The following is a 126226-nucleotide window of genomic DNA, read 5'->3' on the forward strand; positions in this document are numbered from 1 at the left end:
CGTGTCAAGAGACTCTCGAGTCTGGCAGGCCTCCTAGATTTGGTAGCCTCATAATCTGTTAAATAATGTCTGAAATAGCCGCAGAATTCGTCGACCAAGATCCAGGAGTGGATAGCACTTCTAAGGAAAGACAGGAAGAATTTGAGATGGTGGCAAATGATATTGCAGTATATATTTACGATGCCTGACAGATTTATATATTTGATTTGTTCAATGATAGCTCATTTTTTGTATTACAGGAAATTGACAAGCCTCAGTCCCAATTAAATATAGCATGCATAATATGTTGGAGGGACAAATCGTAACTGCCTGTGAAAGCTGTAAAAATTTACTGGGTGCTCACTTTGTGCCTCCCTACCCGTGCCATCTTTATACATTAAAACAGCCATGAAACAATGCAAAGTGAAGAGTTTCTCGAATGGAGATGCGTCAAGCACTTCGTCTTCCACTGAACCTGGAAGTTCAGAAGATACGCGATCTACGCCGCTGCTGCTACTCGGTAAAAGACTGTGGGGGAAAACGCAAAATAATGGAAGTGCTGCTAAGAGCTTCAACAGATTCTTTCGCTCCAATAAAAAGACTGTGTACCCTATAGAAAGATCACCCAACCGGTTGAGGCATGACAGTGAACCTGATGAACTAAGCTATTGCATGCTTGATAACGGGAGCAACAGGAATGAAGACGAGAGCAGTTTGTCTGATTTAACGAGTCACGAGACAGAGATAGGTGACGTTGCAATTGTCTCTAATCTTATTCTTCATGATGGAAAACCGTTGAAAATTCGAAACAGCGATGTTTCAGAGCATGATACTCGATCATCAAATTATTTTTTATCGCATTCGTCACCACTTAAGGCATCATCCCGAGATAGTGACGTCATCGAAAACGCGTCTGAAGGCGAGATTAAAAGGCTTAGAACTGTCTCCTCCCGGCGCTCCCTTGAGAGCCGAGCTCGCAACCCGTTGCTTCCTTCCTGTCATGTGCCCTCGTCTGATCCAACTCAAAAGCGTGGACGCAATTCTCACATTCCTGCCTGGCAGCTTCCGCTACAAGATCTCACTCGCCTCGCTGTTTTGCCGGTTTGTTGCTTTTTTGTGTGCTACTTGTTTTTTTATTTGAACGCTTGTGTTTTTTAATCGAAATCTTAATACCTTGGTTGTTTTTAACTTTGTGCTATGAATCTCATTCACGAAATGCTTTCTGTTCGGTATTTATTCGAATTCTAATTTAATGTTGTTCACTTCACATTCTTCGCAGTATTTAATGTTACGCTTATATTATTTGTTATGAAAAATTTTATTTTTAATTCTTACTCTAACCTGAAAGCTGCTTACTTTTCCTTCCTGTGTTGAGATATTCATGGATTGTATGTGCACTGAAGGTTATTATTACGAAATATTCGTGACATCGTTTTATCATTACATTCCATCCACCCTATAGATCATCTCTCATACACAATGCCCAGAATGAGTAACTGAGTGTGAAAATGCCGCGATATTACATCACCCGATGTGGTGTTTTCTGCGTAGTTGTACAGTCAGATTCTCACATATAGGCTTGCATGTAACGCGATTATTCAGCTATTCAAGGTCGAGGTAGTTGGGACTGAGAATGGTACATATTATTGGCAATGTACGCTATTGCCTCCTCAAGTCTCAGATCTTGTTCACCTCGTTGTCGTTTGCTCCCAAGATTCTTGCGACTTTTTCTGTGACGGCGTACAATGTACTCGGCTGTACACAAAGCCAAATGATCGCTCATTTTTGTTTTTTGAAGTTCTTCTTACAATTATTTGTTTGAATCTGCGGGCAATATTAAGGTCTTGGAATTATTTTCCCCTTTAATTTCAGGATATTGCTCGATTTAATTTCTTTTACCCAAGATTGTTGGCTCGTATTCTGTAGCCCATGTTTTATGCGGGTATTCAACACATGATTAAGGTTGTACTTAGTTGCACAATAAATTTGTACTTAAAAATGCATAGAAATTTATGCAGTAAGGACGAAAACAGGCTGCAGCGAATTGAAATTTTATTTATAAATGCGATACCTAAAGATCTTAGTTTAATTAGTGTCGTGAGCAGATGTAAGGTAATTTGATGAAAAAATGTACACGTACAAGCCATATTTGAGGGTTGCGTTGGCGGCTGCTGGACCATCTATTTATCTTGATTGTTTCTCCAGTGTTAATAATGTTTAATTGGTCATCGTTTTTCATTAGTGAAGCATGTTTCGTATGCGTAACAAATTTATTGTAAGTATGTCTTCTTTTTTTAAATAAATTGGTTGTAAGTGCATGTGTCCTACTCGCAGACCATGTGTACGAGTATTCAAAACGTAATAGAATTGCTCGCCGCCGATCTTCTGACGTTTCCGCGTGACAAAGTATCTAAAGTATCTCATAGTCAAGTTATTAGAAATTGGAAACGATCGGAACTCTTCGAGTGATGAAGCCTTAATGTCTCTTTGAAAAGCTAAAAGAGCATCGACTTCCGCCCGATGACCTTTATATATAAAGCTATCCGTAATGTCAGGTCGTTTATTTCTCGTCCGATGCAATTGCTGTGTCATGACATGACTTCCTGAAGAGATAAGAGAGTGAGAAGCGTGAGGATAACCGAACTTTTCGGTAAACTTTATATAGTTAATCATACCTGAGCCTCCTCAGAATAACCTTCTATTCTTACGCATATCGTATCTTCTTCACGATTACTCAAGACGCGAAGAAGCTCTCAATCAGTATATCCGTATTCAATTTTTATCATCTTTCCTAGTAAGCCAAAAAATCAGTATCAAATTACATCTTTTGGTTTCCATATCACCGTTTCATATCTTGATAGAATGATATTGATAATGAATTGAAGCATAGAATGATGTCTCAGCTATAACTAAATCATAATATCGTGTGGCTTGAACTTCTATGATTGTTGAGTTATGGTGCATGCAAATGGCAAGTAGCATTAACATTAGCATTAAAGACCGGCCATTGATCCGGCGAAATTCACGCCTTTGTCTGAGCCAAGGATGCGTTGTTCCTTCGTGGTAATGCCATTGTGTTCTTGTTGCTTGCCCGACTTTTTAAATGATAAATTATGAATCAAACTTTGTTCGGAACAAACTTTTAGTTTTCCTGATTTTTTCATGTGCTCAATTTTTTATGACTTCTGTAATTGGACTATTCACAACTGTCAATCATCAACTTCGAAGTTCAGTTAATCCTGAAAAAACTGATCCATCTGGTTTTTACCTGTTCTCACCACGACCGTCTACGGACTTGATATCACAAATCTTTCTTTCTTCATGATAGAAAACTATGATAGTCATCAAAACATTTTTTAGTACATTTCAAAGTCAAGGTTTTTTCATTGGTAGTATCGCGTGATGCAGACGTCATTTTTCACATATGTTCACTAAATATAGACGACGAAAGCTTCGTGGTGGTAAAACTTGACTCTTGTGATGATCTTGCAGACGGGCTACTCGTCGAGCGCTGCCAGCACACCTTCTACAGCTCCTCCCAGCATTGCTGGCTCCTGCGTGCATCTCAGCAGAGAATATTCCCAGCAGGTCGGTAGAAAAACTTCCCAGCAGGTCGGTAGAAAAACTTCCCAGCAGGTCGGCAGAAAAACTTCCCAGCAGATCGGTAGAAAAACTTCCCAGCAGGTCGGTAGAAAAACTTCCTAGCAGGTTGGCTGCGCAGACTTTTTATACTTGTGCAGCAGTGACGGCCCGGCAGGGTGGCAGCTAAGAATGTAGAGCGACAAAATTTCCTGGGGTGAAAATTCCCTGCACGCGCTTAATTCCTGTAAAGCATAGATCATGAAGCGTCTATATAATGAACTACTATATATGGGTTTAAGCATCTATTTTTAGGAATTATAGAAAACCTTATAAATTACTGGGGTTAATCAATCAATTTTTGGAAATTTCTCAATAAAATTCACCGGAAACAGTTAACGGTTTTATACGTTTGTTAGTTGAAATGACCGTATATTTAGCGAGTTGAAAAGCATAAGTAGTTTTACTTAAACTCGCTTGCTCAATTACGGAAATTCTGAAGCATTTTATAGGTGCAAAAACGTTCGCATATGTGTGCTGGCGAAAAATATCTTAACGATATTTTCTAAATATTATGCTTAACTACTCAAATTCGGATTCTTTCGGAAAATTTTCCGTAATTCATTTAAAGTCATGTTTGCCCGCGAAAGAGTTTACAGTAATTTTGAATTTCCGAACGGTTTGCAATTGTTAATTTTGTATGGATTTCAAGGACGGTGGCGTATCCGTGATACCAACTTCAGAGTGCGGATGGTTCTGCCTGAGACCAAAATGCCTCCACCACGGCAGGTCGTCGCGGTGGCTGCTCTTCTGGCTGTGCTGGGCCTCTGCAGTACAGGGTATGTACCCATGTATCATTGCTGATTGAAACACACGTACAAAAAATTCCCTTCCTTTTAATAGAAAGTAAGCACCAACTCAAAACTTGAGATGCTTATTAAATCAATTATACAGGGTGATTCACGGAAACTTCGTGATTTGTAGCTCGATAAAAAAAAAGAACTAGTAAAGATATCACTACAAAATATTTTTTTAAAGACATTATCTGAATTTTTGTATCACTTAGTTTTAAAAATGACATCGGAGAAATGACGGCCCCGCATTGTCAATGCATTCAGTTAATCGATTTTTGAAGTTCCATTCAACTCGCTGAAACATATTGACGGGTATGTTGGCGATGGCTTGGCGTATGTTGTTCTTCAAATGAAGTAGGGTCCTTGGACAGTCATTGTAAACAATTGATTTAAGAGTAATTTGATTTGCGTTAATCTTTTACCCCACTCCACGCACGTTTTGCTGTTTTTTTTTCTCCCGGAAATCCTCATCACTAAAGATAACGACTGCATCGTGAGGCGAGTTCTCAGGAAACGCTTCACACGCATTTCGGCGAGCAATAAAATCGTTTACGCTGAGTTTTTGTGCCACAAACAATTTGTAGGGATGAAATTGCAGTTATTTGTGAGTATTTGTACCTCACTGATTTTCGAAATTCCCAGAATTGCAGCGTGTTTACGTGCTGAACGGTGTGGGGAACGCAGAAACGCCTCTCGAACTCTCTCTACGTTTTCGGGTGTTGTGGTTGTCCGCTGACCGCCAGACCCTCTTGCATTGCATGGAAGTGTGATTCACTCTTCCACCCACTCGCATTCGCACTTCCACTCACTCATCACGTAGCAATCGATTTCCGATCAGGAACCCGACCTGCGAAGGACGCATATGGAACCGAGTACGGAATGCTAGTAGAGTACGTAGCGATACTGAAACGGCCATTAGAAAAGTACGCCTAGACAGCAAACGCACGCTGCTCACTTGTCCAATGCAAAGTGACAATTGACTAGGCGGGACACAACTTCATGACATAGCCTTTCATATGAAATACTCCCTGCCCTTTCCTACAACATCTGGCTGCTTGGCGCGAAATACAAACAGGAAGTTTCCGTGAATCACCCTGTAGATACATTATGCATGACACGTATGCCCAAGGCCAACAGAATTTATAAAATGCTTTTTAAAAAAGTATAGAAATTCAATGCTGAAATTAATTTTGATATTGATATTCATACCCTCTGTATGTATTTTTGTTAACATGAAATATATATTTCGTTCCTTCCAATTGTATGAATTAATTGTTATAATCGACAACATTTGATATCTTCCAGGCATGGTCGTAAATGGTTTCGTAAACGTGTGTATCACCACCATAGAAAAGCGATATGATCTTCGGTCTCGTGACACAGGTGAGAAATTCATAGAATATTTTTCACTATTACGTTAACTTTTTACACGGCTCTTTCGTCATCAAATCTAATTACAGAACAGAACATTACAGAACAATTTTATTTTCGCTTTATTAATAGCTTTGAGTATACCTTCTGCCATATAAAGTGTAGGACAGTTATTTATTATGAGAATAGTTTTCTCATTGAACTGCGTTTGTTAGATGAATTGGGTTTCTTCAAGTTCTCAAACGGCATGAATAGAAGGTAGGGAGCTGAAATGGCACGCGTTCGAGAGGTGGATCATGAATTTTTGTTCCGCCGATCACTGTCACGATCTTGCAGGTGTACAAATGAAGAGTGCATCGCAATCACGCCCTTCATATCTTGACTTTAGTTGTCACCCATGCCTGTACCCCATTTATTTGTACCTCATATAGTATTTGATGGAAGAAAACGAATGTTGAATAAGTATAAGTTAAACATTGTCCGTGGATGCAATCACTGCCTCAAGCGAGAGCACGGGATTTTAAAATGTTGTAGTGTCAGAGAAAATGAAATCTGTTCCACCTGGGATTTAGACTTAGATCTATAAATTTCTAAGCAATGATTGTACGTATCATTCATGCGATGAATGAACGTCGCACGGCGGTGCTAGCAGCTGTGCTCAAGTGCCAATCTTGTGCAGTTGCTGAGATGCGCTGCATGTGCGCCGTGCATCTGCTTGTTACTCTTGAGGATTCTTGGCACCCGTCGTGCTCTACAGCAGCCATGCACCTTGTGAGCTACACGAGTCGAGATATGTCGGATTTCAGCAGCCATACAGCCATGCTCGTATGCTACGCGAGTTGAGAAGCTTCTCACTTCAGCAGCTAAACTCGTATGCCACGCGAGTTGAGAAGCTTCTCACTTCAGCAGACATGCTCGTACGTAATGCCACTCCAGTTGGAGAAGCGTCTGACTTTAGCAGCCGTGATCGAACTTGATAATATTTTAATTTCTATGAACGTTCCGTTATATTTTAGATTTATTTTCAGCCAAGCACGTAACTTTGATCATATTTCAATTTTCAAGGCATTTATTTCAGCAGGTAACTCATTACTTCCTATACTAGCTTGCAGTGATGTCATGTTGATGGACCGTTTACAATCTTATCTTTACTCGTGGTTTATCACACGACTTAGAGACAATGTTGCCACAGTCCATTTTAATTTATTTTTTCATTAAAGTGTGGGTTTATCGCCTATTGTTAATTTTAGACAGATTTATGACTATACTAAATCGTTTTATGTAGCATAACTTTCTAAATGAGAATTTTTTCATGATTCTGCGTAGATGATGCTCGTATATGATGTCTGGCTTTGCACTCAACGGTGTATTACTTAATACTACATCGATTTTATACTTTTGAATCCGTTATGCTGCATGACGTCCATCAGTCTAGCTTGAGAAGTTGTGTCGTTATTTAGAAGAATTTTTATAAATATTCTGATACCTTGGCGATCTGGGCAACATGTTTTTTTTGCCTGCTAACTTTCACTGCATGCCAACAATTTAACAGCAGTTTGAAACCTTTTTCACATTGCTATTTTACGTTTTTTTCTTGACACTGTTTTGTTTCTCTCTTGAAGCTCGCAAAAAGTCTATGTCGAATCATTCGGTAGCATTGAGTTGTTTTTCTGCTTACGTCACTTCTTGCGTCAATGGCTGACTAGCTTTCTGTATTGCACAATATACGATTGAATTTAATGTGCTTCCGAAGGATATCGCTTTTACGTCTAAGCTCTACATATGTCCTCGACTCTTGGAAAGGTTTCTTAGGTTCTTCGGAAACTTGACCTAATATAGTTGTGTTTATCGACTTGAGCTCCGCAAAGTAAGGAGCAAAATGTGAGATCAAGCCACGTTATGTGCTTCTTCGTCTTTTCTTTTTTTGCTGGCGCGCCTAATAACATAAATAAGTATAATACTAATACATTTAATAATATTTTAGTGTAATCTCGTTTATTGTTCTCAGGCATGGTGGCCGGCGCGTACGACATGGCGTCCGTACTTTGTTCTGTGCCTGTGGCTTACTTGGGCTCTCGGAAAGGAGCTTCGAAGGCGCGATGGTTAGCGGCAGGCATGGTCATCATGGGCTTAGGGTCATTCGTGTTCGCGGTGCCTCACTTCTTCACTCCAGCCTATCACGTCACGCTCGGCAACTCCATAGGCGCTAACATGTCGACAATCACTTGCTCCTTACAGGTAAGATGCGAGAACCGACACTCCGATTCTAATACTTAAACCTAATGAATTGGGTCATTTTTCATGCGTGTGCTGTAGCTTATTATTGCAAGGTTGACATAGTTCTTTTTAGTGTCAAGGAAAATAAAACAATACGATTGCTTGGCATTATTCCTTGTCGTGCACCTGAATTTCTCTCACACTATTTTACAGTTTTTTTTCCAACACTAATTTGTCCTATTGGTGTTTTTAATGATCTCAATGGACGCTCCTGCTAAATTCTCAAGCACATGAAACTATTGTTCATATCGTTGCATAATATAGAGTCAGCATGATTTTATTTCATCTCATATATCAAAGTTTGTATATTTCACCCCTTCCTCTCTACCCACTATGTTTACTGAGTTTGAATCCTGAGGACATTAGAAAATGTAAGTTATCGAATAATATACTTTTCACGGTAATTTTCCAGGTAGCAATAGCTGCAGATTTTTGGAATCATTCACGTAACGAGGACGTTTGTCTCATTCGTCGGTCAGCAGGCGCTGGGAGGTTTGCTGGCGTCGCCTGGTTTTTGGCCTGAGACTCGCCGGGATGTGACCCTTGGCAGATTGTTTCTGTAGAATGCCTTCTTTTTTATTACACTGAAACATAGCCTGATGTTTTCTGTTCTTATGCCGCAGCTATGAAATAATTGAAGTTTTAAATGTTACAATTTGGTCACCTAATTTGCGTTGGTGTCCTTTATTTTTAACTGAATGTTCTCAAATTTTTTAGAATGACATGCAGTGGAACATTTGTTAAGACAGTTTTTTCTTTGAGGAATATTGGAAAAGTGTTCGTTGCACGATTTATTATTTACTTAGCTTTTCCTACGAATGGTTTCCGGTATCGTGATACTTTATTAATGCGCAGAATCTACTTATTTCGATAAAACTTTGAAGTAAGTCACCACTTTTATCTTTTTGATTACTTTAAACCTCATTTACTTTTCACTACTGCCAAGTTTACTTTTTTTGCTACTTTTATCACATCTATCAATCATTTGCTCACTAAATTTTCTTGCTCACTTGAAACACATCCCTATCTTATTCCGGAGCTCCTTTTTCCGGACTTCACTTGAATCATTCCTCTTATTCCCGAGCCCAAATGAATCTCACCTCCTACACCTTTGCTTAGTAACTATTTGCATTCCCTTGCTCCTCTTACTCCTATGGTTTAACGCAGCCAAAATTTCGGTCTGCAGGCCATCATCGGCGAGACGTGTGACGTCAGCAGGGATGTTTGGCTGGCCAACTTCAGGCAGGTCTTCATGCTAGGGCAGGTCCTGCATGGCATCGGTGCCACGCCCCTCTACACGCTGGGGGTCACTTACCTCGACGAATCCGTGCCCGTCAGGATGTCGTCGCTTTACTTGGGTGAGTTTCAGGCAGGACTACATCTTTTAAATATTGGGGATATAGGATGTCTTCGCTTCATTTGGCTAAGTTGCAAGACCAACTCAACCTCTTTTTTGTACAGGATATCGTCACTTTACTTGGGTGAGTTTCTCCAGCAACTCCACCTTTTTTTTATACAGGATATCGTCGCTTTACTTGGGTGAGTTTCACCAGCTACTCCACCACTTTTTTCATACGGAATATTGTACCTTTACTTGGATGAGTTTCTGCAGCAACTCCGTCTCCTTTTAGTACAATGATATCGCGCACTTTATCTCCGAAGATCAAGAGAGAATCGTTATAATATAATTATCATGTGCATTCCTTGAACCCTAATAAGGGTTTTGGCTGAGGTTTTGAACCCAAATCTATTGCTGGGTTGTATCTTCGCTTCTTTGAATACTACTGGTCTAGATTTCGAGAAAAAAGTTATTTTTATTTATTATCATCTTGTGCATTTTTAGCGTCACTCATTAACTTTCGAAAATTAGTGTTCACTTGAATATATTTGTATGATCGTGATTCGAGTGACTTTTTTGTTTCCAAAAAATGTCAAGTTTACCATCGGGTTTTCTTTGAAAATTTTCTTTCTTACGCTTCGAATTATTTTTGACTCCAAAAATTAATTCCGCAGCGTGGAATTTGATGTGGTTCCATGAAGTTAGGCTTATACGTCAAAGCTGCAAGTATGCCTTCAAAGCATAAACAGTTTCTTGGATTCTCTGCTCACCTGATCTCCTTATTGAGTTTATCGTTGTAGTATAACAGTTACAAAATTTTTCTAATTTCCTTTCGTAAATTCCTTTTAAATTAACGTATTTTCAAGTTCATCGAATATTATTTGACTCCAAAAATTAATCCTACTCACATTGTAATCCTTTTTTCTGATAACATTTGCTTACTTGTAGGCATCTACTACGCGATGGCAGTCGTTGGTCCAGCCATCGGCTTCGTGATGGGCGGGCAGTTCTTAAATATCTACATTGACGCTCCCTACACCGACCCCTTATCGTGAGTTTGAAAATTCTTCCTCGTCAACGCGTTTGAAACAAAGTACAAAAGTTACCCGATTCTAATTAATTTTATAAGGAATGTTATTGGGATGTATATGTTTTCCTGCGCAAGGGAGTAACAATGATGGTATTAATGATAAATAAATTAAATCATTAAACGTGATTTCTTCCCCGCAGTCTGGGTTTGACGACGGAGAGCGACCGGTGGCTCGGTGGCTGGTGGATGGGGTTCCTCTTGTCTGGTTGTGCATCCATCCTGGTGGCTTGGCCTTTACTTGGCTTCCCTGCCGTATTGCCTGGTAAATTATACATCTAAATACATCTAACCGGTTAAAAAATCGATAAGTAATATCGTTGGCAAAATATTACTAAATTTGGAAGAGAATCTATATATCAGTCACTTGACTGGCACCTCATTAAATATTGGGACAAACAATGTTTAGATACCGTTATTAATTACAATTCCTTATTTTGCAGACCATGAGGACAGAATTAACAGCCCCAAAGGGTCGGTCAAGCGACAGAGAAGCGACAATGGCAGCTCCACTGCGGTTGCCGCCTTTCAGGATTTAGACGACTTCCCTTCTGCCACGCGCGCCCTCATGTCCAACGTGACGTTCGTAGCGCTGTCCCTAGCAGGTGCCATGGAGGGCATCCTGCTCACAGGTTTTGCCACTTTCATCCCCAAGTTCATCGAAAGTCAATTTAACGTAGCGGCGAGCTTTTCGGCTCTGTACGTCGGTGAGACCTTGTATTTTGCGACCTTTTTGTTGCTGATACTTACATCTGATCTGCCACTGCAATGTGATCTGTCACACCTCCCTTGCAACTTATTTCATGTTAAATTTGTATGGTTGCCTCCGTGAAAATTCTTTTTAATTGCTCTGAAACCACGCTAATTTACTGATTTATTACTTTAGGTTTTATTGCTGTTCCCGCGGGGGGCGGAGGCACGTTGCTGGGCGGCTGGCTTATCAAAAAATATGAGCTCTCATGCCTTGGAATTCTGCGCGTGCTTTTCACGGGCTCCCTCTTCTGCTTACTCGCGTGCCTGGGGCTGCTCGTCTATTGCCCCAACCACGAGTTTGCTGGAGTGGACGTGCATTATGAACAGAAGTGAGGAGTGTTAAGAACAGAAGAAAGTGTTATGAACATAAGTAAGTGTTATGAACAGAAGTCAGTGATGTAAACTGGAGTGTTATAAACATAAGTAAGTGTTATGAACAGAAGTGAGTGATGTAAACTGTAATGTAGTGAACATAAGAAAGTGTTATGAACAGAAGTGAGTGATGTAAACCAGAGTGTTGTGAACAGGAGTTAGTGATGTAAACTTGAGTGTTATGAACGTAAGTGTTATGGACAGAAGTGAGTGTTATGGGTAGAAATGAGTGTTTTGAACGTAAGTAAGTTTTATGAACTGAAGTGAGTGTTATGGGCAGAGTGAGTGATGTAAACTGGGGTGTTATGAACAGAAGTGAGTGTTACGGGCATAAGTGAGTGATGTAAACTGGGGTGTTATGAACAGAAGTGAGTGTTTTGGGCATGAGTGAGTGTTATGGTCTGAAATGAGTGTTATGGACTGAAGTGAGTGTTACGGACTGAAGTGAGTGTTATGGACCGAAGTGAGTGTTATGGACTGAAGTGAGTGTTATGGACTGAATTGAGTGTTATGGACTGAAGTGAGTGTTATGGATTGAAATGAGTGTTATGGACTGAAGTGAGTGTTATGGACTGAATTGAGTGTTATGGACTGAAGTGAGTGTTATGGACTGAAATGAGTGTTATGGACCGAAGTGAATGTTATGGACTGTAGTGAGTGTTATGGACCGAAGTGAGTGTTATGGACTGTAGTGAGTGTTATGGATTGAAGTGAGTGTTATCTACCGAAGTGAGTGTTATAGACTGAAGTGAGTGTTATAGACTGAAGTACCTTATGAACAGTTGTAAGCCATAAGAGTTGAACGAGTCTTGTGAAAGGTCGCTACTATTCTTCCCCTCATTATTGACCAATGGCATCCTAACGCCCTCATCATTTCATTCCCACGGCACCTGACGTTGAAATAACAGTTTTTCAACGGCAGGTGTTTCAACGAAATCAGCTCGTAATAAACGTTATTTCATCGTCATTTGCCTGGAGGCTTACCTCTCCTATTAGAATATTGTACACTAATTGCTTTTCATGTCAGAATATTGTACACTAATTGCTCTTCATGCCAGAATATTAACTACTAATTACTTCTCGTTAACAGAGTATCTACCGACGTGCCAACTCTGACGTCATCATGCAACAGCGCTTGCGGTTGCCAGAGCGTCGCCTACAACCCCGTGTGTGGCTCCGACAACCTCGTCTACTACTCGCCCTGCCACGCTGGCTGCTCTCAGCGACATCAGTTCGCGTCTAAAGAGGTCCTAGTCCTATCCTCAGTTCCTGGAGTACAGGATATTAGTTACAGGATTAAAGCTAATTTTCTTCACTTGGTTGCGGAATTTTGTTTATTTTGTGCAGGATCTCAGTTACTGGGTTGCTGTATCTTAGTTACAGTATTTCAGTTGATTCACTACAGGAGCCAACAATTATAACCCAGTTCAGCCCATTCATTATCACCTTGTTACGCATTATTGACGTACCGCATCGAGCACGATGCTCTTTTAATGTTGTCAAATTGCTAAATTGAATGATCAACGCACTTCTTTAATCATCTACCATCTCCAAAAACTTACTGAATCACTGAATTGAAGAAATCCCGGGATGTAACTTCCTTCCTTGTTTTGGGACGCAATGCCTTCCACTGCCTAACAAAAAAGTTTTGAGTAAATCGTTCTTTTCTAGTTACCATTCATGTATAGTTAAGAAATTTCTGAATACATTTTTCCATATTCCTTCCCAAAAAATCGATTCCTCATCTCTAGTTATAATTGAAATTAGACTTGGATTACTCGTTTGTGTTTTCCAGCCAATAGAATTCTTTTACGCTTGTTCAAAATCACAGAAAATTTGATTGTACATGAAAGGCGTTCATTAATAGAGTATGGTTGAAAATAGTACGATTTACTTGTGAATTACCTTAAAGATCAAGTAATGTCTTCTCATCGCCTTTTTGTACTGTTCGAGTTCGTGACTTATTTGCAGGTGGTCTCAAAACTGCTTTACCAAGCTTATACAGTGCACAAATATATTCATGCCTTCATACTCGAAGCTTCAACGTGAGCTAAAAGTCATTTTCACTTGTCTTTGTCTCATACAAGACACTCAGGGCTCCTGCGTGAGATACGACAATTTCTACATGAGCCGGTACGTCCACTTTCGTTGTTGAATTTCCCTTTCATCCTTTTCAGCGCATTTTCTCATTTATGGAAAAAATGCACTATTGTGCTCGCCATGTCCGTCTGTCCGTGACCACGTTTTCGTCGATGAGAAAATGCGCACTCTGCAGTGAGTACTGAGTTATATATTTTTTTATTTATTCACCTTGTTGATACTAGTTAATTTCTGATTCGGGTGTTCGCGGATGCCTAAGTGATTCATTTATCAACATTGAGTCAGTTTCACTCGTCAAATTTATGAGACAAAAAACTGCCATTCTTTTTAGCGCATTTTCTCATTTATGGAAAAAATGCACTATTGTGCTCGCCATGTCCGTCTGTCCGTGACCTCAAGTGTCCGTCTGTCCGTGACCTCAAGTTTTCGTCGACGAGAAAATGCGCTCTGTCACTCACTGCAGTGAGTACTGAGTTATATTTTTTAANTGCATGTTTTCTTAAGCCAAATTAGTTTTGATACTTCGAAACTTTGTAAGAACTTCTCTATTGCTTTATTCATGTAGATTCAGTTTGACCATCTAGTGCTTACTGTTAAGGATGTTGTCACGTAGTTTCAATACTTTTTAGTTGTACTAGAATTATTTTTCCGCTTTTATAACTCTTGGGATATACTACAGACGAAATTAAAACTTTCGACTGTCGCTAAAAGCGAAGATAGGATTAAAGTGAAATAAATTACTCGGCTATCAGCGGCATTTGGCTCTTTCAAACCCAGAATGGCATCGTATTCTCTGTGAAATTTATCTGATCAATGCTTCCAAGGCAATATTTAGCATTTGTGGCATCATGGATTTTGCCTAACGCAGCTTTTGGTAACCGGCCGCTGTGAGGGTTCAATTTCCTCATCACTCTCCATTTGCGGCTCAGGTACATGCTGAGCATCGCTTTCACTGCCAAGTCGATATCTACACTCATGTTCCTCATCGCTTGGTGGTTCTACCGACCTCCAAGAGGAGACTTGAACAACGCAAATGATCCAGTGCACACCACATCCATGCATCCGCTTTCATCGAGGGAAAGAGAAACTGGGGATGCTACTCCACATCTTGCATTCGATAACCCTGCGGTTGAAATAACTTAGAGGAGGTATGGGAACTTTTTTTTTTAGAAAAAGCCAGCTCGTTAAGTAGTTTTTTGGGAGAATGTTTTCATCCTATATTGCCAAAGTACCCTTATGTAAATGTGCCGTATAATAATATAATAATAGAATCGTCGCGATGTGCTTACTACATCGAATAGACAGTTATCAACGTTATTGTACAAACTGTAATTATTATGATTTATATGAATATTTTTTGTAACGGTATCATATTATCGCTAAATGTTATGTATTTTGACTAGTATTATTAGAGGCTTGTAGTTGGGTTGTATAGAATTGAAATTTTATATAAAGATTAATTATGAGTATCGTTGTAATACTTCACGATGCGATAGCGTGACCTCTATGAGCAATGACAAGCCACAGTCAATTCACAGCGAGCGCCATTCAGCGTGCAGTCGAACAGTCTTATCTAATGTACCAACATTTGGATGAACTAGAATTCAATTGAGTCTGAAGGCATTTAATTTTTAGTTTTAATCATCGACGATATAAAAGAACATTGTGAAAGTCACTGGAGCACCTAAGTAGCAAAGACCTAATGTATTCAAAAGATATTCCACGTCTTATTTTCCCCTTACGAGCCGAATTAGAATGTAATATTCTTCGATAACTAATAATGACAAACGTTCGAATCACCTTCCACTTCGGCCATGGTAGAAACTTGCAAGCCTACTGATCAATCGTAAAGAGAATTTCAGCTTTGAACTATTGGCATTGAAGATGGAAAAAATGATGGTGTAGTAACTTTTGAGCTTCTCGTGTTCTTATTAAAGGGTAGTTTGTAAACAACATGTACGAATATAGAAGAAATATAATACTGTACAAGGAAAAATGATAATTGGGTCTATTCGGAGACAGTTGCATGTAGAGCACCGCAATCTCCAGTTCATAGTCGTGCAATTTATGAAATATCTTCCTTTACGACCATAAAACGACTTTATAACAATGATGCATTCCACTAAAATTAATTTGTACACATAGGCTATATGAACCGAGAATTATTTGCGTAGCAGATATCTGTAAAGTATCAACACTTCGTGTGAACACGCATAAATTAGTTTCCTTCAAAGAAATTGTTTAATAAGGGCTTCTTTTAAATAAATCAAACAAGAGTGTGAATCACTGGACCCCAAAGCAAAGCCATTGACAACATGAACATGAGATCTCAGTATATATTCGATACCTTATTTCCGTCACTTAATTGAAATTTACAAGGTAGAATGAAGTATATTTGCAGCGCATGTCATCTGCCTGCTAACGACAGTGTCATGAGCAGCACAGAGAATGTGATGATGAGGCGGATCTTAAGCTATTCATGTATGACTAGAGCGAGCGAATGAATAACGAGTCTATACGAAAAAATACCAAGAAAATTTACTTGTATTTATTCTCGCCGTAGAAAAATATTTCCGAACAATGGAAAGTAGGTAGAAAAATACTGTCTTTTGCCGACTAAACTACGACTAGAGAGATATGTCCACTAATTACCTACTACAAGCAGATCAGAAAGCTGTTCAATGTTGTAGAGACTGGCGCCATGATAAAAAGAAAACCGTGAAAAATGACAGCATTTGGATGTAATTCCTGGTAGAGCCTAGACCGATTATACTCCAGTAGTGGTTCACCGATCCTAACTTCAATCACGCGCGGAGAAGACGATAAACGCACGATCTATCACTTGCAATTACACGTGTCAAAACTGGCACGGCGTTGTCTTTGAATAAAAAGCTATCCAGCATTAAAACCACCAATAACACCAAATAAAGTGGCACATTATCATTACTAGATCACAAAATAAAATGAACACGACAACACTCGTCAGATCAATGTAATCTCAAATTAGCGATGGAATAAATTTCCACCTAAATAATTCTTGAAATGGATTACGTCGAGACGCTTACGTCTCCTAATACACGTGGAGGAGTGACGTAATTGTATAGTCCGAAGTTCGGCTCCTTCGACCTCATCACGCGTGCCCACATCGAGATGACGTAGCGTGCTGACGTCTTACGTCTCGAAATGGGCGTAGATGGAAGTAACGTAATTGTATACAGTCTGCCAATTCGGTCTCTCCGAGTTCATCATGTCGTTTACATCCTGCAAAAACAACGCCAGAGGTTAAACAATATTACAAGTGGCCCAACCAATACATTCAGTAAAGATCGACGCGGTGATCAAGCTCATGGTAGCCAAATATAGATTACTCAATGTTCGAGTATTGGATATTCATGTAGAGGGTTCATAGAAAATTCCTCAGTAGAAAACAATCAAAGAACAAATACTCACCAAGGTCGATGGAATGCCAACGGACTCAGCAGCCGCCAAAGCCTTCTCGAAATTAGCTCGCTTGTCCGAATGATTCAAAGACCTATAATTGATTTTTTCAGGAACGTAAGTATCGAGTATCGCACAGAGTGCAAGGCCGTCGTTCCAGCTAGATGAAAAATTCGTTATGTCGACCTGGGAGTAGCCGAGAGTCTGATTTTGACACCACTTGAGTAAAGCGTTGCGTCTGGACCCACCTCCCTGCGCCAGCATTGACAAGGGATCCTTCTTATCTGCGCTCAGCTGAAAACAAAAATCGGTAATCAATCAAGCAACCTTGAGTTTAAAATATTAAATATACGCATGAGAAGAAAATGTCATACATTCTTATAGCTGTATTATGAATGTATTTTACCCGTAATGGTTAAAATTTGGTCATCGAACTGATAGTTGAGTAGACAACTGAGGCGCCGAGTTCTTCAAGAGGACATAAAATCTAAATATTTTTACTTTTTCCGAAGTTTTAATCTTATATACATTCTCATTTCATTAATACTAAACAATTAATTTAAATCTGAAAAGAGATTTCAATTAATTGCTTCAACTAACGGTTTCACGGCGGTTTAACTAAAAGAGATTTCAATATTATTTCAACTAACCCTCACAGTAAAATAATAGAATTTTGGCTGTTCTTTAGAAATAAAAATCAGTTTGCAAACCAAACTTATTAAGATAAAAAAAAGAGATCATACTCTTTATGTTAGAGTTTACTCGGTAAAGAAAAACTCATCTCAACGGTGGATAAAAGCGAGACGTTGATGCTCGTACCTGATTAAAATTGTTTTTTCGCGGCTCGATCTTATTTGAGAGTATGGATATAGGTTTATTCGCTTCGGAAATGAGTTTAGCGCCGGCTTTTTCCCCGAGCTGTGACATTTTGACAGTGTCGGGAAGATTGGCGGTGGGAGAGGAGGGCGGTGGGACGTTGACTTTAGACGAAGGCGTAGGAGAAGAGATGGAGCTAAGGCCGTCACTGAACGAGTTACGCTGCAGCGATCGCAGCGGAGAAACGGGACTAGCGGCGTCTATGTTGCCGGACTCTTTGAGGGGTGAAGCAGTCGGCGAGGGACGTATAACACCCTGCCATGCAAGACGATGATGTTAATAAAAATAACGTGATACATCAAGAGAGGAGGAAACCTGCAATATGAAAGCAAGGTATTAATAACCCTCCAATATTTATTCCACATCAGTATTAGTGTGAGAAAGAGATCAGCTGGTATGTGATCTCTTCAATATAGGTTTAATGACTACTCTATATGGGCAAACAGAAATATTACCGCCTAGTTAAAAAAAAAGAACCAATTACACGCCTTAATGTTTATTGCAGTTACAGGTTCTGGATATCCTGCTAATAGCGTCCGCAAACTCAAAATCAAAATATAGCACAATTCCCATTGCATAGTAACTTTATACGAGGTTACTCCACACTCTGCTGCATTAAATGAACGTAACTGTTACAAAGATTTTCCACTTAACAATACCCTATTCTACAGCTATAGCCCAAATACTCACATCCGTATCGGCCCGCTTTAATATGGGAGCCGAAGTTACCGCACTTTTCCTTCCACTGGAAACACAGCTCATTCCAATAGCGATATTATTGTCTAATCCATTGTTGCTGCTGATGCGCCCGCTTCCTCTGGTGATAGGAACTCCGTTTTCCAAACTCTCTAAAAAATGAGAAAATAGAATAAGTTACCATGCACTATACAGATCAAGTAATTTGCTCCACAGCGTCCTTTTCTCGTTTGAATGAATGCACAAATTTCGTTATTGTACAGAAGTCATTGCATAAAAATATCAAATTAAAAGGATTTGCTCTCCTATCTACTTATGATGCATAAATTTTGTCTGATAAGAACAAAACACAGAGAAACCATTTTCCGAACTAACTTGTCTTTGGGTGCTGGAAAAAATTTGACAGTTCGCTACAGCGAATATGCACAACAGCTACAGCGAAAAATTGGTTCGCAAATGTAAGTCTCGAGTTTTACAACTGACCGATTAATGACTTGACTTTCGAGTCAGTGCGCGTCAAAGCACGATCTGCGTTGCGTCGGTCACCGCCACCACTTGGACTGCTCATGTACTTGGTCGCCCCGGAGCAAACACGGCAGTCTGCGATTACACATAGCAATTAATTTACAATTGAGAAAAAGACACTTCTCACACGGCTGACTATGCATTACACATAGCAATTAATTCACAATTGAAAAAGACAACTTCTCACCTCACACGGCTGACTTTGCGCGACAAAAAGCAATTAAAAAATTTTTCTCAACTAACGGCTGAACAATTTTTGATGCCAACAGAATTAAGGAAATTGAACCAGCGAAAGAAAGAAAAGGATTTCCTTTCAAACGAAACAGAGTAAATTCAATGAAGGTTGTATCCTGAAATATCTAACAGATTATATATAACCACATAATTTTTACACAATGAAAAAATGACCAAACACGCCTTGGGCAAATACGTTTAAAAAGAAGGAAGAGCTACTAACATGGAGACTGAATGTTTTTTGTGAACTCCGTTCCTTAAAAGATGGACAAATCACTGAAACTTTGCCTTCTGATGCAGTCAAGTGATAATTATTTGAAAGGAGTATATCGACAGTGTTAAAGTAAGTTAAAGTTTAACAGGTAAAAAAACGCACTGGCAGCTTTCTTCTCTAATGTGGAGAGCTGATGCTTTAATAGAGCGTTCTCGTGTTGAACCTTCTCGAGGTGGGCCTGGACTTCCGTTTTGAAGTCGTTCGCCACGCGATGATGCTTTAATAGAGCGTTCTCGTGTTGGACCTTCTCGAGGTGGGCCTGGACTTCCGTTTTGAAGTCGTTCGCCACGCGGACTGTGGTGAGCAGATCACACTGGAACTGTTCCCACTCCTCAACCTTAAAGCAAAATAAATGATAAAACATTAGTGAACAAAGAGCATAAATGATCGAAAGTCAATAAATAGCCAAATATATAATTATTGAATTGAAATTGAAAAAACTAATAAGAACATTGCGAATAAAACAAATTCTCTGGTCTTCAATGAAACCTGCTTGAAATATATAATTATGGAGAAACAAAAACTATTATAAAAGATTCGAAATGATGACTTTCCCCATTATCGCTCCGCATAGCTGGTAAAAAGTTAGCAACACTAAGGGCTTGCGAGATGATAAAGCCAAACTTTGCCTCACCTGTTTCTCAAATTGTTGTTTTTGCTGCAAGTTGAGCTGCTCGCAATGTCGTTTTTCCTCCTGTGCCTGAGTCAACAATTTTTGAGACTCGGACAGCGCTGTTTTTAGTTCGCGTTTGTGCTGCAGGTGGCGCTGTGCCGTTTGCTTGGCCTCTGCAAGTGATTTCTCAGCGTTCGCCACCTGCTGCAGGAGAGACCGTCGCTTCTCCTCCAGTCGCTCGCTGCGAGCACTAGCATCGTGTAGGCCGTCGCGTGCGCTCTCTTCCGCCTGCTGCAACGTGCACAATTTTTCTATCATAATCACGTCCTATGCGCTTTAATAACGACACAAAACATTATCATGAATTTAATCATACATGAAAGTGAGCAGAATCTCTCCGTAATATTCACTTCGTGTATGTTTAATTATTGAAATAACTGAAAAATACTTAAAAGGAACAAATTTTTTCACTAATTTGCATTCTTCACAACATATAGATGCGATTAAATGACAAACAAAACTTCATTTTGAATTCAATGGAATGTCGTAGATAAAATAAATAGTCTACTTAAAACGATTTAAAGAGGTAAACGATAGCAACATTACCTTAATGCCATCTCAACTTGATAAAAATAATAACAATTATTTCAAGTTCAGTAAGCAAGCTAAATTAGATGGAGGAAACGGGGAACTAATTCAAATGTGAACAAAGCACCTTCAGTTTATCTTGCAAGTTATTGACGATTTCCTTGGTTTTCTCTGCATCGCGCGTGGCAGCGTGGAGTTGCTGTGTCAGCTCCGCCACGCGTTGCTCCAGTTTCGAGTTCTCAGCGCGGACCGCCTCGAGGACTTCACTCACTGACCCACCGCCTACCAGTCGAGCCTCCAGCTCAGCGATCTGAAATGATGAATAAGATCATTGAAATGATGGACAAGATCATTGAATTGATGGACAAGATCATTGAAATGATGAACAAGATCATTGAAATGATGAATAAGATCATTGAAATGATGAATGATATAAACAAAATAATATCATTTATTATGTCCAGTCGATTGTATGGAGTTGAAATGATAAAGTTGATGGTCATTGAATATGTCCAGTCGACTGTACGGAGCTGACATCATGAAGATGAGATAGACAACGAGAAAAAAGAAATAGATTTACAGATGACGATATGAAGAAGATCGGAGTTAAGTTTGATGAAGACTATTGCATTCTGAGTTCAATGAAAATGAATGCTATTCACCGAACCCATAGAAGAGGCCCAACCCTACCGACGACCAGCGGCTTCTAAAAATGCAAGTGAACCTGGCACTCTTGACGCGATGTGTATATATTTGGCACCGGAATGAGGTAATCGGTTAATCTTTTACAAATTACACAGTTAATTGGGACCTATTCTTTCAAATGGGTGCGTATTTCCAAGACAATAATAGTTTTACTTTCATATTTAAATACGGATGAGGAACTGACATGTTCCTTGGCAGTGGTGAGGGCTTCTTGAAGTCTGCAAGTTTCCACTTTTTCGGCTTTAAGAGCTTCCTGAAGTTCTGCCGTCTGCGCCTCAGCCGCCGCCTTTGCTGCACTGCTACATTCCAGTAAACCTTCCAACGACTTCATCCTGTAAGCCAATTCAAACCTCAGGAAGTGACCAACAAAAGTCAACAATTTAAATTTAACACTTGTTTCATTTCTACACCGAACTAGAATGAGCAATCAAATGCCACAAGGAGGAAATGTACAGTGAATGAGAAGTTGCGAACAAACTTAGATTTAGCTGGTAGTTCGGCACATAAATTATGTGGATCATCTTATTCAAATATTCAAGATGTTAATCAAATATTTTACTAAGGCGGGTTCATTACAAAACCATCTACATGATACATGCCAAAAAATAGAAATGAGTTCTTGTTGAAAGACATGTAAGTGATAGGGATGAACGAATCACTTCAAATACCTCAAGTGTTGTTTGATAAATATTAATGACTAGTTGAAATTAGTTGAAATTTTAGTAAAAACAGGACACAATATCGTTAATTTGCACCTGAAGTTAATTAGTTAAGTTGATTTGCACCTAAAAAAGAAACTTTTTTCCATCAAGTGACTTTTGATGCACAACTTCCGATCAGCGAGGCAGCTCCTTTAAACTGGACCGTTTCCATGCAAGTGTGAAAAGCAAAAGCGCGTCTCCCAAAAACGTTCTTGAGTTACACGATGACATCCTTAATGCGCAATCGATTGTAGCAAATATCCTTCCAGCTCTCTTGGTACCATACCAGTACTTTAGACCTGTTTGGGTACTGCACCGGTCTCTTCCTCCCACTAGTCAGGATACAAACCTAGTAATTCCTCTTGCCACCTGTTCATGTACCACACCGCTCCTCTATCTCAGTACAACTCCATTTCCCGACCTCTCTTGGTAAAACACCCCTACTCTCGCATTAATTTCGGTACAACATCTAACTTATCGCACCTGTTTCGGTTAGTCACCACTTTTTTCGAAGTACCGTCCTGCTGTTGCACTACAAAACCAAACCTATCACCTGTCTCAGTACACCAGTCTACCCCCACCTGTCTCTGTACCACACCAGTCCACCCCACCTGTCTCTGTACATCTGAGAGTCTTGAAGGAAGCGATGCTCCGCGACTTTGGCAGCAGCCAGCTGCGCTTCAACGTCCTCCTGCTTCATCTCTAGCCGCTCGTGGTCTTCTTCAACACTCTGAATAAAACAATAACACTATCAAATTACACGGCTCAATATATTTAACCGAAGACAATTCTTACAAAATAAGATCATTAAAATTAGATTGCTTAATAAATTTTGCTTTGCCTTACAAGAGTGCTCACAAAATGCCGAGATATGCTCAGAAAAGGATATTGAAAATAACATCATTTATACGTGAAAAGAACTCACGAGTTGAATAGATACATGGTTTTTCCTTGCAACGATAGTTGACAGCTGACATACTATGATGGTAGTTGATGATCGAGAGATATAACGTTATTCAAAACAACTGTACAGTTGAATTTTGGAGGAAAGGCTAATTGAACTACAACAAACATTTAAATGTCCTATAAAGCAACACACAATTTTTGTACTAAACTCCCAACTTAGGATTTAGCCATTGATTACGTCCCCATGTAGATAGCAATGTATTATAAAGAGAACGGTCAACCCAAGTAGGAAACCAAGTACTTCCATACAATAATTCACTTTACCTAATAACTTAATATATTTAATTAATTCACTACAGCAATGAATCACTGTAAAGGCGAGAAGAATTGTGTAAGAAACGTCAAGATACCTTGAGTAGCTCCAAAAGCTTCTGCGAGTTGACGCAGCTTGAGATAGTTTGTGAGTTTTCGGATTGCTGGATCAGAAGTTGCTTCAGAGTTTGGTTTTGTCCTCGAGATTCGGTTAGGAAGTTGGTTTGCTGGGTTAGCGACGCAAGCAACACCTGGAACAAGGAATTACATGAAAAATGAAGCAAGAAAAACGGAGAGGAACATAATGAAACATTTAACAGCGATTGTAAATGTGAAATTAACGCCTAACGCTCGGTGGTGTATTCTTTAGTGTACAGAGCAGCAGCAGATGGCAGCCCAGAAAGCAAATGCCAATCAATCGATAACAAAGATGGAGGCAAGTGTTTCAATTAAAAAATAGAACGATACTAGGGCTCAAAATTGTCAGTGATTTTAGATATAGTTAGAATTTTCTAGTAGTGAAAGAAATAAATTTCCATAAAGTGCATTCCAAATCACCTGCTTTTCCTCTTGCATGTTCTCCAGCTCAGCCTGGCTTTCAGCGAGCTGTTCTCGCAGGTCATCGAGCTCCTGCAACGTCGCTTGTAGCTCCTCGTTCGTGCTGCAAATACACGAATAAATTCAGCATTGCTTAATACCATTACCTTGTTTGATCAATACACACATTTGACTTTGATCAAGTCAATCTGCAATACGTACCATATATAAAATTTATTAATAACCGCCAAGAAAAAAAAATAATGCTCATGCATTGTCTGCATTACACAGCAATACGTCTGTACTTCCAAATGCTCAACTGATCGTGAATAAGTAAGCCTTCTCACCACAAGTGGTAAGATGGCTCACGGGAATATCAAATGACTTCTCGCCTAGAACATTAATTTCTTCTGATCCTGACCAGTAATGCGTTTCTTCCATCTGCATAATCCGATCCTGCAGACACGCGACCGAAACTTCACTCGAAGAAGATTTGTTGTCCCAGTCGCCGATGGTGGCGCCTGTGGTGCTGCGTTCTCCCCAGCTGCCACCCTGCAATGTGGATTGTCTATTATGAATTTTTGCCTGAAAATATACGTAATGTTGTAAATAAAATTAGTACGAAATAAACAGAATATAACCTGCTATGTAGCACTCCATTGAGGAATAATGTGATCTTAACAGTCAAAGTGTTTACCGTTCTGCAAGTTGAGAGTTGACCAGACCAGTGTAACATAATTTTTCACAAGATAATTAATTCAACAAGCCACAAAAACATCTAGCCTCTCACATATGTAAGCGAGATTGAGGCATACAACGAACTTAAAGAGACACCTCTTGAGACTACATACCTGCCAAAAAAAAGTCAACTGCCCCAAAGAAGTAACTTATCCAAGTACTTATTAACAAGTGAACTAGCCATACCTTGAGGAGAGCTTCTTTCTCCTGGTCCGAGAGCCTGGACGAGTTGAGCGACCCTCCGAGATGCAGGAGCTGCGACCGCAGCACTCTGTTCTCTTCGAGCAGCTCTTCCAGTCGCTCTGCACGACAAAACAATCATTTAGTTTCGTTAAACCAAACATCGACAACTGATTATTCTTCTTCATTAACCCGAACCACTAATACGGCTCGTGTATAAATAATGGAAAGTAAAGTGAAAATGCAGAATTTTGATGAGCAAACCTATTATTGGAGGATTTTAAATCATCATATGAAAGTAAGTACCAAATGGTGGACAATTCATTAGTTTTTATTCGGAAACCTGTACGTTGGTCACCATAAAAAATCTATGAATATTGGTGTCGACAACAAATCATGATGTACCCAAGATTACTTGCAAGCGCTCAATATATCAACTTAAAAAATTAATTCCAAAGGTTCCAAGCGCAAACCACTTAGTAACTTGTTAGTATTGGTAACTTGGACTTGTCCAAGTATAGAGTAAAATGCCACGCAATATTGCGCACAAATTAATAAATATGTAGAAAATTTGTAAAGTGAAGTATGCCAAGAGAAAAATTCCAAGCAGAATGCGCAAGACACACATGTAAAATGTTTGAAGAGAGAAGTATTCTACGAGTAAAATTCCACGCAGTATGGCGCCATATCGAATAAATATGTATAAGGCTAGAAGAGTGACTCATTCTACGTAGTATTGCGAAATACTGCATAAATATGAGCAAGGTTTGAAATAGCATCATCATTGCGCAACAGAACGCACCGGTGGTGCAAGAAGCCGGCGCAGGAGCGGCAGAGGCGACGTCATTGCCACCACCAGACGAGGTCGGTTGAGGGACTGAATTCTTCTTCTTCTTTGTAACGCCATTAGGATCTTCGTCGCTGATCTGATCGCGATCGCGAACCAGCTCCTGAAGGGAATATTCACACATCAATGTCAAGATGTTAAATTGTATAGCGTGAGACAAGGAAAAAGAAAATACACACGATACTTAAAACTCAAATTGAAGAGCATTGTATTTAGGCTGGACGTTGAAGTAAAGAACACGTCATGGGTATAAATATTAACGCAAAATACAGCAGAAAAGGAAGAAGTGAATTTGTAGAATAAGCATAACAAACCGCTTTAGATTATAGATTGAATATGCCACAGCTTACACAATCTGGCTTGACTAGCACAAAATAGAATTTTTTTTATTTCTAGAAAATTACTTGGAGATTAGGTATATACTAATTTCATACACTATTTCGCCATTTTATAGTTACTTTTGTAATAAAAATGTTTGAATTTTGTGAGGAAAATAAATTTTTCTTCACAACCAAATGAAGTGTAGAACCATGAAGATGCACGTTTTTCAGAGAAAGATAACCATTCAAAGCAGCGTAGCTAAAGCACAATGAAGCTGTGTCGTAATGAGACTCGGCTTCAAGAGTCGAGCAATGAAAGCACTCAAGGGCTTTCAACAACAATGAAGAAGCCACTGAGTGAACGAGCGCAGCAGCACAGAGAGCTTATTGATGCCGAAACATCCGGACATAACAGACTCTGCGTCTAGCTACGCTAAACCGAATGTTCAATCAGAAACACGACATCGGATAAGGCGAACATGCAGGAACAAATTTAGTACAGGGTAATTCACGGAAAATTTGTTTTGTATTTTGTGCCAAGCAGCCAAATGTTGTAGGAAAAGAGCGGAAAGTATTTCATATGAAATGCAAGATCTTGAAGTTTTGTGTCCCGCCTAGTCAGTTGCCATTATGCATTAGACAAGTGAGCGGCGTGCGTTCGCTGTCGAGGCGTACTTTTCTAATTAATGGTCGTTTCATCATCGCTACTCATTCCGTATACTCTGTTCCGTATTCTTCCTTTCTGTCGGGTTCCTGGTCGGAAATCGACTTACGTGGGTGAACACATTTAGGGCAAGTGGAAGTGTGAATGCAAGAGGTTCTGGTGGTCAGCGGACTAACACAACACCCAAAAACTTCGTGAGGGTTAGAGAGGCGTTTCGAACAGTTCAAACGATTCACAGACTTGAATAAATATTTTAAAAAGACTACCTAAAAACGAAACAGCATAGCAGCAGTTGTAAACTTTCAACACTAACAAAATTTCAGTTGACGAAAGGAAGGACGAACAAAATGTTTGTGACTTTTAATTTTGTGCAATTGACGAAAGTTGAGGAAGAATCATCATGAATAACGCTGTTCATGGATCACGAATCAGCACGGAAGTGTGAAAGTATCACAAAGAGGAGCTTCAGCTTATGCTAATCAAGCAAGCAAAGTTAATGGCGGCTGACACAGAGAAGACCAGACAGCGATGAAATCACAGCTGCTAACTCTTCCTCGAAAGTGAATACTTATAGAACATTACAGTACAAACAGAGAATGCCATTCATATGGGATAACGTTGATACAAATTAAAAGTGTTCAGTTCGAATGCGTTACTTATGTAAAGCTTTAATATGTTGAAGGTCAATGACAGGAAATGGAAATGAAAAATAACAGAGCCTCACGCAAGGTTTGTTCATAGTAATATCTGTTCAGAAATTTATCTCTAACGATTGAATCATTATTACGCCTTTCCCACTGAATCTAGTTACTTCAGTCAGTGCTGGATATCACATGAAAAAGCAGATCATGATTTTTTGCAAAAATGTAGATTAGCGATTTTGATTTTAACACGCGAATTAAGCCAAAGAGTACCTCATTTTCGCTGAAAATCCAAAGAAATGAATGCTCTTTTTGAGCAAATTGACTATGTATTAAAAGTTAACAACGAAGTGGACAAGCTCGTTGAAAAACTAAATAATTTGGCAGTGGAGGCTAAACCAGAGTCGGAAGAGAAAGGTACTGGGCAGACCGTTAGAAAGTTGGTCATCAGCAGAAGTACGATAGCAATAGGAGAGAAGTGCATACCGGGGCCGCCTGTTACTGCTGTCTGGAATCACAGTGAGCACAAGCACTACACAACACCGGCACTTTCTTCCGAGTAAATGCACTGGCGACGTGGCGTTTGCAGCAGGTGTGTCCATTTATCAGGAAAATTTCCCACGCATCGATACAGTGATTAGTTCGAATCAAAACGTGAGGTTTGGAGTGTTCGGTTGACAGTCGCGACAAAAATGATAGAATTTGATATTCGATGGTAATTACAAATTACATTGAAGCTAAGAATTAAAACAGCACAAGAAAATAAGAGCTCGAATTTATGTCAAAGAAATTATGAATTTCGAAGTAAAAAGCATCAAATAGTTCAATTTACGCCTTCAAAAGCCGATACTTATGTATTATGATTTCTCGTGCATGCGTAGCGCGAAAAAAAAATCGAACAAAAAATTATATCTTTTCTGTAAACGACTCAACTTTTTAGAAGAACACAAGAAATGGTGAAAAAAATGAACATTTTAGACGTGGCCTTTCATCAATGACTTCATATTGTAGAATATCTCGAAATGGCGACGAACGTATACCTATAACATGTCCAGTCCCCAATAAAATATTCGTTGCATAGCACCAACAGATGATAGGATGAGAGTAGGCGGTGGTGGTGGTGGTGGTGGTGATTTAGCATACTTGGATGCGAGCAGTACATTCAAAATGTTTTTCATGTTCATTTTCTCTGTAAAAATTATAACTATAAAAAATAGCTGTAATGATTAAATACAGATGTGATTAAAATTTACAGTTGCAACGTTCGTTTATTTTAGACAGATAACTCTATAGCAAGGTCAAATTCCTGTGAAAAAAATGATTCAAATATTCTTTTTACATATCAAAGGATAAGAAAAACTATCACCAGCTAGTTAAATTAATGACCAACCTGAGCCTTCTCAGTGTGTGTAAGTTCAAGAAATAAAACTACCGTTGTTGCAGATCCAACCTTAAAAACACCGGTTTATACGTACGTAGTGTTAACTATTCACCAATAAAATCTATGGACGAATGGTGAAGGTTTCTTTGTGAATAAAATATAATAATTTAGGAAGAATAATGCAGGGCCTCACGGAGAGATCACAGCGCTACATGATCAAGTTTTTACAGAATATCGACAAAAAAATCTGCGGTGCACTTCCGAGATGCACAGATGGTCGTCAGAACGGCGTACCTCGCGGAGCAGTGGGTGGTTCGTGAATAGCTCAGTGCAAGAAAATCGCTCAAGCTTCCTGGACAATGTAACCACATGTCTGATTTTTAAACAGTACAAAAGGTGATGGAAAGGTAATTTTTGAGGTTCAAAAATTATGCCGAAAAAACAGGATAACTCAACACAAGATAGAACAATCTTTGTCCTTACTTCGGGCTGGTATTTAAAATTTGAATCAAATAAATTTAAAAATTTGGATGTCTTCAACCAAACCTGCGTTACAGCACGTCAATATATATCATTTAAGAACTGAAGAACCCAAAATAAAAGATGGTACGTATTCAATAAGATATAACGAAGACTGAGTAATAATAATATACATTATTAGTTTTAACTGAACAAGCACGCGGACATAACACCAACTACATTTATCGCGAAAAAAAAAATTTAAAGAGCCTACGCATTGGTGGAAAACAATCACAATATGCTTAATACGAGTAAATGACTTTAATAATTACATATAATAGAGCAAAAAAAGAGCAAGCCAGTACAATGCATGAGCACATAGACTGCTGCATAGAAAGCGTGTACATAACAGGAATAATTGATTTACGAGATATGACATGACGGCGGCTACTTGTGCAATGATGCCACGACAAAGTTGAGTTGCACAGAACTGAATTCAGCGACCCTTAAGGTTTTCTTTGCCTTAGCCGATCTATTTTTTTTTTTTTAACCCAGCACGAGTCAGTATAATGTTTCACAAAATGGAACGTACTATGGTAAATAATCAGAATATTCGAAAAAAATGTTCGAAGTTTCGAATATTCAAAACGTGAGATTAAAAGAATATTTAATAAATTAGCAGCCGTCTACGAATTAATGGTTCAAATACACCATGCACATGACCGAAGGAACGTGCCCGAGAAGGAGCTACCCGAGACCAGTCAGCAGTTAATCTTCCAGCAATGAGGAACTCAAGCATACAGCGTCTCAGGAAATTATTCACATCGTTACTCAATTCAAAATGCCACAATAAGCATATTGTCTTCTTCCTAACTTTCAATATTTAGATACCGCTAAATCAAAACATCAAAACACTTGTTACTCCTAACCAGAAATTTACAAATTACCATATTAGAGTAATAGTTTGGAAATCATTGGTCAACAAGACAAGCTTCTAACGCGGATGATAAAGATCGGAACATCACAGAAAAATAACCATAACTTGGTTTCATAGAAATAGCAATGCAATGACGAAACGCAATCAAATAATTGCGTTTAATCTCAATCAAATGACAACATTAAGCAATCAAATGATAAAATCGTAGGTCTCTTACTTAGAATTTAAGTTATAAACAACTGGAATAGTTCATGCATACATAGAATTGCAGAACATTTGATGAGATGCACAAGTGAACATTGCCCATAGGAAAGCAGATTCCCATCAAACTCTTGACGAGCAAAGATAAATATCAGAAGACTCCGCAAGAGGCTGTCCTCGGATTTTGAGAACAAAAACTAATCCGCAACAAATAAATCCACAAAATTATCCTTATTACTGTCGTAGACAGCTTGATGAACTGCAGACAGCTTCGTCGGCTGCTCCACATGCCCTCGCTAGTTTCCATCTTCGTCGGCTGCTCCACATGCCCTCACTAGTTTCCATCTTCGTCGGCTGTTCCACATGCCCTCACTAGTTTCCCTCTAAGAGTGAGATCGTCGTGCCTCGCTGAGCGCGACGAGGTCAGCCTGATTGCAACACATCGCTAGGTCATCTCGACGAATAGAGCAGTTCCTCGCGAGGATCAAACGAGGTCAGAGTTGAATAATATCTGAAAAGTTAGCGAGTCTGGGAAACTGTGAACGCTAGAGTAAATATGATGCAAAGACCTTGTTGAAACGCCACCAGAGTTGAGCAGATTACCAGACGTATTTCTTGAAATTTTGACTGCAATTTTTTCGAATTATCGGACCATTAGATTGCAAAGAATCTAAAACTATCTGGAGTCAATAATAGAAACGGAAGATCGACAAAACGCATAACTGCTCACATGAACTAAAACGTGATGCTTTGCAATAAACCTTTTTATAACTAACAAAGCCGCAAGCAGCAAGTTGGATACGCCCATTACGGCGTCCTCTATGAAACAATGACCTTCAAGGCAACAGGGATTTGTGGCCGGAAATGCAATTCATGGCAAAGAGATTGCAGGGTTTCGAAAAAAATCGTGTCTTTTAAACAGAAAATGACGGCAACCAATTGCAATGAAATTAAATATAACTTCAACCATTAAAAACGTAGTGAAATTTTTTTCGATTAAAAGTAGTTGATCCCGGCGCGAAGGAAGTGACGCTAAAATACGCTGGTGTGTCAAATTATAGTTTTAATAATCTGCACACCAGTCCCTTTAATACGTAGCCTCAAATAAGCTTTCATTGGGTCTCGAGACCTGAGAATCGGTCAATTTACTCAATTTTTGTTGTAAACTGACAATTCGTCCTATGAAGTGAAACTCGCTCCACATCAATAACTTCAAAATCCCAAACCATAAATTCAAACTTCCTTGAACGAAATTTATTTAGTAAAATATCGAATTTATAAATAAATGTATAGTCCCAAACTCTAAAAAGGACCCATGGCAATAGTGTGTAGAAAAAAATCATTAAAAAATTAGGTATCTATACATTACTAGGCCCCCAACTTGTTCTATATTCATACCAGACCTATTATGATGAAATAAAATAATAAAAAAAGTGATCACCAGATATTTCCTTCACATCAAAGTACATTTGGCTATTTTTTGTACTTCTGTATAAATTCTTGGGCATTTTTTGTCATTTTTGTGACATCATTGCAAGGAGAAATATAAGTCATAGATTTTTTTTGTAACTATGTTAGCCTAACCTAAACTATAACTTTAACATCAATTTTAACTTTGCTGTTAATAAAGCATTTCTATACAGCTATACTATACAGCATTTCTCAAAGTGAAATATAAAAAGAACCCACATTAAACTTACAAAAAATTTTTTTATCATAATTATATTTACACACAGTAAGTTTTCTTTTTTGAGACTAAAACTTCGTGTTTGATATTATTTTTGGCCTAAATCCACTCAAAAGTCCATAAAACCACTATTAAAAATATTTGTCATTACTAAAAGCCTACAGTGAAGTGTGTGAAATGAGGAAGTCATGTCAATAGACTTTTTGTCTGTTTCACCATGTAAACAGTTGCTATTTGAGCTCCTTAAGTAGACTAAATTTTGACATACTTAACAATAGAAGGCTGGTAATTAACAAAGAAGATCTAACCCTCAAATGTATACATTATTTTAAAGGTAAAATTCAATCACAAAAAATTTTACAATAGCTTTTTTTTCTAATTTCGAATAATTTAGCTTCTCATCTAAAAACTAGTATCGTTACACGGCTGATGATATTCGAGTCAATAGTAAATTTTGAGTACTACACTAGTAGTACTCATGAGGTTTGGTACAAATTTCACAGTGCTTAGTGCAATTCTTTCAAAGATATGGGGAAAAAAACTGAAAAATGCTTCTAGAGTCAGAGACGGTACCCAAGCAAGAGTCTTCTTAGTGCCTGCTCTAAAAATCCTATAATCATTCATGCTTTGATAAACACAACCGAGTTAGTTAATGAAGTGGAATGAGGAATGTCAGCAAAAATGGAAGGGCAAAAAAAATTTGGAGCTGAGCAAGTAAATAATATGTTCCGGCAATGAGAAATCTTAGAAATAAAAATAAACTATAGAGATGATATTTATGCCTAAAATTGCACTCTATCATTGACGCTTCAAAGAGAAAAGGTGAATAAACGGCGATCGAAGAGAAAAGGTGAATAAACGAGGCGCTGAGGTAATGAAAATGACGGGCTGTGGCAGTAAAGCAGCGTCGACGCTGCCGGCTATTCCGGTCACGTACGACCGATTGGTTCGCAAGGGCGGAAGGACAACCGCGGACCTTCACAGGAGCAACCGCAGCGAACGTGACTCCGCTTAACAATAAAGCCTCGTACAATACACCAAGCTCTTCAACTCAACTGTCACACAAGAACGCGACACCACAACACGCACCAGCGTCGTAAGGTATCGATTAATTGCAAGAAAAACTGGAAAAAATTATGCGTACGTTCAACTAGATCGCGAAAATCAAATGGAGTACATCGAAGCGAAACTTGAAAATTCTGAATTCCGAAAAAAGGTGTCAATAGATTTCTCACTATTTTTATTCACTTTTAACAGTTCAAACCCTGAACATCTTCGGAAGGTCGATAATTTTTCTGAAAGGTTGGTTGCTATTTAAAAGCATTAAACTATGAAAAATCCCACAAAAGCAGGATTTTTATGAAGAATGAAGAAAGTTTGCGTAGTATTGGAGCGATAGATCCGAGACATGCAGGCCTTGAGAAGAGTAAACTTTCCGATTCTAAAATGACTCGTGCAATGGACAAATAGAGGACAAATGTGAAATTCATCAAGAGTAATTTCAAGAATTTCAAATAGCAGCAAAATTAATTAAAAAAATTCTTATAACCTGCAGAATAAACGGTAAACTGGAGCGAGTCGAAAGTAGGTTTGCATGCAGTTTGAGAAGGCAGTAAGAAAGACCGAGAGCAAGGTTAGGAGTGCAATTCGTAACCTTCAAGATGTTTGTGGAGCATCGTTAGCTCAAGTAGGCTTGATCTGCAGGAGAGCAAGCATGAGACATGACTCTTCGTTAGCAGCTTGGATGAGGCTAGACAGCGACCTCAATAAGCCTATTTGTGCCTATGCAGACAGAACATCTGCATGCATTGTGGCAACTATAGTGACACCACTCACAACTCTCAAAAAAACTATGTAAAGTTGGGATATTTTTCGTCAATGACACGGCATTTGTAATTACTTTGCACTTCCAATTGCAAATAATATCACAACATATGATGCAACATGCGGCAATTGAAAGGAAGATTCCATTAATTGTAGCGAATAAAAATAAATGAACAAATAAATAAAAATGATAAAATGACGATAAAGGCGAATTTCAGGTGAGCCATGCAAGATAAAATAAAAATGACCGCATCATGAAAATCAAGCTAATGCGATACGTTATCTGCACGAGTTTAATTAAACAAAATAAACCTTGGAGCACGATAAAAGAACAAGTTGCTTTAGAATTGTCATTGCTGACTTGACTGAGAAACTGCAGCATTCCAAAGGAAACTCGTCACAAAGAGCATAAACATTCCTGGCAGTGTGAATTGCGATCAATACTTCGACGTGAGGGTGGCGCCAGGACTCGTCGATAATGAAGTGCACCAACAGATATATTATCGATACCATCGCCACGCTTGACCAACTCAGATTTAGTTACCACAATCAACTGCTGATAATCTAAAGCATTTACGATAGACACCTTTAATGATACCGAAACATGCGTTTGTGTGGTAATAATTGAGGAGTTTGTAAATTAAATGAACTTTTTTAAGTGGGCAAATAGTTCAGAAACTCATTTTTGTCTTCGTTTTCAGAAACAGGCCAGAAACAATGCATGAAAAATAAAAGCTGTTAGAATATTTTAATTGCAAAATAAAGCCCGTACAGCGAGTAAGAGTACAATATATATCGTGAGGGTGATGAATAGCCTCTTACATCAATCGCTAAATGTCACAACCAGACTTCAACAAATGAAAACAAGGAATGTGTGGACATAGGGAGAGAAAATGACATTCTTTTCCTGCAGCGACTTTCATTTTTTTGTGAAGTTGTTCTTTTACAAATTTCCAAGCAGTGGCGGCTAACTTAATAATCAAATGGAATTTTCTTACTCAAAAAATTCAACCATAAATTCAATTTATTCTCGAGAGGCAGAGTAATTAAATAAACGTTTTTCATATAGCACTTCAAACGAGTTGTATACAAAAATCGGCTATCTGTGCTGATAATAAATCACATAAAAATGCCCCCGTCACTAAAACGAGTGTGACAAGGTTTGCTTCAATTGACCAGACCGCTTGAGGACGGTGAGAAGAGAAAATATGTTGTTCAGAAATGAAAAAGCTAGAGAGTAAGCGTGGTTAAAAGTTGGGCAAGAACCGAGATGTAGGTGCTTGTAAGTTGACTGCTTTCGCTTGCGCAACACAGAGGAGAAAAATACAGCGAGGTTCCTGAAGCCCCACAACAGAGACTAATAACTCATTGGTTAGCTTCTCGGGATCTTTGAAACGCTCTAAAACCTCTTCATTTAAAAGTCATTCATCGCTTCGTAAGATGACACGAGTTGACGCATGTGGTGCATCAAAACTAATAAAATTACGTCAAAAATACTGGCGATGGCAAAACTGGGTTAATTGTGCATCAAGCGAATTGACAAGAGAATTGAGTTATAAAATTTTCCATGGTTGTATAATATGAATTCTTTAAAATGACCAGAATGTTTGGTTTATCGATACTTGTCAACAAACAAACGAATATTGCTCGCCAAAATGAGTAACGAACAAAACGTAGCATAGACACATTTGCGGTCGGGACACATTTCATTGCAGCATGACTAAAGAATTTCTTAGTTCTCTATAGAGACGACTAGCTGTTAGTGGTCTAATTTTCATGGTTCGTCCTTTGAGGAGAGAAGAGGGTCTTCATACACCCTGAAGAATGATTGATTAACAAAGGAAACGGTAATTGAGGCACGCCTTTCGATCAGGACATGACTGTCATCTTCTAGTCATGTCCTGGACGCCCATCATCCAACGGTGTCATTTGTGGAATTATCATCGCGTGTTAATTTAGGAGACAACTTTCGTAAAGTAATAATACGCATTACCGTGGCAATAATTAAAAAGTCGCTCCATTTGCCTACGAAAAGAATTATTGGACGCAGTTCGACGTCAGACATGTAAGAAATTGTGAATCTATCAAACTGTTACAGCACCTTTTTCTTAAAGAAAACAAAAATACGAACCATGACAGAAAAATACGTGACATTGCGATTGCAATATTTTGTTTGCTGTTACTAGACGCTATATTAGAATAGATCTGAACAAATATACGACAGAACAGCACGAGTTTCGCAATAAGAGTGACAGTGACAAAGCTAGTTGAATAATCCCTCAAATAAAAAACGAAACAAAGCAATACAGTGAAGATAATTAATGATAATCATGACTGCAGAGTGCTCGAGTCATGACACGTCACCAAGCGAGTTAAATTGTCCCTGAAATGAAAGAAACAAAGCAATAGAGTGAAGCTAATGAATGATATTCATGGCTGCAGAGTGTTCGAGTCATCACGAGTCATGACACGTCACCGAGCCGCAGGATGCCACTTATCACGCATGAAGCTTCACGCGAACGGTGCATGCGTACCGCAGTTCAGGTCTCCCACCCAGTGTTTATCATAGAATACCGAGGAAATTCTGCGCGTAATATACCTAACATGAGAGGCTTGCTTGCAACGTAAAAAATTTTGATAATTAAATGTAGAACTCTGTAAGCTTCCGATCTGTAAACGACTTAACAACGTAGTGCACGTAGATATAACCAGTACGAATTTCTACCATGAGTTCTCTGTTTAGAGTTTAGTAAAGACGAACTAAGTAAAATTACGATTAGTTCATGAAACCGAAAAAAATAAAATATTTAGTTCCTGAAACCCGAGGCTCTGGACTATAAAACGATCAGAGAGTCGGGCGATGCCGGAAACCGTGGCGGTATCACAGGTGTTGCGCGAGACGCGAGTGAAGCAGCGTTCGACTGCTGTGGGTGCGGCTATAGACGCTTCGCATCCAAAATTCGTGGTGTTGAAGTTTCTAACCATTTTGATGCCTTTCTTTCATTTAGAATGACACTCAACACTTAATTTGTACGCTGATGGTAACTGTTGTTACAAGTTTTTTAGGTGAGAATAGCATAGCATAGTTAATGCATCCGTAGACAAAGGCTTAAGTCGGTGGTTCCCAAACTTTTTCAGGCTGGCGCCCCCTTTGGCTCCCTAGTGAATTTCTAGCGCCCCCACAGGCATATATAAAAAATACGCCCCTTTCTTGATATTTAGTACCTACGCAGCAATTTTAAAGGAGAAAGGTTTAACATAAATGTGTATTTCGCAAATAGAACCCCATATAGTGAACCAATACGTTTTTCAGCTGTTTTAACTGTTTCAGCACTAGAAACCTAGGACATCTCGGGCAAATTTACGGCCGGACTCGTGGCCGCTCTCACGACTAATTCCCACATTCAATTATCGAGTAATACCTATCTCCCAAACTAATGAACGCAGCTCAATGAAACTTGGAACATGTACTCATCAGAACCTAACGGTGATATTTAGCTCGTGAATTTTTTTTAATTTCACCTTCATTCGTTAGTTATATTGCGATACAGGCCGAAATTCGCAGTGATCAAAGAATTTCTTGTAAATTACTGAATAGATTTAAACGAAATTTTGAATATACATTCCTAACTACCAAACGGTGATTTTTTTGGCTTATAAATTTTTTCGATTTTACCTTCGTTTTGCGAGTTTTTTTTTCAGTACACCGTCATTCTTGATTTCACACTTCCTTATATTCGGCCCGTATCGCCGGGTAATTTGTCGCTTTAATTCGCAACGATCAAGAAATTTCTAAACTACTTAACAGAACTCAACGAAACTTCGTATATAAATGCCTTACCTCCCAACGGTGATGTTAAGCCCGTGACAATTTTTCTATTTTGCTTTCGTTCGCGAGTTATACAGATCTAGAAGGAACGACAGGCTTTTCTACCGGCCGTTTTAACCAAGAGCCGTATACGTATTGCTGTATAACTCGCAAACGAAGGCAAAATGGAAAAAAGGTAACGAGCTATACATCACCGTTGCTGAGGTTAGGTATTTAAATACTAAGTTTCGTTCAAATCTATTTAGCAGTTTGGAAAAAAATCTTGATTACTGCGAATTTAAACACTATTGCTGTTTAAATCACGAATGAAGGTGAAAAAAAAAACTCGCGAAAGAAGGCACAATCGAGAAAATTTTCATGAGCTAAACATTACCGTTCGGTAGTTAGGACTGCAAATTCAAAATTTCGTTCGAATCTGTTCAGTGATTTGGAAAAAATTACTTGACCACTGTGAATTTCGGCCCGTATTGTCTGGCATATAACTATGGCCACAACAAACGATGGAAAAAATTCAAACAATTTGAACTTGCCAATAAAATGTTATTAAATGAATTTGCAAGCATAGATTAGTAGTAACTTAGTAGGCATGGCCTAGAAAAATCAGGAGTCTGCCATTGTCAGTACAAACAAACAGACGTTTCATGAGTAATCTTCCACTTACAAGAGCTAAAAAAGTTTTTTCTCTTAACATTAGAGAATATGCACGAGGATCATCATAATGATGTGATGGACAGCGGTTATAAGCATGACTGAAGCAAATATTACATAATCATTGGTCGACTATCGCGATAGGAAATTTATGCAAGCGTCTATGAAACGCAATATGCTTAGGCGGCACAGGCTCCAGTTACATTACAAGTTTACAACAGCATCTAATTCACCAGAATGCCAGCAGAGTAAATGGGAGAACAAAGAAAAAAATCAGAAATACAAGCACTACAGGCAACAATCAGTTTTGAAAATAGTTTTTACCAGAAACTGACAGTAGGACTAGGAAGACAGAGTATATTGCCCATGAACAAGGTCAACAAGACGGATTTCATGTCTTACCTTGAGACGTTTGATCTGCATTTTGAAGGCTGCAATCTCTTGCTTCTTGATCTCGGCATTCTTTACGAGATCCGATACCATCTTTTCCAATCGAATGACCTTCTCCTGCGTGTACTTGGCATTCTCTTCGGCATTGAGGTCTTCACAGAATGTTTCGTTTTCTTTAATGTTTAGCTTCTTGGAGTCAGAAGTGGCATTTTGACTGGAGTCAATAGAGGATGAATGGTCAGTGAGCTTCTTGGACTCGTTCCCCCCAGTTGGTGCTTGCTTGGCCGGTTGTACTTGGTTGGTTTGATTGGTGGACTTCGACGAAGCAACAGCAGACGTTTCTGCACTGGTAGGATTATTTTTCGTTGGCGATATTCTCTTCTCAACTTTGGCAATAGTTTTTTCAGGAACAGAGACTTCTTTAGTCAATATTTCATCCCTGGTTTTCGATTTGCACTCTGTATCGTTTTCAAGTTTGGTGATAGAAACAGATTTAACTGGTTCAACGCTTACGCCGGATACGGCATCTGAGGGATTTTTGGGTAGCTGTGAACATTCGTCTTCTTTGGAGCTTTTAGAGTTGCGGCGCGCTGGTGCAACAGGCTCGACGACGAGTGAATGTTTCGTGTTTTCGAGCACTGATTTCTTTGAGATATCGACAGCAGGAGTGGCAGTCGAACTAAGCTGGGGAACAACAGAATTTATGGTGATCATGGCCGATACGGCGGGACCTTCGGACTTGGTCGTCATATCGACGACTTTGTCGTAGAAAGTGGAAGAGCCTGAGCGAGTAGGAACAACGATGGTTTGTGGAGGACAAGACTTGAGGGCTGTGACCGTATGGACTTCCACTGTTGGTACGGGCATGGACTGCACAGTGGGAGCAGATGTCACTTCCATAATTTCTTGTTCTTCAGGGATATTTGTATCTTTAGGAAAAGTATTTGACATTTTCTTGAATTTTACCGGCTTGCTCGACTTATCCTCCTTATTGGAAAGAAATCCAGGATCAGTCGATGAAAACACACCATCCCCCTCTCGACCATGACTTCGTTTCACAGGCAACAGCACAGACGGAGCCGAGACTTTCCGCAGTTCGCCGGCCGACGCCCCAACTTCTTGCTCTGAACTTGGTTTGCTGCCTCCGTGATCCTTAGAGATCCTACGGAAAAAGGACTTAATACGTGAAGACATGGCGCCTAATAATGAACCTCACAAAAAACGTAAGGATTCGCAAACTTGGTTTACTAACTATTTAGGCACATTGGAAGACAATATTTGAGTCTAGTATGTTCAAGAACTACCATCCGCCACTGTAAAAAAATAAATTCATTAAAACATAGCATGGCATCAAATAAAAACTGCAACTTCTCTCTGAAAGTTTTCTTAATAACTGCGAATAGTTGAGGAGAATATGGGAACAAAAAAAGACTGCATAAAATCATTTGTAGAAGTGCCGACGTCATGCGTCCCCGTGAACGACTGGCTTTCATGACTATAATGAACGACTGACGCACCTTGATGAATCCCACCATGGATGACTAAGACACAGGACATAACCACAAACGACACACTTTGATGAATCCCACCATGGATGACTAAGACACAGGACATGACCACGAACAAGTCAAACACATTCTTGCTATCAACACGAGACCAGAATAACATGGCAGAGTATAGATAAGTGAGCAGTGATAAGGTCATATAAGGTAGCAGTCTAGGTAATGAGCAAATGTCATAGAGCAAAGCGTCTGCAACTGCAGTCAGAAGCAAGAGTCAGGGTCAGGGAGCTCGTCATGTCATTAGTTTCCTTCTCTTCATTTTAAATGAGTGACATAAGGTCAATTCCAAGACATATAATTTCACGTATATCATTCTAAAATGTATCAATTTCTGGATCATAAAAGTTAAATGCATTCATATCAAGATAAATACAATTTCAAGAGAGAAGACTTTATAGAAAACAACATGGACTTTGAACTAAGCAAAACTAAAAATGGCTGTAAATGGAATTCCCAGCTGCTGCTATCCTGAGAAAATGTTATTTTTTTTTTTTGTTCTTCATTAAACAAGACAAATAGGATTCAAATTTGAAAAATCTTCTACAATTAAAATCTGCACCAGATTTTTACCATTTCATCTACTCAGATACATAGATACTAATTTCAGAGTGATCAAAATTCTCTACACTCAATAGTGCCTATCCAATCCGGTTAGGTTAGGAAGGGGGTTTTTGTTGTTATTCTAAGGTTAATGATCAGTTGTGCAGAAAAAAATATAAATATTGGCTCTTAGGTAAAGTCTATAATTCCCTGCCTATACTTTGCATCTCCAAGTATGTTTAATCAAATAAGTTTAATTAGTGGATATATTATCATTTGCTTCCTGTTATTACAAAACAATGTTATCCTCCAGCAATGAAATGCTGTAGTAAAATTCATCAAATCTCATATTTTTTCACCATGGGACAATTTGAGGCTGCAACATCAATTTAAATTAAAACTAGCATTTTACCATCCTCAGAAAAATTCATGAAAACTTTTTGAGAAATATATTAGATTCACTTGTCCATGATTTTCACACTCAAGTTTCAAGTCCAATCCATTTTATGGACCAGCACATCACAGGCATATCCCAATTCATGACTATTTTTACAACCTGAATTACCAATCAAGTATTATGGCTAGAGGTAACCTTAGACAATTTCTGATTAACTGTGAGAATTCATTTTAGATATTTGGACCATCTTTGAAATATAACAACTATCAGCCCAAACTAATCGCTCAACTTGAACATTTTAAAACAACACAGACCAATAGTAGCATCTCTTACATACACACAGCATGATAAAAACGCATATCAAAATTTATGAACGGCTATGAGATCTCTCGTGTCGTTGACGACAGAATGAGCAATGGATGGCATACCGAGTGAGTAGTGACTGAAGACTACATGCACCTGCCAAACTAGTCGCGCAGCTTTCCAATACCTGAGTAAGAAGTTGCAAAAACTTCCCTATTTAGCCAACCAAATCCCAGTGCTAATAGATGGAAGAATCACGAGATACATTGCTAAACATTTCGAACGTGTTTGGTAGAGACTAACTTTCATCAAGGCGAAGATTGGTAATGAATAGATTTTAAGCGTCAGATAGTAAGTTCCTAAATTCATCCAGTAACGATTTCATTTTAATCCTCGGCTGAATATAAATAAAAAAAAATACTTGTCGATAGTCAACAAACTTGGCGGAATTCGTGTTTCATTGTACTTTGAGACAATTTTTCGATTAGCGGTGGTTTCGTGCTAAATGTAGGTACAAGTAGTTCTACAGTCACCGAGTCACGTAAGTCGGAAAATCGAGTTCCTAGCACACATCGACAAAGCCGTATTTTCGAGTTGGCAAATATTAGAGATAGGTTATGGACAAACTGTTCTCAATGTCTGAATGAGCAAATATTAGAATAGAAGAAGAAACAAAACTTACAGAAGTCATGCAGGGCAATTGGTAAAACGGCCCGAGACTAGCGACATTAAATGTCCCAAACCAACTAGCATACTACCTAAAGAAATAAACACGATACAGTGCCGAAAGAAATACACATGCTAAGAATGACCATGAACTTAGCTTTAAAATATCTTTGCTCAACGTAGAATTTTACGAGTTTTATAGAATATCCAAAAGCACAAAACCGACAGGATGTTTCATGCAACATCGGCGCTGTTTCTACCACAGGCACGGCTGACACGTTCCTGCTTGCCCATTGACAGACTAAAAAGCTTTTCTCGAGATAGTTTTTTCAAGAATAGATACACCTTAAATCCGTGAAGTTCCTTTGAATCAGCGGAGTAAGTTTTTCCCCGACATCGAATATTGTCCAAGTCACTAAAATCCTTGCTTTCTTTCAGAGGCGAAGCAGGACCGACTCACACACACCCACTCGCACGCCTAGATGAAGACTGGCCGTCTGTCAGTTACAACTTTACAAGGCAGCGGCTTGCGCTTCACCGCTGGCAAGCGTTTGTTCGTTCGTGCGTTACACCATCAGGAGCTGCGTGGTGGTAACCTCGACCACCTAAAACTTCAATATGGCGGCTTATTTTTGCCTTCCAAACTTTCAATGAATGATATTTACGGTTAATTTACTCCGACATAATTCACCATTGAAACCACGTCAGTATCAGGGCGACAACCAAATAAGTGAAGTCCTTGAGACGAACAATGTCAAAAAATAATAAAAACATCAACACTCCAGAAAAAACAAGACCTGCCAAAGCAGACGGGAAATAAATCTAGGCCTACAATGCGGCAGTTAAAGTTTAGTGAGATAACAACGAACTGGTTGACGACAGTTGAGAGCAAGAACTAAAGAAGGTGTAAGAGATTATTTCCATTACTAGCAATAAATTCCCTGCCCCTTAAAATTGGTGGTTATGTAGCAAATTTTTTCTCCGAGCAATTTAAAAGTCACTAAGTTATTTGAGCATTCAACTTGGCGACAGCAATGTTAAAAACATGAAAGAGGCATCTCACTTAATACGATATGTCGTAGTGGAAAATACGCTTTAAAATTTTCAGCAGCATATGGTAAAGGGGTGCGAAAAACTGCTGGGAACATCAGTATATAGGTGGTTGCCCACCAAGAACCATAACCAATAACACACATAAACATTGATGAATTTCAGGATGCAGTTTGTAATACTACGCCACCGAACGAACGCTTTAAGAAAACGTTCTTCTTCCATACTTAATCAGACATATTCTTGATTTATGACGGAAGAAGAATTCGGACAGTAAGACTTTCAAGAATTAAGAATGAAGAGTCAAGTTTCAGTTAAATTCTTAGCCAAGAATAAATTAACCAATCGAACAGAGAAAATGCAAACAGATTTTCAGGTATCTTCAAACAAAGAAATCTCAGCTACAAGAGCAGACCGACGGGGATCCAGTAAGTGATCAACTTTTCCAATCAAATAGTATTCAACGAAATTTTTAAATCATGTATCATCGTAATATTAATTTTATTCACAACCGTGAGTAGGAGAAGTCCGATGGCTCTAGTGTCTTTATATCCCTTCTGCATTACCTTATTCTATATAACAACCAAAATGTTCATTAACGAAAGTAATCGTAATTTTGCTCTGCAGTTAGTAAATTTTTTTCGGTGACAATACAAACAGTAAGTCAGCCAAGCGAGGCAACGATAAAGCCATTTTCGAGTGACGACACTGACTAAGATTGAATGAGAGAAACGAAGCCCTTACAAGGAACGTAAAAGAAAAGGAACTAGGAAGCAAAACTGGAAATAGAAGGAGCTCGTAACTTGTGGAATGTAGGCATTGTCCCTAACTAGAATTTTTAGCCAGTCGTATCATCACTGAACATGATTAACCGATCAAATGAACTTCACGCTCCCTTGTTTCACAACCACAAAACTCTTTTATGCCGGCAATTAATTATCCATCGTCATGGAAATTATACAGTGTAAAGAAATGATTGTGAAACAATTTTTCAAGCTCAATTTCAAGAAAGTCAACTTGTCATCAGTCAGCCCAATGATGAAATGAGTTGGATGCAATACTTTCATTTAATTATTATCGCTTGAAGTTGGATACAGTTGGAAATTTTCAGAAATTAAAATATACATATAAATGTATAATAAATTTAAAGTCCATACCTATAAGTATACAAGGGTTAAGAAACACTCAGGTGTTCGGTAAATTAGAATATGATATCTGCGGCGATGTGTCCCACTGGCGTTATAGAATTTACAGAACTTCATGGACGCAAAATTTGCGTGTTAATTCAAGATCTAACAACGAATTCATTGTGTTATTGTCAACCTGATTTACCATCTTGGGTTCGAGAAATATGCGAAAATCAATACGTCATTGCAGGACGTCCAAGAGTTTTTGATAATATTGGTTAATATCAGCATTAAACCGACTATTTGGACCGCTGATTTTGATAATAAATTTATCACAATACACTCGAATTGTACAATACTTCAAAACATCGAATTGGTTGATATATTTAGCAGGTTAGACATGTGATTATAATTTTTTAACGTAGCCATGTCCGGTACGATGTAATACTTTATTCTACGAACAAGCAAAGATCGAGGTATAATCAAGGAACTCAAGTAATGCGATGATTATCGACGAGCATTACACCACCAGCGTCAAAGTGAAGGATGAAAACATCAAGAAGAGAATTATTTACCAGTTTAAAGATTCAAAAATCGAGAATAAATTAAGCGTTCACATGCTCAAGGATCTCAGAATCGCGTTGCTGGCGGGATACTATCAAATCATTATTCAAAAGGTTCCTAGAAATAAATATCTTTATCGAACTTAAGTCTCAATCTTAAATGTGTCCAACTCAAGCAATACAACGAAATGTGATAAGCATATATCATATTGATAAGCATATGTCCCATATCTCGTCAACATAAGTCACAAGTTTAAGGAGATCATAAACGGAGACTAAAACATTATGATGGGCTCTCCCACTGAAATCTGCGGCTGCAGAGAAGCAGACTTCCATAAGCTAGGCTTTGCTAATCTAAATTTCAGAGTTATTATTTGCCACGATGTTCAGGACATCAGACACAAAAAAACATATTCTTGAATTAATAACCAACTACAGTGGAACTCCGGAATTCGACCGTATAGGAATTCAACGTTATTCAAAATTCATGGAAAATAATAGCAAAACCGCCGCTCGGAGTCGATATAAATAAATCGTGAGTCGACGTAAACCACGCGACATTTTTAGACAAATGCTGTTTTGTTTCGCAAATCCAAGATAATGGGCGTTATTTTGCTATGTTTTTGTCCAAAAATGTTTTTACACTTAGCTGCTTCTCTCTGCGATTTTGTGCACTATAAAACAGCTTGATATTGAAGTCGACTGCTTCTGTAGTGGACACTTTTTTAGTGACGGATGAAGATAGACTTCCGGAGTACCACAGTACCACTGTACGTGAATTTTAATGGAAACTTTGCTTCTTACTTTGCTAGATCTTCGCACTTTGTTTCCTGTAATATAATTATTACTATTATTATATTATCATTATATTGTTAAGCACTAACCTGAGCAGAGTTGTCAGTATCGCAGGTGAAGAAGTACATACAGGGGAGTCCAAGAAGCCGTCTGTACCACCCGGTAGATCGTCCAGAAAAGCAGCCTCGTGATTAAATCTCTCCGATTGGTCCAGCGAACAAGGAGAAAAGTTTTCCGAAGAGGAGCTTTGTAGTGAAGGATGCGCAAGGACGTTCTTAAGAGGCGTAGAGAGACAAGTCAAGCCACCATTCACATGCCGTTTTGCCTCACTATCTTCAGCACTAGGTTTACCTCTATAACCGTTTACGTGAATTCTATGCCCAATCCTTGCCTTGAGCGTTTCACGAATCGGGGTTTTACAAATACTAAGCTTCAAATCGTTTTCAGATTGGTAGTTTTGGTCGTGACCATTAGAATTCGGCTGAGATATGGATCTGGCATAAGGACTTTTTGATTTGCTTCGATTATTTTCACATTGGTTAATGGGATCAGTAGTTTTACGTGTCTTAGCGGTGATGGTCGCTGTTGTGACGGTTCTCCTGGGGATTTTTTTAATGTTATTATTCCTACGCGATATTCTCAACTCTGAGCATCCACTGTCACTGGAGGCATTGGAAGAACTGAGCTCGGCGCTGTCGGTACTACTAAGAGATCCTTTGCTGCTGTTGCTGTCGTTGCCGTGGTCAGTGCTACTACTGCAGCTTGTTTTACGAGTGTTGATGAAGCAGTGACCGTTATAAGGATCCTGACCTGGTACACGATGACGATCATGAATGCACTTATCTTTAGAGCAAGTATCACACAGACACTCTGTGGAACCATCACACCCGTAAGGGGCGAGGCAAAAATCTGGATTGTTGGCGAGGAAGACGTTAGAGTGCGGGGTAGGTTTGCGTCGAACAGCCACCGAGTTGGGCACCCTGCCACTCCTGGCGACGCTAGTGTAGGTTGTGCTCCTGCTGGTTATGGTCTCCACTGCGCGGGAGGAGCTCACTTCTGGAGATCGTGAGGTTGTAGGTTTCTGCGAGCTGTTCGAATTATTGATGTTATTGTTGTGGCTGTTACAGTCTGTAACTTTCAGTGAGCTGGGAGCATTACTGAAAATGAAAGTTAAAATATAAGAACATGAGAGAAATATCAAAACTAAGTACTAACAAAATAGTAGTCAAGGAAACTGTCCCTATAATTCAAATGATTTTGTGTTAACTCAATAACTGATTTACTCAGTTCTAAGATGAGATAGGATTATGAATTAACTAGACTGAGGAATCTATGTTCTCATCCGTATATACTGGAATTGAGATTTCAACATTAAAATTTTACAATTAATGAACTGGAGCCAGTAAATTTTCTGATCTGGATATTTTGACATAAAATGTCTAACAAATGTAAAATGAAACTTAACACAAGTCAGTGCAAACAATTGAATCAAGTTAGCAAATAGAGGTTTGTAAAGCAATACAAAAACAAACAATTTAGAGTGAACCCGACTTCTGAAGTACCAATAAAGCTAATGTAAAATACCTGGAATAAGAATAAATGGAAAACTTTGATATAATGATCTATAAATAGATGGAAAATGAGAATCAAGAAGCGGACAATCAAAGAAGAAAACGTGCATGGAATCATGTTCAGTTTACCTAATTTTAGGAGGAGCTGAAGCCTTGCGATTTGGTGTGACAATTGGACCTCTGGTGGGACGCACGGGAGTTACAACAGGTTTATTGGATTTCTGAGCGGCGTTGCTACTGTTCGTGTAAATTTTGGGGTTTGAGGGCTGGGCACTTCTTGGGGTTCGGACGGTGACGAGAGGCGAGGCGCAACTCGCTGGAGTTACGCCAGTCCGAGGACCACGAGAGGTGAGGCTGTTGGTAGTGGCAGCTCTGAGGAGAGGCACGCGTTGTGCTGACGCAGACCGCGTCTTGGCTGTAGAGGGGCGAGGGCTGCTGGCTGGTGCACGTGTCTGGGAGACCGCCCTCACGCGCCGTCCGCAACCTTGTGCTGCACCCAAGCTGTCCAAACCGTTACTCAGCCCAGGCCTGGAAGAAAATGATCATGAGACGTCTTGCTGTGACTAATAACATCTAACACAAAAAGTGATATGTTTCAAAAACCTTCTGAAAATTATAACTCCACAGAGATTAGGTAGATACATAGTCGTTAAATATTTTCAAATGTAACCATTTCCTGAAAATGTCACATATTAAGAATAAATTTTCTTGCAGCTTGACTGGGAAGAAGGAAATGTATAGAAATTATGTCACGTCACTGTAGCAATGATTCAAATGATCTTACACTGAAAGAGTTACCTGACATAACTTCTAAAAAAGTTTGCTGACCAAATATACCCTCATTTCTAGTAAAAATCCCAAATTATTCATAATAATAATTATTTATTTTATATAAGTCAACTATAGAAGAGTGGGAGACAAGGCAACAAAAAAGCACAGCAAATAATTCTAATACTAAACAGAATAAGAAGCTTGAGATAAATTAAGAGTGCAAAATAACCAATTGTAATATGACACAATAGGCATGAAGAAAATAAACAATGATGGTGGCAGAGAGTCACCAAATATTCCACTGTTAAGATAATTCCATTCTGACATGTAGTAAGTGATCAGTTGAATGTTTTCATTCACCCCTATTTACTCATTCAATAGATGTAGGTATATTCAATGCTTATAGGCAATTACCAGAGATTATTGATATTAGGTTATATAAACTTATACACATACTAGTTTTAAAGATAGATTATGAAATTTTTTATCAATTTTTGAAGTTTGCGCACTAAGAATTCAAACATTAAGAGAAATTGCAAACAGGAATAACACACAGCATGTTTAAAATCAATAAATATAAGAGAAAGTAGCATACCTTGGAGAGTGAGCAACACGAGCAGCCATACTGGGGCGCGATAAAGGAGACAGCGCCCGCAGACGGCTGTCCAGAGCAACCGACACAACCTGCAGCAATAAAATTTTTCAAAAAATGCTATATTAAGACATGAATATCTTTAAAAAAATTTAATGTATCCATTATTGAAAAAGGTAAAGAATCTGGTAGGAAGTATGATTCCTGAGATAGTCCAGGGTAAATGAACAGCAGATTAAGAAGAAATCCATTTTTTTTAATGTTACTACCATCAAATGGTGTAAGAAGAGACAATTTTTTTCTTTCATTTTTGAAAACTTTTTACCATGAAACATTTTATAGACAAGTTCGGGCTTATTTGAAGGTCTTTGTGAGGGCTATTGTAAGGCATCTCCAAAAAATTCCATATGCTATTCTTAACCCATTAATGCCAAGCGGTTCCATTTGGAACTAGTGGGAAAAAATGGATTCATAATAAAATTGTAAGATCAAATAAATATATATACAAGTGGATGCGTAGGTTTGATACACATCTTGTACATGTTCTGGCAACGTTTGGTTCTGCTGCACCGATGATACTAAGCACATGATACTAAGACTCTCTTAAGGGGACCGGCTACCTTCCAACAGAACTTTTTTGTTTACAGACAGATCGTTTTAAAACTTGGTACACATATGTAAAACAGAAATCTAAGACCCTTTTGTTCATGTAAATTTTTTGAAAAAAATGAAAGAAAACATGGAATTAATAGAAAATGATAAAAAAGAGGTACCGGTACTCTAAAAAAAGTTTATAACTTTTGCAAATCACATGCTACAATGTCGGGAGTTGAGACACATATCATTCAATTTTTAACAACAATATCTAGCGACTGTATAACCCCAATTATTTATTTTCCTCATTGTTTTTTTTATTTGCGTTCTCATTTTTTCACATTTCTACCGCCCCCCCTCAAATAGGGTAAACACAGTATATTCTGACATCGTGGGTAATTCCGACAATTCTCAACTTTTTTCCTTTATATTAAGCTTAGTCTTGATTCCACGCATTTGTTGATGGTTGCAATAGTGACGTCATACTATTGCGCACCATACTATTGCCAAAACACTAGGTCTGCGCCGTCTGGTGGGAAAATGTTAAGATCCAAAGAGAGACAGTGCACATCACCCAGTGAGAACATCGAAAAACGTGTCAAAGTTGATAGTTGACCTTGCTCTACCAAATAGTGATAAACTGTTTGTGTAGAAAGAATATTATGGTTTGAGACTTTTAAATAAGTCTGTGAATATATTAGGAATCCCTTATGTATACTTGTATTTGCTTATTTCAAGTGGTAAATAAATTAATAGATGATTAACCCATTAATGCCAAGCGGTTCCATTTGGAACCAGCGGAAAAAAATTGATTCATAATAAAATTCTATGGTCAAATCAATATACTAGTGGATGCGTAGGTTTGATCCACATCTTGTCCATGTTATGGCAACATTTGATTCTGCTGCACCACGCTGACGCAATACAACTCACCACGTGTTGGATGTTGCCACACAAAGTGACGGAATATAGGGATTTGGTAGGTTTCCATTCTAAAGGCTTTTTAATAAATATGGCAACATTTTGCGACGTTTCATCGTTGCTGACGTGTAGTGAAGTGTTTTGAGAGTCATGTGAAGGCAACAGAACTTACGTAACGCATACGTTTTTTTTATAGTTTTTCATTTCTCGATGCGTCCTTAATGTGTCGGAATATACCGCGTTTACCCTAAGCGACGGTTTTAGACACATAAAAACTAATTCCAACACAGCTTGGAATTAGACACACAGCTCATTCCGAGCTGTGTCCAAAAATTCAAATTTTCTCAATTAAAAGCTTAATCAAAAGCTTAACATTTTTTAATTAAGCTTGTTCTGAGCTGTGTTGTATTCCGATACAGCACACACAGGGTATCGAAATTCCAACACAGGGCGCCTAAATTACAAATTAATAGCGTTTGAAGCGCTGCCAGAATTAGTCTCACAATACGCCAAATTTAGTCACACTCACACACAGCATCAGAATTCAGGGATTTTGTAGGTTTGAATTCTAAAGGCTTTTAAATAAATATGGCAACAGTTTGTGACGTTTCATTGTTGCTGGCGTGTAGTGTGGCGTTTTGAGAGTGGCGTAAAGCAAACAGAACTCGAGTTGTGCATACGATGATATTTTCATAGCAATTTATTTTTTGCTAAGTCCTTAATGTGTCGAAATATGCCCTGTTTACCCTATATAAGTCAAGCCATGCACAAATTCAAAAAGAGGGATTTTAGAGTTGCTAGGTATGGTTTTTACAAATCGAATGGTATGTCTCTCATTGCCGTAGCTTAAAAACTCTCAGAGTTATATACTTTTTAAGATGGCGTTTTTTGGATTTTTAAATTGTTCAGGGGAGCCAAAATTGCCAAATATAGTAAAATTCATTGAAAACAGAAGAATGTGCCCAAAAAAGTCTTGATATTGTAGCCCAAGCTTTCCCCATTACCAATTATTTGCATTCAGGGTACCAGCATCAGCATGCCTGCAGGCTGCATGCATCTTTAGTCTCAAAATTTCAGTCAAAATGAGTCAAGAGTCACTCAAGACTCAAAAAAACGGTAAAGCCAAAATTTCTAATTAATAGGGTAGCCGGTCATCTATTCTGAATGAATGGATGCATTCCATGCTAAAAATTAAATTTTATTCTAGCATGATTGGTTTATCATCAGTATTGTCCATTATGAATACGTATATTACGTATTACGCATTATGGATAACATTGCTTGATTTACTATAGGTAAAAGTGTTGTTTGAAGAAACGTTATGTTAATGCCAAGCGGTTCCATATGGAACCAAGCTATAACTTTTCACCTACAACGAAAAATAAATACATGAACATATTTTTTGTTTATTACCATCACAAATGATAATATTCTCACAAGGAACCAAGAAAAAATTCAGAAAATAATTCTCGTCATTAATGGGTTAAGTTAAGCGATGGTTTTAGACACATAAAAACTAATTCCAACATAATAAATATGGCAACAGTTTGTGACGTTTCATCGTTGCTGGCGTGCATAGTGGCAAACCAGAGCTTTTTTAGAATCAGTTCATTTTTAAATGCCTCATTTACTCAAGATTTAAACCAATTTCTTAAGTATGATAATACTGGTATCCAGGATACTTTAATGGTCTACATATAGGACTCAAAAATGAACTTGAGGGAGAGTCTAAAAAACTCTCTGCTTTGCCACTATGCTGGCGTGTAGTGTGGTGTTTTGAGAGTGGCGTAAAGCAAACAGAACTTGAGTTGCGCATACGATGATTATGCGGATGATATTTTCATAGCGATTTATTTCTTGCTAAGTCCTTAATGTGTCGAAATATGCCCTGTTTACCCTATATAAGTCAAGCCATGCACAAATTCAAAAAGAGGGCTTTTAGAGACTTAGAGTTGCTAGGTATGGTTTTTACAAATCGAATGGTATGTCTCTCATTGCCATAGCTTAAAAACTCTTAAGAGTTATATACTTTTTAAGATGGCGTTTTTTGGATTTTTAAATTGTTCAGGGGAGCCAAAATTGCCAAATATAGCAAAATTCATTGAAAACAGAAGAATGTGCCCAAAAAAAGTCTTGATATTGTAGCCCAAGCTTTCCCCATTACCAATTATTTGCATTCAGGGACCAGGGTTACTCAGCAGGGTACCTACCAGGAACCAGCATGCCTGCATGCATCTTTTAGTCTCAAAATTTCAGTCAAAATGAGTCAAGAGTCACTCAAGACTCAAGAAAACGGTAAAGCCAAAATTTCTAATTAATAGGGTAGCCGGTCCCCTTAATAATAGAATATGAACCTATTCAAGATTTTAAGTTGACCTTAAAATTTAAAAAAAAATTTATCCTAAGTCATAGGCTTTGTATTGTAGGGTGCATTGAAATTGAAAAGTATCTTCAATTCATTAAAGATCTGAACTTTTACATGAAAGAGAAAAGCATCAATTACATTTTAAAATCATTGATACTTCATGGAAAAAAATGAATTTCGACTTACACGAGGAGGACCCATCTCACTTGAGTTTCACAAGCACAGTGCAGACTGTAGTACACTAGTACCTTAGCCTGGCTGTAGTGCAGAATTATTAAACTTAACGTAATAGCGATTCTAATTATAGGTAGGTATAAAGTTTGTAATTGAAGTCTGGGAGACAATCTAATTTTTTTTTGTAAAACTCGTATATTTCAGTGCATAAATGTAAATTAAAAAAGACCAAACAACGGTTTTAACGGGTTAAAAAGCACCCAATCTCAGCGTCAATATTGCCAAAACTGGCGACTTTCAAATAATCCGCCGCGGAGCCCGTTAGAGGGCGTGGAGTCCGCATCCAAGAAGCGCGAACCCACGTCTCTGCAGACTCTGCATGTCGGTTGCCGACGCTCTCGAACAGCAACAGCTGTTTAAAGCTTATTGAAGCCATAATATAAATCTTGAGCAATAACTGATTACGGTAGTTTTAGTCATGGCTACACGGATGCCACCGGCATTATTCTCTATTTCGTTTGACCGTTGATCGCAATAGATTATGTTACTCTAATTCAAATCTTGTGTAATAACTGAGTAAAGTGGCTTCAATCATGCCTTCACAGACGCTACTGGCATTATTCTCTCTTGAGTTTTGCCGTCTACCATTTTAGAAAATGTTATTTTTTACCGTTACCTCCCCGTAACTCGAATCTCGAATGTGATTTGAGTTACGGTGGTTTCAATTATGGCTTCATGGATGCTACCGGCATTACTCTCTCTTGAGCTTCACCTGCGGGGTTAATTAAATTTACGACATATCAAATTACGTAAAATTTCAAAGTCGACGGCTGCGTCAACGTTGCAATTTGAAATTTGCAGAAAATTTTACCCTTTCCTAAGGACTAATTTTAAAAAAGTTTTTTTTTTCGTCTTTGCTGAATCCCTATCTCGTCGCAAATTCGTCACTATTGTAGTCATTAGTCATGAGTTTCAATAAATATTGAACGAACAAAATAGTGAAACGAATATTCTAATTATTGAAAACGTATTTGATGATGCTAAGAAGAGGTACAAAAATTGCGAAGTTCCTAATCATCGGCCGCCATTGCGGTTTCATCGACCATGGGCGAGGTTATGAGAAATAGCAACCTTCTGCAGATGATTTCACACATAGAAATCTTCTCATGGCTAGAAGACTTGCGTTTTTTGAAGAAAATTATTTTCGTCTACTTGGGATATTTAAATAAAGATGTTTAAACTGTTGTCCGTTCTAAGTTTACAACATTAGCCTAATTACTATTAGGTATATAGAATAGCATAATAAATGTTTGCGAGTATCGTGAAAAACTTAAAATAATCTAATACTTAAGTGATCTTTGCTATAGAAAAATTATGTTGTAAGAAAATAACAAGATCTAACGATAGAACATCCATATATAGCTCATGATTTTTTATAAATTTGTCGGATCCACAACGAGCTCTCTCAATGAGATGATGGTCGATTTGTCGATTATAAATGCTGAAACAGCGTCACGTCGTCGGTGTTGCGACTATATAATGACAAATAGTTTTAAAAATGAATAGTTTTCCTTTGTCAGCAATTGCCAAGCTGTTAAACGCATTTAAAAACACATCATTTGTCAACCTAATTTAAATTGAGCAACATCAGGCATGCATTTTTTGTTTCCGCGAGACTAAATCGTGAACTTTATGATCAGGTAAGAAGTATACTGTCCGATTGCAAATTGACTAAACTTGAAGTCTATCATAGAGCATATACAAGTTAGGAGTAAAGACATAGAATCGCATTCTTCAGTCATAAATTTGATCGAAATCCAGATAACCGCAAGAAAAACAGATTCTAGGTTGTATACGTAGATCTAGAAAGCAGCGGTATATAGTATGGCTTGGGGGGCTAGCCAATTATATCTAGCGCCGTAAGCTAGTCACTTCGATCGGAACGTGACTCGGGCGCGGCGTGACTGATCACGATCGCTTTTATAGTCGGCCACTGAAATGTAGGCGTTTTTTCGGCTCTAGTTCGTATAAGGGAAGTAACTAAACTTTGCGGCACTGGGTCACTGGTGCACTGAAATTTCGATCCAAAGAAACCGTTTTTCGAAGCCGTAATACTTTCGGCAAATCACATATATCAGGGTATAAAACACTTACCAATCACCGGTTAGAAAACCAAATAGTAGTTTACTTGATAGGCGTATGTTGCAAATTGTTGATTGCACGATGTCTGGTTAAGTAAAGAACATGGCTCCTATTTGGCTAAGGAACATTATTACTTTGGGTCTACAACTGCCACGTGAGACAACGAATAACTGTAAATTTTCTATACTTGACACTGCATGGAATGGAATTTCACATGTAATTTTTGTCACATTTTTAACACGAGACAAGAAAAATGTACAATTTTGTTAGTAAACACGAAATGTTACAGAAAATATCATATAAAATCTAAGATACTAAGCGTGTCGATAAGTCATAACGCTTCAGATTTTTATATTTGTTAATTTCGATTTCATCCCATCAGAATTTTTTACATGAATTTTTAAATCTTCTAATCATTTTAGATCGATTGAGACTTAGATTCTTTTTAGGTATAGATTTTTTTAGCTTATTGGCTTCATCGACCACGCAAATATTATAAAATTGTATTTTGCATTTAATTCAAGTCTTGCCTACACAATATATAACGGAAACTTGTAATAAACCACACGCTTTGGAGCGCATTGAGGCACGAGGGAACCTCTTAACTCTCCCCTCACATGCAGGCAAATTGTGGACACCCCTCATAATTACTTACCCTCTGATGCTCTCACTCACTCACCCTCGGATGCTCTCACTCACTCACCCTCGGATGCTCTCACTCACCCTCAGATGCTCTCACTCACTCACCCTCGGATGCTCGCACTCACTCACCCTCGGATGCTCTCGTCACTCACTCACCCTCGGATACTCTCGTCACTCACTTACCCTCATAAGCCCTCACAACCCACCATCGGATGCTCTCACTCAGTTGCCCTCATAAGCCCTCACAACTCACCGTGGTATGCCTTCACTCACTCAGCTTGCTCACGGCAATAAATGTCGCTCGCGCTTCACGGTTCGTTTAACGCAACTCTCCCTTAAACGAAAAGCCGCCATCTTATGGCGTGTCTTTTGAGAAACGGCAGGATATAAATTATGAACATGAAAATTTGTAAGTTATCCCACACTTGAAGTTACACACTAACCTTCATTTGTTACAATTAAGACCCTTTGACGATAAAGAATTATGAAATCATAATTTGCAATTGTGATTTCAGTTTGATGCATGATGCCCAAAACAATGTTATATCAATGTTTGAAAATGTTTGGGCTTGTAAACTTCTTATATTGTACCAAACTTTCAAAACAAAATTGTATAAGTACATTTAAACTTAGAACTTATCAAAAATCATCGTATAAAAACGTTAACAGTGGATTCACTGAAAAAGTGTGAAATGAACTTCATTACTTTAGCTTAGCTTAACAGTGACCGTCTTATGTAATATATTTAATCTGGGGCCGTTAAATTCTATCACGTGTGGAACTTACACCAAAGATTTAATTCACAAAATTATACAAACTAAAAACCGTTTCGGTATCAGAAACCCGAATCTCGATGTTTGAGCAACGTGCTTGTTGAGGCTCATGAATAAAGAGCCTGTAAGTCAATACCATGAACAGAAACTCGACTCGTACAGAGTGAGGCGACTAAACTATATGAAAAATTATAGATTTTAGGCAGTCTCTAAACACCGACAAATTTTTCAGAGGTAATAAGTATTAAGGCAAAATAAGTTTTTCTACTTATATTTTTTCAATAGGAAAACAGAAGTTCATTCTGATCATCCTGACTGTACATGCAAAGCACGATGACACAAGCCATTAAATTCCCGACAAAATTATCACTTGTTATTTTGTGTGATAGTGAATGTTTAATCGCATGTCGATGCCCCATTAATAAAAAGTTTTGCCTTCCTAAATATATTGCACTAAATTTAAAGTGATAATATACATCTGAGGTTTACAGTCCACACGCGTTTCCTCCATACAGCAATCGTTAAACATATTATCTAATATACATGTACGTTTTGCTATGGCCATGTGAACATTTTTAAAACATTGCATGCGTCCAGAGAACAAATGTTTACCAATCTCTAAGCTTCTAAAGTGAGAGTCTCACACTGCTGGATATCTAGAGCACGAGACTTCAAAGTAAGTTATTGATGGACTAGTTCCTGAAAATCGTTGAGTTAAAGCATGCCTTCCGTTTAAAAATTCTCAAATTCTCGATTGTTTTCCTTAAACCACCATCGGAAATACAGAATCCTACGCTAATATTATCGCCTGGAAATACGTACGTGTGAGATTCCAAGCAGAAATTTTCACTTCCTGATCGACAGTCTGGAATTCTAAATAATAATTCTACGGTGTTATTAACCATCAGTCAATCATAAAAGTTATCTCAAGTCAATAAAGTTTTTAATAAGGTTTTCTTTTGTTCCGTTTGCACCGCATTCCAATAGGCCATAATAGATTTTTTCGAATTTTATTGTCAGAAACGAGCGCCAGAAAAAAATACTCCGTAAACTTGTATTTGTATGAGGAAAATTCGCTAGAGAAATTGTTAAGGAATGGAAATAGGAACAAATGTGAAGAAATGCGAGCAGATTATTTACAGCAGGCGTAGAGGAAAATTAAACTCGAGACCGAATGTAATTCTCGTCCACATCCAGATAACCATCTATTACCCGGCAGTATATTTAACTTCAATTCCTTCACCATAAGTAAAAATATTAGACTACGCTAATCCGAGGCTGAAACTTGGAGTTTTCGCAATAAAATGCCGTGAACATAGAAATGAGAGGGTTGGCCGCAGCTCCCAAACGATGGTTGTGAGCCCGGAGCGAGTTGAAAAGAAGGCATCTATCATGTAAGACGCCTCTTCGTCATCATGTTACGAGTCCCTAACCCAGTATTCGGAGCCATTTTAATACCCACAATGATGTCGTTGTGGGCAGAGAAAGTATAACCCTCGAGAAAACGACTTGGGCTCGCAGAAAGACACGGAAAAGGAGAACGTTATTTATCACGAAAACATCCCTCGCTTCATCTGCCCGGCAACGAAATATACGAGTCATTCACAGAGAATAATTTTCTAGAGCACACAAACGGGATTTATTTATCACGAAAACATCCCTCGCTTCATCTGCCCGGCAACGAAATATACGAGTCATTCACAGAGAATAATTCTCTAGAGCACACAAACGGGATTTATTCCTCAGGCTGCGTCACTTTTCTGGTGCTTAATTAACAAATTATCTCAATTATATTCCTCGTGACCGCGATTTATCTTATTTTATTTATCTCATCTAAATTCAACCGAAGTACGGAGAAATAAATGACACGAAACGCAAATTTGAGACCGGACTTAGGTGTACCAAATTTAGATTTCATGTAAAGGACCCAAAAATACTTCAGTATAAGTCTAATTCTCAGCAAATTTTGAACGAAATTTATAAACCTTCCATTGAAATTAATCAATCATTAGGTACGATAATCGAAAAGCGTACGTACCTATATCCAAAAGCCAATCAAATTCATTCTCAATCGAATCCAAACAATCGCTGAAATAGAATCAAAGTTTGTTCGACATATTTACTTATATGTTTTAACTACAAAGCAGCGTTTGAAAACATTAAGATGATAACAAAGAAAAAATGTTCGTAACTATTACGTCTCTAGCAAACTTCCTACATAGATAATTTTTTACGTAAAAAATTCATAATTTCGCAACTATACGTGGATTGTTCAGACACCACAAAAATTTCTGTTCAAAGAGATGCAAAATTACAAATGATTTTTTTAAAAGTTAATTCAATCCGTTTCCTGGATAAGCTCGTCGGAAAAGTTGATCGTAGCGTAAAGTCTACTATTGTATAAAGTTCAATTTTCAAGACACGTAATCACTTAAAATTAAAAAATATTAATATTCGTCGTTGCATGGCATGAAACCATCAATGAAAATATTAAACATGAAAATATGAAAGTGGCATGCGACAAAGTCAAGCAACGATAGTCATGAAACATGAATCATTGTAATGATTTTTTTGTCTTCGGTTGAAACACATAGAAAGCAACTGCAGTAACAGTGAGGGCGCCTCCCAGCGGCTCCATTGATTTAAAGAGAAGCGCTCACACGGGAGCACAAAATCGCGTGCCATCGAGAGCTAAGCATCGATCAGGGGAAACTCTGATGTCTTGCAGGGGGATGGTGAGATGCATGATTGATTATGAAGAATGATCACTGATCAGTATAAACTCTGATGTCTTAAGTAGAATTGTGAGATGCATGATTGATTATGAAGAATTATCACTGACCAGAGTGTAAAATCTGATGTCTTGCAGTGGAATTGTGAAATACACGATTGATTGTGAAGAATGATCACTGATCAGAGTGGAAACTTTGATGTATAAGTGGAATTGTGAGATGCATGATTGATTATGAAGATTTATCACTGACCAGAGTGTAAAATCTGATGTCTTGCAGTGGAATTGTGAAATACACGATTGATTATGACGAATGATCACTGGGATTTATGATCCCAGTGAATGATCACTGGGATTTATTTATTTATGATCAGAATGTAAACGATTACTCAAAATTTTATGAGTCTCATTTCATTGACACTTCTTTCTGTACCAATAAGTCTCGTATTTTTTTTATCAACGTATGGATTATTTAGCCTGTTAATTAAGTCTTAATTGTGGCAGTGCACAAGGTTTAGCATTTTGTCAAGGCGTACGCTCAATTCTTACGATAATTTAGAAATTTTGGATAAACAATGGGAAGATTTTAAAATCCAAATCAATCGTGAAATAGGGATCTTATCTAGGATCTAGGATCTTATTTCATATCAAGTTGTTGAGCGTACTTGATATGAAATAAGATCCTAGGATGAGGGCAATGTGAGGCTGCACACTAGGGAACCTGAGGAAAGCTAGAGAAGATTGAACATTTGAAACAGATTGAAGAAAACATTTGCTGCGTCAAATTTTTTTGCACATTTCATGATTGATTTGGATTTTAAAATCTTCCAATTGTTTATCAAAAATTTCGAAATTATCGTAAGAATTGAGCGTATAGAACTGAAATAAGCGTAGCCATACTACCAGCTGCATGGTTATCTGTCGCGACTTTCGCGAACAAATTTAATGACAATAAATAGAATAAAACGCTCAAATTTTACGAGCAAATTACGAAGCTGAAAATTTCGCCAACTATGCAAGACCTGCAGTCATCTCAGAAGGCCTCCAAGAACAGCAGCGGCCGGTCGAGGCGCTAGACGACATCGGGATCTGCCATGCGCTCCAGTGCTGACGAAACTCGTGCTCTCAAGTCGCCTCAACAGAATTTGGAATTTTAGCAGNCACTTTGCTTCATTGCCGCAATAATGAAGCTTCTGCTCAGCGGAGCACTTTGCTTCATTGCCGCAATAATGAAGCTTCTGCTCAGCGGAGCACTTTGCTTCATTGCCGCAATAATGAAGCTTCTGCTCAGCGGAGCACTTTGCTTCATTGCCGCAATAATGAAGCTTCTGCTCAGCGGAGCACTTTGCTTCATTGCCGCAATAATGAAGCTTCTGCTCAGCGGAGCACTTTGCTTCATTGCCGCAATAATGAAGCTTCTGCTCAGCGGAGCACTTTGCTTCATTGCCGCAATAATGAAGCTTCTGCTCAGCGGAGCACTTTGCTTCATTGCCGCAATAATGAAGCTTCTGCTCAGCGGAGCACTTTGCTTCATTGCCGCAATAATGAAGCTTCTGCTCAGCGGAGCACTTTGCTTCATTGCCGCAATAATGAAGCTTCTGCTCAGCGGAGCACTTTGCTTCATTGCCGCAATAATGAAGCTTCTGCTCAGCGGAGCGGGAGACAGCGACCAGCCCTAGCAATATTGCCTGCAGACCTTGTCGATCAATAGCTTGCCACTGCCAGCCCAGGGAGTCGTTCTCAAGTTGAAAAAAAGCTCTACTGAATTGTTACCAAATAACAGTTTTATTGAATCGAATAATGAGACGAGGATATTTGATGCGACGAGGATATGAAATAGATTTAAAAGAATAATAGTTTTAAATTTTGAGGCTCATTACATGATGAAAATTACATTAAATGTGAGGCTCATTACTTGCGAGTAAGCCTCGGTGATCAAATAATAATTTTATGAAAGGTCAGGTTCAACAAATAATGTACAAGATACAATGGAATTAAAGATTTGAGCTTTGGACAGGAAGGATTGATTCTTTTTGTAATGCGAATAGTGCTTATTAATCCTTAATTAATTCGACAGGTGCCGCGTTGCAAATATTTTTCCCTTAACGTATTTCCTCGTATTTGTAGTTATACGATAATTCTCACATTCGATACACCAATCAAGTTACTCGACCTTAACAAAAATCAAAGCTTAAATAAATAAAAGTCCTATACACCCTCCGTTCAACTCATTACAGTAGAAAAGTTTGAACAAAATGTTCAGTAGTATTATAATAATCTACCGAGTACCTTCATATTCTACCAAGTACCTTCAAATAAAAAAGTCATTCTCGGCGTTTTTTTTCAATTTTTTTAATAAGAAATAATCATTTTAGTTTCATATGCCGACTTGACCGACACACGATTTCAGCGAAGCAAACATTTTCATCTGAAAACCGTGTTTCAGGAGCTTTGTCAATAACAAATCGCATTACTTAGAATCTTTCGTAATCTTACAAAATAATCTTAAAACATGTCGGATTGGAATCACGTAGAAGAAACTAATAGATATATTAGAGGCTTTCATAAGCAATGCAATAGTTGTCATAGTTGCCCCTATATGCACTGAACCCCTGAATTAAAACTGCCCGTCAGTTACAGGAATTGACTGAGCGTAGAAGTGTCAAGACCATTTGAGCTTCACAACCATGTACTTAGGGCCACAAAACTGTGATAAAAACTTGAGTGACCGTAGATACTATAAAGCCAAGTATATTTAGAATGTCATACCCACTTATGATTTTGAGCGATGCCGAGTGTAGTCCGAGGAATGTTAATAACAACGGACCATAGCACAACGTACCAAACACACGACATTACTCGAGTGAGACACGCTTGAACCGCAAAGAAAATAAAGATACCTCATAGAGTAACATTTATCAATGGAGAATTTCACTCCAAGATTCTGGCAAAGAAACTTAACTTAAGTTCGCAAATTTGAAGTACAAAACTTGGAGCGACGTCAAAGAGTTACATTCATAATTGGAGAATTTCGCTCAAAGATACTGGCAAAGAAACTTAATTTAAGTTTCGAAGTTTTGAAATTCAAAAACTCAAAACCTGCTCCTGAGAAAGGGATACACCTTGCACATGGTCACCACTGGAAGTAACTTGCTCATGGAAAATAAATTGAACTTAATTTTATTTTCTGCATAACTTTCGTCGTTTGAGACAATAAAAATATTTATAATCTAAAATTTCGAAAATAATTAATTAAATTATGTGCCGATTATGGAAAAAATTATAGAACCGGTCGATGTGTAACAAATTCTTAATCGAAGATAACACATTAAAATGGAATTAAAAAGTGTAGCAACCCTGTTGGCATGGGTTGCNGTTACTTCACACGGTGTGCAGTGCTACCGTGTGGCAGTGAAGCAGTTACTTCACACGGTGTGCAGTGCTACCGTGTGGCAGTGAAGCAGTTACTTCACACGGTGTGCAGTGCTACCGTGTGGCAGTGAAGCAGTTACTTCACACGGTGTGCAGTGCTACCGTGTGGCAGTGAAGCAGTTACTTCACACGGTGTGCAGTGCTACCGTGTGGCAGTGAAGCAGTTACTTCACACGGTGTGCAGTGCTACCGTGTGGCAGTGAAGCAGTTACTTCACACGGTGTGCAGTGCTACCGTGTGGCAGTGAAGCAGTTACTTCACACGGTGTGCAGTGCTGCCGTGTGGCAGTGATCAGTTACTTCACACGGTGTGCAGTGCTACCGTGTGGCAGTGCTGCAGTTACTTCACACGGTGTGCAGTGCTACCGTGTGGCAGTGCATAGACCATTTTTGTGAATTTGTAGAAGCACGCGATTTTAGAATACAAATCTACAATAATAGATTTGTATTGTAATAAATAATATAATAATATTATTTGGATTACATATCTACAATAATACATAAGCTGTAATACAGGGGGAGAATAAAAGAGGTAAAATATTTCATCAACAAAACGGTGTTGAAGCTGCAATTCCTTCAAAAGTGAAGGAATTGCAGAAGAGAGTTTAGGTTAGGTTAGGTTAGGTTCGGACGCCTTTATTTTCGGTCTTGAGAAGGTAATATGATAACCTACTCATGACTCATGGCCTATCATACACATACGTACAATAACGACCAGCGTCTCGAATAAAATTTAGGGACAGGCCCATGGCTTGTCACCGGCGTTACAGTTAATTGTAACCCAAACATAAAATTTACCCATTTTGTTAGGGTTGTAATTAAGCAAGTTAATTGAGGTTCGGAGTACACGGTATGATGATGATTCATCACCTTGATAAAAAAATATTTTCAAGGGAAACCTAATAATGTCAGCGCATGATGAGAATTATGGTGACCATTAAAAATTAAACTGTATTTTTCCAAAAATTCATCCACACTATTGAATTTTTTTGCCGAAAATAATTGAACGCGGTAAAATTGCAGCAACTTTCATTGGTCTGATTCTAGAGTTCGACCTACAAAGGCACCCATGACATAGTCGAGTGTTTGGAGTCACGCGCACGAGTTGGTCTAACGCAACAGCCTAAAGTTCACACGCCAAACGGAAGCCCCAAAACAAAAGAATGACGATGACTAATGTTGAGCTAAAATGTTGCACTTGCCTAGGACTCCATATTACGAAAGAGCAGCATGAACACACGATGGTGAAATCGCTCCCTGAACTTCAATATGTAAAACATAATCAATGATGCATCTGCAGAGCGCAGTCCGACTGAGATCGAAAAATATAGTGGATTTTCTTCAGGCAAATATATAACCACTTAATTTCCACATATAAGTCGCGTGCACCAGGTATCACTAAAAAAAGTATTCACTAAAGTATTTAGTGATAAGTATTCACTAATCACTAAAAAAAGGTATCACTAAAAAAGCATTTTCCGAGGTATTTGCAGCGTCTAATCGTTAAAAGTGGGTAAGTGATTCCTTTGTGCTGCAAATATAAAAATTTTGTTCTTGCCGCTTGAGTTCAGCCACCATTCTGCAGTGCACGGCCAGCTCGTCTGCAGTGCACGGCCAGCTCGTCTGCAGTGCACACCTGCAGTGCACGGCCAGCTCGCCTGCAGAGCACGGCCAGCTCGCCTGCAGGATGCGATGACAATCAACATTTCCGGCGCTGGTTCGCTCGTAACGCAGACGAAGGCTAACGCTGCTGCTCGCCTGATGTCATTGCCGTGACGTCATCATTGCCATAGATACGAATACATGCTCATGAATCGTGCGATAAATTCATAATGATCGTGAATACTAAGTAAAGAAATGAGGCAAATGGGATGATTATGTTCATAGAACCATGCATTACTTATGCAAGTAACGATAACAGAAGAAAGTTTGATAAGAACCATAACAACGGTCTCACATAACAGTCAGCAAGTTTTAACTAAGAAATTACAACAGAAGGAAGATCGATAAGAATCAAAACAACGATCGAACTAAACCGTCAGCGAATTCTTACTATGTAACGGCAACAGAAGAAGTTTTATTCGAACCATAACAACGATCGAGCAAAACCGTCAGAAAGTTTCAAGTAACTATAACAGAAGGAAGTTTGAACAGAAGGATTGTTGGGTCTTGTGCCACGCAAGGCGCTTGTTGCACCAAAGCTTTACGACTTTTGTTCAATGAGCCTTCAATTGTCGGGACACTCCTGCGTGCAGCGTTCGTCTCGAGGCTTGGCAATCCTAAAGCTGACGTCACACATTCGCAGAGGTCTCCGAAAATATGTATCATTCATATGCAAATGAAATTACTTCGGTGACTTTCATAGTTCACTATTTGTTAATCTTTGAAAATATTAGCGAAATTTGAAAGTTCTTCGCACTTTACAAATAATAATTTATGTTCATCAATGGTACAAACAAAATTTAGGAAATTCACAAAATCTAAAACTCAATAACCAAGCAGGACAAAATTTTTAAATAATTCTGTATTAAAATAATGAAAATTTGATTATTATTAAAATTTATCACAAATTCTTGTTCTCCTGCTCAACTTGAGAAGGATTTATTATAAAAAATTTTATCATCAGACGGCCGATTAGCTCATGATTGAAATAAATTCTCAGAGCAAAAATTAATAAGTTAAATCTGTGCGATTGCTCGCACATAACTTTAAAAATAATCAACTTATCGTATAAAACTTTATTGTTAAAATATATCGCATAAATCTATATAGCTTTAACTATATTATTTTCGAATTTCTAGAATGTATAAATGGACAGCAATGAAATCGATACTTTTATGATAACCTTTCTATTCGGTGGTACAATCAAAAATTTTTATTTTCAATTGAAAACATTCGATGATGAGAATAACCAATATGATGAATATGATTGAAGAAAGCAATAAATTAGAAGGCCGCGCTCCGTTTCGATGAAGTCTGGAAACAATAAAGGTTAATGAATTCACGTGTATTATTTGATAAACAATGAAAATTACCGACTCAATATGGAAACATGCATTATCAACAGGCTCCATTTAATTTAGTACCAATAACTTGTGTTCTGATCGACAGAATTTAATATATGTAGATATCACGCTCTAACATCATCAAATCTGAGAATCTATAGGTGTACTGAATATTCTATCATATTGTTTCCCATGTATCAATAATTGAATGTAACTATACTTTTTATGAAAATAAATAAATAGCTAGAAAATCATAATCCTGTTGCCGTTTTTTCAAAAACTTGATGTTGGAAGTACAAAAGCACGTGTCTACGAAAATTGGTAATTGGAAAGCAAGTGTAAAAAAATCCTCATCAAAAAATCATTAAACTCTCATCTTAATAGAAACGATAGCCAGCAGATAATTTCAAAACGAGTAAAATCAAAAAAGTTTTTCCACAATGCTGCTCCAGATTTCAGTGTACGGTGTAAGCTAAGCGGAGCGCTGCATAGCGGCGCTCGAGGCGCTCTAATAACCACAGGCAGGTGTTGAGCAATGCAGAGTTCCTGTACAATGTATTTTGCTAAGTCATCCTTCAGCAACTTCAAAGAGTCATATCAATCCGAGAAGCCATGGTAAAGTCGGTGAATGATATTTTCTATGAGTAATCGCGTGAAGCATTGCAAAGAAATCAGCCGAAACTTTAATATAAAAATTATTAAGTTAATACGTCAGCCAAGTGTGCTGTAAGATTATTTAGTTTGTAAACACATTAATAATGTTAACATGTTTCCCGCGTATTACACAACTTTTGTAATCAACATTTCGTGTGAACATAAATATTTGAAATATTACCAATGAAATTTGGAGTTATGTATATGTGTTTTACCGAAGCAGCGAAAAATATTGCGTTTGTTATGCATGTGACCCAATAGCTGTGGAATATATGATTGCTGGTACACATATTATGTAAACTAATTAATGTATTATTATCTAATTATCTCGGAAACATAGATTTGTAGCGATTGCGAATGATTAAAGTCACAATTTGTAGAGCCTATGGGTGTGTATTGATAAATATAATACAATAAATTATTCTGGATCAAAGATAAACTACATTACGTAGGCAAATGGGATTAACTTGCACCCTAAATCCAAATCATTTTCAAATTCAAAGCAACGATTTATCTTGCCTATAAAAATGATAAATTTATAAATTACGATTACCCTTGGTAATCGTAATATATACCTATAAGCACGCCTTTTTGTTAGATGATCGAGGAATAAAAATAATTTGCGACGTTAAATGCATGAAATTTACAGATTTAAAATAATGTTGAATCATATTTACTACATCTATATCAATACTCAAGCAAAAACGCCCATTTCGCTGCTTGGTATCCAATTTTCATTATAACATTATTACATTGTCGATCGTAGTTTTTTAGTAAGTTTCCTGCGATTCAGCGATATCAGTGAGTATCATTATTAATTATAAAAACCGCGAGTATCATCATTATAGTGCAGTACGTTCACATGATATCAATCAATACACTATCGCATATCATCGACGAAGCAATGTTTAGGAAAAATAAAAAAAAGAGTAGTAACGTTACTATTCACACAGAGAAGACAACTAATAGGCTAAGGGAATTGACAATCGTGAGTTCTCAGTTACATTTATATAATGAGACTTTAACTTCGGTTCTACAAGTAGCTGGCGGAAAAGTTTAAAATGAATACCAGAAAGTGGCAACGATTTAATGAAAAATATTAAAATAGGCGTATTCCCTATGTAAAGCGGCTTAGCCAAGACGTATCTGAAAACACACAAAAAAGTATGATAATGAATTCATTCAGCCAGAATGTATGCACATAGACGAAGGTCTGGTATGCCTCAAGAAAGTCACTATTAGTTTGCAGTGATAAATGGAAGGTAATTAAGGATATCATCAGACCGACAGCAGGGCTTGAGATGACAACAGAAGCCTTCTTGTTTGGGCAGATCGCAAGGAATTTACTCGAACGAATCCGAAAGCGATTAAGTGAGTTAGCGCGTGCAATGCACACCGTTAATGGATGACTCAAGTACAGCACCAAGCAACAGAAGAACCTTGTCGATCTCACTTCGCCGGCCTCGTCTAACTCCAACACTGATAGATCGTAACTATCGAAATCAAGTGATTTATTTTTCGGCTGGTTATTTGCATTGTTTTCGCTCTTGTATATTCGTGTAAATATTTTTGGGATTGAGTAAATATGAAATCTTGCGATCAGAAAACATGCAAGTTACGAAAATGCAACAATTTCGCGTGATCAAAATCAAATTTCAGCGTTTGTAGAACGAGGATTTTCCATTTCCGATATGAAAATTTAATCCAAATTAAAACTAAAGATCACATAAAATTGGTCACTTATATTATGAATGCATGGAATTATTTCGAGAAAGTGCAAGAATTGGCGAATGTCAAAAAATACATCCACATGAAAAATCAGATTGTATTCTGATTTCCAGGAATCACACCACACTAGATTGAAGGCTAACATGCATTACTTATGGTGCAGAGAAATTGTTATTAGGTTGAAAATAGATTTTATAACTGAACAGATCAATAAGAGTTTTTTTCCGCTTTCCTAATGGATACTTTATCCGTCGTCAATGTTATTACTGTCCAAGCACAATTCTGACTAAAAGGTTATCGTCAGCTAACAAATGGTCAACCTTTGTCAACAGATGCATTAACCGTCGTGCATGTTATTCTTTTGGAAATAACGTCTTAATTGACTCACCATCAGTTGAAAAAAGTAAAAAATACACTAATCGAAACAACGTTCGTCCAATATTAAGCGTGAACATTGGCAGTTTTCGGTAAAAATGAACGTCTTGGCGTACGCCGACATTCCGGCTGTTCGGTGATCGATCGTAAATAAAATACGGCGAATAAATAACATAACGTGAGTGCTGGACCCGCAGATGCGGACCAATTCAGCCAAATGTCACCCCGCATGAGAGATTAAGAAATACTACATCGAGTAGTATACCGTGTACTATACCGTCGTCGTTGCTACGTTTTAGCCAACGTTATAACCTCCCGACTACGTATGAAATTTGCTGTTAACGAGTGTTCTTGTACGCCGTTGCTCGAGGGCAGACTTGATAAACCATAATATTGAGTAGAACGGAGCTACGTTTCTCCGTGCATGCTTCTCTGTCAACAGTGGCGATTAGAATCCTCAACACAGAACTACAGTCAAATCTTTGTCAGCAATTACTTTGCATATTGAACAATTAATTTAATCGACAGTGAAAAGAAGAACTCAAATTAGATCACATAGTTCATATGCGAAAAGCTTGTTACGACAAAAAATGTCCACTCATCTAAACTTAACTAATCAGCTTGAGCAGAGCCAAATAATATGTATCCTTCACTACTAATAGTTTTCGTCAGAATGAGCTGCAACGAACGTAGCTCAGCCAACAACAGTGGCATTATCAAACATGGCTGTTAATTACACTTATAATTGAGGTCATGACTTTGCAAGCAGTTCAATAATTTACCGCCAACTCCATAATGTGCATATGTGCTCCATAATATGCAGTTAGGCCTTCCATTGCGATTGGTCTCATGAGACGAATAACCAGTTATTAATATACATCTAGTTTTATTCGGTCTTGCTCTTTAACTATTCACAATCAAGCTTTTCATCCAGTTTATGATATAATGCTCCGTTGAACGATGAACTCTATCCGAGCAAAAATGTCGTGACCAGTTACGCCATAAACGGCAGTGCAAAATGCATGCTGATCTGCCTCCACGGAGGCGTTAATGTTAGGAGAGTGGGAGGAAACAGAAGAAGCTTGTCGGCAGACTGCCGTGCTACATTAATCAGCTCAAGACGACGTCTCATCGCCACTGTACTTGAGATTCCGCTTTCACATATCGAATGAGTCTACCGAGTCGAGGTGATCTAAGAGCTACTTCACCCGCTTATTAAGTTACGCTTCATTTTCTGTCAGCTGGACGTTGCTCAATAATAATGATATCGATCCTTCCATGAAAATCTGGTAGGCCTTAACGCAACGAGTTGTTAATTCCTATAAGAATGCAATAATCCTGCCGCTGGACTTACAACTGGAGATCAGTTGTTCAATGCACCTGCTCAATTATTCATAATTTTTTAGCTTATATGTGTTTACATGTTGTGATCTTGTATCACAAGATTAGAACATGTGCAGGGATAGGCAGGATTTAGCCAAAGATGAGCTTGAAAAGGTCACGGTGTCGTATAGTGAACAAAGTTTACATGAGCACTACTTTTTGAAATAAATTTCATTCATTAAAATTGGCATAAATTGGTACCACTAAATTGTGGATTATAAATTAATGATGTTGTAAATTGACAATTAAAGGTTTTCTAAAATTTTGAAGCATGACCTCTACTTTGCAATGAAGTATGACCTCTACTTTGAAAACAAAATATATAAGTGGCTTCATAATCTCGTTGAATAAAGTGTCATAGCTTCATAACTTCGTTGGAGTGTCATAACTTCAGCCCGAAAAACTTGAAGGAAATCACTCATAAAAATTAACTTCGGTACAACTTTCAATTTTAAATTAACCTACGTTGGCCAAACAGGCAGGTGCACTTCTTTCCTGAACACATTACGCAGCATCGGCGCACAAGAAGCATACCACGATCTCTCGCATAGTTCTGCATATTCGCTTTACTTCTGAATTATTTTCATATCAATCAGGTCTAAGCTTTGACGAGTCAAAGCGGCAAATTAACAGCAAGTTCGCTGGGTGCATGACTTCTTTTCGTTGAGGAATTATGTGTTTGGTTCTTTGTTCCACTTCAGTATTACGCGGAAATTGACGGTTATTAATCGCTATTAAAATGATGCTCGGTAACATTTGTGTGCGATCGATAGTTAAAAAAATTAACCGTCTTCATCTGTCATATACGTATTACCGGCATATTAACATGAGCTGCCGTCATTAGGCTAAAAAGTAAATGAACAAAATATCTCATGCAAAGTATCAGGCAATGATTAATGAAAAGGCGATTTAAGCAACTTAACTTATTACGAAATCTATTCATTAGAACTAATTCAATTTCTTTAAATTTTACATTTTTTTAATCGTCAACATACATGGTTCAAGGTGCAGGAATCAAGCAAAGGCTTGATCGATTCATGCCGCAGAATTTTTTTATCCATTGGTGCAAGGCTTAAATGATATATTTTAAACAGATTAGTTTCTAGGGGCCTGTGAGAATGATTAAAATAACCAACGTAAGTCCGAGTGAAAAAATTTGTTTCGCATCTCATTGCATTTTATACCAAACAGTTCAACATTAGTGTTTATAGTTTCACTATTACAGCAAACAGCGAAGTCTTGTTAATAATTGTTATAGGTGGCGGTTTTTACTGATATAAAAAGTTGTTGTATTACGTTGAAAAAGCAAATGAGAACCATTGTAAACTCAAGCTTATAATGCCAAAACCTCTCAGCAGCTACGATATATATAGAAAAGTTTGATGGAATGGACTCTTAATTGGCTCACATACCAAGTTGTCAGCTCCAAAAAATTTATTACTGGACATACGACAGAAGATTGATAGTGCTTAAATGAAAAACATTTAACTATTGGGAAATTTGCTTGTCTCAACAAACTCATGAGATAAAGACCACCAGAGTGAAATAAACTTATTTCATTAATAGGCATCAAGCAAATTGACCCGTCAGAACAAGCGAGAAAATATGGCACCAGAAAAAACAGCACCGCGACATATCAACACAAACATACGAGACACATGTCGAGCTTGCTGAGGCGGGTGTGTGGACAGCTGTTGAGTGACGCGTCGTTGGTATGGGGTAATATAGGTTTTGAAATGCAGGTGCGTATCCTGTTTAATTAAGTATATGTTCACCCACCGCATTTAATAGACGTATGCTTGGTGTCTATAATGAATTAAGTAAAGTAAAAATACCCAAGCGTAAAAAGTCTACAACACCGCACATTCAAGTTGAGCTTCAACAAATTGGAATAATTGACTTGATTGAGAAAATAAAGATGGTAGAATTGGTATCAGCAATTTGACGAAGAGTTCAAAATGAGTTTAAAAAAAGGCGGGAAACGCAATAGAGTATTCCAGTATACCTTGTATACTGTAATACACTATATTCAACATGAATGGATAAGAAATTATGACAGCAGATAACGGTATTGCATGAACCATGTCAGTTCGGATCGTTCCTTCGATAATGAACGTTAACTTATAGTTCCATTTTATTGTCAAACAATTTAAGCAATTTTACACGCCACAATGAGCACGTTGCTACCATCGCGTTGCTTCTATATACTTGTCAACATTGATATACTGTTGAATTATATGCCCTAAAATAGACCGTAAATTTACTTTTCTTCTGTCACAACTTCATCGACTTCTAAAAATAGATAAACTACATTTAGTGGGTGATTTGCCCCCAGTTTGAGCACTACATTTTACTGACAATTTTTTTAATTGAACGCATGTATGATTGCACTAAGATGATGTTGGAAAGCATATATGATGATGTTGGTTGGGGAGATAATGTTGCGCATGTTGCAGTTCAGAGGCTCGCACGTGTTAGCATCACGCAACTCATCATATTGACGCAATCTCGTCTGCAATCATGAGTTTGGAAATGCCATACCTAAGCCAGGGATTGATCCAACGCAGGCATAAACAACTCTGCAATATCCTAACGCAATCAACTGAATATCTGTGTAATCTGAGCTATTCATTTGCAATTAAAAGGTAGGTTTACTTGACGACTTGAATTCTGGGTGATTTATTTTCCATGAGTTTTTGCTGTTTCCTGCAGGTTTAAACCCCTACAAAAAATTAAATATTCTCAACAGATGAAATTAAAACAATTTTTAAGCAAAGCGCAATCTAAACGGAAACCAAATGTAAAAAATCAAAGCCTAAGACGGATTGATGAAGAAACTCTAATAATTCAAGTATTTGCAAACATGTAATGAGGAATATACTATAATAAAAGCAATCATTGCAGGTAATATGACCCTCCTCCAATAAATCAAAGCAGTAATATAAAAAACACGAGACAGAAGTCCAAAAGACGGATCAATATCTGGCGCAAGACGCGAAGCGAAACGCAACGTTGATAGAATGGCTTCCGAGCTCGTTAAAGCCAGAATATTTATTAACCTACATACATATTAGGTATCTCTGCTACTTAAAATAAATATTCTAACGCGTTATAGAGACGTTAATAGATTTTCAATGCATGTACATAAATTTTCTTCATCATAACGCAGATATTTGAATATGTGCCCATTGATTTCGCAATAGCCATTCAATCGAATTGACATAATAAATGAAAATAAATTGGATCAAAGAATGAATTTTGTGGCGTGTGGAAATCTGAAAAAATTAGATCAGTACTCACTGCAGTGAGTGACAGAGAGCGCATTTTCTCGTCGACGAAAACGTGAAGTCACGGACAGACAGACGGACATGACGAACACAATAGTGCCTTTTTTACATAAATGAGAAAATGCGCTGAAAACATTTTATTCTTACTTTACTGGCATTTCATTCGAAAATCCGAACTTTTTACTCCGTTTTAGCATCCGTACCTCACCCTATCGCCGTAGCGATTAGCTTCTGTCGAACCCTACCTCCCCAAGCTCAGCTAGCGCTCCCTCGACGCTGTCACTGCCAAGACGAGAGGGGGCCTCGGTGATTAAAAGCAGCGAACGAGGCTACAGGAGGGGAGCACAACGACTAAGCAGGAGTCTCGTCGTAAATAAAGACGAGGGAATGACACGCACAGGAAGTCGTTCTAAAGCGCGCCGAGCTTCAGCTACAGCGCATCCTTTTAGGCTTCACGTGATCAGTAAACGAAAGATAATGTGATTACTCGTTCGTACGTACTGCTTCAACTGAAGAATGCAGGGCAAAAAACAAGCTATTGATAAAAATGACCTAATTCCGAGTCTTAATGGATTGGAAAAAATATTTTTCACACATGTTTAATTGAAATGTTTACAAATTCACGGTACATATTTGCATTACCATTATCTAATAATTTTTCTAACTTTAGGGTTACGTACATACAACATTTTTATTAAGTTGGCCTTCTTCCCGTGGACGGATAAGGATATATCTCAAGTAGAAAATCATTGTCATCACAGAGCAAGTTCATCAAGTTGCCCGAATGCTGTTGATTAAAACAGAGGGCGGATATGAGAGATTCTTGCGCCGCGAGCTCATCTTGCAAATTAGACAAGAGACGACACACAAAGGATTTCCCGAAGACGATACCGCTCGGTCAACAGAGATAAAGCAAATGCCTCAACGCCGCAAAACACAGAGCTGCTAACTTAATGCTTCTATTTATGTTACCGACTCGTGATGATGGCCAAACACTAGCTAGCAAAATTCCAAACTCGCTTTATTATCAATGTATGAAGTACCGTTGACATTCTTTAATTACAAACAAATCGATCAGCGCGTAAAACTCCAATTTCGATCAAAATGGCTATCAATATAATGTAAAAATTAAATGCTCAATTATAATTTATGTCAAAACGCATGGTAGTTCTTATACCACCAGAGTCCCTTCAGATTCAGTAGACAGCTAGATAAAAAGACGAGGATGATTTGTAAAAGTTTCGTTATACACAATATTTTGTGATACGAAATAAGCATCGACATTCTCTTTTCTAACCCCGAGGAAATTGGCTTGGAGTCACAATTCAGTCTTCATCCATAGCAAACAAAAAATTAACAAATATTTGATTCTCATTCGTATCAATTAATTTTTTTGTAAACACTATAAGAACTGTACGACTGAAAACCTCAACGCCGCATGACTCACACAGCAGCTGCACTACACCATCATCTTCACCATCTCCGTGACCAACACTTTACAGCTTAAGCTGACCATGAAAGACTAACAAGCGCACGGATATTCGATTTCTGCCGCGCTTTGCAGAATTAAAATGAAGTCACACGTGGCATCAGACCCTGAAAGACGGACTGGCGCCCGGATACTCGATGTCTGCGGTGTTTCGCACAACCAAGTTCAAGACGCTGCATGGCTCGAGCTGACCCTGAAAGACGGACGGATGCGGATGTTCGATATCCGCAGCGCTTAGCTTAGCCGTGAGTAGAGCAGAGCGTGGCCGCAGACGAGCTTCACTTGAAACTCAAGATAACCGCAACAATTTTTCGCAAACCGCAAGCATACCTGAGCGATTCTAACGCACGCGTTTTGCAGCTTCGTACGCATACTACGTGGCCTCGCCGGTCAACATTAACATTCCTTTCGACAATGTGAAGGAAATCGTCGACATAAAATGACTTTGCTAAGGTGAGCGAAGTTCGTGTCTTTGGTTAAAAAATAAACTAGGTTAATGCATCGATTCATATATAAAAGACGACGGGAAAAATAAAGCCATGGCCGTTTAAATAGATACAACTCATAACAATCAGAATATCAATTCATTCGACGTTTCTAAATGGGTTAAATTAAATCAGATCAAGCAAAACGACAATGCTGCGTTTTAATGATACTCATCTTAATAAATATTGATACATAAGATACATTAATGCAAATACGATATTTTGATCCTGTAGGACAAATAGAATCATGCTGGAAAATGATGAGCTTAATTAAAATGAATGTAGACATTATAGCAAATGATGCTAAAGCTCTTTGAATATCGCGATTTTAGAGATATGAGCGATTTGGTCTAAATACTTGGGGAGTGTATAGAAGTTGCATTGCTTCACAATTATGATTAATTAAGTCATTTTTCCGATACTTAGCAATCGAATGTATGCGTTAATTTAGCGCCTCATCTGCACCAACATCAGACGATACGTAAACTTATTTTTTATTGAAAAAAATGTATAACTATTCTTTGCAACCATCGATTATTAAAGAATTAATTCCTTCCAGAATTGAACACTTTCTTATTATAGGTATAAAGCTAAACTTTTTAAAATCATGAAAATTATTTAGTTGCTGGCAGGAACAACATAATACAGTCCTATGGGCACCACATAGTAGAGGTGCCGTCCTATTGGTACCACGCAGCACCAAGAGCCCAGGCGGTGCTCCGCTACAACGGCGCTTGCAGCGCACGCAGGCCTTGAATGCAATTGCAGGACAGGTGCTGTAAAGCACCGCTGTCACCACAGCCTATTGTGGTGCTACTGGCAGTGACAGAATCGCTACGCGTAGCTTTTATAATAACGCTTCGCACTTCATTCGAATGCTGTTAAAAAGAGAAAAACAATTCATTGATAGCCAATTTACGGCCTGCATCCAATTTCCTACCAATAGTGATTTAATCATCTATCAATCATTGAAATCAATTCGATCTAGTTGCTTACGCATAAATCAAACAAATTAAAGGGAGATTCAAAAAATGTTTACCTTACTATTAAGATTATGCTCCAGGATACCAAACCGATCGTTTAGTATTGTCTGTCAACCCTAAGTCATACGGATGAAAAATGTTAGCACTAAACTTGGTTTCTAAGAATTTCGAATTTCTAGCTATTCGTTGAAACCGAACAACAAAAGAAAAAAAACTTTATTGACTAAAAAGTTATTTGTGATATTAATACGGGCAATCAAAGTTTGATTACTGCTGAAGTTCAGAATGTAATTTCGATTTTATGAATATTATTTTGATTAACATCTTTTGAAACAATTACTGATGAATTATGCGGTCGCTATTGGCTGTATGGAGAGGTCAAAGGCGTTCTTACGCATCTGGCGCGTAAGTAACTTGTGGATTAATATAAAAAGATGAATTATTTTATTTCTATTCGATGTATAAAGAACAATTCATTTTATATTAATTATGAGGAGAATCTCCTCCTCCCATTATGAGGACATTTTCCTCATATTTCTTATCCTCCCAATATTTCTAATTCTCCGCATAATATGAGGAGAAAAAGAAAGAAAAAATTGAATTCTTGCACACCCAAAGCGTCGCAAAGAATTTATTAAAAAAAATTAATATGGCAGATAGTCACATCATACCAGAACTGAAGCTAGAGCTCAGGAACAATTCTGTGATGATACACTTGCTTTTATATTGCAATTCTGATGCAATTATTTACTTTATATTAATCAAAAAGCGTTAGCTGGATAAAATAATTTAATTTCAAGGTGAGTATAACACAAGCGAAACAGGACGACTCAATCATTAGCCATATTTTAATTTGCAATTACGATCACCTTTCTATAGGAAATAAATAATCGGGCTGAAATCATATTCAAATTATCTTGGAAACAAAACAATATAAAACAAAAACTATAAAAAAACATATAAATTACATTATAAATCAGCGTCTGTTTACTCTTGACATCGGCGTCCCAAAATCACTCAGCACACGCGTTCCTTACCCATGCCTTCCAGCAGGTCGGTAATTACATACTCAACGCCATCTTAGCGACATTCCTGTGTAGGCTAGCGTGGCTATTATAATGAGTAATGTAATAGTTTATTATAATAAGGCACGTCGATACATGGGCAACGCAATGTGTGCTGAATACACACCCAGGCCTCAGTTTCAGGAAGAGCTACGACGCACATGAATGCTTTCACTTTAGTGGAATGAATTAAGGGATCGCGATGAATGCATAATATTGTTATTTTTTATCAAGACTAATTAGATTCGAAGAAGTAAATTTGTTTTTAAAACTGAAAATATTAGGTTTTCATCCGAGCAAAACAGATTATTATCAAAGTTCGATTCCATTTCCATATTGCATAAATTTTAATACGGTTTTCATAAAAAATCAAACAAATCAGTCTAAAGTCGTTATACCAAACGTGAACGACTGTGAAGGTTGACCTGAGAACACAAACTGAGATGAAGTCTTATTTCATTGTGGGTAAAGGTGTGGGGTTTTATCATCATATTGTCAAGTTTAACACACAATTAAATGCTAATGATTATATATATTTTTCACATCATATAGTGTTAAACTAACATTTTGCAGAACACAACCTAATATCAAAAGAAATACCGAATAAACAACAAGAGAATATCTTGTATGGCAAAAAATAAGTTGAGATCTAAATAAAACTTCAGATAAGATAAACGATAGAAATGTAATATAAAAAAATGTATATATACGATGATAAAGATGCACAAACAAGTGTTTACGCGTGCGATTAGTGACCAGAGAATTCGTTGTTTTAAGTGATCAGAGAGTTGGACGATTCTTCAGATGTCGTTGGTAGATCAAAAGGATCTGCCTTTCGATCTACCAACGTCATCTGAAGAATTGTCCAATTCTCTGAAAATTTAAATCAACGAATTTTCTGGTCACTAATCGCACGCGTATAAATCAGCAAATTCTGTCATCTAAAATTAAACAAGCGTATAGGTATAATTAATTTCACTCATCAATTGGAAAAAAGCCCACAATTTCCGATTTATTAAGATTTATGTTTATTTAATAATAAATCAGCAAATTCTGTCATCTAAAATTAAACAAGCGTATAGGTATAATTAATTTCACTCATCACAAAAAGTTCCACAAACCATTTCTCTTCCAAGACGAGCTTGGAAAAAAGCCCACAATTTCCGATTTATTAAGAATATTATATGTATATATTATAATTGTGACATTACGCAGTACGTAATATATTGTGATATCAATTTTATGAATGGAAAGTACCTGTACATTTCAAGGCCAAAACTTTTGGCGCTCAAGGTAGAAAATATTGTACGCGTAAACACTGTCGGGTCGCTGACATCTTCATCTCAACCACAACAAGGAATGTGATAATGGAACCCTCGTTGCTATACATGGCTGTTAGAGCTCGCAGTACTGAATCACATAGAAGGAACTCACTTCTCTCACGTCAGGTTCTTAATTATGCAACTTACATTCCATCCCATGTTGTGAAGCTTCAACAGAGAATAATGAGCGAGACAATACATCACAGTGTTTGAGTTAAATTAGGGGGCTTTCAGTCGAGCCTCGCACATAACTACTTGTCGGCAGACACGTCTTTAGTAGACAGTCTTTTCACTACAAAATAAAACACTTCATAATCTACGCTTTCGTAGCATAACTTAGTGTCCGTAATGCTTCACTAAAACATCGGCTTTTTCATCGCAACAGTAAGATCGCTTGGGAACATATCGCCTCTTTTGTTACTAAAGCTGGAGAGAAAGAAATGTGTAGGCAGTGGTCTCTATTATAGTGATCGCAATAGGAAAAAATTAGTGACCATATCATAGTCCTGTTGTTAAATTCTTGTCATTAGCGTTCAGCAAATAAAACATTCAACAATAAAAATCTATTCCAGAGAGAAATAATTTGTCATTTTGAGATACGCAAAGTTTTGTGACGATTGCGTAAAATGGTTGCGAGGTTTCTGGGTGCAAATAAATGAAGAAATACTTTTTTCAATTAAAATTAAAGAATTTTATCCTAGAAAATTAGAATAAAAATGCATCAAAATCAGCTCTACCTCATATCCTCAAAATCATCCCATTTTCGAGCTACTTGACGGACAATTTATTATCTGATTTATTAACGCAATTAAGAAAAAATGTTACTTTTGTATTGTTTGTCTTTAGGCAAGAGTAGAGCGAAGACATAGAGAGAAAAAGATAATTTTATGAGCGAAAACCTTCCGACATTACCCTGATGCCATCGTGAGAACCCAAGAACGCGAGTAAGAGAATGTCTGTTGAGTTTTAATAAGTGAATGTGAACACTTTAATGGAGTGAGTAAACCACTAGAAGAATGATTAAGAAGAATGCTGCGTCACGCCATTCAGAAGCGAGTCTAAATTACCGCATTATTTGTCTACATGTTGCGCGGCAGCTTTAATTCAGAACGTGGCGGTTTTAATGCACGGGATCATTAACAAATATCATGGATATATATAACGCTGATGATAACGCTTCTTAAGATCCTTCAGAAACGAGAACATATGTAACTGCACTCGGCATACATTTAGAGTGGAAGTGACTTGGAAATTAATAGATAATTAATTAAATCAATGAAATTACCAATGCTTCGAAATTAGTGATGTTCGACTGGTTATTAGATTCACATGAGCGGCGATGCTTTGACAAAGAGAACTGATTTAATGCTTTATTAATTAACGAGTACATTAGCTAAATTTGTCGATGGTTTGAAGAGGGACTTGGGAAGAACCAAGAGTAGAGTTCAAGCTGCTAAACAAGTATATATTAATTACGAGAGTTTATTGTTATTGATGAATCTATTCGTAAACTAGTACATTCAGTGAAAATTTCAGGAATATAATAGAGAACCTTTTATCTACGCAAGTAAAACAATCACGCCGCTATAACGAAATCAAAATTTGGACATGAATACAATCAGTCAGTCTATTTCACATTCAAAAATAAATCTCCAGCATAGGTAAGGGTCATGTAACTAAGGTAACTAAGTTAAAAGGTCATGAATAATTCATGGACATAATATGAAACAATGTCTTATTGTTCGTGCGTACCACCTAAATCAATCTAATTAAACCTGATGTTATCATGAGTGTGACGGTAATCAAACCGCATGCTTAATCCACCGTTAGCATTCTAAATGCTTATCGTCTACAAAAAAGTCGTATGTATACGGCATTGTACGCTTATAGAATTCCAAATAACATTACTCGAGCCGCAGCAGACATGTAACAGGTTTATTGTTTCACCTCATCACAGTTTTGATGGCCTTTGAGACGAATATTGCACTTTAAAAAATCCACCGGAGATTTTTACCGATCTACGAGAAAAAATTTCAGTTTCGCTTATGTTCTCAACTGCTCATTAATATTGTCTTGTATACGCGCTCATGCAATCTTCTACTGTGGAAAATGCAAGGTAGACTTAAGTCCTAATGAGCATACAAACCATATATAAGGACATGATTCAAGTTCCCATACAAGCAACGACGATCAAAAATTATTCTTAAGGAATATGAGAAAAAGAATAGGAGGTAAGATAGCTAAGAATAGAGTAGAGAAAAGTTATTGAAGAGTAATCAGTGCCAACACATAATGATAAATTAATTACTATCAAAGCCCTTTACGATATTAAAGACAACGTTATCTATTGCTATTGCGATATGCGAAGGCAATTATACCCACAAAGAAAACCCTTCATGACTCACAGTGTCTTCGTATGATAGTCAGCTGACGCGATGACGCTTGACTTCTGATAAGTTCAACAAGTTTCTATGCATCTAAATAAGAAATTAGTTTTGCATAATTTGAAACTGAAATCCTTTGCGGGAATATCATACATGCGCTGAAAAAAATATTAATTTATTAAAATCATTGCCATCACAGTCCGAGATTCGCACAATTTTTCGATGCAGAAAAATTTTCCGCTCGTTTTGACATAGCAAAAGTTTATTGATGTCAACAAATCACAATAAATAATTAATCGTTTTCGAGGGTCCAGCAAAGATCCACGCTGAGTTTTTCTCACTTTGCCGAGTTTGCTAACGTAAAATCAACAGAAGTGAACAGACGGAATATTCTCATCTAAATTATCGATTAAGAATCTCTCTTGTTCACGACAGATTTACTTAAATACTGATGCAGTAACAATCTTAGTCACAATAATTTAATAATACCAACTTACAAATAAAACCCATTCATTCATTCGCAAAAAATGAAATTAAATGCCGCTAGGAATAGTAAAGAATTACTCACCCATGGTTACGATGCTAACGACTTCCGGAGTATATAGAATAAAACACTAAGTATGATTGCGTGTTGCTTATGTTCACAATAATAGTATCAGTTCTTCTTCTCGGATGAACGTATTTATTAGACAATCTCACGCACTCCAATTCAACAACACTTCGGCAAGGGGCGCATTTATAAGTTCAAGAAGCGCTTGCAAGTTATAATCCTGCGGGCAAACAATATAATATACAAAACATTTCCCATGCTTTAAATAGAACCGTTTATTACTTATCTTTACTTCTTTCATAGGAATCTTGAATGGTTAAAATTAAATTTTAATTCGAGTGAGCTCCTATGTACTGCAAGAGAAGATTGATCAAGCTTTGCTAGTGCAAGTTATTTATTTGTCCGTCTACTTTAATTATCTTGCTACAAGACTATTTAGTCGTTACTCTTTGTTTTTGGAGAATTCTATCTAAACTACCGAGGTTGGAGCAGCATTAACTCTGATATAATTTGAGCAGGTTGAAAAAGAATGCTCTTAAATTTAAAACAATTCAAATGGAACAGAATAAAATAAAGTCGTAAATTCCTTATCAATGTGAAAAAATATAAAAAGACTCCACTTTTCACGCAATAGAAAATGTATGCAAGTTCTTAAGTGAATTACTGATTCACTCAAATATGATTCAATGAAATATTACAATGATTTTAATTGAGCATACATAAGTGCAAGCATTTTCGTCATCAGAATACAATCAGTTAATGGAATCGTTAAAATGGAAGTCAATTTCGCAATAAGAATTGAAGCGCATACTAAAGCTAACGTCTTTAGCGATAATGGAGTACAGAAAAATTAAAACGTCTGTATTAACACTCAAATTTCAGGGGAATTCCATCCTAAGGAGGGTTGATGGTTGTTTCGTCAAGTGAAGGACATCCGAACACCTCGGCCGTAATTTTTTTCCAACGAGGAGCACCGCAAGCAAGAACAAAACGAGACGCTAAAACGAGATATGAAACGAGACGCTAAAACGAGGCATGAAACGAGACGCTAAAACGAGATATGAAACGAGACGCTAAAACGAGATATGAAACGAGACGCTAAAACGAGATATGAAACGAGACGCTAAAACGAGCTATGAAACGAGACGCTAAACGAGATATGAAACGAGACGCTAAAACGAGATATGAAACGAGACGCTAAACGAGATATAAAACGAGACGCTAAAAGAGATATGAAACGAGACGCTAAACGAGATATGAAACGAGACGCTAAAAGAGATACGGGAGTTCAACGTCGTTTTGAGTCGTCGCCTGCGTCGTTTTGAGTCGTCGCCTGCGTCGTTTTGAGTCGTCGCCTGCGTCGTTTTGAGTCGTCGCCTACGTTGTTTTGAGTCGTCGCCTGCATCGTTTTGAGTCGTCTACTGCGTCGTTTTGAGACGTCGACTGCGTCGTTTTGAGTCGTCGCCTGCGTCGTTTTGAGTCGTCGACTGCGTCGTTTTGAGTCGTCGACTACGTCGTTTTGAGTCGTCGCCTGCGTCGTTTGGAGTCGTCGCCTGCGTCGTTTTGAGTCGTCTGATGCATCGTTGACGGCTTCCAACCGTCGGCTGATCGAATGTAGAACCGTCGGCTGATTCGAGGCGTCGAACTGTCGGCTGATCGAGCGAGCGCGCCGCGACTTACGCCATCGGCGTCGAAGTATGCAGAGCATGACGCAGCAATTATTTTTTCCGATTTTTTTTTGTTCAAGATTGAAGCGAAATAAGCAAGCCTTCGATCCCTCAAACGCCATTTTGTTGCAGCTGCACTAATCAGCGTATTGATCAGGACCACAAACAACTACAAGAAAAAATAAGATTATGAGCTTGAAAGTCCATTACCGTGTGTCGAGTTGATAAGTAGTCATCATAAAAAAATTGACGGTTGAATTAACAATAAACTGCACAGAAACAGCAATACTACGTGTACTCAATTCTTCACATTCCCGCTTACCGTAGAAGGTCCCGAAAGGAAACCGAATTATCACTAAAACTAATTGCAAAAAGGGAACAGAACTATATTTTTTGGCAGTCGTTCAGTGATTTTTTCAGTAACTAAAATGTTGAATACTTTATAAACTGAAAGTTGCCATCAACCAAAACCTGTCGCTCGAATATGTTGAATTATCATGAGGTCAGACTCGAAATCCGTGACCATGCATCGCGCTATGTACGGCAGACCAATTCAGCGTAAAACTAACAATGAATATAAAATTAATCATACGAAATAATCCCATCAGAAAGAGCTTGATGGATTAAACTCAACTTTAATACATTCAAATATGGACATGAGGCAGTTAAAAAAAGGAGTGGAACGACAACTAGCAGGCACACTCGATTCTATAATACAAGCTCTTGATGACATCTTTAAAAAGTATAAATCGCATGTCAACTCACGAATGTCACTTTTGGCTTATGTTGTTTGGCTAAAGTCCACATGTACAAATCGAAATATGTTTATTGGCATTGAAAATATTATGGCCCGAGTATTTGTAGTCCAAGTGAGAGCAACAATCCAAACAACATTTTAGCGTTGATTGACATGAATTGCATCTGCAAGATGAAGAACAATATAAGAATTAGTTAATTAGCATATTACAAGAACGGGGAAGCAGAAAATGAATTGTTAACAACATAGTAATAGTGTAGCGAGATGTGTATTAGATTAGCATATATACAAAGTATCACAAAAAATATATCACAAACTAGGTAATGCGTAGCACCGACGCGCCAAGTAGGGATTTCTTATTGTTTAACAAGCCGAATAATAAAACTCTGAAGTGGATCTTTTGAACACTGATAATGGAGTCATCAAAATATTAATGCAGCAATTAAATCTTTCTCAAGCCCTATTCCAATCAAGAAATGACATAAAACTCGCGTCACAGAAGGCCACTCTCACTTTATGGTTACTTTATATGCAGAAGAGCTTGATAAGGACAAGTGAGATAATATAACCATTAACTTCGTTACGACAGTGCGATCATTTTTTAGCGCATGACTTAAATGTCGACATAATTTATCCGCCATAAGTAACTCCGTCAATAAAATGAACGAGGGCGAGGTGGATGCCTAGCGCAGCGTTCTATCAATTTCAGGGCCGAGGAACATCACAATGCAAATAATTATTATTTGTAATTAGATATATTCAACAATTATAAGATTCATTTGACATTAATCTGCAAATATAATTCGACGAAGTAAACTAAAGATAGGGGTAATGAGGCTTCGATACATGTAAATATTAAGCGCTGATATAAAGCGATGTATATAGCGTAAATATATTTAAAAAAATGTACAGTGTCGTGCTGAATTTGACGTGAGTGGTTATGAATTCCATTCATGTGTTTGAACAAGAAGTACAAAAACTTACCGAATTTGCATGAATTACTACAAATTTCAAATGAATTATAACGATTTTGAAATACAGACTGCAAATTTTTAGAAGAGAGAGAATTAACAACGCGGGTTACAGCGTTGTAAGAATTCGTGTAACAAAATTTATAATGAATGTTAAAGAAGCAGGAACGATGGGTTGAGAATACTAATATTGAGAGAAACTTATGCAAACTGAGGAGAGAAAAAATTAAAGGATTGTTTGGGAATACGAATGAAAGAAACTCGTGAAGAAATACGAAATGAAATGAAAACATGAAATCACTGGAAATAAAATTTTTCGATCAATGCGGAGGTTTAAGAATATTGCTTGAAGAGATTAGAAGCAATAATTCAAGATTGGAAAGTTATCAAGTTCCGCAAAGTTCAAGATTAGAAATAAAGCATCACAGCTAACAGGTAAAGAAGTTTCTTGATAATCTTTACCTCATAAATATGGAAAAACAAAAACTCTCATGTTATTTAATACAATTATAGAATTATGTCAAATATATTCTTTACTGAGTTTTTCAGAACTGACGCTTCAATATGGAGATCCTCTTTTGAAGGATACATGGCGCCATCATTTTAAAATCATTCCACATGAAGTTCACTCTGACCATTCGAGGGCTGAGAAGAGACGTCCTAACGACACCATTTAGTGGCTTATGCTGCAGGTTTTTTTCTGCCTTGCAGCGGGTTTAGGGCCGCGATGAAGAAGCAGATAAAGTTCGCTTCAGGAGCTGACACGCATCGAGCCCGGGTGGTGCAGAACTGAGACCATTGTTTCGACAAGACTTGATCGATGCAGCGCTTAGACGCCTCAAGAGTCCATACAGAAACAGTAGTAGAATGTTTTTTTTTTTGTCTAGAGCTTAATTTGTATCGATTTTCTTTCTATGGCTGAGCGCCTCAAAAATACAGTAGCTGTTCTAGATCTAACATGATGATAATGATTGTCCAATGATGGAATCTTGACAAGTTATAATTTGAAGTACTGAAAAACCTACCTCTGAGACAAGGCCGAAACTTGATCAAATATGCTGGCCCAGCTGAACAAAGGAGGCGCACGTTCGTCGCCAGATCGAGTTGCGCAGAGGAGATGTGTTCCCTAAGAAAATACATTAATACTTAAATAATCTTCCTCTGGATAATTTCAACACCGGCAATCAAATTGTCACTTTTTCAAGCGTTGCCAACAACTCAGGCATATCACGCTTGTAAAAATAAGTATAAGTCATATCGATCATTGTTTGCGCGCGAAACCGAAGGCAATACACTATTATATCGATGAAGAATAAGAAGAAACAATAATTTATGCAGTGACAGAAATATTTGAAGAAATAAGTGTTAAAAAAATAAAAATACTTGTTTTGCTGATCGACCAGCATGATAAGAATTAGTGATTCTTCTGGCACGAAACACGAACTTTATGAGGTTTAGATTTATGGATAAGCGCTCAGTGAGACTTATCTTTCTGAGGCTTTACCAGGCCATATTTAACAAAGCGTCAAAGTTTTTAGTTGTCCAGTTGGGTTCAGCTCTGTTTTATTCATTAAAAACTTTTCATTAGTAAATTGATACAGAATTAATATCAATCATCTATTCTCCCTCCATCAGAGTGAAAAAATTAACAATATATCCTCATACAGCACGACTGCGGAACACCAAAATGCATTAAATTTCATCCCATTAAGTTCGTTGATCTCCAATAAATTCGCATTATTATGCGATCAAATGAACACTCATTTCTCTAGCGCCTCTGGCAAACAAGCGCCGAATGATCGATCAGGTGCCAACATTCGTATTACGTCGACTGAAGGCTGAAGGCCAGAATATAAGGCTTGACCAATTCACATGAAATTTTGCTTACGAATTTCGTGTTCATGCAAAACGATCACTTTTTTGCTTGAATTTTCACAGAATTAAATGTTTATTAGTAGATAAAATCAATAATTGTAGCAGGGTTTTATAATAATACAGTGAAAAATATCAACGCAGGTCGTGAAGTACCGGGATGAACAAAATTAATTTTCATTTTATTAACTGAAAAAATGTATTAAGAAAAAATGCATTTGTGTACAGCAATAAATTAATGAAAATACAGCAATAAATTAATGAAATTTATTGTGCAACTACTTCATAAATGAGGCGATACATCTCCAACCTTTGTTTGTGAATGATTACAACTTTTATGAGCAATCTTCGGTAACATAACATTTCGATTTTAGCTAAGAAAATACGATTCTGTGAGCTTCATCAACAGTTAAATAGTATTTGTAAGTTTTGCATACGAGAATAACTTCCTCCGGCGCACAACTAAAGTGAACGGAATCGAGGATTTTCGCTGGTATCGAGTTAGTATTATAAGAAAACCTACTCACCTATGAATTAATCCTAAAAATTTCTCACCCAATGCTATCATCAGTTCGATAAATCGATAAATATATACCTATAAAAACAAAAGTGAGAAGACCTATAATACAATTCATGATTTCTCAACCTGGCAAACTTCTATGCGCAGGTAAATGCAAGGCAGGCGGAGGCGACAGAGACGGATGCAGAGGTCGGACCAACAATTGGTTGGGGCGCCGGTAATTTTCGCGCTCATAAACTGATGAACATAACGAGAAACGCGGCACTGCGCACAGGCAGCTTCAGCTCGCTGATGCACGAGGAGCTGGCCAGCGTTTTTCATGTGCGCAAGAATCAATGAAACTGGGCAGTGTTTAACCTTGACTAGCAACAGTCGGTTACGACAAAGGTTTAACCAAAGACAAAGGGTAAACCGGATATATTAACCGCGGTAAATATTTGCAGCTAATTGCCGTGTTGTGAGAACTAGCGCCAGTAATCTATGGTTACATTAACCATAATCCATGCTATTTATGCGAGTACATGATAGCTAAAATTGGCATCAAAAGGTTTATAGTTAAACTCGAGGCACTAATGTTCGAGAAGAGTAGTCACGACACAGGGAGGGTATATCTCTAGCTTCATTGATATACCTGTATATAGCTTGATTAGAATACGTATACCTTTATTAGTATTAGATGACAGAATTTGCTAGTTTAAACATGTGCGATTAATGACCAGGGAGTATAATAATTTAAATTGCCAGGACTAAACAATTCTTCAGATGACGCTTGTCAATCGAAAGGCAGGTTTTAGGAAATAATTTTAATTTATTAACGACGTTTCGAATGTAACAACAATCATTTTCAAGTTATAGGAAGCATTGAATACTGAAATTTTGGCGGAAATAAGTACATGATACACGTAAATACGATACAACACGAAATTGTGAACTGCGAGAATAACTCCGAAACAATCTCAAAGTTCAGAAATCCGGTAGTTATGAGATGGATAGCTGGAGTCCCATACGTAGTGATGAGGGCTTCAGCAATCGTCGGTCCGATGATGTCGGGCCACACCATAAAGACGATGCTGTTGGGTTCCTCCAGCATAGTGCGAGTGACGGTCTCGTTTAGTTTGACGTTGTTGTCATGAGTGTCACGGAGCCTCTTAAATCCATCGCGGATATTGAGATGAACTTTCTCGATTGTGATACTTTGACTGGTCTGGCTGCGGTCTTATCTCAGCTAGTGGATCAGCGAACGTCATCTGAAGAATTCTTCAGCCCTAGCAATTTAAATTATTAAATTTTCTGGTCATTTAATCGCACGTATGTACCTTTATGGGTGTATATTTTAGATATAACTTCAAATTAATAAACCAATAATCATATACATACATTGATATACCTATGACTTCAGCGGTAAACTAATACCATAATCGGTATACCTACAACATAGATATTAATCTCTAAGAATCGGTACAGGCGCCACGGACACAGTGCGGTCCAGACAGAGCAGCGTCAAACACCTGTGAGTGACGCGCAATATGTTTGGAGGTTATGAATGATTTGCTAAACCTGTAATTATCATCAGTGAATATTGAATTAACAAGATTGATAGTTACAACTATAAATGAACTAAAACGAAAAATTCTACATTCATAACTTGGGAGTTTTCAAAAAATATGGGAATTGTAAGTGTGTGGAAGCCAGAATTACTTAATTTTTTTTCTTAAAATATTAAATGTCAATAAAAAGCTTAGGAGTACAAAAAATAATTGAGAATTTGTGGAAAACTTTTTAGCTACTTTCATAGATTATAATTTTCGCTCACCAAGAATGGAGTTGACAACCGCAGAGGCATGCAGTCATGCACCGCACCGGGTGGACGGGTATCGGGATAACCACCACCCTGGCGCGCTGCATTCGACCCGCGCAACCAGTCAAAAAAGTGACAAATAATACAACCGAAAAAAATAATACAAACCCGCGACAGAACGGCGCCGGAGCTGCAACGTTGACCACAGCTTAAGTGAATTGCATTCGAGACTCACAGAAAACAACATACAACAAAAAATTGCGTTGCCTTTGGGCGTCGAATTTACCCCGCCATTTCCTAGTCAAAGGACACCGATTATGAATTCGACAGAGTCATGAGGAATATACAAAAATTCTCAGTCAAGATAATGCCGATTTACCAAAAAATTTTCTCGAGAATTATAGAAACTCGAATATTTCCACATATGAACGGTAGCAAAATTTTCCATCATGATTTGTTTCTAGGGATGAAGGCATCCCGTGCTCTGTAGATTGGACAATGCTTCTGCAGAACGTTTCTACGCTCAGAAACCAGATACTTGGAAATAACTGAAGCATTGTAAGTACATCTATCGATAGAAATACGGGCTCTTAAGCATAATTGAGAAGTGGAAACAAGGAACCAAGTTTGCAAGTACGTCATGGATAAGCAAATCGAAAACCATTATAGGGTAAGGTGACAGATTCGGTGCACCAATTTCGGAGCAGTGAGTTGTGGGTTAGATGCCAGCTGTCAAACCGCAAACGTAAGAAATTTTAGTTTGAATCGGTTAGGTCGCTGGTAGGTTAAGCACATATAATATTGGAGCAGTGAGTTATCAGAAAATTCTGTGATGTTCAGAAGGGGCGCCCGGCCTAGTGGTCATTTTAAGTTCAACGCTGACACAGCAGTGGACCATAGTACAGGTAGCTCCGGAGGCGAACAGTTGTCATGATTTGTCACGCAGATAATTAATATTTATGTTTACATTAATAATACTTGGACATAAAAATGCGCATGATATGGTCTAATTTTTTACCCACTGAAATATTTTCGTGTTTTCGGAAACTCTTTCGGAAACTGTACGCTTCAGCATAGGAAAAAATGCTGAACTTTTTTTTATAACGAAATCAGCTGAACTTTTTTTAACGAAAACAGTGTTCAACGACAAATACGAGCATGACACGTTGAGGATGATTTGAAATTGTACAAATGATGTCATTAATTGTACACTATAATGTATGTAATTAAGTGTACAATAAATAAACGTCTATCATCTTTCATCATCAATCAATAAATTTTCATCATTTAACCTATAAATAAAATAAAAGTTAAAAATTATAATGTCAGGAGGCTCATCAAATAACGACAAAATTGGCGAAGCCGACATAATTTAACATGCTATTATTTTTGCGACAGTCTCAAAATCCCATACTGCGGTACAAATGGAGCAAAATATAAAATCCCTGATAAAATGCAAGAATAATAAAATCGTATTTTCTCATAAATATATAAATAGCATTTTCAGTCCCTGCTTTACGACTCCGCGGCTGGAACCTAGGTTGAACGGGGTATACAATGCACACAGTGATATGCAGTCATAGTTTTCCCTTTGAAGGTCTAGTTTTCTTCGAAAGATTTCTATTATTTTGGGGTAACTACTGAAAACAGTCGAGTTCATTCGGTCGCAGGTACGTAGTTCATGGTCGCGAGGTTCAGTCTTTCACTACCGAAATCGGTTAATCCATTCGGTCTTTGATCCGTTATTTCAGCTAAACATTCTCCAAAAATATAGTAAGGACACCAACGAATACAGTTATTTAGTGGTCTAAGTTGATCATAAAAAATTTAAATTCAACTCTGTGTGACGAATTTTTATCGAGAGTTTCATGCAACGAAATAAACTACACCACTAAATTTGAACCCGCATTCCATCACGTGACCAAACAGATGACCATTTCTATATTTTCAGAATATTAATTATTTTGTACAGTTGATATAAAATTATTGTACCAATCCAGGAACTAACAGTAAAACTTGTTCAATAATAGGGAAACATTACCACTGTATTGAAAACTTTTTAGAGTCGAAAACTTTTTAATGGAAACTTAGCTGAATATTCACCATTGTGATATTGCAGTTACGTGCAAGAATAAATTTCAGAAATGCCTTTACCCATAACAAGTGATATTTAACATCCTGACTAAATATGTTGTATACTGATTGAGTGATTGTAATAAACTCGGCAAAACTCCAGCTCATCTAAAGACGATCGCTGCAGGACTTCTGACTTGCATCTCTAAAATCGACCATAAATGCTCATGTCCGATGATTGTGGTGGCCAAATGAGACGCTCAACTTCATTCGAATGTTCATCGGGCCATTTTTTTACAAATTCCAGCTGTATGGATCGGGGCATTATCATCTTGAAAGATGGCGTTATCCTCCCTAAACAGTGCTTGAACCATTAGATGAACTTGGTCCTCAAAAATTCCTAAATAGTCACGACTGTTGATTCGTGCATGAAGAGAAATCATTAGTTCGCTGGATTTCCAAGAGATAGCACCTCAGATCATCACGGATCCCCCGGCATGTTATACGGTTAGGAGAAGGCAGTTAGGATTAAATGACTCTTTTGGCTGTCACCAAACGTAAACTTAGCCAAAAGTTGGAAATGAGGTAAACGATAATTCGTCAGAGAAAATCACATTTTCCACTGCGCGAGGGACCAATTTTGGAGGTTTTTACACCACTCGAAAGGCTTTGAAGCATTTGTATTTGAAACCAAAGGTATTCTAGGGGCAGCTCTTTCATAGAATCAGATCTGTACAGCTCTCGATGGACAGTCATTATAGAAACTTGGTTCTGTAGGTGTCCATTGAGGTCTGCAGTAACTTAAACAGCCGTGGTTTTTCAATTGTCCCTCGCAATTCAAATTCGGTACCGACGGGCTCCCTCAGACAACTTCGCCTTTCGGCCAGACCTGTACTTTTCTGAGGCCTTCTTGATGAATATGAGATCTTTACCAAAAAATCCTAATATCAATCAAGAAAAACAAATGCAACAAAAATTCCTGATATTCATTAAGAAATCACAAAAATCTAGGATTACTTTAATCCCAAAGCAAGCTCACGACTCGTGATGTACGAGTCGTGAAGTCAAGTTGTCATGCATCGAAGCGAGTGATTTTCCAGTTTATTTTCGTGTAAGATTTCCAATCTGGTCATGAGTGTGGGTGGCCTCGTAGACAGCGACGGATGACTCCATTGATGATGGTGGAAAACAGCAACCCGAGTCCCATACTTAGAAAAATGAATGGTACATATCGTATAAATAGTGAAACTTTCGCACAGCGATCGGTCGCAGCACTGATAAACCGTTTTTGCTTTACCAAAACGGTAATATTGAAAGACATTCAGGTCCATTGAGAGTTATAACGCTATATATATTTATTGACGTGTCAAAACACTACCACTCGACTTCAAGACAACGCGAGGCCGAAGATACACACAGAAAATGAAGGGGTATTATAGCCCAAAGGTGTTACGCTTTCTGCACGTAGCACTGATGCTATCTTTTACCGGGCCAAAGTGGGCCTGGATTACCCACACACGGTAAAAAGTGAATGGATATTTGTATAAAGCCCCGCTCATTTATTTGAGTGAAGACACGCCGGTGGGTTACTCAGAAAAGCGGCGTTGTCGTCTTGAAATTTTAATATATTAATTTATTGCTCGTCTCCGACCCCATAATATTTTAATAGAATAACGGCCAGTTCAAGTTACGTCAGTTGAAAAATAGCATAAATTTACCGAATACTTGATGGTAATATTTGGAGCTTCTCGAATTCTAGATGTTGACTTGACACAAGTCTTTAAAATAAAAATCCAGAGTAGTTTTATTGATGATTAAAAACTAGAACATAATTGTATTCAAATCATAGAGGCAACTATCAAGTTTATTTCATCTTGCCTTCTTGGCGTTACTGACAACACTTTTCAGTGTTCACATAATAAAAAACTTTATACACTCGATTTGAGGTAGCATTTCGAAAATAAAAAAAAAAGCCCCAAAAATTAAGAACATTCACGAACGGAACGAACGATGATGACCTTGTCAGCTGATCGTGACCCGCGCAGAGGTCCAATGCAGTTGACCTCGGCGGCGATTTCCGGCGATTTAAGGTCGCCGTTAACGACTTAAGCACGGCCATAAACTGCGCTTTGTCGGCGCTAACAACAACCTAGATTTACCCGTAATCCCTGCAGTTGATGTTTTTAGACGCACCAGTTAATTAATCAATGAATTATTTAATTGCAATGAATTATTATTCTTAATAAAACAATTTGATCAAAACGCTACAGAAATATTGTAAAATGTCCTCAACAACAATCTATTTAAGAGACAAGTCTAACGACAGGTTTAACGGCCTAACCGTGTGCGGCGAACGATATCGCGGTTTATCGTGTATCGTGACCACGATTGAGAAAACATTCATAACTTCCTTTGTTCGTTCGCGTTCATGAACATCTGCGAACACATCGGCACTGTTCGCTAGCCTGCACGCGCTGCTGCGGACATATGGCGTCGAAATTGCTCACTGGTTTACAAGATTTGCAAACACATTTTCCGCTGCAGTTTTTGCGTTGAAACTTGGATCGCATGAGAAAGTTTTGATCCGTTATAGCTGATGAAAAGACGATTACGATTCTGAGCGGTGTCAATGCGACTCCTTCTCAAGGGCAACCAAATGGCACGGAACAAAACGATAAGTTCAAACAAAGATCACGAATCATTTCATTGAAACTTGAATGGGCTGATGAAGGAGTACCGAAAACTTGGTGTGCTGGAGTTGAAATAAGGATGTATCAAAAGAAATTAAATTCATTTTTGGCTGTTGCAGCCACGCATATAGCAGTTATCTTGCGTTGCAGCTAATGCGTGGGTAACAGGGGACGAAGACAGAATTGTAATTCTGCTTAAACACTACCGGCGCGTGTCACTCTCCGGCAACATAACTTTCAGCTTAAAATATACGTAAACGATTAAGTGTAGCAACCTGAGGACGTTTGTACGCAACAGATAACATTTTAAAGGGAATGTCATATGGGAGTGTATGACGCCTGGGTATTAAATTTAACCGCCATTCTTCATTAAACTGATTTAAAATCGGCCTTAAATGAAAAATTCCGCAAAGTTCCAGAACAACTCTGCAATACTTCTGTTGAGCTTGAGACTAATCACAGAAAAAGTTTAGATCTCCGATGATTTGAAAATGAATTAAAAATTTCTCTCTGAATTCACTAAGAAAACAACGTTGTTGCCTCATACGTATCCGAAAAAAATTGAAGTCGAATCAAAATGCAAGTAAGAACATAAACGACGACCAAGCATAAGGCAAGCAGCGCAATGCATCTATGAAAATAACGAGGGAATATATCATGGTGCGTGCGTGCTCGCTCCAATGCACTAAAATTATCGGCGAGATATTGGGAATATAAAGCCATTTTGTGTCAAGGGAACGCAGATATCGTACGCAAGCTTAGGGGACGAACGTGCGAGCCCAGGCAAAATTTCAAACACTAACTCGTTATTAATTTGCTTCTTTTCTTTACTTGATGTCAAAGACGCCAGAAGGTTGAATGCTGTCCTGTTAAAAAAATGAAGCAGCCATGGCAGAACTCAAATGAATTTTAAACAGAGAATAAATTATTCTTGATTGTTGATATTTCAATAATAAAAAATCACGGATATTGCAATGCAAATGCAAAACAAAGCATGCATAAAAATATTACAAGACACTCGTGCCACACAATAGACACGTAATAAACCATGACCAAATAAACGTAGGCAAAGTCGACGTCGTTTTAGGCGGAAAACAAGATATAAATTTGAGCAGTGACATGGTGCTAATTTTAATGAAGGTTCCTTAGGTCCGAGTGGGCAGAGCGGAGCCAACGAAGTAAGCTTTTAAAGTGCGACTAGCAACACATTATTTTAAGGCTTAGAAACATGGACAAGAACCAATCAGCTGCTTATCTTCGCCGCATAATCCACCTAGGCCAGCGTAAAACGAACCGATAAAATTACACTGCCTTTAAGCCGACAGACCGAAAATAATTTGTCAGCTGAAATTTGCTCCCAAAACGACAGCACTGACGGATATAGTTACTGTTGGAATATTAAGACACTAAACAACCATGAAATCAGGTTAATATACAAATTAGGCCGTAGGGGGCAATCATCCATGAATAAAAGAACGAAATCTATTTTACGATCTAAAAACATAAAACTCACCAAAGATTTCTGGCTAGTCTCTACTTGCATTCGATTTTACCAGCCAAACCGAGCGTGTGCCCAAACGATGAGCTCCAAAATGCAGGCAATGCAGCCCGAACAAAAGAACATCTAACGATAACTGAAGAACATGTGGGTTGAATAAAGAATCAATAGGAAGATACCTTCGTCAAGTAAGACGATTCCTGTCCCTGCTTTCAACTCCAATGGAGTAAATCAGCGCAAACATTCACAAGAAACCTCCCACTCGTCGTCCAAGATGCAGAACCAAGATGCTCTTTAAAAGGGAAGAGACACTAATATCAAATTAGTTCCCACCGGCATGACAAATCCCATCACTCCCACCAGCATGACAAATAATTCTAATTTGATGCACGAGACGTGCACATTATATTTACATTCAAATGTTGCCAAGATGCTATATGACCAAGCTTTGTATCGACAACATGTCATCTTATTTTTATCCAATAAGAATGACGAGAAATCAGGCATAGTCAACCTATTCATGATCTTTTGATAGAGCGCCAGTTGAAATTGAGAATTCCTAATAAGGCAGTGAAGAACCTAGCTTCGCTAACAAGCAGAAATACTTCTCTCATGCATATATTTAAAAGTGGTGTAGATACAATTAATAAACACATGCTTGTCAGCAAACACATTGAGACACCAATTTTTCAAATTCACACATTTATGACTCAGGTTAAAGAACATGTCAGGGTCATCGAAAGTTGTTCGTGCATTAAAATTAAATAAGTCAATTGAGCGTCCTATTGAAATTTAAACTTTTGACCATAAAAATAGATTCAAAAACCAAATTCAATCAAAGAAAATATATTAGAAAACCAACATGTAACACATAAAAATAACTACACGAGTTATTTTCAAGTTTTACATCGGTCCAGGATTGAAATATTTCTAAGAGTACCTTCTGGCTCAGGGCAGAGTTAACACCTCAGCTCTATGAAGAATATTTATAAGCGAATAAATTAAGTAAGCGCTTGAATGAAATTGTTTAAAATTAGAGGCCAGGCGCTAAGGGATTGCGCTATGAGGTGTATAACTTGACGTGCCTTCAAAGATAGGGCAGGGTTTATGAAGCAAATTGAATTTTATTACTTATGAATAGTACGCGCTAACACAACATGAATTAAATTCAACGCGAGAAGAATACAAAAATATGCAAGCTGGTTGGTCGATATTGCACGGCGCAGCATGAGTTAACAGAAGTACATCCTACACGACCGGAAATTTATTTCTGACGAGTTTTTATGATCAATTTAAAATATGAATAAACAGAGAGACTTTCAATATATGAACGATAAATAAATTGAAATAATTATTCACGAGTACAAGATAATGTCATGAGATTTATTCATCGCAAGATACATGCATGATATCGGCGTAGTTTTGTTGTCATAGTCGCCATTTCAGTCTCATTTCAATCATCATGTAACGGTGCCTTAAAAACTCTCAACATTATAGCGAGCAGTAATTACATTCTACAAACACTCCAAGTTTTCCATTTTAAAAGCTCCTTCTGAAATACAAATATCCAACTTTTTACAGTTTTTGAATGTATGCTTTCACACAATCTAATTATTTATTAGATATGAAAATACAGGTTTCCTATATGGTGAACAGAAGGACATACCAATTAATATGTTGACCAATACACTTGAGATTCGCCAATATCCGAATAAAGACAGAAATATAATAGCTCAAAAGTTAGAATTGTCAATCGTTCTATAGAGGAAGCATCTTTTGATCAAGCAGGAGACACGAGCACAATTCTAGGGGACCGAGTAGGGAAGAGACGAGGCAGACAAATGCCTCATTCAGCGCAAGTCATCGCTTCTCGTCAAGCCTTTTATGCGAGGCAGAGCATGAGCTTTAAATTATTATTTATTGACGTGAGTGTGTGTATGAGCAACAACAACAACAACAACAACAACAACAACAACAACAGCAACAACAACAACAACGCATCGTCTTCTTCATGACATCGCTGAGTCACAGTGTGGCTGGCACTCCTGTGAATCTTTAAACGCGCATGCAAAGACTCAAACGCAATGTATGACTCAAATTTAAAGAAGAATCCCGCGTGCGATATGATGCGAAATTCAGCCAGAGACCATCTCTGTCAAATTTATAATTGAAATGTCAGTGACAAAATTCGTAAAATAATAATTCACTGATACAAAGTACTTTTTTTAGAAGATCACATCACAAAAGCCAGCAGTCGTATTGGGACTGAGTGTTATCTTAGGACGCTACAGCTCAGCGGGAGTCAAGCATGCCACACCAGTGCTTGTCCTCTTATAGACATGATTGGCATTCCTGTCATACTCGGACACATAGGAAGAAAAAAATCACTTCCAAGCTTTTTACTCGTCCCACACTACATGAAACAACTTAATACAGGTCTATTGAAAATAAATAGTACGAATTAGATGGAAATAAATAATATTTGTATAAAACCGTTCATACTCAAGTCATCAGTCGCTCACAGGCCAATCCGTATATATTCGTAGCTTTGGTAGGTGTAAAATCACTTCTAACATTTGCCAGGACAAGCACGATGACATAAATTGACCATAGAATTCTTGTACAGTTGATGTCCAACAACTCAAACAGCTTGCTAACCGTTACGCGACCGAACAAGACTACAAATTTAGAAGCGAAGTATACAGTATACACTGAAAAAATTACCCATATTTTATTTGAAAAAGTTTCGGAGACGAGTCCCATCACCAGTTCAAGAGCATACAGAAAGAATGTGTTATTAATAGCTTGTGCTTTTTTGCAGCTTTAATTATTTGATCGCTTAAATCGTTAATTATCCAAGAACTTTAAAAGCAAAAAAATGTCAAGAAAGTTCAGCATAGTTTCATTAGAGCCTAGCTTCGTTACCAGTTTAAAAATATCAGGAATTCAGGTAAAATAAATAGAACGATTAAATGTACGTATAAGAGATTGAAACGTCGAGGTTTTAATTTTTTAATGGGGCTCGTCAGAATTTACACAGAAGAGTTCTAAACCTAAAAAGTTTCAGATTTTAATCTTTTGAGTCTAAATTAGTTCCTTCTATTGATAATCATAATTGTGTTCTTCATGGTCTTGATTCTTGAACTGGTGATGCATAAACCTGCAGTCACGGAAATGTTTTTAATGAAACTATGGTGAATTTCTTGATCTCAAATTCTTGGTTAAATTGCGATTCAGGCACTCAGATAATCTCAATACTTGAATATGAACAACAACAACACTAAATTTGCACAATTTTTTAGATTATCTTGAACAAAAGAGTTAATATTCCTTTTCAAATGAATGCCTGTAGGTATTAATGTAAGTGGGTCTCCTTCGGTGAGACTAGAACTCACCGATACTCAACGATATATATATATAAGGAATGTGGTATAAATAATAATGGCCAATTATATAAGGTTAATGCACATGTGCAGATAATGTCACGTTACGCCACTCGCCACTCTCTAAAATTTCAATGCTCTGTTCTAGCAATATCCCAAGAAAAAACAAAATGTGCATTCCTTGCAATAATGCAGTACAAAAAATACATAAAAAAACTATTGACTTAGCTCAAGTAAATGGGGATAGTAAGTCGACACTCCAGCGTGGCCTGAGACTGCAACGTCCGAAACACATACTAATGATACTAATGATACTAATGATGAAAATACATCAAATCAAAATACATCCTGCAAAATTGCAATATTTGAATAGCGAAGCCATAACTCTACGACATCTATATATGGTTGGAAAAGTCATATTCACTTACCTGCGGTTAAAGGGCAAAAAGTAGCACACATATCAATGTCGTGTTATCAGGACGACAATTCAAATAGCGGTCACACACCCTTAAACTTGAGACAAAATTAAGTAGTAACACAAAACTCAGGTGTCAACATGTGGAGGAACTGACCTTTGCGTTTAGCCAGTGGGCAGGCTGTCGAATTATTGACACTGCATTTTGGGTACTGTTACTCATAGGGCATTTACCCAAGGGCGCGGGGATTTGAAGGAGCTTGGAAATGCAGTGATACAAAACACTCTGAGTTTTATATTAGACCTAAAAAATCGTAGGGTGAACCATGATTTTTCGGCTAAAAATTGTTCATATTTAACATAAATGAATAAAATATTAAGATAAATCAATAGATATTCTTCAAGCAATTAGTTAACAAGTATTTGTTGCACAGGCTTTGTTTGTAAAATAAAAATTATTCGATGAATCGTTTGACTTAGAAACCAATTCGTTCAAATCTGTGGCAAATACCACATTGGTCCATGCAGGCATCATTTGAACTTATATCTTTGAGAAAAATTCCCTCCAAACATACTACCAAATGAGAATAAAGCAGAGATACATATCATAAATACATTTGTGAATTCTCTGTCTTTTAGAAGTTCAATAAATGGTATTCTTTCTTTCAAATAAATTGAATATTAATTTATTGACTCCTCATATTACTTATTGACTCCTCACTGGAAATGTCTCAAGCTATTGAGTGAAAGTTTTTTCGATACGAATCTAACTCGCTCGCTACGAGCACCTGAGCTTCTAAACAAAAAAATCAGCGATGATGGCCGGGCTCAAATTAAAGTAGCCGAGACGATGGCAGGGCGATCAGTTTCCTCGCTCTTGCCGATCAAATTATGAGACGAGCCGATAATGTCTAACGGCCTTGAGCTCATGTTAATGAGGTCTCTGAGTCACATGGTCGCACCTCACAAGTGCCTGACCTCATATATCAGAGGCCTGATGGGCAACCTATAATCCAGGCTTGTTCTCATGGAATCCATATTTCATTTGCCTAATGCGATAAGGACCTCATAGCGGCAAATTTTAATTGATGCGCTACACGTGGTAACGCCTAACACTTCAAAGGCGGACACGCAGCTAGGGAGATGATGAATGCGCGGATATTGCAAGTGATAATTCATTATATTCTATGAACAGCGCAGTCATATAATTTATAAATGTGTTCATTCGATTCTGGGGTCAATGCAATCATTAATTTCGTCGGAAATAAAACTATATTGTCTTGGGAACAAGGCACGCTTGTCAAGTAAATGAAAATCAAGGGACGATTTGTCTCAACGTTAATTTTTTTCCAGTAACTAAAGATAAGGGATTTTTGGGTCAGCTATGATGTGACTGCATAAGGAAACAAAAACTTGATTAATGACAACACACGAATAATATTCTAACCGAGCTGGAAATAATAATTTACTTGAACAGAAATTTTTTAGACTCATAATATAAGGAAATATGATGGAAAGCTGCCTATAATATGTTCACTCCAAGCAAAAAGTGTTATAAATCCACAGGATTATTCGTATTCCTAAACCTTAAGGCGGTCAACTCGTTTGATCGAAGATCGATGCTAGCTCGATGATGACGACATACGCGAGCCAAATCTTAAAGTGAAATATCGTCTGTTCATTCTTCAGTTTGTCACTTGAGTAGATGATTTAAGTATCGTTGGGAGAGAAGCTTGATTAATGATGTAGAGAGCCCGTTATCGAGCACCATCTATGGACGTGCCTTATGCTCACAGAGCTGCCTATCGCAAAACTCATTAACTAGCAACACTAGCAAAGTGTCTGAGTCGGGCTACTCAGAGTGTCTGGGTCGGGCTACTCAGAGTTCATGAGGGACTTTGCTTCAGGGGCCAAGCAGCTCTAGCGACCCGCAGCTCCGACACGATCTAACGTCGCTCGGCGGACCAAGAAATGTTTCATTTTTTTCCTTCTAAGTAAGTTATGGTACTCCGCCAGCTTGCTGCCAAGTCAGTTCGTTTGAAAGTGTGCAAGAAAACCTGCCACAGGCTTGTAGGTATACGGCCATGAGTTCATGAAATAAGTAGCGGGTTTTGCTTCTATGCTGAATCAAAGTTGCAAGAAGACTACAACAAGCACAAACAGCTGTCATTAGTTATGTAAATTTGTTGAGACTAGTCAGAATTATAAAATTTTTTATTCTAGCACTAGTAATAACTCTTAATAAACGGCCTCATCAACGCTGAAACCGCAATCTTAAACCTCCTTTAATTGTAACGACATACTACTGCGTGACGAAACTTCGACACAGCTGCCTGCAATTTTTGTACATTTCTAGAACACTAACTCAATATTGTATGATTGGTATAATATGCCAATATGTATCCTGTATAATAGTATCGATTACTATAATGTATCGATATTTGTGGTATGGTTTACTGTATTAACCATCGAAAACTTTCTTCTGATCGTCTCGCAAATTCCTGCGACGAGATAAAGGCATTAGCATCTACAATATACCGTAAAATGTAAAGGGAAACGTAAAATCATCAGTATTGGATGAGACATCGTACTTAAAACATCTATCTCCAACTATATAGACTCGACGATCGCGGAATTAGTTCCCTCGCATTACTGAATTACGGCAAAGCAGCTCCCAGACACAAATGCTAGGCTCAGGGCTAAGCAGAAACACACACGCCCATTCCATTCGTAAAAAACTTCCAAGCAAGGAACCCACACTAGAGCAGTCATGTTGCTGGAAACCGGGCGCTTCATTTGCATGCTTCTGCACGCGCCCGACCAGACGACGCGCAGGCGTTAGCGGCGAGACGCGAAAAGCATGTAGGTTTGTCCAGGATTGTAGCTTGACAAATGAATGTATGCCATCTTCGTGAGTTTGCACTTCGAAGAAAGTGTCATTCAAGTTATGGTGATTATTGAATAAAAATTGATGTTTGGTAATGAAGAAATATCCAAATAAAGTAATAAATGAAGAGTTTGTTTAAAAATGTCTAAAACGATCAAAAGTGTGTCAGCTGTAAATTGATCAAGTTGAATTCCTTAAGTTTCAACCAGAGCCCAAATGAGGTTTAGGCAATATAATAAAATGAAAGGAAGGTAACATGACTAAAGCATTGAATAGAATAAAATGATCGCTTTTATTTGATCATCCAGCACCTATTTTTTGTCCGATGTGGAGACTAGGGCAGACTCACAGCCCTCGTCAGTCTCAACAAAGAAGCTCATATTATCTACGGTCTCTCAAGGTCCGATTAGTTAATTTGACTGAAACAGAGCCAACCATTAGTGATAATTAATGAGTTTTGTTCACAATACGAAGGGCGGGCGTTCTAAGAAGAAGTCGCAACTTCCTGAATATCGGCAACTCTTATAATTAGTGATGGCAAACGCTGCGAGCTCATTAGGTCGAGACTAATCATTATGCGGCCATTGATCATTCAGACGACTTCAAGTGACACGGTAAACTATAATATACAATAATGTATATGAAAAAAAAAATTAATATTGCAAATAAAATCGCGAGAATGGAAACGAAAGACAATGCAGAGTGCTTAAAAAATTAAGGTTCTTGAACAATACTAATCAATCGACAGATATAAAAAATTTAGTTACGAAATAAGGTTGTCTACGATTAATAGCGATGTCCCGAGTAATATAACATCAAAATTATGCTCAAAAATACACTTATTGACGTCCCGTACCTGTAGGGAATAACTGGCGATTTAGAACGCTCTCGTGGAAACTGCATTGTTCCGAATAGAATTTTCCTGATGAATATTTACACTCTGATCCAATGAACGAATTCGATAACACGAAAAGACAGTACGACTAACAACGCTGAATACTAGGCGATACGTAGACGTCAAAAGCAGCTACTTTCAAGTGGACTAAAATGTCAGAGACATTAAAAAGCCGCTAGTTTTAAATGCACTAAGAACTCAGATATTAAGAAGCCGCAAGTTTCAAATGCACTAAGAAGTCAGAGACATTAAAAACCGCTAGCTTCAAGTGCACTAAGAAGTCGGAGACATTAAGGTGCCGCTGGTTTCAAATGCACTGAGAAGTCAGAGACATTAAAAGCCGCTAGTTTCAAATGCACTAAGAAGTCAGAGACATTAAAGAGCCGCTAGTTGCAAAAGTACAAAGAAGTCAGAGACATAAGAGAGCCGCTAGTTTCAAATGCACTAAGAAGTCAGAGACATTAAAGAGACGCTAGTTGCAAAAGTACTAAGAAGTCAGAGACATATGAGAGCCGCTAGTTTCAAATGCACTATGAAGTCAGAGACATTAAAGAGCCGCTAGTTTCAAGAAGAATAAGGAGTCTTGCAAGTTCAAGGTCAGTCATCAAGGGATCAAGTGCGGGTACGTCATTATCTCTGAGGCAACATCCCTCATTACCGGTGGAAAACTCAAGGGCGTTTTAATTATTCTTGCAGCTGGCACTATCATTCAGCCTGAGCCTGACCAGACACCGGGCTAATTACGGTTTTTAATTGGCGGGTCGTATGCGATGCCGACGATCCTTAGGATCTCATCGCGGGCGAAGTCTGCCGCCACGAAGACGAGTTCCATCAACGAAGGTCGCTGCAAATTACATCGATGTTCCGTTGCCATAGTTATTGTATATGCATTTTGTATATGAATTTTGTGAATGAATTTTGTGTATGCATTATTCATTATGCTATTGCATGTAAATGAATTTTGCCGGTTTTGAATGCACAGTTGAAATAAGTTCATATTTTACGAAGATCTCGTTTCTCATGATGGTATTTATATTGAAAATATAAAAATTCCCTTGTATTATAAAACCATCTCACCTGGGAAGAATGACCAAAAGAGAACTAGCTTGACTAAATAATTTAGGTTATAGATAGTACGAGTACTAAGATAACATTTCACAGTAGCTTGAAAAATAATCTTATTCGACAAAGTAGCTTGTGGGAAGTTTCATTTGCCAGTAGATTTAAAATAACTTTATTGCGCCTTATGACAATTATTCACAAAACATCAAAGTCGACTTCTAACGCTGTGCTGGTGTCAGATCCAAATATTACCATGGCAACCGCTGATTCAAATATATTTTTAATGCGCACTTCACGCACTATAACACTGCGATAAATTGGGCATTATCATCCAAATCGGCATGTCTGTACAAGCATACGCCCATTAGTGATTACAAGTTGATTAGTTAGTGATTGCAGGAAAATGCCCATTTAGTGCTTCACGACATAAGTGGCAGTCACTTGTTTCATGTTCCGCAGGCAGATATCAGACCAAGGGCAAGTCGCGTCTTACACTGTAGATACGATACGATAGCGTTACTTTCGAAGCTGCTGCGCTTTTTCACGGGCAAACTCTCGTAAGGAGTCAATAAAATTAAACCGCCCTGTTAAATATCTTGCAACGCGTTACTTACAACGCAATCTTACAACGCGAAAATAAAGATCTTACAACGCGAAAATAAAGATTTTCGATAATGACATTAAATTCAAATACAATATTGGTTAAATATGAGCAAAAATGTTCGAAATGCTTTAATTGCGTTAATGTTGCTGTCCGCAGCATTATTAGCTTGCTTATAAAAAAACAAGTCATAGCCTGATGTCTCTAGGCGCTGTTTTCTGATCAATTTAGCGGTCGAGCATGAAGCTAATTGATCAGAAAGGTGGTCGAGCATGAAGCTAAACTGGTTTACACTGTACTTCTCACTCGTAATAAATATTATTATTCTATTTAAAATATTATATTCTATTCTATTTAAAAATATTTGGAAAGCCGGGACAACATTTTCACCGATAATCGCAAAAATTAATAACGAATGAATCGGGGAAAAAATTTACTTTACAGCAATCGATTCAGCGATTCAGTTTGGTTAAATTTGGCGATGAGATAATAAATTATTCGTGTGTTCGTCTTTAGCTTGTTTTCTCCTCTAGTTTTCAACAACGATCAAGGGACACCAATATATTCTCAGTGTCAACGAGCCTTCATCTCAGTGCATGATTCGAACATAAGCTCGCATAACCCCTATATACTCAAGGCCTAAGCAGTGTCCTACCAATTTCTTACCCTGGCTATCGTAAGGTATGGACATAAATCTACCCTGGCTGCAGACATTGTGTGGCTTTTAGGAGGTAGATAAATGGGCAGCGGTCGGCTGGCTCTATCGACTTGAACTAATCATCCACTGAATCCTGCCCAAGGTAGACACATGAAGAAGCTTAATTGATACTCTCACCCTCACCGCTACCATACATGTCGCTACCTCTCGCCGCCCTCCCAAAGCCCAGACAGAAATTTTTGAGTGCTTTTAGAAGTGAAGAACTGCCGTTCGTTTTGTGATGTGAGGGCAAAAAAATTAATTAACAAAATATAGAAACCGCTATAAGGTATAAAAACACAACATCTTCTCAAAAATTATAAATGAGCCACATTTGAGAAAATGAAAGAAGTAATTAGTAAAATACAGTTTTTCACTTAACGTGACATTTATCATGCAACAAATTTGACAAGACCAAGGTAAATTATAAAAATTATAAATAAAACGTCAGAACTATTAAAGAGAAAGAAAGAAGCGTCAGAACTATTAAGTCAAATCATTGAATATATACATGAATTAACACCTTTTCCCTTAGAAGAGTTTATACGTGAAAAATTAAAGTATAAGTTGAAGTAAGTTAATTTGATACTGGCAGCAGGGACCCAAGCACAAATGGATGTTACCATTATTCATTTAAAAGACTAAACACGATGTTATTGTTCAATAAAGTTAAAATTAGTGAGAAACACCAAAATATAATTCACAAAACTAGTAATATCTTTGGCAATTTGTAAATGTGCTACTCAAGTTGGTCTAATCGGTTGTAACTGCGAAAGAAATCTAGACAAGAGAGAAAGCTTGCTTGGCATTCACCTGCAAGTACTGCAGGGCAGCGGGTAGCCTAATTTGTTGTAGAATTAATATTATCACCAGCCAGATGCACTGAATTAATAAGCCACACATGGGACACCGCGCAATATCTTTTAATGGGACCGATAAATCTTTGCAGGTACGCCCTAATTTGGATTAGTTATCGAACAATGCAGGTGTATGTACCGGTTAGGCGACAATCCGCGCATTCTTTTCTTATCAAGAGGTACGTCAGACATCGAGCTTCAGCTCAGATTGAGGTTTACATCGCGTATGCTGGTCGAGATAATGCACTAGAAAATGCGTCATTAGAGCGCACTCGTGCATGACGATTCGCCAACTTAAGTTTGGCTTACATTTCAAATTGCATGCACATGTGTTACAGACCAGACTAAAAAAACATGGCTAACTATATGTATAGTGTCGGTTCTAGAGAATCAGAATGCAAAAGAAGCGCTCATAAAACCACATATATTTATATAAATCAGGAGTTCATGATTCAGAGAGCAAAATATGAATTTGTTCAAAATTAAAACCTAATGCTATCTGCAGTAGACAAATGAATGAAGAGAACAGTATAAAGCCTGCAGAAAGGCCGCTAATTGGTGTCTATGATACACGCCTTATCCAGAGAAGTTAAATCCAAGGCGATCTGGTCACTGTTGATTTTTTATTAGCAAAACTAGTGACAAAAAAGCCACTTTCATTCGAATGAACTAAGAACTTATTGATGTGATTTCTATTGTAACTACGCAGTATTTAAGCTCCTTTAAAGAGGTGCTGAAACGCTTATTAGCAAAATAACTGATGATTAAGCGCATGACATTAAGCCTCACCGTAACAACCATGGGAAGTTAACTATAAATTGTAATGTGCCTAAACCGCTATCAAAACTAATTTTAAGATTTTCAATTGAAAAAAATTGTGATAAAACTACATGATATATCACACCAGCTTTTGTTTAAATAAGAAATAAATAATATAGGCCCACTTCAAAATGTAATTGAAAAACTAAATGACCTGAACGTTGAGCACTTCTGTACTCTGCTGGTGTCATCTTTCTCCGTTGTTTCCCGTCCTTGCATTTTTGGATGTTTTGACATTTGCGATGTAACTTTGGTACTTTGGAGTCTTGGTGTTAGCTATTCCCATAATCCAGCAGTTATACAACGTCAAAATGAGCACAAATAATCTACGCAGCAAGCAAATTTATTAGCAACATCTTCATTGATCTATAATGATCACCAAACAACAGTCCTGGCCAGTCTCAATCCGGCATAGTAGAATATAACACGAGGTATATAAATTACACAAACGAAATTCGAAAAATAATCAACTTTTACAATATCATAAACATATTATAAACTTGAGTAACCTTAAGAAACAAAAATATACCGATACATACATATGTATAGGTATATTTTTTTGGATGTATAGGTATGTATATATACCTATACATACAAACGAGGGGTTCGACTGGAAATAGATAAATTTCATCCTGCATCGACATCGATTACAGTTGCACTGACAGGATTTGACTTAAAAGCTGCAAGAAGCCAAAAAAATTCGAACCACTTCAGGTTCGAATAATGATGGTAATAATGGTCCTATGCTGGAGATTATGCTCTGATTATTGTCTGTGAAATTAAAGCTGTAATCGGTGACCACTTACATATGCTGTAACTCGATTTTCATGGGTGTTACAAACGGCGTCGTAATTGAATTATAACCCCAATATACGTTAAAGCGAATTTTTTTAAAAGCGTTCGCCACTGTCGCAAAAGTTTAGCGTAACAATATCGCATACCCCGTCGATGTCGACCAGATATCACGCATGTTTCTTAGAGCAGAACTTTAGTTGGTTAGAAAAAATTATTCCTTCATTAAATTCGTGAGCGACAATAACTCTTCTGAAGCATCCTGCTGCTACAGCGCTCCATAACACGCAGAAATTTTATTGATCATGTTGTCAAAATACTATCATTCCACTTTCTTACCTACAGAACGAGCACTGAACGAACGTACTACTGATACGTGTCAAACAGGGTCAGGACCACCCATATGACCACGAAAAGAGTATCGCCATCTGGACAAAATTTCATTCATTTTCCTGAGTATACGCAAGACCCAGAGAAGGCGAGGCGCCAGTAACGGAGATGAGAGCTCCACAGGAAGTCTTCTCACGTTCACCACGCCCGAATTAATACCTCGTTGCCGTGAAACAGAATTGATCCGTAAATGCGCTGCAACTGCCGACACCTTCATAAAGCTCGAGTCATGCCTGAGCTTATGCATTCGCCGGCATGACTTCGGTACAACATGGGCGAGTCTCGCATCACGACGAGCACTTCGTTGGCAAACGGGGCATGACACAATACCAATTATAATTCAGCGTCGAGAAATTGATTAGTTTTTTAATCCACAGAAATGATTCTTTTCGAAATTTTTGAAATAAACTATGATATCGTGAATGAAAAGATAAAAAAAAATATTACATTGAATAAGACCCATTGGTGCAATGAGCATAATTATAAATATTTTCGAATCGTACGTAAACCATCGAGATGCTTCGTTCAATGACAAATTAATTTCTCCAATAAAAAACCAACACTGGAGATTATCATGAAATAGTTTTTAGTTTTTTTTATTTTCCAACAGAATTTTTTGATTTTCGATATAATTTTGAACCTTGCACGAATTTTTTAAACGTTTAAGAGGATTTTACCCTGCAGAAGATTTACCAATAAACCACCAACCGTCATATTAAGGTTCACAGGCACGGTTTACAGGAACGAGCTAACAATTTCAGATTGTTTGTCAACAACGAGTCGATGATTTATTCGCCATTTAAGTCTAGTTCTCAAGCGAGAAGGATAACATGGCCAACAAAACTGCCGATTCTGCAACGTCATGATTGTACATTTAATTCTACACTCGGTTCTGAGAACTCAAACTTGAGTACAAATAGCTCATGTCAGTGATGATCGAATGTGAATAAAAATTCAGAATTTGAGTCTTCATAAAAACACTCAGGCTGTTTACAGCATCGCACGAACTGCAATGAATGCTGATCTGAACTCCCACGAAGATGACAAAGATGTTTGCATTAAGATTGCTCTTGGCTTAAAAAAAATATTTTACCCAGTTGACTTTTAATAGTCAAATTCTTGTTAGCATAACAAAACCTGATGTTTCATGATTTTGTTTAGTAATTATATAAAATCAGAGGGGAATATAGGGTTGTTTTCACCTTTTGAACGTGAGAGAAATATCAATTAGGTTTCGGTAGTGAGTAATGATAGGAACATAACTTTAATTCCTTCACCTTGCTGGTGGTCTTTTATTATATCGGGATGCAGACAGTGTGGCTAGAGCCATAACAATTATTAAAGGCTGATGTTAGCTAATTTTCTAAAATACTAGTTCAATTATAGTTTCTATATAATAATTAGATATATGTAATCTAGTGCAGCAACGCCTACACTCATTCGACAATTGACAATTTCGGCATCACGTGTAAATCGAAATGCAGTCGGACTGCCTTAACCCTCTACCGCCTAACATGAGTAACCAAAGCAATATTGTCACAAGCCTACTTCCCAAATAGGGTACGTTGCAAGTGAGCGCAAAATGACTTGCACTGATGCTTGCCGCCTCGTACGACAACTTTAAAATGCTCTCTGTTGCGTACAAACGTCATCAGGTTGCTACATTAAAAGATTTTCGCATAATTGTTATATGTTCTCAGAAAGTGACAGACGGCGATAGAATAGAGGGTTAAATTGATCTATGAGATAACACAATTTTAGTCGTTCTTACAGCCGCCCACTCTAGCTTATACTCCTTTCAATGTACAAATAAATTCAGTTAAATATAAAGGCTCAATGTGAGGGAAGCAAATGACATAACAAACGCTCGGAGTATTCTCCTATTAACACCTGCTTCCTAACTAGGAAAAACAACAATTCCTGGACCAACACGGCAGAAGATTGCAGACATTACAGGAAACCTAGAGAGTCATTTCTTTGTCTTGATTTTTAGCAGCATAAGTGACTGGAACGTTCCACCGTAAGATGAGAAAAATGCAATAACATCTTACACTAAAACATGCTTGTTGAGAATTGAATTCTTATATTTTCAAGTGAATTCAATTTGAGGGTAAGTTTCCTTTAGGAAGTTTCCAGCGTAGTTCAAAAACAGTTCACTTCAGGCTTTCTTTGACAAATGTAAGCGGTGCAAAAATTATATGTAATCATCAGCAATTTTGTGATTGCATTTATTAATTGTTACCGAGTTAACGAGCTTTTGGCATCCCCACACATTTTTGTCCAGTTTGAAGACAGCTACAAATGTTCGACTTGAATACAATATTAGACACAAATTAATCACAAGAAACCTGCATGATTAAATTTGAATATCATTGACTTGAACTACCATTTTCTTTGCTAGGAAATTACGCCGTGAGCTAAGACTGAGGGTCAGGGACAATTATTTCCAAGAAATGTCGATGATTGTCAAAAAAGTGCCAATCAACGCTAATAAAAAAGGGAAATTAGAGATCTCCCTCCCTCACTTATACTGACGCTCGTTCGTCGGTCAAACTTCGTGAACATTCAGATCAGCTACTTTAGCTCAAGGAACAGACTTATTCACTTATTGAAATGAATATTATAATGAATAGGCATTGTAATGACTATAATTTTGTATTGTAATGAATACAATTTTGCACTGTAATGAATATAATGAGCGTATTATCGTTGGCCAAGCTGGAGCAGTTAGACGGCCGTTTCTCGTGCGTCCATGCATTATATGATTCGACGAGTTCTTTGAATGACGCTCTGCGTGATGAGCGTCAAGGTGAACCATTCAGGAGCATAAAGACAAGCACACAAAAGCCGAATATTCCGAGTAAAATAGTTATTCGTTCACGGTTCTTTTCCGTCATGTTAGAGACAAAAAAATAAATGGATACATCTAAAATAATTGTAGCTGAATGATGTTAATTATAATCAATCATTATGATTAATTATAATCAATCATTATGATTAATTATAATCAATCATGATGATTAATTATAATAATCTAGTCAGTCAATAACTATCTATATTCAAACGTCATCGTTATATTCAATAGTGAACGAAGAGTAACAATTTATTATTTATTTGAAATTTGAGTAGGCTCAGATGCTTCAAAGATAGTTAACGGATATAGAGGCTTCATGTCAAGTCAACTGCATGAAGAGCCACAGGTCACATTTTCTGTGTGTTAATAGAGTGAGTGCAAAAATATGTTTTAAAAAGAAAAATGTAAACACTTTGGTAAAATCAAGCCGCGAGAATCAAATGATAAGTTGCATCGCATCATGGTCACAGAGAAATGATTAATCGTAAATTATGAGGACGTTTGCAAATCAAATTTCCTATAAACAGAATGAAAGCGAAAAAAATCACAACTATCAATCTAGCAAATAACAGTCCGATATTGACATTTGAACAAGAATATATTTTCATTTTGCAATAGTTTGAGAGCCAACACTGGCTCGACGAGGTGTCGAGTCAACGTCGCCTTACGTTCTTATATAGGAGCTATGAACAGCGTTCGTAATGGAACTGACAACAAAGTTTAGCTTCTCTGAATATATTACATTATACAAAGCAAGCCTATTTTCATGTCCAGTCTGGCTGCAGAGCTATGCAAGTCTCGTACACTAAACCGGCGACCGGCAGACGATGACGTACGATCCATAAAATGTAGGAATCTCATGCAAATATAGCAGAGTGAACCTACAGCCAGTCATTTATACTGCAAGAATCATGATGCTAAATAATAATTCAGGGCCGTCAGCTTACGCGAAATAAACTTGAAAAAAAATGTACTAGAATAGAACAAGTATTTAGATTTTTCATTCTAACCACGGATTTTCATATTAAATACTATACAATTGGACACTCTCTTGAGGCACAGCTTGATAGATTTTCACCAAAGGAACAAGATTTTATCGAATTTCTGTTGTAAGCAACACTATACAGTATCAGCAGCTTGAGCAGCTCGGTGTGACCTGGTTGTTCAGATCACCAAAATTCGGGCTGCAAGTTGGCGGTTCGAAACCGGCAAATGGTTGTAACAATTCCTGGTCGAAATCAGCAAGGTGGCCGAGTTGATGCCATTGAAGGTAAAAAAACGAAAATAAAAACTCGAGGAATAAACGAAGAAATAAACAAAAATAAGACATAAACAACACGAACAGAGGACCAAACCACCTTTGAGAACGAAAATAAAAAAAATCCATGGGAATTGCGGACTGATTTTTCGAAAACGAATTAAAGAGCAAAATATTACCGCAAAAGAATAAGAGATTAGTTCCAAAATCTAAACGGATAGCAATAGATGGAAACACCCTCAATAACTATGAGAAAATAGACTTTACAAATGTCGCAACCATCTAAGCATCACACATGTGTGGGTCGACCACTCTAGCATCACACATGTATGCCTCGACCCTTAAGCATCACACATGTATGCCTCGACCTCTTAAGCATCACACATGTATGATGTGTATGTTGAGAGGCCCACATGCTGCTGATTGCACCACCTACGAAGAGGAAGGCATGGATGCTCGCACGTCTGCAACGATTTATGTAGCTATTAAAACGCTGATTTTTTATTGTGACCTTCAGTAACAAAACTTACAACAGCTCTTCATTAAGACCCAACATGTTTATAAGAATACTAATGCACTATAAAATATTGTAGAAATTCTGACTTTATTCCAATGCTGTTTTTCTTTGTCATTAAAACATTTTATGTAAAGATATCCTGACACGATATAGGGTTTAGATCAGATGCAATGCTGAAACTTTCCCCGATCTCCTGTAAAATAAACGACTTGTCAGAACCATGCCAACACTGAGTAACGATCGCCCTAATTTTTATAGTTTGCGTCTCAGTGAACAAATGGTGGAAAGCTGTGGAAGGATTCACTTGCTGTGATCCGAGTATCCACATCCTGAACATTAACATGCAAGACACTCACATGCATGCAAGACACAGTTTTCTTCTCTAAAGTTGTATGCATAAAGTCGTGTACGGTGATATGAACTACCATATATATGGAGCTCACCATAAGCATGGCCATATCCCACACTCAAACAAATGCGTACGACAATAAAGCAAGTTTACTGGGCATCTTGGGCTGATGAATGGCCGCGCTCGGGACTAAGTATGGCGATGATGACGTTGCGCTGACAAATTGCATCGAGATCAAGCGTGGCCTGACGTCGTGTATCATCAACGGAGGTAACTTCATTAGGTGTGATAATTGACACTAGCAATAACGCCTTGTGGCAAGTGTAGTCTAGCGAATTTAAGAACTGGTGTTGGTTCTATGAGATGGGCAAATAGACTTCACGCATTTTGTGACGAGGCCCCAGCGACAGAAATAGGGATATTTGTACGCGATTATTTCGTCTCGCAGAAAATCAAAATCCGACTTCAATTTTACATATTTAACATATTTATTGGCATGTGTTTCAGTTTAACCTTTGTTAGATTTTATGGATACAACGATACATAAACTCGTTACGATTATAACGTTGTAAAACTATGCAGCTCTACTAGGATTATCGGAGAAAAAGGTAATAAAAATGTTAGCACGCAGCGCATGCAGCAGTGCAATCCATGAATTTGAAAAAATCGATTTTTTAGGCTGTGCGTAAAAATTACCAAACATCAGTAATTTTTTGCGTTTGCTTGCAATAAAAAATCAGCGAAAGACAAGGGCAGAAGAGTAAAGTTGAAGAGTATGGGATTGTTCGCAATCATTGAGGCCTGTAAAGCTGTTATATGCAGAAAAGTACAACCGATGGCAGGTTTTGTTGAATAGGCAGAGAAAGTTGAGTGCTTCTAGACAGGAAGCGCTTTATTAACAAGACACGTACGTACCTAGTTTATAGTCAAGAATTCACTTGTTCCACTGTTTGAGAAGGCCAATGTATTATACGGCAACCCAGCACAAAGGTTTACCTCTTCCTGCATGCGTTCCTTCCTTGCAAGATGCTTGGAAATAATAATAATTTAGCCAGGGTATTTAAACAACATTATTGCCAGATTAGGCGCCGACTTATGGTCATATAATAGGGGATGGATACATTCATACAGAGAGAGTTCAGCGGGCTATAAGAGCCTCCTGGACCTCGAATCATTTACAAAGGCAATTTATGTTTAAAATGTGAATAAAATGTCAAACATATACTAAAGTGTTGTAAATTATTTTATGGTCTTGTAGTAAAGCTTTATCTAGACATAAACGAAAATTGACAAGATTAAGTAAGCGACCTAAGCCCACAACAATAAAAATTTCAATTTCCGTGATCATCAAAGGCTGTGTTCACTGCTCGTAAGTGGCGGTACAGGTAAAAGAACAAACCTCTAATCAGGCTTACCGTGGCTATTTTTTCCTTGACCTGAGCCGTGAGATCCGGACACGGAATTTACACAAATCATAATCATCAGAGTGTTTGCCGTGCCTGGGCATCCACGAAGCCTGCGTTGGAATTACAAAAGCAAATTTGCATGTACAAACCCAATGACAACAAGAGAATAGGAGAGGCGAGAAGTCGCTTCCTGGGAATAAGGCAAGTACGAGCCATTTCGTGAGAACAATATGTGCAACGGTTCCATGTTGCAAAAAAATTACCAGGCGGAGCCTGTAATTACCAATGCGACATTTTGTGTGTCGAGGAAATGCCAAGCAATCTGCCTATATTGTTAGATGCACCCAACAGAAATTTCATCAAAAACCAAGGTCGAAATGGAAACTAAAGACAAAAAATGAGGTCGCCCGCTCTATTAAATATTCAAAAGTCTATTTTGGTCTCTTTCGCTGTACAACTTATTTCTGGAGAATGCCAAAAGTCATTGATCAAATTCAGTGGTAGATGAATCGGCAAATAATAAATCCTATTACTTTTGTAAAACACAAACAAACCTCGAAAAAATTTAACATCGGAATAAATTGGTTGAGTAAGAAATTCAATGCGTCTATTTAACGAAAATTGTTTTAATGTCTCTCTTCAAAAGAAATTGGCATTGAAAAATCAACTTTTGAAATGAATAACACTACTAAATAATAAAAAAGTTAATTTCCAAGCCTTGATGAGTTTGCTGTCAACGGCAGCCTTCAAAACTGAGCTAAATGCTTGAACTGACCTCGTCGACGAAATGAAAGAAAGCAAGATGAAGCCCGTAGCGTTCCCTAGAGCGAGGTCAAAAGAGAGCCTAAAAAGCAAAGTGTTTTACGCAGCTTCTTAATAAGAAACGATTAACTGATTCCGGTTTATCGTTAATTTTGTAAAATATTATCATATCAAAACATCCTTTGATATTAAATACGCTTAGTAATTCTTGATGTTTGGAATAATCACCTATGATTAAATCTAAGAATTTTTTCCAACAACAACAATGTTAAAGTTTTAATCCCGAAAGCATGCATTTCAAAGTCAAAAGATTCAATTCCTTCCATTAGATTTCCAAGCAAAGAAAGATTTTGACTAATGAAATATAATCTCAAGTGCACTAATTAATTCATCTGAGAAATAACATACCCAATTGTTTGTGGAAATTGCCTGAAAAAAATATTTTCCGTTGAGTAGTAGCAATATTAAATTTGTAGGAAAATGAGATCTAAAATGAACAGAATAAAACTGATTACTTAGCTATAAGATATTTATAATGATACCGATACACAGTTATAGTAATTGAAAGCATGGAGCACATTAGAAATATTGGAGAACAATAGAAAATATGATTCCTGTCAAAGATTCATTTTCTGCTAAATTTACAGAAGAATATCGGGTTTAAAAATAAACGCTCACTCATTAGTAAATTAACATGTGAAGGTTAATGCAGTCTAATAGCATACAAGAGCGACCATAAAAGTATACCGTAAGGACAAACCATCAATTTAAAGTTGTCACAGAATAAACCTTGAGACAACTTTGTATTGGCAGGATATGTCATTAAAAGAATGCGTAGATGCGATACGCGAAGTGGTCCGCATAAGAGGAGCGAGGTACCGCCAGAAAAGACCTGTCGTTTTCTAAAGCAGAGTCAACAGTTGAACTGTTCAAGCCATTGGTCCTATACTATTGCTGAAGCCAAATGAGTTGACGAAGCAAATATTGAAGCGTTAAACAACCAACCTTATGGAGCCTGATCAAATTTCCTTCACTCAATAGGTAAACATAAGACTGAGACCGAGACCTGTACAAACACTGTCACACACACATATGAGACTCGGGGGCTTGTCGCCCCCTACGCTGCTCACTTTACCGCAAGTTGCTTCTGGTCGGTGATGGACTGGCGCTTATGATCCGCCTTCACTGGGATGACAGTGAAATAACAGTAATTGTCTTGCAAATACTATTTATTCAGCGTATTTATTAAACGTCCGTCTGAGCATACCATGCCATATAAATTACTATTTTTGCAAAATGCGTTCATGCGGGAATACACATGTAAAAATGTCTAATTAAATAAAATATATCAACCTTAGCAGCGTAAATTTTCTCCGTTCTTCACGTGTACGTGACTTGTAGCTTGCGCTATTCCATACTTCATGCTTGTTCTAGCAAATCATGCTGGAGTCCATAGTTTAAATCAGGCTGTAGTTTAAATTGTAGTGTAGTATAACGAACGTAGTTTATAATCCTTCTAAATTTAAAACTTATCCAATTGACCCACTACGGCATGTATACGAGATATATGTTGTACTTGGACACTATGTGATTATTTAAGATCAATGCAGACAAAAAATACTTATACATATATACAGGCACTCCCGGGTCAGCCATTAATCAATTGTCTCGAACAGCTGCCGAGACGGGCTCCCTCTCCCCACACGGCGGCCGAGACAGGCTCTCCCTCTCCACACGGCGGCCGAGACAGGCTCTCCTTCTCCACACGGCGTCCGAGACAGATTCTCCTTCTCCACACGGCGGCCGAGACAGGCTCTCCTTCTCCACACGGCGGCCGAGACAGGCTCTCCTTCTCCACACGGCGGCCGAGACAGGCTCTCCTTCTACACACGGCACCCTATATAGCATAGCACGACTAGCGGGCTCGGCTCGTAACAGTGTCTCGCAAGACACGACATATCCAGTCTTTATATCAATGTTATCTCAAAAGCTTCCAGATCATCAAGTATGGTATCATCAGACTCTGATAGCAAATTCAATATTGTCACACAAGAAAGTAAATATTTCATTCGATATCCACGCACAGAGCAAAAGGTTATTTTATTCAACTTATCATTGGTAACAAATCAATAATTAAGCTAGGAATGGAGAATTTGTGAATTGTCGTGAGACTAATCACAGATAACTAGAAATTCGTGAGTAATAATGCAAATTTCATTACTTATCAAGGAACAAAAAATAACGAAATCCAATTGATGCGATATATATCAGATCAGGACCACAAATATTCTCAGCGAAAGGTAGCCATTGAAGAAATGCTGGATGACTGTGAGAAACATAACGGAATATATTAGTCAATACAAGGGGTTAAACTCTAGAAATAACATCAAACAAACTAGTGCAAAACTGTTGTCGGCTATTCTTACGTTAATGTACCAAGATAAAAAATTTACTGTAGCAAAATATGTAAATTTCAAAATTGTAAACCATCGACACATCGATTTGATTAAATAATATGCCATGAACAGAAAATGTGAGTTTCAGTTGATGACTCGCCAAGTGCTGGTGACTTAAATTTCGAAACTAGTCTCCAAAAGAATAATCAAATCTGCGACAAATATACAAACCCTTAACATCTGCTGATTTTGAGATCATTACTTAAATTAAAAAACGTATAATACAGTCTCAAAAAATGAAAAAAAACATATCATTACTGTTGGCATAAGACAAAAAAGAAGAGGAATGATTTAAGTTGAATGCACCTGGACACAACCGTCTGGACAGAGGTCATTACCCCTCAATTAGAGTGTGACCTGACGGCTAAGCCAAGTGAATTGCAGTTCATTTTTTTAGTAGCAACTTCCTTATGCGGAGACAACGTCAGAAGCTTGCGCATAACTTCTCAGTACTGCAGAGGAGAGGTATTTGAACAGCAGGTATTATGCACTTGGTTGGGTCCTCAGCAATGCAATGCAATCATTAGATAAAGAGGTTCTATGCATAGAAGGAGTCGTGATAAGAATGCTGGCTGTCGCTGTGTCGGATTACAGACAGAATAATTTTAAAAATTACGTTTGTAAAACAGAATTACTCGCAAGATGAGAATAACTCTGATAAATTTAACAACAAATTCCACTCAATCTACTGAAGTCATTCAATTAGATTTTGTAATGATAGAAGTATTTATATATCTGAAAAAACCTGCAAAAAGTCAACCATCACGGCTAAAGAAACATAACTCTCGAAAAAAATTATCGTATAGGATATATATAATAGATAACATACAATAAAATGTTTGATAGAATAAGCTCTTTAAGAACTATTCTAACCCAGTATCGACATTATTGTTATGGTAATCTTCATGTATAAAATAATCAGAATGAAGTAAAACCAAGAAGCCAAAAGAAACGTGATAATTTTTCACATTTTTTGAGCAAAAAATGTGAAACGATGAAAGCACAGCGTTAGACGCCAACGCTCTGGAAACGAGATGAATATACAGTATTATCAGCACACCGGATTCGTAGCTCGCAGCGTTGGCGTTAGAGCTAGTGGGGTTAGAGAGCGCAAAGTTGCTGCTCTGGTATGTCGCTTGACCATAAGGGGGACATATAATTCACACAAGACTCAAAGAAATTCAATAACGGCGTGAAATTTTAACATTTTTGAATAGTGAAATTAAAAATTTGAATTGGTTTCACGAAACTTTTTCGTGTCAATACGATCGACTAGAAATAGTGAGTTAGTTTGTTCATCACTCAAAAATAACGTTATTATAGTAGTGAAGTCATTGAGAATTTCCCATTGGATAAGCTCACCCGTGAAGTTATTAATTCTGTCTCTGAATCTAAATGTATCCAATTGAGAAAAAGTTAATTAATTTCTTCGTTTATGTGTAATACATTACTAACTATAAGGTCCACTTCTCTCCTTTTAGAAAGACTATGTAAGCAGGCCAATGTCTAGTGTGACTGAAATATTTTCTATGTAAATTCCATAGAATAAAGATGCAACCTACGCGCAAATGAAATGCCATTTCACTGCTGAGCTCGACACACATTACCGTTGACGCGCGTTTCTAGCACCGCACCAAATAAGGAAGACGTTGGCCAGAAGCATTGGATTTGCACGACATTTTTGGCCAGAAGTGGCAAGACGAACCAGAATTAGAGGCATAGGTGATCTTGAAAAGACGTTAAATAATAAACTGGGCATCGAAATAGCGAAGCACAGCGGCGTATCTCGGATTAAAGTGGAGTGACGACCACGTCAATAGCGAAGTATCGGACGAACATGGAGAGCTAGCACTGGAGTTTATGGAGTGTCCTGGAGTTTATGGAGTAAGACGCATTGAAACACGCTCGTCAACATTCACTCGATTTACTAAAGCGATGTAGCAAACTACAAAGAAACGCATTAACTCCTCGGGACCGGCCATGAATTTGTTATGTATTTAAACTCATTTTGGATGAAAGCACCGAATATTGAATACTTTCAAGTTAATAAAATTCCCATATCGATAAACAGCAATCGATATTGCGTACCGACATATAAATTAAAAAATGCTATCATTCATGATTGAGTGACAGCCGTTGCTTATGGCAAGTCACTGAGCCACACTTCATCTCCAATCATTCTCCAAGTCTCTAATCTAACCAAACTCAAAATATATCGCATTTAGACAGCAAAAAATCATCCCAAGCATATGCTCGAAGACGCGCGGCAGCTGACACACGAAACGAAGATGACGCATTGCAAGCAGCGAACTGCATTGCACTTTGAAATGTGGCATTAGTTATAGAAACGAAAATAATCATTCAGTACTAGTGCAAGTCATTTGCATGTCACATCAATAACATTATCTTGACATGAATAAATAAATTTAATTAAATCATAATCCATAAATTTGAAATTTTTGGTGTGAAACAGTCCACTTCAGCCATCAGAAAAGGATGCCCAACAGCATGGCAAGAATTGCATCGATAATTAGCGCCTCTCATTTCTGTTAGTGTAAGTTACCGCGAACTTTCGATTTGAAAATTATAAATAAATTGAAAATTTTCGGAAAGTTGAGGTTTTATTTTTAAAAATAGTACCTTTACTCAATGTTAGTAAAATTAAGGAAAATTTGGCTTTTTCGCCTGATTGGTTGAAGTCCGCAGAATCCAACTCATCCATCATCCACACTAATCATCTTTGTCAGCATCACAGTTGGATAGACGTACGATTCATGATGAATGAAGACAAGTAACAAACTAATTAGAAGGTTAATCTAGCGTTACTCGGGTAAGAAACTTTTAATGGCAACGATCCTATAAAGTAACATGCTTGGTGACATTGATACGATCTAATGCAAACTTATCAATTACATTTCGACGCTATACCTACTTAACAGATTACCAGCGCGATACATGGTTGTTTCCACGATAAAGTCTCGAATAAAGTGTCTGACGCTGAAATTTAATATAAGATCTGCAATTTAGAAAACAATTTGGCGTTAACAAAATAAAAATCACAGTTAAATTTTAAATTTAACTCTAACCTCCATTATTCGATGTAACAGAATTCTAGCATTAAAAATATTCTTAGTTAATATTCTGACTAATAGGAATGGTGGAAACGAGCTTGATTATCAAATTTTCAACGTCAAGCATCAAACATACTAACAAACACACGCTAACTTTGACATATACTCTAACCTCCATTATTCGATGTAACAGAATTCTAGCATTAAAAATATTCTTAGTTAATATTCTGACTAATAGGAATGGTGGAAACGAGCTTGAAGCAGAAAGTGACAAGGATACATAAAGAAGATAATCAAAGATAGTTATAATTATTTAGGTTTTGCACTTAAGACGGGGGAGTTGAAAACTTGAAATGTGCTGGCCTATATACTTATTGAAAGGAATATCATCTATTTGCATACGTATCTCAGCTGCCAGTATGCATACATATGATTGTAAAATGCACATTTGTGAATTTTTTACATTAAATCTTCAAAATTCTCTCCAGTCTCATATTTTTAATAATTTTTAAAGCAGAATGTACAGTCCCAATTGAACATCAATTTTTAAAAGTGAGTGCAATTGGTGAATTTTTAAAATTCCATGATAATACGTGTTAATTCTTAAACAGACTAATAAAAAACAATTGCAATCTCGAATCAATTTTTCACACGGAGACTCCCTATAGAAAAAAAAGTCGACTTGAATCGCCCTACGCATGACAACTTTTTTTTAATTTTCTTTATAGTTACATCACTGAATTAGATGTTACTCATTTGCAAAAGGTGCTTTAACATCAATATAATTAGGACGCAGGGCATTAACAGTAAATTTAATACGCTGGATATTGGAAGAATTTATTTTAAGTAAAACCCAATCCTTTAATCCTTTGGAAAGTAAATTGATTCGTATTTGGAAAAAAGGAGGCACTAAAAGAACTAAAAGCCTATCATTAATGAAAAATTTTAGATTTTACAATTGCAGACAATATCGTATACCTCAAGCTCCTAATGAAATATAAACTTTATACACAGTCTATCAGTTACCAAAATCCTCAACTCATAACAACGGAGATTCACTAAGCCAGTAACTTTGTCATTGATTTGACATTGGATTTCGTCGACATTGTCATTGCTAATTGACCTGAAATTTAAAGGACGTTTTTATTCACAAAGGACACTACAAAACTCTGTTAACTTTCTTCATAGTTGAAAAAATGCATTGTAAACAGAAGGTATATTCTTTAACGACACACTAAGTCACATATTTATTCAACAGAGTACAACTTTCCCGAGCGAGAGGAAGTTCATTCGAGCAGCTGATCCGAGGACGATGGGCGTCAAAAGCATTAATGTGCCAGAGCGCAGACAGGGACGAGCGTGGGTCGACCGACTTAGGAGAACCGTGTGGGTGCGAGCAGACCCTTAAATTATCTGTGAGCCAAATTAAACTTAGGGTCAATAAAGTAGCTCCTTGCAAGAGAGCTCTTCATCAGTTACCAATCGCTTCCTGGCTCATGATCGCTTGACGTAAATGTCACTCTACATGGACACAACTTACGACGCTAAAAAATTTGGCCCCTTTAAACATCGTTTGTTTAAAGGCTGGTCATTATAAGCAGGCAGGTTTGATTTTGACGGTCATACGTGCTAATAGGTTAAACAGGCTGGAAGACGCTATCTTTTATTTTAGCACCAGTTATCCAAGAGAATTAGAAATTTTGATAATTATCATCGGTCAATCGCAATCCACACCGATGGACAGATCACGCTGACGGAAAATTCTTGTAAGTCAATTTTACATTCTACGTAAGCCACTTATTCTACAGAATTCCGACACGGAAAATTATTATAGAAAATTATTCCAAGAAACTCGTGAGATTCCGCCTCCAGCTTGAACATTGTGTTGGTATGAACAAATTATTTAATAACATCTACACATAAACTTGGGAGAAAATGCACGATATTGTGGATAAAACGCAAAATAATCATTCAAATTTATACAGGTAATAATCAAAATTATTTATACAAACGCTGCAGGCCAGAGTAGTGCACAAAAATTATAAAGCTGCAACAAAACGCATTAAACTAAGGCTTGTTGTCGCATGAAATCTACATTGTGTGACTTAAAAAAGCCAGGCAAAGTGCACGAACTCGATATTTTAAAGAGGAATTTCTCTTCAATGGTTGAGAAATTTATCACTATCTTGGTTGCTCATTCCTGAAGAATTGCAATTTTATCCACGTAAACGCGCGAGGTCACGCATGCATTGTGCTATCGAGCTCATGTTCAACAGTTGACAAATATATGCTAAGAAAAATACAAAAACATAATGCAAGGCACGAGCGACGGCTAACGAAGCAGATTCTAATACATGCCACAGAGCGTCGAGATTTTTTTTATCGCCAAATTGGGCCGCTAATTAATGAGTTGAGAGCGAGCGATGCCCAGAACAATGAGGGCTGCACGTGCAACGCTGGTCTATGCATGCCAGAACAAATACTTCGCAATTATCGCCAAAACATAACACAAATTACGTTCTAAATTGCAATAGCACGCACTTTATAACTTTCACTGTATTCTTGTAAATTATACACGAGAAATTTTCCCTCGTCAGTACATAGAACAGCTTCACCTTGAGCAAGGAGAGTTCAATGAGTCGGCCTAAACTAAAAGTTTCCCATGTTACGGAGAGAGGTTTCCAACAAAGGAAGAGCCAAGGACTAAAAGACCAGTCTTGTCTTGATATCATTCCTTCGTTACTTCAATCCGTGAACTTTAAGGTTGTGTTACACCAACAAAAAGAAAGCGAAAACTGTTCAGAAATCATCTGTTTGCGGCAAAGTTACGAAAACGTTCCCTTGGCTCTCATCTTCCCGTTAAAACCGGCGACGCGAGATGGAGAGAGCAGGCGTACGTGTCGCAAACAATTAAATTCGAGGGAAATTTACAGGCGCGTCTAGAACCTTGAAAGTTGGCATTACGGACGCCAGCTGGCCACAATGGCACGTCATGCCGACACTGTATAGGTGACTTCGGTAATGACATTCTCATACCCTTCGAAAAACGCATTTTTCCCTTGATTGAAAGGGCAATGCAATTGGGCCAGCTGTTGTCTATAGCTCAATCCCCTAAGGTAACCATCTGTCTCTGGAAAGACGATATAAAGAGCCACCTGCTACATGTGTGTGTTTCAGAGGGTAACGTCCTTACAGCTGGGAGGTCAACAAGCGGAGGTGATAGACTGGCTTTCAATAGACCACAGTTTCGACACCACAGCCTCTGAGTTTCAAAATAGATGGACGTCCGTGCATTTCTACGGACCCAGGCTGTGTTCCCTGCCATATAAATTGTGTTGAAATTGCTAATGGAGAAAGACGACAGACTCGTAGTATTGAAGGATTTAGTTCGCCATCAGTATATCTTCAAGATGTGAAACACAAGTTTTCAAAATTAATAATTATGATGAATTATCGCCATGAGAAATGTGTTAGCAAAAAAAAAAAAAATCAAACTTAATCTCTCTATGCATGTATGACGAAAGAGAAAGCTTCGAATTATAGTTAAGAAGTCACTACTGTTAATAGTACCGGTATATGAATTAGGAGCGAGAATCTCCATCAGGAAATCAGGAAATAATTCATACTTTCATAGCAAAACATGCGATGGTAATTTCCTAATCAGAAAAATTTTTTTTATTCTATTCTTATTCTAAATTTCTTATTCTATTAATCACAAGATCAACATAAAATGGCAATTTTATGATTAACATGGAGTACGTGCAGCAGCAGGCGGCATCATGGTCTGCTTACCGATGAATTATTAGTGATGGCGGAGCAACATTGCAGCTTCCAAAGCCGCCCGAGTGACCGGAGTACAAATTTCAGTTGTCGTCTGTGTGTGGCTTCTGCTCACATCCTACAGCAATAGCCTGCTTACATTTTATATTCCACAGGCAAGCAAATCCGATGCTAGCAAATGAGTTAGTAGTAAGAATAACAGTAAATGAAAACGAGTCCTGTTGTTTTTAAACTCAGATTGTGGTAAATATTTGAACGAATTACAATATATACAGCAGAAGCCAGTAGCGTCGCAAAACAAACAATTATCATTGATAATGAAAACTCTTTTCCTCGAGAACAGATATTCCATTTTTTTACTCAAATAAGAAACCAAAAAGTAAGAAGATTCTCAGCTTACCACCTGGGGGGAAGGATATTCAGGCGATTCACGGGGACAACTTACAGACAGCAACGGCTAAGTGATACATAAGCGAAGTTAGTGCAACACAAGGCGCCGCATTAAAGTACTCGACGACAAAGGTCACAGAGCAGCTACAGAACCAGTACCGAAGGTCGCCGACACGAGCCATATACTAGCAGACTGTGCGTTTGCCGGTGAGGTCACTGAGAGGTGCTAGAGCCGCGGTGGCCAAAGTCTAAAGCGTTCGCGGCTGTTCGCTGCGTGACCTGAAGAGTGAAGTGGAGGCTTGAAGCGACGCTTCTCTGCCCCACGATGTGCATTAAGTTTCATTAGAAGCAATGAGTCGCCTGATGGGATCCATGAGGGCCATTCTTGGGTCGTCAAATCTCTGCCGGAAATTCTGCTCGTTTATGCAAGCTTGAGCTTCACTGAACCTTCGAAGCCATTGAGGAAATTACTCAAATGAAGAGTCGCTTCAGGTAACATGTTGAAGTCTTAATGCCATTTTATGCAAATAAATTGGTGAACCTTTTCAGGAATAAATTTCAGAAGAGCAGTAGTTAATGCCAAGGAAATGCAAGAACAAAACTTGTTTGAATCAACGTCAGAGTTAGAATTGAATAATATCGATCATACAAGTTTTTCAGTAATATTACGTCTTCATTCTAGTTAGAAAAGTGGTTTAAAACGCCACATCGCTATGATTAATTATGCTTCAGTCAAAATATTAATTAGTAAAATGTTACTAACGTGAAATATAAATTTGATTGAATTCATGCTTCATATAACTTATAGGATTACTCATGCAGGAAAAATGATTGTCATTACATTGCCGAATGACTGAGTAACAAATCTGAGACTAGAAAGGCAGCCGTGTTATATTAGTACTAAATAGATACTCTTCTCTCTATTCTCAGCAAAAATTGCTGCCGTGATCGCCACAATTTCCGTGAATTTTTTAGAAGATAATATGAACTTGATATCATTCAAGATAAATATCACCGACAAAAAATACCAATATTTCCATCGCGTAAGAGAATACGGATTTTCTGTCGTATATCTTGATAGCAATAACTTGTTCTCAAATAAATTGAGACTACATGAGCATTTTGTTGCAGCAAAAGACTTTTTAGAGGCAGGAAGCGAAGTCAGCAAGTGAGATTGATCTTGAGTTAAATGAAAGCTTTTACCGCGGCGCATTAGCAAGCATTTCGTGCGCTCGGCGTAGATCCGTTCGAGCCAGTCCCGTTCAAGGACAGTCAGAAATAAAAGCAAAAATTTTATCGGTGATTTATGTGTAAGATACGATGAGTAGTATAGAGACCGAGCGCATGGCGCCATTTTCCATAAACAGCTTAAATCATAGGTTACCACAACCATTTACCCCAAATCTTACCCAACAAAATTAACTAATTACCTTCAATATTATTACGAACAATTACCCC

The 126226-nt window shown here is 37.8% G+C and overlaps 2 protein-coding genes across 8 annotated transcripts; one reads left to right on the top strand and one right to left on the bottom strand.

The window, feature by feature from the left end:
• Nucleotides 1-236: 236 nt before the first annotated feature.
• Nucleotides 237-15429, top strand: LOC108674366 (solute carrier organic anion transporter family member 4A1). The gene is made up of 13 exons (XM_047883710.1): nucleotides 237-1080; nucleotides 3472-3567; nucleotides 4271-4397; nucleotides 5718-5795; nucleotides 7792-8021; nucleotides 9247-9418; nucleotides 10348-10450; nucleotides 10630-10751; nucleotides 10930-11193; nucleotides 11373-11568; nucleotides 12702-12858; nucleotides 13650-13744; nucleotides 14641-15429. The coding sequence occupies exons 1-13, from the start codon at nucleotides 388-390 to the stop codon at nucleotides 14852-14854; spliced, it is 2547 nt and encodes an 848-aa protein (XP_047739666.1). The 5' UTR covers nucleotides 237-387; the 3' UTR covers nucleotides 14855-15429.
• A 239-nt stretch (nucleotides 15430-15668) lies between these two features.
• Nucleotides 15669-85774, bottom strand: LOC108674367 (cytospin-A). Of its 7 annotated transcripts, none has more exons than XM_018162311.2 (21): nucleotides 85702-85774; nucleotides 48803-48891; nucleotides 47566-47964; nucleotides 45955-47022; nucleotides 38875-40024; nucleotides 25837-25984; nucleotides 25041-25156; nucleotides 24538-24668; nucleotides 24138-24240; nucleotides 23678-23830; nucleotides 22973-23091; nucleotides 21845-21992; nucleotides 21083-21265; nucleotides 20389-20658; nucleotides 19999-20091; nucleotides 19857-19917; nucleotides 19205-19321; nucleotides 18716-18873; nucleotides 17969-18280; nucleotides 17162-17443; nucleotides 15669-16972 (listed from the first exon to the last, which is right to left on the bottom strand). In XM_018162311.2, exons 2-21 carry the CDS (start codon nucleotides 48829-48831, stop codon nucleotides 16883-16885), a joined length of 5130 nt encoding a protein of 1709 aa, XP_018017800.1. In that variant the 5' UTR covers nucleotides 48832-48891; nucleotides 85702-85774; the 3' UTR covers nucleotides 15669-16882. The 7 variants fall into 7 exon arrangements, with proteins under 7 accessions (XP_018017800.1, XP_018017799.1, XP_047739663.1 ...); XM_018162310.2 differs by lacking the exon at nucleotides 85702-85774 and adding an exon at nucleotides 81300-81499; XM_047883707.1 differs by lacking the exon at nucleotides 85702-85774 and adding an exon at nucleotides 52866-53153 and having other exon boundaries at nucleotides 45955-46953.
• Nucleotides 85775-126226: the final 40452 nt, after the last annotated feature.

The sequence above is a fragment of the Hyalella azteca genome, unplaced genomic scaffold (assembly GCF_000764305.2).
Source record: "Hyalella azteca isolate HAZT.00-mixed unplaced genomic scaffold, Hazt_2.0.2 contig13501, whole genome shotgun sequence".
In the NCBI taxonomy this organism is placed as follows: Eukaryota; Metazoa; Arthropoda; class Malacostraca; order Amphipoda; family Hyalellidae; genus Hyalella; species Hyalella azteca.

Excerpts from the sequence above, each read along its gene's own strand:
- LOC108674366 (XM_047883710.1), top strand. The coding sequence starts at position 388 with ATGAAACAATGCAAAGTGAAGAGTTTCTCGAATGGAGATGCGTCAAGC. Across the intron at positions 10,451-10,629 it reads CCCTACACCGACCCCTTATC|TCTGGGTTTGACGACGGAGA; the intron begins GTGAGTTTGAAA and ends TCTTCCCCGCAG. Across the intron at positions 11,194-11,372 it reads CTTTTCGGCTCTGTACGTCG|GTTTTATTGCTGTTCCCGCG; the intron begins GTGAGACCTTGT and ends TTATTACTTTAG.
- LOC108674367 (XM_047883705.1), bottom strand. Across the intron at positions 24,241-24,537 it reads ATGGAAGAAACGCATTACTG|CACGAACGAGGAGCTACAAG; the intron begins GTCAGGATCAGA and ends GTGTATTTGCAG. Across the intron at positions 23,092-23,677 it reads AGCTTTTGGAGCTACTCAAG|AGTGTTGAAGAAGACCACGA; the intron begins GTATCTTGACGT and ends TGTTTTATTCAG.